At 48.8% G+C, this 142,830-nt stretch overlaps 2 protein-coding genes across 2 annotated transcripts; both read left to right on the forward strand.

Annotated features, from left to right (window-relative positions):
* Positions 1 to 13,884: 13,884 nt before the first annotated feature.
* EPB41L1 (erythrocyte membrane protein band 4.1 like 1) lies at positions 13,885 to 72,690 on the forward strand (the record flags this gene model as incomplete). The annotated part of the gene is made up of 23 exons (XM_079719092.1): positions 13,885 to 14,061; positions 14,971 to 15,135; positions 17,059 to 17,163; positions 17,779 to 17,821; positions 21,381 to 21,456; positions 26,883 to 27,101; positions 29,445 to 29,532; positions 30,071 to 30,223; positions 31,501 to 31,598; positions 31,865 to 32,040; positions 34,688 to 34,833; positions 35,711 to 35,746; positions 38,132 to 38,314; positions 44,738 to 46,741; positions 48,412 to 48,822; positions 50,574 to 50,678; positions 52,742 to 52,822; positions 57,546 to 57,632; positions 58,396 to 58,479; positions 60,461 to 60,541; positions 60,847 to 60,963; positions 71,653 to 71,679; positions 72,664 to 72,690. 23 exons carry the CDS (start codon positions 13,885 to 13,887, stop codon positions 72,688 to 72,690), a joined length of 4,689 nt encoding a protein of 1,562 aa, XP_079575218.1.
* Positions 72,691 to 75,739: 3,049 nt separating this feature from the next.
* AAR2 (AAR2 splicing factor) lies at positions 75,740 to 93,090 on the forward strand. Its single transcript, XM_079719424.1, has 3 exons — positions 75,740 to 76,511; positions 80,101 to 80,330; positions 92,752 to 93,090. Exons 1-3 carry the CDS (start codon positions 75,755 to 75,757, stop codon positions 92,917 to 92,919), a joined length of 1,155 nt encoding a protein of 384 aa, XP_079575550.1. The 5' UTR covers positions 75,740 to 75,754; the 3' UTR covers positions 92,920 to 93,090.
* Positions 93,091 to 142,830: the final 49,740 nt, after the last annotated feature.

Genomic DNA, 142,830 nt, shown 5'->3' on the forward strand with positions numbered 1-142,830 from the left:
CCTGAGAGAGGTGTTGGCTGTGGCTTTCTGCTTCCCGGCCAGGATCCCCCGGAAGGGGGGAATGCTCTGGACTCCCTGCTCCCATTGGCTATGAGGGAAGACTGGTTGGCTCTGAGGGTGGTTGGCCCTGACACTCACCCCTGCCACATTTGATAGGAACCCAATGACTAGAAAATACAAGGGAGGGAATGCAGGAGCACCAGCTGGGACTGTGAAGAGGAGGTTCTGAGGGAAGGAGACGGGAGCGTGGGTGGGCCGGTGGGGGTGGGAGCACGCTGGCACTGCTTCCTTTGTGGGCGGGAGGCTTGTGGGTAAGAATAGTCACAGCCAACATTTATCGAGCACTTACTACATGCCAGGCACCTGCTTTAAGGGCTTAACTCATACAATCTTCACAAAACCCTTTGAGGTAGGAATTCTTCTTGCTCCCATTTTACAGATTGAGGGAACTGAGGCTTAGCAAAGAAAAGACAGTTGCTCAAGGTCACACAGCTCGGTTGTTGGGGAGCCAGGATTCAAATCTAGGCAGTGTGAGTCAGAGCCACATTCCTGATGACAATGCGAGCCGCCCACAGTTTCTTCTCAGAGGTCATACTCAGTTTTGTTCAATTTGAAAAATATTCCCTGAGTACCTCCTGCAGATCGTATACGGCCTCTGGGGAAGCATCCTCTCCTCAAGGGTCTCCCAGTCTAGCCTAGAGAGACACGGACATGACACAGGGGAGGTAAAGGAGGTGCTATGGCCTATCTCAGCGTGGATTCCTATTCTGGTGATCAGGGGAGGCTTCAAGGAGATTGGGGCCTTTGTGCTGGGCACCAAAGGCCAAGTGGAATTTTGATAGCTATGGGGGTAAGGGCACCCACTCCCCTAGATCAGAGGGGAGGGAAATAAGTGTGTCTTTGAAGAATGGGCAGTCTGGTGTGCATGCAGCAGATGGTGCAGGGAGCTGGGGGTGCTGGGAGGTGACTCAGAAAGTCAGCTTGTGTTTGGGTCTTTGTCAAAGCTCTGGAATCTGTCGGACCTGAGCTCTAGTCCCAGCTCCACTGTGTACTAGCCACGTGCCCTCGAGCTATCACTTAGCTGATCTGAGCCTCGGCTTCCTCATCTCTCAAATGTGGACAAACACACCTATCTGATTGAGACCACGTTAGGGTTGTTATATAAAGGACCTAGAGCAGTGCTGGCACACCACAGGGGCTCAGCTAACATCAGTTCCCTCCCCCTTTAGTCTCTCTCAAATGTCAGACAAAGGTGTTTCCACTTGACAAGGAGCCTGGAGGCTGCCGGAACCTTTGCGGGTATTTGGTCTGCACGGGGCACGCGTTTGGGGCATGACAGAACCATGTCTGGGGAGGTCCCTTTGGCAACTGTAAGGACCATAAGTAACGGGTGGGCTTGGCCTTGCAGGAAAAACATCTGCACTGTGGACCTCAAGGGCTGGCGAGGAAGGAAGGTGGAAACCGCACTGAGATGTCCCCTGGAGTGGTTGGGGGAGGAGCAGGTTGGGGTGGGGGGCATGCATTTGGTTTGCAGCCTCATGAATTTAAGATGAAGGACTGGTCTCCCTTCAGTCATTCCAAAGGTTGTGCAGCGTCTTTGTGCATCTGGTTTTTTTCTTTTTTTTTTTCTTTTTGCACAATTTCCTTTGGATGAATCCCCATCAGACTTCTCCCATAATAGTAGCAAATTGGGACTAAGTGCCCGACAACAGGAAGATGATTGAGAACGTTTGGGAACATCCAGTGGATAAAATAATATGCAGCCGCGAACAGCCACAGAAATACTTATGGAGTTGTGCACTTGTGAAGCTCCTTTGCATCCTTTCTTCATTTCATTTCATGTCCCTGTGACAGAGGCGGGACGGGGGTTAGAGCCTTCCCGTGCATGAAGAGATTCAGGCTAGGCTCTCATCTCTTTGAGGGCAGCGTTCATGTTTTCTTCATTGTTCTGTCTTCGGCGTGTGGCTAAGTGATGTGCAAATGCTTGTCTGGTGAAAGAATTGATTGAGTGGACAAATCAGAGGGGAAGTGACTTGTCCAAGGTCATGCAAGTAGGAAGACCCAGGACCTGGGTCTCCTCATCCCTACTTGCTGCATTCTTCTCACTCACCACTCAGTACCTGGGAGGGGAGTAAGATGGAGAGGTTCGCAGCGAGGACTGTGGACAGACCAGGGTTTAAGTCTAGTTTCTGTCCTTACTGACTGTGAGATCTTGGCAAATCAGTTCATCTTCTTAAGCCTCAGTTTCCCCATCTGTAATATGGATTGTCCAAGTACCTGCTTTTAAGCTTGTCGTGAAGACTAAGTGATTTTAGGCATGTAAAATTCTTAGCAAGGGAATTCTAGCACATTCTAGCACACAGTGAAGCACCCACGAATGTTAGCTGTGTGATAATGATGATATAATAATGTGGAAATATTTCTGATACAATTAAAGTTTTTTGTTTTTTGTTTGTTTGTTTGTTTTGGCCACGCCGTGTAGCATGCGGGATCTTAGTTCCCCGACTAGGGATCAAACCCGTGCCCCCTGCAGTGGAAGCTCAGAGTCTTAACCACTGGACCGCCAGGGAAGTCCCTCCTATACAACGAATGTTAAATAGAAAGAAACCCATAAAACTGTGAGCACTCAGATTAAAGTGGTATAAAATTAGGTCTGACCATAGATACAGATTGGAAGAGAACAGGCAGAAATGGCATTACAGCAGGTACTGTGGGAAGTAAATGACTAACCCAAACAAACCTTTTTTTAAAAAATATTATATTTACTTTTTCTTTCTTTTTTAAACCAGAATTTAAGGCCACATTTCCACTTTTATAAATTTATTTATTTATTTATTTTTGGCTGCGTTGGGTCTTTGTTGCTGCACGTGGGCTTTCTCTAGTTGTGTTCTCTAGTTGCGGCAAGCAGGGGCTACTCTTCGTTGCGGTGCGCGGGCTTCTCATTGCGATGGCTTCTCTTGTTGCGAGCACGGTCTCTAGGCGCACGGGCTTCAGTAGTTGTGGCTCGTGGGCTCTAGAGTGCAGGCTTAGTAGTTGTGGCGCACGGGCTTAGTTGCTCCACGGCATGTGGGATCTTCCCAGGCCAGGGCTCGAACCCATGTCCCCTTCATTGGCAGGCGGATTCTCAACCACTGTGCCACCAGGGAAGCCCCCTTTTTCTTTCATTTTAATTACAAAAGATTTATGTGAAGAATCCTAATAATTCAGAAGCATATTCTCTCCGTGGCTCCCCAACCAAAATCCTTTTCTCCAGAAGTAGCCAATGATAACAGTGTGATACGGGTCCTTCCGGAACTTTTTTCTATGCCTACATAAACATACAAACCAGAATGGGACCATAACTTACATTATTGTTTTACAACGTACATTTTTTCATTCTATATGCTGACATCTTTCCCTGTCAGTGTATATGAAATCCATCTCAAAAATGTTCACAATAGATATGTAATACTTTTGTAATTCATTTTTCTTTTTAAAAAAATTTATTTATTTATTTATTTATTTTTGGCTGTATTGGGTTTTCGTTGCTGCATGCCGGCTCTCCCCAGTTGCGGCGAGCAGGGGCCACTCTTCTTTGCAGTGTGCGGGCTTCTCATTGCGGCGGCTTCTCTTGTTGCGGAGCTCGGGCTCTAGGCCTGAGGGCTTCAGTATTTGTGGCACGTGGGCTCAGTAGTTGTGGCTCGTGGGCTCAGTTGTTGTGGCTTGCGGGCTCTAGAGCGCAGGCTCAGTAGTTGTGGTGTACAGGCTTAGTTGCTCCGCGTCATGTGAGATCCTCCCGGACCAGGGCTTGAATCCCTATCCCCTGCATTGGCAGGCGGATTCCTAACCATTGTGCCACCAAGGAAGCCTCTGTAATTCATTTTTCAATGGATAAATCCTAGTTCATTTGGCCATCAACAGGGGGTTGATGGACATGTAAAGTTGTTTCCAATTTTACTCTATTCTAAATAACGCTGACAATGAACTTTCCTAGTGTTTAAACAAAATCAAGTGAGAGAGATTCAGAAACTGCGAGATCACGAAGCGTTGCCAAGGAAGGTCTGCTGCTTCTCCTGTCTTCTTTCCCCTCCTCGCCTCCCTTCTCAGCGGAGCCCGGAACCCGAGGAGGCAAGGACGCTGCTCCAAAGCCCATGTTTGTAACTTCAGCCCCATTCTCCCTCTCACCAACTGCCAACTGGTGAGGTCCAAGCGAATGATGATAATAAACGGATCCTTTAGATTGTAAAGCACCCTGCACGTGGGAGGGGTTGATACTGCTGTTATTATTTCTACATCCAGAGCAACGGTAGCTTTGGTTACGTGGTTGACAGCAAGTCGGAGGTGGTGGGATGTAGCAGGATCGAGGGGGAAGGGCATAGGGCTGTGAGTCAGCAGACCTGGGTCCACGTCCTGGCTCTACTCAAGCTGAGTAGCTGTGTGACCTTGGCCAGCTGAGCCTGCCTGGGGAATAAACCTACCTATCTTGGATGACCCTTGTGGAGCTCACAGGAGACGAAGCCTGGAAGCTCATTGTCCGGCTCTCAGAGGATGTCTCACCAGAGGGAGGTCTCTGTCTGCCTTTGCAGTCGTCAGTGTGGTCCAAGCGGGAAGCATTTCTCCTTTCTGATGCTGTTACTCTGCAGTTCTGGGCATGTCACGTGGTCCCCGGCCTACAACTGCACATCAGTCTGTGGCTCCGCGGTGGCACGTGAAACCTTTGGGCAAGAAGCCAGTGCTGACGGGTGGCAGCCTCTTCACATTGCTTGGTTTTATTTAATGCGGTGCCCATGGGTACCACAGGCCTCTGACAAATTGCTATCTCCCCACTGCCGTGTGCGGGCCTGAGCATCAGTGGGAATGACTGCAGGCCCAGCTTCTGTTTCCACCCCTCTGACTCCATTAGGGGACCGGCTGGGAGGGTGGCACAGTCCCCCTCCTCCCTCCTCACAGGCGGTCATTTCATTCATGTCCACCTGGAGATTGTCACTCAAGGAAGTGAATGTTCCGTGCTGGGGAGAGCCCGATGGCAAGTAACATCATCCCCAGAGGGGAAGAATAGTAGACTCTACTCAGCCATAAAAAGAAACGAAATTGAGCTATTTGTAATGAGGTGGAGGGACCTAGAGTCTGTCATACAGAGTGAAGTAAGTCAGAAAGAGAAAGACAAATACCGTATGCTAACACATATATATGGAATTTAAGAAGAAAAAAAAAATATCATGAAGAACCTAGGGGTAAGATGGGAATAAAGACACAGACCTACTAGAGAATGGACTTGAGGATATGGGGAGGGGGAAGGGTAAGCTGTGACAAAGTGAGAGAGTGGCATGGACATATATACACTACCAAACGTAAAATAGATAGCTAGTGGGAAGCAGCTGCATAGCATAGGGAGATCAGCTCGGTGCTTTGTGACCACCTAGAGGGGTGGGATAGGGAGGGTGAGAGGGAGGGAGACGCAAGAGGGAAGAGATATGGGAACATATGTATATGTATAACTGATTCACTGTGTTATAAAGCAGAAACTAACACACCATTGTAAAGCAATTATACTCCAATAAAGATGTAAAAAAAAAAAAAGAATAGTAGTCTCTCTCTCTCTCTCTCATGGCGTTTTTTCTTTTAATTCTTTTCTTTTTCTTTTCTGACTCCTAAGTAATACATGCTCATAGTAGGAAAATTGTGTAACACAGAGAACCCCCTTTAAAAAGCCCCAAAAATTCCTGCTCTAAGGGAATGGTATTGTTAACATTTGAGCCTTTAGACTCAGAACTCAAGATGAGAATTTCTAATATTTCTTAAGCACTAACTGTGGGTTTTGGCATGTAAGTGCTTTACGGGCATGGTCCGATTCTGTTTTCATAGTAAACCTGTGAAGTGGGTAAGATTATCATCGTGATTTTACAGATGAAGACACTGAGTCACAGGGAAGTTAAGGGAGTGTTCAAGGTCTCCAGTCTCCTATTTTATCCTTAGCCACTAGACTAGACTGCCTCTTCCCAATTTCTCCTCCCCTCCCTCTCTAATTCGTATATCTATTTAGGGTCAGGTGATGTATCAATCAGCTTCTGGCAGAAAACAGAATTCCACTCAGATGCTTCAACTTGGAGAAGTTAATAAAGCTGCGAGCAGGGTTAAGGGAACCCACAAGGGGTACCTGCAAACTCACAGTGACAGAAGCTATTACCTCCCTTTGGCCTGAATGAACAGAGGGAGGGAATAGTGTTACCAGAATTCAACGATGGCTGGGCCTGTTAAGGAGCTGTCACAGAGGGGGGGTTCAGCCACCACCAGAACCAGGAAGGGCAGTTGGGAAGATATACCCCTGTCCCTCTCTGCTTCCACCCTCTGACCTCCTGCCAGTGCCTCCCATTGGCCAAAGGCAACCAGAGGTTAGCAGGCAAGGAAGTTCAAAGGATAGTCCAAGGGCTCATCCTCCCGCTTCTTTGAGCAGGGCATGGTTCTGGGGGTGCAGATGAGGACCAACAGCCCAGGAGATGGTTGTAGGGGGACGGGGAAGATGTACTCCCTGGTTTCCCCCAAAGAAAGAAGGATTATCCTGGTAACTCTGATCATTGAAAACATCATTCAGAACAGAAGAATCTCACTTTCTGCCTAGCATTCTCTTTGTTTTGGTGTTTTCCACACCCTGTCCATTTCTTTCTCTCTCCACTCCTTCCTACTGTTAGTTCCTACCTGGTTCAGCATTCCCACAACACCTGGGTAGAAGTTGTCAGTGTCTCGGATTTAGAACAGAACCTTCCTGGCTAGGGAGTGATTGTTCATGACCATGGGCACTCGTGGCTGTGTGTGCCCTCATGCTGTTCCATTGCTATGTGTATGTATGCAAAGGCACGCTTCCGGTACACATGTCGTAAGCATCTGTGATATACTCTCCCTTGGCTTTAGTGTGACTGTAACTTTTGTGTTTCAAAGTCCTTTTGTTCTCTGAAACATCCTTTCTCTACACAGCCCTGCTCTGAAGTGGGAGGACAGGAGCTCTCATCCTTATTTGACAAATGGAGAAACTGATGCTCAGAAAGGGGAAGTGACTCACCCAAGGCCCATCAGATAAGAAGTGGCAGAACTGAAACAAGAAACAGTGGTCCTGATTTTGAATTCAGCTCTTCCAAGTGTATTTGCCTTTCAATCTTGGGAAGTTTTTCCTTAGCCAGCTTCACCCCTGGGAGATATTATTCAGCATGAGCCCCCCTAGGGCTACTGAAATGTCATGTAGTGGGACGGACTTTGGAGCCAGAGAGACTTGGCCCACCTTATGACCTTAGGCAAATCGGTAGAACTCTTTGGGCCTCTGTGTCCTCATCAGTAAAATCAGGAGGATAATGATCAGGAGTTTGGATGGGAAAGTCAGCTGCGTAAGGTCTGATAAGTTGTCAGGACAGGCTGGCTGGCTGGTAGCCAGAAAGGCTCCTGAGGTGAATGCAGCCCAGATCTCTAGACTTGTCTCATTGGTGTTCCATCCACCCATCACCCATGTGTTTTTCCATTTATCCATCTACCCATCCATCTGACCCCAGACTCCCTGGGTTTGAATTCTGACACTGCTATTTACTGGCTGTGTGATCTTGGGCAAGTTACTTCACTTCTCAGTGCTTTAGTTTCTTCTTTTGTAAAATGGAGATATTAAGAGTACCTATTATAGGTTATTATGAAGATTAAATGACTTAATTGATGTAACATGCTTAGATCAGTGCCTGGTAAATAACAAACTCTATAAATGTTAGCTTTATTGTTGTTATTTATTAAGAACTGTGCTAAACCCTGGGGAAAATGGCAAATGAGACAGATAAGTTTTTTTTTTTTTTTTTTTTTTTTGGGCCACGCTGCACAGCTTGTGGGATCTTAGTTCCCTGACCAGAGATCAAAGTCAGGCCTCCTGCGGTGGAAGCGCAGAGTCCTAACCACTGGACCGCCAGGGAATTCCTGAGACAGATAAATTTTTGTCTTTGTGGAGTTTATATCCTAGAGGAGGAATAGAAACAAATAAGTCAGTCAGTCAATCAGTGTAAGTTCCGTTTGTGAACTTATGAAAAAACCAAACCCGGCATGCTTGCTTCATGGGAACAGAGTTTCTGTTTGAGGGGCGATGAAAAATTTTGGAAATAGATGGTAGTGGTTGTTGTACAACATTGTGAATGTAATTAATGCCCCTGAATTGTTACACTTAAAAGTGGTTAAAATGGCAAAAACAAAATAAAGCAAAACCGAAAAACCAGCTATAACCAAAAAAATCAAAGGAGGGACCCACTTTAGACAGAGTGGTCAAGGAGCACACAGACTGAGATCTGAAAGGTGAGAGATGTCAAGAGACAGGGTACAAGCCCACTGTCCCTGCAGAGGGACCATTAAGGGCAACCCCCAAGACAGGGGCAAGCCTGGCGTGGCTGAGGTGCAGACAGAAAGCCAGTGTGACACCATCATCACAGATGGTGGCAATAGGGGAGGGGAAGTAGTGGGAGCTGAAGCAGGGGCTGTGTGCAGGGACCCGGAGCTTTGATAAAGAATTTCTGTTTTATTTTGATGGGAGGTCATTGGAGGTTTTAAAGAGGGCATCCAGTGGAGTTTTGAAGAAATCCTTGTGGCTGCTCTGTGGAGGATAAACCCTAAGAGGGCCCGAGTGGCTACAGGGAGGCCATGGAAGAGATCGGGCAGCCATGCAGGCAGGAGCTGAGAGAGGGTTGGACCTGGACGGAAGTGGGGATGGAGAAAAAGAACAAATCCAACTTACTGGGCTCAGAGATGCTGAGTCATGCTAACCCTGGTGGGACAGCTTGATGTATGAACCGGTCGATTCATTTTTAATGAGAGGTACAACTGCAGGCCCAGTGGATATTGCCTCTTCTGGGCAAGGACACCCTCTCCCTGCAGGCCACCGAGATGGAAAGCCACAGCGTCTGAAGGCTGCTTAGTGACCCCGGAAGGCAAACCCCGGGAACCAGCCAGTGGTTGCCATGTTGAAGAGCATCAGAGGCTGACAGCCTGCTGAGCTGGCCCCAGAGGGGGCCAGGCAAGCATGCTGGGCCTCACTGGGCCCCTCTCTTCCAGACAGGGCTGGAGCAGGCACTGTCAGAATTTACCTCTCTGGCTGACCTTTCCCTTTTCTAATCCTGTGCATTTGGCTTTTCATATGTTAGTGTCATCAGTTAGGCTTTGCCGGCCTCTGTCTCCCTCTATCCATCTGTTCTGGGTGGGCACTTCTTTTTTTTTTTTTTCTGGCTGCACCATGCGGCATGTGGGATCTTAGTTCCCCGACCAGGGATTCAACCTGTGCCCCCTGCGGTGGAAGCGTGGAGTCTTACCACTGGACCACCAAGAAAGTCCCTGGGTGGCCACTTCTAAACTCCTGCTTCGCAGACCACTCCCCATTCTGCCTTCCCATTACTGCTTGTAATTCTGGACCCTCTGAGGGTTGTTTTATTGGGTGCCCTCTTTATGTTATTTTCCTGAATCTCCATCACCCCCCTGAGAGGGAGGGAGGACTATCTCTGTTTTATAGGTGAGGTGACCTAGGCTCAGAGGAGTGAAGTCACTTGCCCAAGGTCCCAGAGTGAGCTAGTGGTGGAGCCGGGCTCCGTGTCTAGGTCTGACTGACCTGGGTCTGCCCCCTGCCTTGCTGCCCTGCATGGAGGGGGTCCATGAGATGACTGTGTATGGAGTCCCTGATGCTGGGCCTGGCCCGCAGTGGCTCAGCAATGGGAGTCTTGCCCTTTCCAGCAGAGTAACACTTCTGACTCTTGCAAAGCTGCCAGCCCCCATCCCCCCACCGCACTCCTTCCCTTCTCCCTGACTCCAGCCTGTTCCTCCTTCCAGGCTGGGTGGAGCTCACCTTTATAGGCTTCTTGTTCCAAGAAGTCAGGATGTCAAGGCTCCTCCCTGTCCTCCGCACAGCCCTACTTATTCCCACATCTAGGCATTTGCCCACATAGTGACTCAGCCCAAATGCCCTCCCTGCCATCTCCTGTCTAGATTCTCCCTTTTTTCAAAACCTAACTCCCTCACCCTGCACTCCCTACCCTATAAGTCTTCTTTGGGAACTCCAGGCCATACTCCTGATCATCAGGTCCCAGAATCTTCTAGAGGCTGAAATGGACACTGGCAAATCCAAGTCACATCCTGGGTGAGTATCATCCTCCCGTGTTGCAACGAGCTCCACAGGAACCAGCACGTGTCCCTCTGGGTCCCCTACAGCGCCTGGCCGGCTTGGCTGCCCAGCGGGCTCCATCAGTCTGTGCTGACCTGGGCCTGGGCAGGACTGTGCCCACGTGACTGATTGTGGTAGAAGCCAAGGCCAGGTTCTTGGCTCACTTTCTGTGCCCCAGTGAGAGAACCATGCCATTATCCCTGGACTTGTGAGATAGAGAAGGATCTCATCATAGGTTTCAAAAATAATAATGTGATTTTTCTTTTTAATTCATAACTTTTTTTAGAGTTTAAACAGATTTTATTTATCTCTTTCTCATCCTGTCATACCAGGCCATGTGCATTGGAAAAATTTATTTTTTAACTTCTAGTTTTTTTAAATCATTCAAGAAATCTCCAAGTATAGTAGAAAAAATGAGAACTACAGTTAAACAGAAAGAAGAAAAAAATAATTTGTATACCTGCCTTCTAGAAACAACCATAGTTAATACTTTGCTGAAATGTCTGTAACTGTATGTGTGCATTAATCAAAATAGGGTCAATCTGTACAAACTGCTGTGTATCATGCTTTTTCACTCTGGTGAAAATTTTCCATGATTCCATGAATTAAAAAAAATATATATATATTTATTTATTTGGCTGCATCGGGTCTTAGCTGCAGCACACGGGATCTTTCGTTGCAGCACGTGGGCTTCTCTCTAGTTGTGGCGCACGGGCTCCAGAGCTCATGGGCTCAGCAGTTGGGGCACACGGGCTCTCCAGTCGTGGCGTGTGGGCTCTGCAGGGTGCAGGCTTAGTTGCCCCACGGCATGTGGGATCTTAGTTCCCCAACCAGGTATTGAACCCACGTCCCCTTCATTGGAAGGTGGATTCTTAACCACTGGACCACCAGGGAAGTCTCTTCCATGATATATATATATATATATGTGTATGTGTGTGTGTGTGTATATATATATATATATACACACACACACACATATATATATATTATTTATTTATTTATTTATGGCTGCGTTGGGCCTTTGTTGCTGTGCGTGGGCTTTCTCTAGTTGCAGCGAGAGGGGCTACTCTTCGTTGCGGTGTGTGGGCTTCTCATTGTGGTGGCTTCTCTTGTTGTGGAGCATGGGCTCTAGGCGCTCGTGCTTCAGTAGTTGCGGTACACGGGCTCAGTAGTTGTGACGCGCAGGCTCTAGAGCGCGGGCTCAGTAGTTGTGGCACACGGGCTTAGTTGCTCCGCGGCATGTGGGATCTTCCTGGACCAGGGCTCAAACCCGTGTCCCCTGCATTGACAGGTGGATTCTTAACCACTGTGCCACCAGGGAAGTCCCACTCAAGCCTCTTTTGCTCTCTGGGTCTCACCTGTAAAAGAAGAGGAGAAGACTGATTATCTCAGAAGGCTTCCAGCTCCTTTCCTCTGAGGTTCTCCCAGCACCAGGCAGTCATGCCAGCAGCCTCTGCTGGAGACCTGGGTGGTGAAAGACTGAGATATTTATTTAAGATTACTCTTCTGGCTATTTCCAAGATGATGCAGGCCCAGGGAAGGTTCAGAGAGTACGGGCTGAAATCAGACTGAGGCAGAGGTGGGAGTAGACGCGCTGGGCTCCCTGGACCCATGAGGGGCATGTGGATTCTGCTTCTCCCAGCACAAAACATACAGATTAGTCTATGGGTTCTGGTTGTTTTTTTTTTTTTTTTTTTTTGAAGCAAACTTAAGCAGGCATTTATTTTAAGGGTTCTTCCCTGTAGGCCTTATCTAGCATTATGGCTGATATCCTCCAGTAAGGGCTTAGAAGAAATCCAGAGCCAGGCAGATTTGTCTCAGTTTGACACCATGAGGCTGTGAGCCCCCCTGGAGCAGCTCTTCTTGCTTTGAGCTCTGGCACAGAGTCAGCACTTAGTGTCATATAAGCAACAGAGAGCCTTTATTTAACTATGGCTGTAAATTATACCCTTAAAGCCCGGGGTAATGACGTGAGTGGAAAGCATTTTTGGGTGGGGATGAGGCAATGTGGACCAAGGCCTTCCCTTCCTCCTCAACCTTCTTAACAGCGGCATCCATAACAACAGACCCTCTCATTTGTGCTATGAACTCCAGCTTACAAAATGTTCCACTCATTATCCACGAGGTGGGAATTGAGGATGCTCATGACCTCTCTAGGGCCCTAGAGATGTTGGGTGGCTGAGTGGGGTGCTCAGGGCCCCTGACTTTCTGTCCAGTGCCCCTTGCTTTGGGTGGGGCTGGTGGCCCCTGGAAGGCAGGGGGAGAAACTGAAGAATAAAAAGGAAGTGTGGGGCTGGGGCTTGGAGCATGTGCACAGCCCAGGGTGAATCCTGTGTCTGTCTGTCTAACTGCCCATCCAAGGCCCCATGGTGGGTGGGGTGAGGGAGGGACCTGCCAAGTCTCATCTGGATCTTTCTCATTTAGTATGATGGATTCAGAGGAAGGCTTTAGACTCAAGGGTGAGGGTTCCTGCTCATTTCTCTGTTACCCGGTTTTAGCTCCAAACTTTTTTTTTTTTGAGAGGTTTGTTTTCACCAATGGGGGTCAGAAATGGGTGCTTTTGCCTTCCTAAAAACAAACAAACAAACAAACAACATGGGTTAAAAAAATAGATGTATTTTTAAAATTATACAAGTAATTCCAAAGTGTATGAAGTAAAAAAATGAAGCTCCCTCTCTTATCCCACCCTGTGGAACTCTCTCTTTTTCCTTTATCTACTTCTGAATTATTAACCTCTCTTAACAGTTTGGTAAGTATCCTTTCAGATCTTTTACTACATGTGTACAAACGCAAAGATGTATTGTTGAGGTTATTGGTATTTTTTTTTAATATAAAAATGGGACCATGCCATTCTTTCTTTCTCTCTCTTTCTTTCTTTCTCTCTCTCCTTTTCTCTCTTTGCAATTTGCTTATTCCAAAGAGCAGCTGGGCAACAGGTCCTTGATTCTCTGAAATCTCCTCACTTCCTGCTCTGAGGGGGAAATGATAAGAATAGTCGGTTGCAGAGATAATTTCTAAGTCCCTCGCTTTTTGGATGAGTCCTAGTGAGACCAACCGACTGCCCATTTGTGGCAGATGTGGAGCCTGAGCCCAGTTCGCCTGACTTTGACATCATCAGGGCTATGCGTTTTTTAAGAGTACCTTCCTGCGTTATCCCTTTAAGTACATCCTGACAACATCCCTGTGAAGTCAGGGGGCAGGAATTATTGAGGCTTGGGGCATGAAGAGCCTTGTCCGATGTCAGGGCTGGAAAGGCCGGGAGCACAGGGCTCTTTGGGTTGAGTTCCATTTATCCCACGTTGATTGAGGGGCTACCGTGTGCCAGGTGCTGTAGTGGGAGAGACAGCCTGGTCAAGGGCCTGCCTGGAGGTGGTCACTGACTGTCCCTGGTGCTCTTGGCAGAGTGGGGCCCCCTGGAGAGACTCTCCTCGCCCTTAGGAAGGGCTCTGATTCCAGACCTGGGCCAAGAGCTTGGAGTCCCTGAGGAGCTCTGTGGGCACAAGGGCGGATGGGGGTCTGTGACCTCGGCTGTTGCCACCGACCCCTCACTTCTCACGACTCTGTCCCCATCCTCACTTCCTCTGTCTCTCCCTCCCTCCCTCCTCCTTCTCTCTGTGGCTCTTTGTCCATCTGTCTCCATCTGTCTCTCTCCGTGTGTGGTTCCTGCCCCCCTCGCACCATTGCTGCCCCTCTCCTCCATCGCATGCTCTCTCCTTTGTGCCAATGCAGGCGTGCTGGTCACCATGACAACAGAGACAGGCCCAGATTCTGAGGTGAAGAAGGCCCAGGAGGAGGCCCCACAGCAGCCTGAGGCAGCCGCCGCAGCTACTACCCCTGTGACCCCCGCAGGCCACGGCCATCCCGAGGCCAACTCCAATGAGAAGCATCCGCCCCATCAGGACACTCGGCCTGCAGAACAGGTGTGTGCCTGAGAGCAGGGGATCCCTCTTCCTGCCCAGCCAGTCCTCCAGAAGGGAGGCAAGAAGGAAACTGAGATGTATTATTGACCCATGACATGCCAAGCACTGTGCAGGGGGCACAGTGTTCATTTCTGTAATTAATTCTCTGAGACCTAAGAAGGTAGCTATTGATTTCCCCATTTTACACTTGGGGAAACAGAGCCTCAGCAGGATGAAGTGAGTTACCCAAAGTCACATTGCTATAAAGTGACAGGAGTGCAAGTTAGATCTAGATCTGATTTTGAAAATCGGTGTTCTTTCAACCTTATTTTCCTATCCCCCAAGGCTGTCCATTCTAGCGGGGCAAGCCCAGGGTGACTGCAGAGCCAAATTCATCACCCTAAAAAGAGACAGGGGACTTGGGGGTTCATCTACACATTGAATTCACACCTCCCCTAATTCAGAACTGGACCAGAGAGGGCAGGGACTTGGCCAAGGTCATTGAGGGTGTCAGTGACAGAGTTAGGACTAGTGGGCAGGGCTCTGACCTTTCCCTCCACTAGATCAGTCCCAGCCTCATGCTAGACCCAGTGACAGACCAAGGAGGAGGAGACCATGTCCTGATCACTCGTGCACTGTTCTAGGCGGATAGGACAGCTCTGGCCTCTGGGTTTGGTTTTTGTGGGATGCTCCCGCCTGCAGGGGAGCAGTGGACCCCTCGTATGAGCCCACCCATTGTACGCAGAAGCTCTGGCTGTCTTCCTGCACACACCCACCATAGACCATGGTCACCTGGGGGGTCTTAGAGGGCAGTGGCTCTCATTTTGGGGTCTGTCTGAGTCCCAGCTGCATCCTTATTGCATCTCATTTGGATGCAAGGCTATGGTTTCTAGCCTGCTGACTAAACCCTTCCCTTGGTTGGACCTGCAGAGCCTAGACATGGAGGAGAAGGACTTCGGGGAGGCCGATGGCCTGTCAGAGAGGACCACGCCCAGCAAGGCCCAGAAATCGCCCCAGAAGATCGCCAAGAAATACAAGAGTGCCGTCTGCCGAGTCACTCTGCTCGATGCCTCTGAGTATGAGTGTGAGGTGGAGGTAGGGAGCACCATAGGCCCCGTCCTCGGTCGACCGTCCTCAGAGCCAGGACAGGCCTCTGTGCGCATTCAGCCTGGGCCAAGCCAGAGGGCATACACTCTTCATGGAGGCCTGGACCGACTGCCGCGTCCTGGGGAGATGACCCGGCCAGCCCTCCTTTGCACAGATGGTGGCACTGAGGCCCGCAGAGGGCTCTTCTGATGGCAGATAGTGTTAGGCGAGGCACAGGGCTGGTGCCAGGAAAAGGCTTCTCAGGGTGGCTGTACCTCGGCAAGGAGTCACCGTTTTGGGGCTGATCTGTAGCCTGGTAGGACCTGGGCTCTCTCACCCAGCAGACACTGAGGTTTCAACCAGAATCATTTTCATGTATATAATGGGTGTGGAGAAGGGTTCTACCTGTGAAGCACCCTATCCAGGGCACCAGGACAAACTGGTCACTCGAGGCTTCCATGTTGAGGTGTCCCCCAGGCATAGGGAGGTGGCCCATTGGAAGGACCCTCCCCCCCCAGGCTGTGGAGACACCCTGTGGCATGGCTCTGGCCCACAGTGGGTGGCTGGGCAGACACCTCCTCTCTGGGGTCAGCCCTCCTGGTCCCACATGGAGCATCTCCTTTTCCTGTACAGGCTGGAACTCCTACCCGAATTCTGAGCTCTCACTCACCCTCTTCGAGGTTCTGCCCTGGTCCAGGCACCATTCCTGGCCCATCCATGTGTATGGAAGAGTCCAGAGGGTGGCCTTACTGCTGAGAGTTACAGGACCCACCTCCCTTTCTCCCCCGATCCCTGGTCTTAAGGGACTGACTTCTGAGGCCTGGGAGGCTGGCTCTGTTGTCTTTGCCGGGTTGGGTTTTTTTTTTTTTTTTTTTAATGTTTATTTCTTCCATAGAAAGGTTGCAGGGTGGACACCTTGCCTACTCCTGGGCAAAACAAAGGGATATCTTCTCCCTCTTTCCTTCTGCCCATGGTGGCCCCAAGGTGCTGTTTCAGCTGCCCTAGAAGAGTGTAAGGGTTTGGCCGAGGCCACTCTCTCTGAAGGTCTCCTCCAGGCCCAGGAATCCCTTGGTTTCCCAGCTGCTCCCCACGGTCAGGCCTGGTGCCATTCCCCAGTGACCTAGCCAGACCTTGCAGGGACCTCACCCGCTCCCTGGAGTCTGCTGCCTCTTTGGGTAGTGACTGCTTCACACGCCCCCTGCCCCGTGATCCCTTTATTGATGTTCATCCTCACCCCTGTGGGTTTGGGGTACCCAGCCAGGTTCTGGGCTTTGTCCTTCTGAATCCTCAGGCCCAGATGGTGTTCAGAGAGGTACCACGCCTTGCTGATGGGAGTTGGGGGGAGAAGGTGGCTCAAACAGTGCTGCTTGCAACTGAGGCTGATTTAGACTCTGTGAGCCCCTGTGGAACCTCACTTGCTGCCTGGGTAGAGGTGATGCTCCCCTAGTGTAAGAGGAGGGGCCAGGGGAGGAGAGTCACGCTGTGACCCTGAGTCCCAGGCCCTCCCCTCCTCCCCTGCCCATGTCCCTCACATGTCAGGTGGCTTGTCTCTTCCTCTCACACTCAAAACTCAGACTTTTGGTTTTCTGCTCCTTGGGTCCAACTTAGCCTGTTTCTCCTAATCACTGTACAGGAAGGAAAAATCAGTCACTGCCCCACCCCACTCTGGCTTTCCCCCAAGCAGGTCTGGGTTCTAGGAGGACCCCAGGAGGGCTTGGAAGAAGGCAGTTGATGGGCTAGGCATTAGTGTCCCCCCAGGATTCCTTAGGACTTGGAGAGCAGAGCCAGGTGGGTGGCAGGAGTGCTGAGATCCTCCCCAGATGCTGGAAACCTCCTGTGGGTTTTCATGTCGCCCTGGTGGAGCCTGGGGCATCTCCCCGCCCCACCCTGAGGTGTGTTCCGGCCTCACGGCAGCTGTGCTCTTCTCTTCAGAAACACGGCCGGGGCCAGGTGCTGTTTGACCTGGTCTGTGAGCACCTCAACCTCCTGGAGAAGGACTACTTTGGCCTGACCTTCTGTGATGCCGACAGCCAGAAGGTACCTGGGCTGGGGAGCGGGGCTGGCTGGAAGGCCTGCCCTAGGTGGGTGGGTTGGGGGAGCTCTTCCCTTAGGCGCCCATTGGCCTGGCCACATCCCATGGCTTCCATCAGTCCTCAGATCTTCATTAGGTACCTTCTGTCTGCACGCCTCCAGGGTTCAGCCTGCCCTGTCCATCCTCAGTTCTCTGTCTCCCCTGTGCCCCTGTCCTTCCTTGGGGGCCTGCAAGTCAGCCCCAGATGGGTATCTGGAGAGCCGTGGCATGGCTTCCTGTGGGAGCTGAGGCACTCACCCCCAGCCCCTCTTCCCCCGCCTTGGGAAGCTCCTGCCTGAGTTTCCTTCCTCCCACCAATCCCAGTGCAGCTGCATTACCCGTTTACCGTGCTGCCTCCAAGCAATGCCAGGCCCAGGGCCCTGGGTGCCAAACCCTGAGTGAAGCCAGGCCTCATTCCCTCACCTCCCAGTCCCAGGGGAAAGGACCCAGATAGCTCAGCCAGGGAAGGGTGTTCCTAGCTAAGGGGCTGTTGGCAGGCCGTTTCAGGACGTTTCTCTCTCCTAGCCCTACCCAAGTCCCCTCCTTCATCTCCCTCTAAAGAGCTCTATCTTCTCCTACAGAACTGGCTGGACCCCTCCAAGGAAATCAAGAAGCAGATCCGGAGTGAGTGACTTGCTGTGGTTGGAACTGGTAGTGGAAGGTGGAGGGGGGGCTCCAGGCCTCGAGGGCCCTAGTTGTGCTGCTCCTTCCTCCTTTGGGAAGTGCGTTCGGACACATGAGTTCATTTGCTGTGTGTGGCAGATCTTGGGGAAGGCAGGGTATTGTTTTAGAGAAGAGGAGCCTGAGGCCTGGACAAGAGGAGTCACCCAGCAGGTTAGCAGAGGGATCACAGCTGCCTTCCGGATGGCAGCCCTAGAAAGGACCTGCAGAGTCATCTAGGACAAGGGGACAAACCGATGGCCTCAAAACAGCCACCCTTCTGTCCAGGGCCAGTGCCGGCTTCGGTGATCAGTGACCTTTGACTCAGCTCAGAATCCTTGTCCCCACAGTACTCTAGGCCACCGCCAACTGAGAGGAGTGAATGTGTCCTGTGTTTAATGATGGGTGACTGAGGCCCAGAAAGAGGCAGTTATTTACCCAAGATCACAGAGTGGGGTATGGGCCGCGCCAGGTCTTGAGCCCTGGCCTCCCGGCACCATCCTGCACTCTTTTCAAGGCCTGGGTTGAAGACAGATGAGCAGGCCAAAAACCTGTCTTTTCTGGCCCAGAGGAAAAAAAGGCATGTTGGGAGGGGCGGGGCAGCCTTCAAACGCCAGAAGGGGGAGGTAGGTGGCCTCAGCCAGGGGGCATGCAGTGAGTGGGGACTTGGAGCCTAGAGGCAGCGATGCCTCCACTGGGGGCTCCTCCCCTTGGCTGTGCTTGGGCTTCCTGGTCCCCTGGCTGGAAAGCTATAGCCAAGCCTGTTGCCGTGACAGCAGGCAGCTGGGCCTAGGGATGCCAGCTGACTATGCAGGAGGGGGCTTGAGGGATGCTTCCTGTAGCCTCCTGTCAGTTGGAAATAAAGAGGCAGGCTCACGGACAGAGCCCCCTTCTCTGGGGCCAACAGGATCCTAGACCTGGCCTTTATGCTGTCCCCAGGAACCCCAGCCCAGCTGGGAGGCCTGGCTCTCATGCCTGAAAGAATCAGAACCCACTCAGTGGCTGAGAGTGTTTGAGAAGGACCAGGACCTTAGAAAAGGGAAGCTGCTGACAGAATCTTTGGGTCTCGGCTCCCTCCCCAGGGCAAGAAGTGATCCCCTCGGGTTATGAAGAAGCAGGGCTTCCTCCTTTATTTAGTAAAGCCACAGTCTCTGTTCCTACCCCTGCAGTTTCCACCCATTCACCCCAGTTCTGGCTTCTGGGGCCCCCACAGAGCAATTTTTTACCCACTTTCTTTTTTTTTTTTTTTTTTTTTTGCGGTACGCAGGCCTCTCACTGTTGTGGCCTCTCACACTGCGGAGCACAGGCTCCGGACGCGCAGGCCCAGCGGCCATGGCCCACGGGCCCAGCCGCTCCACAGCACGTGGGATCTTCCCGGACCGGGGCACGAACCCGTGTCCCCTGCATCGGCAGTCGGACTCCCAACCACTGCGTCACCAGGGAAGCCCCTACCCACTTTCTTGATTTGTGACAACTCCAACCTTCTGAAGGTGGCACCTGAGTCCTTATGTCCTGGCCTTCAGAGTTGGGTATATTTCCTCCCGAATCTCAGGGCCCATCACCTAGGGCACTGGGGGCAATTTCTCCACCTCTCTGGACTCCCACATCTCCCTAGCAAGTGGATTAGTGATTACTGCCTCACTAGGTGGGGATGAAGTTTCAATAATGTGAGTGTGGACAACAGCCAGCACATAGTAGTTGCTTCACATAGTAGGAGGCAATCTGGTGTGATGGTTAAAAGGACAGACGTGGGAAGTAGACTGCCTGGATTTGAATCCTGACTCCATCACTGCTGCTCGTGTTATTTAATTGCTCTGTGCCTCATCATCTGTAAAGTGGGGGTAACCCTTATCTTTAGGGTTGTTGTGAGGATTAAATGAGTTATTAGGTGTTCAACACCTAAAAGGTGCCTGCCCACAGTAACACCCAGTTTGTATTAGCCACTATTATTATTATTAATTATTACCATTATTCTCTCGCTCTCTTTTTTTCTTGGCTGTGCTGTGCGGCTTGTGGGATCTCAGCTCCCCGGCCAGGGATTGAACCCGGGCCATGGCAGTGAAAACCCGGAATCCTAACAACTAGGCCATCAGGGAACTCCCCCATTATTATTCTTGAGACAGGGAAAGTTTCCCCTTGAGGCTACTGTTTCCAAGGAGTCAGCTGCAGTCAGGAGTCTAGGTTGTGGAGTCATATGATCAGAGGCTAGACCTGTTTTCTATCGCTAACTAGCTGGGTGATCCTGGGAGAATGACTTAACCTCTCAAAACCTTCCTCTGTTAAAAGGAAAGTCTACCTCAGGGTCACTATAAAGATTAAATTCCAAAAACACGTGTATAGTTCTTAGCAAGCCAAGCGACCAGCACTTAGTAAGTGTTGGAGACATGACAGCTGTAGGGTGAAGATGATGATGCCTTCAGGGACAAGGATGGTAGTGATGGCATGGCCTCCCGCCCTTCATGTCCACAGCCCTGCCCTGGATGGGCCTCTCTTGCTCACTTTGTCAGAGGTCCCTTTAGAGCATGGAGCCCAAAATGTCCCAGGGGTGGTCTGACCATTGTTCTGGATTATGGCCTTTCATCAAGGCCTCCTCCCTGCCCCCTCTTCTTAAGTGGTCATCCCTCTTCTTGGTTTGCAGAGCTTGTTTCCAGCTGAAACCTCAGCGTTTATTTTTCTCTGCCTTGTAAATGTGTACCATTGATTTTTCATATCTAAACGTGGAGGTTAACATTTATCCCTGTGAAACGTTCTTGTTACTTTTAGCCCATTATATTTGCTTTTGGGTCTTATTTATAATCCAATTCTGCCATCTGAGATGGAGTCAACATTATATAGGGCAGAGTTTTGCAACATGTTTTCTGAGAAACTTTAATCTGGAAGGATGTCCTGTGACAAATAGATGCAACAGGTCAAATGGATTTTGGGAACTCTTGAATACACGTCCCCCTTCAAGAGGTGCAATGCACAGTAGCAGAGTGAGGACTCTGAGGAGTCCAAAGTTAGGAAACCTGTTTAATGTGGTATTTTCTAGATTAATTATCTTCCCATTAATGTCCTGGGGCACAGACTTTGGTGTAGAGGGAAGAGCATGGGCTCTGGATCCAGGTGGCCTGGGTCTGAACCTCAGCACTGCCACTTCCTAGCTTGTGACCTTGGACTGGCCACTTGACTGTCTGGGCCTCACTGTCCTCATTTGCAAAATGGGGATAATCATAAGACTTACTTACAGGGATATTGTGAGGTTTAATGAAGCAACGTTTGTAAAGTAATTAACAGCATGCCTGGCATGCACCATTGTTTTTTTTCTTTCTACCTTCCTTCCCACTGCTAGTTCACAAGTCTGTTAATCTAGGCTTCAGTCTCCTCATCTGTCAAGTGGAAATAATGTGCCAGCTTCTCTTATTGGATTGTCCTAAGATGATTGTTATGGGAAGACTGAAAAATTGCCCATGGCATGGTGCATCTGGGCCACCCACGGGGCAGATGGGGCCTCTCTGATCTCTCCCCTATCTTCTCCTCTCAGGCAGCCCCTGGAATTTTGCCTTCACAGTCAAGTTCTACCCCCCTGACCCTGCCCAGCTGACAGAAGACATCACAAGGTGAGGGCTGGGGAAGGGTGGTGGTGGAGGGGGCTGAACACAGAGCCCTGGGAGACACAAGGTGGTATATGGGTACATGATGGCAGGTACAAACCCAGATGCCTACTGAAGCCAGGCAGACAGCATCAACAAGGGAAGCCAACTCAGTGCAAGAGAAAGTGATGCAAACAGAGTGGTCGATGGCAACTGACCCTTGACTTCAGAGGGGGAGGTGTCATGGGGAACAGTGAGGCTCAGTGTGAATTCAAGAGGACAGATGCCGCTTAAAACAGCTGCTGTTCTGCTCGGGCAGTCACTGCCATGTGGGAATCAGGCCTGATAGTTGGAGTGAAGCTAGAGATTTGAGAGTAAAAACCACACTTTTTAAATATTGGCAACTAATTTAAACTCTTAAAAAGCATGGTGTGGGCCATCTCTGGGTAGGATAAACCAGACATGTCTGAAGGCTGATGTGCTGGCTGGACTGCCAGGTTTTAACTTTGGGGATAGGAGGGATAAGAACACAGGTGCCTTTGCAAGTGGGAGTTCGGTCCTGTGTGCTACTCTGTGCACATGGCAGGCGTGTGGGAGTCAAATGAGGCATGTGACCACCCCAGGGAGGCAAGCCCAGGCTGCTGGGGTGAACGTGGATTGTAGGTGCAGGCCTTGTGCCTCAGTGCCAGTAGATAACAAGGCTTAACGATTAGAAGGGGGTGCAAAGCATCTCTCAGGATGAGAGCTTCCATGGGGCTCATCCTGCCTCTGAAATCCAAAACAGGGAGGGACCTTTCTCTTTATCTAAGCCCCTTCCAAAGAGATAGTCTTACTTTACAATATCCTGGGGCTGTGTCATCCTTGTGCTGGGCCCTAAACACCCACCAACCATAGGATGTGGCTTGGAGTTATTCCTACAGCAGGAGAGGGAACTACTAAGCCATCCTCTGTCTCCCATTGGGTCCCTCCTTAATCTCTGCCGTTTGCCAGGCAATGGGCCAAGGTCAAGATAAGGACTCTGGCCTTGGGAGATAAAACAGATATCCCTGGAATAGATCAGACCTGAGACCTTGGCCTCATTAGCCCTGCTCTAATCCCTGAGGTCAGCTTGGGGCCAAGGTGGCAGCAACAGGGTCTAAACTTCATTCCCGAAAGGGCTGAGAGCTTTAGACCAATACAGCCCCCATCCCCTGGTCTTGCCCACTGGTACCTCTCCTCTTTGTTCTGGTCCCTGGACATTGGGCCTCTAGGGACACCAGGAAGGAAGTTAGCCCTGCCCGGTGTGGCTGGCCTCAGAGGATGGGGTGGTAGTAGCAGCTGATTTAGTCAAAAATATTTAGAACCCAACTTAACTGGTCAGAATGACAAAGTGACTGAAATGAAAGACTGATCAGTGTGTTTGGTAATGATTTCTGAATTTGGAGACTTTTGAATGATATGCTTATAAGCTCACACTCGATGCCTGTAATGTTTGAGCTGCTGCTGATTCTGAGCCTCTGCCGTGGCTCTGAGCACACACTGAGGCCGCATGTATTGTACTTTTGGCCAGAGCTTCAGTTCTGACTGCAAAATAATTGTCGTGGAGCAGTAAAAACTGTACTAAGTAAAAGCCACTTAAAAGGAAAAGAAGCAAGTAATTGGGAAAAAAATGGTGAAACATAGCAAAGTGCGCAAGGAGGCATTGTAGGCTGAGCATGAACTGGAATATTAAAAAAAAAAATACACAGTAACTTAAAAAGCAATAAAAAGTGCTTTGAAATGGTTCTAAAAATTGTAAAATCATCCAAGTGCGCATGAAAGTTATAAAAAAAATCATGGCCTAGTGGTTGGAAATGTTTCTTTTAAACCAATTTGGACAATTCATTTAGAGCTGGAGCCAAATAAAAAAGTTTTGAGAAAACACTGGCAAACAGGCTTGTCCAGACAGTGGAATATGGTGCAGAAGTTAAAATGAATAAAGTCAGGTCACGTGTGCTGACATGGGAAGGGCTCTAAGGCACATAGTTGGGAGTGAAAAAGCAAGCTGTGTGGTCAGATATAGCATTTGATAGCATTTACATGGTAAAAACACCCATGAACCAAAACCACATGCATTTTTAAAAATTTATTTTATTGAAGTGTAGTTGATTTACAATGTTGTGTTAATTTCTGCTGTACAGAAAATGATTCAGTTATATATACATATTCTTTTTCATATTCTTTTCCATTATGGTTTATTATAGGATATTGAGTATCGTTCCCTGTGCTATACAGTAGGACCTTGTTGTGTATCCATTCTATGTCTAATAGTTTGCATCTACCGACCCCAAACTCCCAGTCCATCTCTCCCCCACCCCCTCTCCCCTTTGGCAACCACAAGTCTGTCCTCTATGTCTGTGAGTCTGTTTCTGTTTCATAGATAAGTTCATTTGTGTCATATTTTAGATTCCACATGTAAGTGATATCATGTGGTATTTCTTTCTGTTTCTGACTTACTTCACTTAGTATGACAATCTCTAGTTGCATCCATGTTGCTGTAAATGGCAATATTTCATTCTTTTTATGGCTGAGCAATATTCCATTGTATATATGTACCACATCTTCTTTATCCACTCATCTGTCGATGGACATTTAGGTTGCTTCCATGTCTTGGCTAACGTAAATAGTGCTGCTGTGAACATAAGGGTGCATGTATCTTTTCTAATTACAGTTTTTTTCTGGATATATGCCCAGGAGTGGGATTGCTGGATCATATGGCAACTGTATTTTTAGTTTTTTGAGGAACTTCCGTACTGTTTTCCATAGTGGCTGCACCAATTTACATTCCCACCAACAGTGTAGGAGGGTTCCCTTTTTTCCACACCCTCTCCAGCATTTGTTATTTGCAGACTTTTTAATGATGGCCATTCTGACCGGTGTGAGGTGGTACCTCATTGTAGTATTGATTTGCATTTCTCTAATATTTACTGATGATGAGCATCTTTTCATGTGCCTATTTGCCATCTATACATCATTTTGGAGAAATGTCTATTTAGGTCTTCTGCCCATTTTTTGATTGGGTTGTTTTGGTTTTTTTGTTATTGAGTTGTATGAGCTGTTTGTGTATTTTGGAAATTAAACCCTTGTTGATTACATCATTTGCAAATATTTTCTCCCAGTCTGTAGGTTGTCTTTTTGTTTTGCTTATGGTTTCCTTAGTTGTGCAAAAGCTTGTAAGTTTGTTTAGATTCCATTTGTTTACTTTTGATTTTATTTCTATTGCCTTGGGAGACTGACCTAAGAAAATGTTGGTACGATTTATGTCAGAATGTTTTGCCTATGTTCACTTCTAGGAATTGTATGGTGTCCTGTCTTATATTTAAGTCTTTAAGCCATTTTGGGTTTATTTTTGTGTATGGTGTGAGGGTGTGTTCTAACTTCATTGGTTTACATGCAGCTGTTCAACTTTCCCAACACCACTTGCTGAAGAGACTGTCTTTTCCCCATTGCATGTTCTTGCCTCCTTTGTCGAAGATTAATTGACCATAGGTGTGTGGGTGTATTTCTGGGCTCTCTATTCTGTTCCATTGATCCATGTGTCTGTTTTTGTGCCAATATCATGCTGCTTTGATTACTGTAGCTTTGTAGTATTGTCTGAAATCTGGGAGGGTTATGCTTCCTGCTTTGTTCTTTTTTTAAATTTTTATTTATTTATTTATTTTTGGCTGCATTGAGTCTTCATTGCGCCATACGGGCTTCTCATTGCAGTGTCTTCTCTTGTTGTGGAGCACGGGCGGGCTTCAGTAGTTGTGGCTCATGGGCTGTAGAGTGTAGGCTCAGTAGTTGTGGCACATGGGCTTAGTTGCTCCGCAGCAGGTGGGATCTCCCCAGACCAGGGCTCTAACCCGTGTCCCCTGCACTGGCAGGTGGATTCTTAACCACTGCGCCACCAGGGAAGTCCTTCCTGCTTTGTTCTTTTTCCTCAGGATTACTTTGGCAATTCTGGGTCTTTTATGGTTCCATATAAATTTTAGGATTATTTATTCTAGTTCTGTGAAAAATGTCATGGGTAATTTGATAGGGATTGCATTAAATCTGTAGATTGTTTTGGGTAGTATGGCCATTTTAACAATGTTAATTCTTCTAATCCAAGAGCACAGGATATCTTTCCATTTCTTTGAATCATCTTCAGTTTCCTTTATTAATGTTTTATAGTTCTCAGCATATAAATCTTTTACCTCCTTGGTCAGGTTTATTCCTAAGTATTTTATTTTATTTTTGATGTTATTTTAAAAGGGATTTTTTCAGCAATAATGGAGCTCCTGCATGTAGAGGATTGGTAACTTGTTCCATGGTGGCAAGAAAGAAGTCTTTTTTTTCTTGCTGTATAATGTTTCAGTTTTAATAATTTTGAAGCACTTGGATGCATTCAGAAATTAAAAATAAAAACCATAGATTAAAAAAATAAATAAAAATGATTTTTTTTTACATTTCCTTTCTGATAGTTTATTGTTAAGTGTAAAGAAATGTAACCAATTTCTGTATGTTAATCTTGTATCCTGCTGTCTTGCTGAATTCATTTGTCAGTTCTAGCAGTTTTTGTGTGGCGTCTTTAGGGCTTTCTATATATAGTATCTTGTCGTCTGCGTATAATGACAATTTTACCTCTTCCCTACCAATTTGGGTGCCTTTTATTTCTTTTTCCTGACTGATTGCTGTAGCAAGGACTTGAAATACTATGTTGAATAGAAGTGGTGAGAGTGGGTATCCTTGTCTTGTTCCAGATTTTAGCGAGAAGGCTTTCAGCTTTCACTGTTGAGTATTATATTGGCTATGGGTTTGTCATAAGTAGCTTTTATTATGTTGCGATATGTTCCCTCTATATGCACTTTCATAAGAGTTTTTTTTTATAAGAGTTTTTATCATGAATCTATGTTGAATTTTATCAAATGCTTTTTCTACATCCATGGAGATGATCATGTGAAAACCACCTGCATTTCTTACGTCCATGGAGGAAAAAGGTCTAAACACCACAGGGATAACAGGAGTGACCTCTGGGGGAGGGAGTTAGGACTGAGAATGGACATCAAGAGGAAATTTAGAATTATCTCTAAAGTTTACATTTTTCCCACAATAAGAGTATATTAATGGTATAATTAAAAATACATCACATTTTAAAAAAATGGTTAAACCAGCAAAGCAGTCCTAATTTAGCTTGAAAATGAGTTAGAAATTGAAAATGTTCCTATAGTAGGAAAAATCCCTCAAACTTAGAAATGAACAAAAATGCTTAACGTTGCACGAAATGTTACATAACCATCTTCTAGGATACACCCAAAGTATTAACACACGACGTGCCAGTGTCTGGGAACATTCCTCTTCTGTTGTGCTGAGCGTTGATCAGTTGGTGCTGATGGACCGGTGGGCAGCTGTGCTTGGGGGAATCTAGGGAGGGAGTGGCCCCCGTGCCCATGCCAGCTCTCCCCTATGTCCAGATACTACCTGTGCCTGCAGCTGCGGGCGGACATCATCACGGGCCGCCTGCCCTGCTCCTTCGTCACGCATGCCCTGCTGGGCTCCTATGCCGTGCAGGCTGAGCTGGGCGACTATGATGCCGAGGAGCATGTGGGCAACTATGTCAGCGAGCTCCGCTTCGCCCCTAACCAGACCCGGGAGCTGGAAGAAAGGATCATGGAGTTGCACAAGACGTACAGGTGAGAGGGCCTCCGCCCAGGCCTCCCCTTGCTCCTTGCCCTGTTGGCCAGAACCTTCCTGGCTAGGCCACCGGATCGTATGCTGTAAGTGCCCCACCTGGCTCTGCCGCTAACGTGAGGTGTGTCTGAGAGCACATCATCTCATCAGATGGGAATGATGGTAACTTGCTCTGTGACCTTAAATGACTGCTTGGGACTTGAGGTTCTTAAGCTCTTGTACTGGTGTGGTAGTTCCCTGTCCTTGGCCTCTGAGAATCGGTCTCTTTAACTGCCAACTGGAGATGATAATAATGATTGTGTGTCCCTGGGTAAGTGTCCTGATGGCTCCGGGCATAAAGTTCAAAAGTTTACATTCTAAAGCCAGACCGCCTGGTTCACCTTTTGGCTCACCTTTTGGCTCTGTCTCTTTCTAACCAGGGGATCTTGGGCTGGTCATTTCACTTGCCTGTACTTTAGTTTCCTCATTTGTTTAATGGGGGCACTAATAAAACCTATGCTGTAGGGTCCTGGAGGGGCTAAATGGTGCATATTAGAGACACACTGCATGGTGGCTATTATTGTTGCTCTGTGATTTGAGGGGTTGAGTAGTTGATTGTGCAGTGGAAAGCAGCTTGTGCCAGGAGTTAGAAGATAGCTAACTAGTTGTGTGATTATGGGCTGGGTATTTAACCCATCAGCCCCATTTTTTACCTGTATTTGTAAGGACTTAGATTATCAGTGTTTCTCAACTACTGGTATTCGGGGCAGGAGAATTCACTGTGCAGGATGTTTGGCATCCCTGGGCCCCAGGCATTAAATGCCCATAACACCCCCCCAGTCATTGTAACAACCAAAATGCATCCCCCATTTCCAAATCCCTGCCGTGAGGGCGATACCCGCTCCCTGGGGGGACCCTTGGAACTAAATGATCCTTTTAAGCTGGAAGTACTTTGGATTCTAAGTCCAGGCTTGTCAGGGGAACCCAATGTGATAAATGACGTGGAAGTGCATTGTAAACTGTAAAGTGCTATGCATGTGGGAGGGGGTATGGTGATATTATCACATTGCTAATAAGGATGGAGGGAATGAGGAGGGTTGTGTCCTGGGGAGAGAGGCCATCTGGAGAGAGGCCCAGGTCCAGAGGTGGAGGAGGGATCATGTACGTGGGGAAGAAAGCCTGCTGGGGTGTGATGGGACACGAGGTCTGGGTGGCAGATGTGTCTCTCAGAGACTTGCACACCAACTCTGATTGGCTAGTAACAGCTGCTGTTGTATTGTGTTGAGCAGGATACTGAAACCGTGCAGCCGGTTAGCAGTGTCTGCCTGGGCTCTTCGTCCTCCCTGTTGTAGGCAGCAAGGTGTGTTAGGGATTCACAAGACTCCTAATAATTCAGAGAGGGAAGTTCAGATCAATATGGGCTGGAGAAGTCCTAACGGCCATCCCTTCAGCTGTAACAGCTCTTTTCACTTAAAGCAGATTGACTTCCAGTGTCCAGGTATCCTGCACAAAAGCTCCCCGAGGTAGACAGAGCACAGGAAACTGAGGCTATGAGACAGATGTGAGCGAAGTGGCTGGGAACATGAACCATGGAGCCACATTGTCTGGATTCAAATCCTGGCTTTGCTACGTAATAGCTGTGTGCCCTTAGGCAAGTTATTCAACCTCTCTGTGCCATAGTTTCCTCATCTATAAAGTGGGAATAGTGATATCTACCTTATAGTGCTTTATGAGGATTCAAATGAATTAATACATGTAAAGTGCTTGGAACAGTAACCAGCATGTAGTACTCAATAAATGTTACTCAGTAAATGCTGTGAGAGTGTACAGTTTCCTGGCCGCCAAAGCCAAGAAGGAACTTGATGAATTACATAACTCTTCTTTTCAGAAAGGAGAGAGATTCCTCCTTTCCTCAAGGGTGATTAAGTGGTTTCTGATACAAAATTCCGCAAAAAATAACCTTTGTGGGTAATAATTTAGGAGCCCCGGGTGATAATGATAAGCAATGTCATCCACAGTGGTTTCACTGTCGTGAAGAAACAGAACTTATGGCTCCCATTTAATCCAGTGGCAGAATGAGGCAAAAATCCGGACTCCCGGCTGAGGCCTTGAACGCTTCCTGGAGAAAATAAGGCTGGACCTGAGCTTTGGCAGGAGATGAGAGTTCAGTGGACTGAAGCGGGGGCTAGGGGGGCACTATCCGGCCCTGAGAGCAGAGGTGAGGGACCGGGGAGGCCCAGCCACACTCCTGCTCCAGAAGGCTTGCCTTCCTGGAATCACAGGTTCTGATCGCGGTCCTCTTCGGCTGGCAGGACTCAGGCCTTGGTCCTTCCATCAGCCACCAGCGATCACTTTCTTTCCCTTAGGGGCATGACCCCAGGAGAAGCAGAAATCCACTTCCTGGAGAACGCCAAGAAGCTTTCTATGTACGGAGTAGACCTGCACCATGCCAAGGTATTGCTGGGTGCCAGGGTTCCCCTAGGTTCTGGGGGGTGCTTCTGAGGAACTCCCAGGGCCTTCTGGAGGGCTTGGTGTGCCAGACCCTGTGTTACCTCCAACCTGAAGCCTTTTCTCTTCTCATTTCTCATAACTTGACGTTCCATAACCCTTTATTTCCCCATGACCCTTATTATTTTCTCCTTGTATTACATTTATTTATGAATCTGTCTGTGCCACCGCTAGATGGGGAGCTTCATGAGGGAAAGACATAGGCCTTAACTTATTTCTGTATCCTGAGCATATAGCATATGACCTAGTATGCATAGGTACCCCTAACTGTTTGCTGGGTGAATGAATGATTGAGTGATTGATAGAGAAAATGATTGAACCAGTGAGTGGGTGAATAAAGGACAAAATGAATGAACAAATGGCTCTGTGAGGGATTGGTCAGTGGGGCTCCAGCATGGATGCTCAAACCCTGCTCCTGAGGGCTCATTACAAGCAGAGCTCAGAATGGGGTTTCGGGGTCATTCCACGGTCCCTTCTCACACAGGACTCTGAGGGCATCGACATCATGTTAGGAGTCTGTGCCAATGGCCTGCTCATCTACCGGGACCGGCTGAGGATCAACCGCTTCGCCTGGCCCAAGATTCTCAAGATCTCCTACAAGAGGAGTAACTTCTACATCAAGATCCGGCCTGGGGAGGTGAGCCTGCCTTGGGAATCCCTTCTTCACCAGGATCAAGTAAAATGGAGGGGACCCCGGCAGCTGGGCCTGGGTTTTTTCCTACCCAGGATACATGGATGGAGGTGCTGGGTGCTGGGTAGGGAGACAGTCCTCTTTTGCTGGGGCTCTCTACATAGACTTTGCACTTTAGGTATGTGCCTGCACACACACACACACACACACACACACACACACACACACGGGAGTATACGCATAAAGAAAACCACATATATTCAGGTTATACCGATCAGGGAATGTATGTCCATGTCCTTGATTTGCTTACATGTGGTACTCAGATGAAGATACACACAGACACACGACTACACACACATGCAAACATGAGTATGCCCACCCTCCACATCCCGCCCATCACAAAGTCCACTTGGTTCTACCTCTAGAATAAATGCGAGCCCGTCTGCTTCTGTCCCTCTGTCCACTGCACCAGCCACCGTCTCTCCCCTCCATCCCTACACTGTCCTTCTCACTGGTCTCCCGGCCTCCACTGCCACTCCAGGCCATTTTCCTCCTAGCTGCTGGAGAGAGCTTAAAAGTCTCTTGCATCAGTTCATGTCAAACCCACCCCACTCCCACTCCTCACTTGAACCTTCTGAGAGCTCTCCTTAGCTCTTGGACTCAAGTCCTAACTCTGTCTGGCCACCTGCCTCTCCCAGGTGCCTCTGCCCCGCTGCCCCGCGCCCACGGGCACTCCAGCCCCTTCACCCTTCTCCAAGATCCTTGAATAAGCAAACTCTTTCCTGCCCGAGCCCTTTGCATTTGATGTTCCCTCCACCTGAAATCCTCTGCCCCGCCTTCTCACATAGCTTTGGTTCCTTTCCCATCCTCCAGTTCTCTGCTCAGAGATCCCCTGTGTAGAGGGCATTCCCTGATCACCCTTTCTAAAGTAGCACCCGACCCCTGCCCCCCGCGCCTGCGCAGGCATTCCTTGTCACATCACACATCTCTATCCATTCCTTTGTGCCCTTATCAGTATCTGAGATGAGCTTGTTTACCCATGTATCATCACTCCCCACCCCCCCAACCAAGAATCTTCTGTCTTGGTCACCCTGGTGTCTCTGTTGCTTATCTCTGGACCTGTCACTGAGTAAGGGCTTAATCCAGCTGATTGATTAAATGAATGAATAAATGAACGCACAGGCCAGAGTCATACAGGCCTGAGAAAGAGGTTCAGAAAGGATGGACTGGTGGTGAGAGTGGGCCCAGGCCTTGCTTCTGACCCGCCCTCCCTGGTTTTGCAGTATGAGCAGTTTGAGAGCACGATTGGCTTTAAGCTCCCAAATCACCGGTCAGCCAAGAGACTGTGGAAGGTCTGCATTGAGCACCATACGTTCTTCCGGTGAGCCTGCCCCTGGGGTGTGGTAACGGGCTGAGGCCGAGGCTGTGAGTGGATGTGGGTGACGGCTGTTTTTTGTCAGTAGGAGGAGTTAGTAGGGACTCTAGGAAAGCCCTCCTCCTCCTCTTTCCCCAAGTCTCTCACCTTCTGGACCACTTAGAGTTGTCGTAGGTGGTGGGACAGCGGGACGGAAGGCCAGCTGTGGTCCAGCCTTGGGTCTGGCGTTGCGCGTCTGATCCTTTCTCCTTGCCTCCGTCCCTCCCCTGCAGGCTGGTGTCCCCCGAGCCCCCACCCAAGGGCTTCCTGGTGATGGGCTCCAAATTTCGGTATAGTGGGAGGACCCAGGCACAGACCCGCCAGGCCAGCGCCCTCATCGACCGGCCCGCGCCCTTCTTTGAGCGTTCCTCCAGCAAACGGTACACCATGTCCCGCAGCCTTGACGGAGGTATGCCCCACGCTGGAGGTGGCGGGGAGAGTGGCGTGTAGAGGGGGGTGGGAGCATGCCGGGTCCTGTAGAATGAGCAGTGGAGGCGGTGAACACATCACAGTTGATTTGCACCAGGCATGGTGGCCCCAGAGCACTGCTGCATCTGGGGACTCACGGTGGGTTAGTCAAGCCTACGGTACCACTTCTGCTGGAATGTGACACTGACACTGTGGGCTTCTCACAACTTCCCTGAGTTGTGGCCTTTTGGGGTCCCAGGTTCAGCCATATGGTTTTCTGGGCCCCCTTCCCAAGAAGCTTAGCAGTTCACAGCTTGTCACCATTTTGGAATGATATATTGTAACTGCGGTGTGGAGCTAGTGATGCCTTACTGGAGGCGAAGGAGTTGTTTCCAATCATTTTTTTGGTTCCACTGGGCTCTGGGCTGATGGACATTTAACTGCATGGCAGTCTCCACTGCCCCCATTTCTCTTGAGTTGATAGGTGCCCTGACTATTAATGAGAATTGGCCATACATTGCCCTGTATCAAGCAGACCAGGGCTTCTCAAAATGTGGCATCAGAACCAGCTGTGAGCTTGTAAACATGAGAAGTCCCAGGCCTTTACCTAATCCTACTAAATCAGCACCCTTTAGGGCCCAGAACTCTCCCAGAATAGGCTCACGAGTTTATAGGAGAGGGTCAGAAGCCACATGGGGCATTGGGAGTTAGGCAGAGTTAGGTCTCAGCCTTGACACTCACCAGTTGCTCCATGGATGCAGGAGGTGGTCCATAAATATTTGAATGAAAGGATGGGAGACCTTGAGCAGCTTAACTCCCCTGGGCCTATTTCTTCTTCTGCAAAATGAATAATACCTACTTCATTGTGTTATAGGGAGAACTAAACAAGTAATACCTCTACCACACCCAAAACAGTTCATGGCACATAGTAAGACCTTAATAAATTGTAGGACCACTAATAAATTATTATTGCTTTTAGGTTTGTAGGGGGTAGCTTGAAGGTAGGAGATGGGGACTTTGGTGGGGGACCAGCAGATGCTCCCAGAACATATTGGGGCTGGCCTCCAGGCAAGGCAACAAATATTTTCTTAGTGTTAGATGTGTGCCAGACCTTGTGTTAGGTCCTGGGTACGGTTTTTAGTATAAGTATGGCCCTTTCCTTTGAGGAGCTCACAGAATAGTAGGTTTGTCAGCATTCAACGTGATTCAGCTGGTGGGAGAAGTGTGTACAGAATACAGAGCAGCCCTGTGGAGAGAGGGTGACAACCGGGCTAGAGTCTTGAAGGATGCTTAGGAGTTTGCCAGGTGAGCAGGAGAGTCTGATACGTTTCCAGTAGTATGGAGGTGAGTCCCGCCCCAGGACTCCCTGGCCGTGTTCAGAGGACGTGCAGTTTTGCAAGGGTCCATGTGGGGCTCAGGAAGCTCCCTGTTCTCCTTGAGCAGGTACAGGGCTGAGAGCTGAGATTTAAGCAAAGGGAAAGGAGGGCTGTGCTGTCCTTCTGTCCTCCCCTGCAGCTCCCATTACCATGCTGGGGGCTGAATGAAACCCAGATTGTTCAGGGCAGCAAAGATTGGCCCAGAACTGGTGAAGTTCATTATCTAGGAAGCCCGGATGCTAAGCCAGGAGGCCTGGGTCCTTGTCCTGATTCACTGAAAGGTTACCAGTGGGACCTTTCTCCTTTTGAGGTCTCAATTTATCCTCTGTAAAATGGGGATAGTAATTCCCATCCTAACCATCAACACAGAGTATTATGTGGATCTAATGAAATAATGTGCATACATGGGCAGTTTGTCAAGTGATATATATGAGTAAAAGGGATAATTATTCTTAAAAAAAAATCTATGCCAATCCTGAGGATAATCTGTGCTCTGATGATTTTAATGCAGTATTTTCCAGCCATTTTTTCCACTGAGACACAAGCCCTGGGCATAGTCTGGGTTTTGCCCAGTGTCTGATGTAAAGTCTGTAATTCCATCCCTCTCTTTCCTGTTCAGAAAAGGACTTTGGAATGCCAGTGAGTGAGAAAGATGTTATTGCAGGGATCCCCTTGATTTCTCCCTAATTTAAAAAGAAGGTAAATCATGTGCAAACCTCAGGACTTTAACTTTCACTAATAAAAGCTAATCTCACAGTATCTGTGTATTGTTAAATAACGGTCAAGTGAGTATCTGCTATGACCACCACAACCAAAACAGTTAACATTTGTGAGCCAACACTGATGGAATTGGCTCACTCTGAGCCAGCCACTGCTTCTCTGAGACACATTAGCATCTCTGTTCCTCCTCCCAGTCGTCTGAATTAGGTACTGTTTGTAGATGAGGAAACTGAGGCCCAGAGACGTTGTATAACTTACCCAAGATCACACAGCCAAGGAGAGATGGATTTGAGATTTGAACCCAGGCCCGAGTGCTGTAGAAATCAGGGGAGGGCCTGGCGCTGGAGGTGGCTCTGGCTCTCACCACCTGAGTGACCTGGGGAAGGCCACGCCACTCCTCTGGGCACTGGCTCCTTAGCTGCAGCATGTTGAGGCTGTGGAGGTGTCTGCCCTGCGCCAGGCGTGGTTGGGCGGGCGGTGGGTTGTCTCCTGGTCCCTGTGCCCGGGAGGTGACTCACGTGGCCGCCTGGCCGTCTCTGCCCACTTCAGCAGAGTTCTCTCGCCCAGCCTCTGTCAGCGAGAACCATGACGCAGGACCCGACAGTGACAAGCGGGAGGAGGATGGCGAGTCTGGGGGGCGGCGGTCAGAGGCTGAGGAGGGAGAGGTCAGGACCCCCACCAAGATCAAGGAGTTAAAGGTACGAGCCCGGCTTTCTCGCACCCTGTGACCTGGGGGTCAGGAGGCTGATCCTGGGTCTAGGCTCAGCCTTGGCCTTCAGGTGCCCCCAGCGGTGGCCTGGCACCCTTGCTGTGCAGCGCACCACAGACAGGGCCTTGCTCTTGGGCCGTGCTCAATACCTGGAATCCCCAGGTGGGGGTGGGGCATGCTGCCCACCCTGTACCCTTCCGCTCCTTTTGCCCTGCTTTCCTGGAGGGGCACTCTGTTCCCTGGTGGACTCTGGCCTCCTCTTGCTCACCTCTAATTTGCCCTTTTGCCTGTGATCTGGATCTGCACAGCCCCCGTTCACCCACGACAGGGTGTCCCTGCAGGCCACAAGGGTGAGGTTCAAGTTCCTGCCACCCGCCCCCATTTCCCACCAACCTGTGCTGCACGCTCACACAGGCCCGCGTGGCCTCAGCCTCGCAGGTGTCCACTCACAGACGTGTACCCCCTCGTCCATACGGTTATGCACCCAGACATGCAGACAACGTGCACACGCACACGGGCATGTGCATACACGGGTGTGGGGGGTTTCCATCATACACCCCCACCTTGGGAGCACAAGCCCCTGAACACACACTGACAGCAAGAAGCATGACTCTCCAGAACCCCACGTCCCATCTGCCGAGTGTGATGGGCCGCTTTGCCTCCAGGCCTCCCGCCCCCTTCTTCGCCTTCCTGGGCTCCCTGCTTCACGCCCCGTACCTTCTGATGACCTCACTGCCCTGCTGGTGGCCCACCCAGCTTCCCAGAGTGCTCTGGGCTACCTGCTGGACCAGGCCAGTCGCGGTATCTCTAATCCATTTGCTCTACTGACCCTGCTGGTTCCTTTTCCTCCTCCCACGTCCCGCTAGCCGGAGCAGGAAACCACGCCGAGACACAAGCAGGAGGTACTGCATGGGGCCTGTCCCCACCCACCCAGCCATTCACCCACCCCCAGCTCATTTGTCATCACCCCACCGTCCATCCCAGGCTCATATCCCAGCACCACCTCAACTTCAGCTTCTCCTCCGCTCCCGGCCCTCCTCCTCCCTCACCCAACCCCACCCTCCATCACCCCCTCCCCATCTTAAGCTCATCGAGAGACTCCAGCCCCCCCAACCAACCACCCATGTTTCCCTCCCTCCCCACCTCTCCCTCCCTTTCCCATCTTCATGCTCCGCCTCTCCAGACCACGCTGTGCTTGCTTCCCACCCACTGACCATCCCCCACTGTGTCCCCCAGTTCTTCCAGGCCATTCTGTGCTTTCACTGAGCTCATCTCCACCCCCATCCCCCACCCCCCCCACTCCCGCCCCAAAGCCTTCTTTTGACTCTTCTTCTTCCTGTACCACTGTCTTGTCATGCCTCCACATCTGTGTCCCCTGTGTCCCCCCCCCACCAAGCTTCTTTTTGTATCTATGGGCAACCAGATGTGGGAGTGGGGGGTGTGGGGAGGGAGGGGCCTCAGAGCACATCTGTCTTCTCAGCCCCAGGTGCACCTCCCGCGGGCGGGGCCCCTGCTGCTCCAGCTCTGCCAGGAAAGCCTCCTCCTCCCATTTGCTGCTTCTCTCAACACCCTCATCCTGTGCTAACCACTTCTCCTTCCCTTTCACATAGTGTCCAACTCTTCCTTTGATACTTAACTGCAGGAGAAGTGGGTCTGTTCTTGGGCTGCTGAGGGAAAGGCCAGAGGCTGGGGCGTCAGAAAGGCCTGGCTCTTGGGTTTCAGCCACAGTTCTGCCACTGACTCTTTGAGGGTCTTGGTAAAGTCCCCTTAGGCCCCAGTCCCCCATCTGCACAGCAAGGCATTTGGACTAGGTTTCCCTCAGGCCCTTATCCTTCAAGGATCCACTGCTCCCTTCAGCCTTGGGGAACACCACATGCTCACAGGACCAGTGCGGCAGGTTCAAGAAGGAAGGTCACCAGCCGCGTCTTAGGTCCATGGCGGCCCAAACCCACCCACCTGTGCACCCTCTATCAGGTTTGATTTCTCAGACAGATGTTGTCCTGAGACAGCTCTGCTCAGGAAGGGATGCAGGAGGTACAGACAGATGTCTAGAGGGAAAGCAGAGCCTCAGTGGCATCGGTTTCCTTCCTTAGTTAACTTAGGAGTCAATCATAGTGGATCCTTGGATGCCAGAGATAAGCCCAGGGGAACTCTAGCCTTGTCCAAGGGCAAGCTTGCCTTCCAAGTAGTTGTTCCAGAATCACTGATCTGACTTTATAATAAGCTGAGGTTGTCTATTTCTTGTCCTGAGTCTTCAAACAGCTTTGCAGATAAGAGTCCTTGGGCTGCCAGCACACCTGCCCTGCCTCCAGAAGTAGGCAGACTACTGCTGGCTCCTGTGCAAAGGCTGGTCCTCACTTGACCTAAGGGCAAGAGTACCTCTGTACCGCACAGAGCTCCGACTTGGCAATTTAATAGGGACACTCCTATGACTCCAGCTGTACCTGGCTCGGTTCTTGTGCCCAGCCTTGGGACTTACCTCCCTTCTTCCTGGTCTCTAATTCTAATCTTCCTGAACACCCCACAGAGCCCTAGTTTCTCTGTCTGGCTGTATCTCACCCTGTCTGCCCTTGAGGAGTTGGTACCCACAAGGAATCTGGAAGATCCTGGGTGGTTGGGGAAGGTAGTGGCTCACAGCAGAGAACGCTAAACGTCATCTCTTCCTGGCCCCTGGTATGGAAGCAGGGCACATTTCTCTGGACATCCTTGGATTTAGAAGGGCCCTACAGGGCCTGAGCAGTGACACACGTTGGGCTAGGAGGGGCCTAGACTGAGGATCCTGCTAATAAGCACAGTGGTCCAAGTCGTGGCCAGAGGTAGGGACCAGGATCCAGGAGGCCAAGGAGTGGGCCAGAGCAGCCTAGTGAACGAGATTGGTGATTTCTCACTGTGCTTTGGTTGTAACCAGAGGGAAGTCACCTCTGCGCCTTGTGAAACTAAAGGGAACTTACCCAGACCTGTGGGATTTGGGTTGACTTAGGTGTTCCAAGGCCAGGAGCCAGGCAGGGGAGAAGAAAAGATGGTATGTGGCCAGAAGTCTCCTCTTCTTAACCTTAAGTGCTTTTTGCTCTTCTCTTTAATCTTGAGTGGTTTGTGTACCTGTTGGGGCTAATCATCCCTGCCCTGCTTGGCTTATGGGACGCTCTGAGGGTGAGACAGGGCCATGGAGGGGAATCACCTTGATGATGTAGGGCGGTGATGGGGACCATTACCATTTTCACCATGCCTTGCATCCTCTTCTTGGAGCTGTTCCTCTGATACCTGACTGTCCTCTCTGTGCACCCCAGTTCTTAGACAAGCCAGAGGATGTCTTGCTGAAGCACCAGGCCAGCATCAACGAGCTCAAGAGGACCTTGAAGGAACCCAACAGCAAACTGATCCACCGGGATCGAGACTGGGAGCGGGAACGCAGGCTGCCCTCCTCTCCCGCCTCCCCCTCCCCCAAGGGCACCCCTGAGAAGGTCAACGAGGTAGGTCTCACCCGAATCCCTCAACTGGGGCCTTGGGTAAAGACGCTGGGGAAGGTTGCTATGTACTGACTTACCCTCCCCCTCCACGCCCTGTTGCTGCGTAAGGTGGTGATGGAGATAGGGCAGCAGGTTAAGCCGACGAAGACAAATGCACTCACTCTTGAAATCCTGGGCCCCAGGGACCACCTTGAAAAACTCAAAAGACTCACTGCAGCATGGTGTATTTCCCTTCCATCAGCCAGAGTGTAATGGGGAAGGGGTGCTGGTTAGAAATGCAGGTTCTGGGGCCCCAACTCGGACCTACTGAATCAGAGTATTTGGAGGTAGAGCCCTGGCATCAGTATTTTAAACAAGTGCCCCAGGTGGTTCTCACACACTAAATTTTAAGAATCCTGTAGTTCTGTCCAGTAACCGGACCCTTTTGTGCCTATTGTGAAAACACAGATGGTGGGAGTGTTCCTTCCTAGGAAGATCCTCAGAGCCCACCAGAAGGGAACAGATCCTCTAGGAAAGTCAGAGCTGTTCCTGGTGCTCCAGAAAAAGATCCCACATGACCTGTCTTTCAGAGCGGAAAGCATGGGGTGTTTTCTCATTGAAAAAGAGAAAGATAGGATCTTGAGAATTCCTGTATTTATAACCCCAAGCTGGTATTTTTAGCACTGCTAAATCTTGGCACTCTTTACCCCCGTTTATATTAGGCGTTTTTTCTCCAGTGCTGCTGCTTACCGGTCTTAAACCCTTCTGAGGTCTAGACTTACAGTGCCTGGGTTTGCATTCTGGCCCTGCTGCCTGCGAGCTGGATGACTCTGGGCTTGTTACTTAACCCCTCTGAGCCTCCGTTAGGTAGGCATAATAAAAGCACCTAGTTCCCAGGACTGTTTTGAGCATCCAGTGAGATAAAGCATGGAGGGGCTCCATGCTAGATGCTCAATGTGAGTTACTTATTGTTTCATTTGGAGAGCCTTGGGACTCTCACACAGAAGGTTAATTTCAAATCAGAATCCTTTTTAAAGTTGGGAAGGACCCTCGGAACCCAGTTGGTTCAAGGTCATCATTTTACACATGGGCACAGAAGCTCAGAAGGGGGAAGGACTTGATCAGTGTCATAGCTGATAGAAGAGGGGCCAGAATCTGATTTTCTTATGCCCCAGGCCACTGTATTTGCTATTAAATCACAGCTGCCTGGGAGCAAGACCAAATCATATGAAGACCAGGAGAGAGTCAATTGTGCCTGTGCTGCCCTTTAGAGCTTTGAAAATTGGTGATGCAGCTGTGATCTAATAAGTGAGCCTTTGATTGAATCAGCACTCCCGTGGCCTCAACAGGTCGGGTAACAGGGCCTTGTCTAGCGAGGCTGCTGTGGTAGCTCCTTGGCTGGTGATTCACAACGTCAGGGATGCTATGGGGGCCTCTATGGCTGGTGCCATGGAAGGAGGGCAAACCTCTTCACCCACTGAGGGCTTCTGTGGTCACTGCTGGCACAATCAAGACACTGAAGACCCTGGATGGGGCCATGGGGCTGGTCTAGTGATCCAGTTACACACACCCCTCCTCCTGCCCTGAGAGACACTTGACCAGAGTGGCCTCTAGTCAGTCCTGAAGTCAGTGAGGTGGATGTAGAGGCTTCCAAAGGGGTCAGACTCCAGCAGAGAAAGGAAGGCTGGGCACTGGAGGGCTGGCCTCCGGGGAGCTGAGATGCTCTGAGCAGCCTGGCATAGGGGTGCCCCACCTGCTGGTGATAGCTGGAACTGCCAGAAGATGCGTCTCATTAAAAGGTGGAGTCTGTTCCACCTCCCATCCCCCTACTGCCTCCCCGCAAGAAGTGTAGTCCACTGCTGGAGAGAAGTCTGGTCCAGGAGCTCACCTTGGAGCGATGGACCTTTTAACTGGCTTACAGGTCCCACTGGCATTTAGAGGCTCTTGAAGATTTGGGAGATGAGAGGAGCTGTCGCCAAGGACTGGACTGGGTCCTTGGGTGAGTGACATCACCTCTTGGAAGCCTCACTGCCTTGTCAGTCCATCGAAAAGGGGACCAAAATTGCCACTCCACAGTGTTGTGGGGAAGGTCGAGTGAAATAATGGGTATAAAAGCACTTTATAAACTGGAAAGTGCTGGACAGTCCTGGGGCCACAGCTGATGGTAACTGGAATCCCTGATTCAAATATGGGCTCTCATGGCGTGGCTCCTTCCTGACCTAAGGATGCGGGATTTACAAAGCTGGGCTATTCACGGACTCTGTGTGTGTGTCTCTCTCCTGCTTTCTGTCTCTCCCTCTCTGTCTCTCCTTCCCTTCCTCCCTCTTCCCCTCTCCTCCGGCCCTGGGCCTCCCCTGCAGTCCCAGAGGACCCAGGACACCTCTCAGCAGGACTTGGCACCTGAGCCTGGGACGGCCACAGGCTTGGAAGTGTTCACTCAGAAAAGCCTCGCAGCATCTCCTGAGGTTACTGTCGTCACCTCCCCACCCACCCAGAACCACCCTAATAATCTTAAGAAAACCCTTTCTCTGGGCTGAGGGGGTGGGCCAGACTCTGCCCTGCAGGTGGGAGCAGTGGGTAGCTCATGTTGGCCCCGTGCTGTGACAAGTGAGCGTCCCCTGTCCCAGGGGTCCATAATGGGCCAGCCTGTCCCTCATCCATGGTTTCTCAGGAAGGATAGGACTGAAACCATTCAAGGAAGACAGAAAGGTCTGAGTCGCCTTTGGCTTAAAGAGGGCAGGTAGAAATGACCTCTCAGGTCCCGCTGAGGCAGGTGACCTGGAGGCAGGTTCTGACTGCTAAGCTTGGGATCAGGGATCATGGCACCTAAATACCTCTGCTCTGAGGTCTTGTCTGTATTCAGAAGCCTGAGTAAGGTCTAGCAGTGACTAATTAGCCCCTCCATCCCCTGCTTCCATTCTCTAAACTCCCCTTGGAGTTTGGGTCTGTCAGGGTCCCCAGGCAGGCAAAAGTGGGCGTCTTTCACCAGGGAGCATCCTTGGGGTTGTACAGATGTCGGTCAGGCAAGCATTCTAAATGAGGAGAGCATTGCTTCTCTGCCCAGGATGGCAGTAGGCTGAGGGTCCTCGGAATTTCCTGTGCCCCTGCGTGGATGCCGGGTGGAATCCAGGCCCAGGAGCAGGGGGCTGCATCCTCCCTCTTTGCTGGGACTTCATAGACCGTCGGGATTGGAAGGGACTGATTGATCATCTGGGTGAAAATTCCTTCTCTCTGATAACCAACCCTCCTCTGTTGGCATAGTGTGTATGAGGGCATATACCGTTCTCTATTCCCATAGAAAAATTTTGTAGCCGCTAGAAATGTCCTGGAACTGTAAGAGAGCCGTGAGTTAGCTACGTAAGTGGTAAAACATAAATCACAGTTCTACTCTGAATTTTTCCTAAATGTAAAAATAAAAACGAAACTAGGAGCACTCTTGAGAGAAGTTGGACAGGAGTCAACAGCATCCCAAGGTTAGGGAAGCAGTGATGCCTTGGAGCACAGAGATTCGCGTAGGGCCAAGCACAGGTGCCCTAACTTGGGGGGTTGCGGGGTTGGGAGGGCAACATGCGCCCTTCACCAGCATCCCTGAAAATTGTCCGTCCAGCCTCTTCCACAAGGGGGCTCTCCCTGTTCTTAACAGCAGTCCATTTTGTCTTCTTCAGTCATCTGTTGGGAAGTTTCCATATTGAATTATAACCTGCCCTTCTGAGTCACCTGCCTGTGGGCCTCGCTGTGCCCCCTGGCGCCTGTAGTTCCACTCTGCATCCTCCTCCAGGAAGGCCCTTCAGAGTTCAGCGTCCCCCCTGGCCCCCCAACTCCCACTTTCTTCCGCAGCTTCTCCCGTGGTTTCTAGAGGGCTCCTTGTCCTGGACCCCTTCCTCTGGGGGTCTCCTGTAAAAAGCAGGGCCCAAAATGTGACCCAGAGCTCCAGGTGGACCCTGAACAGCCCAGGGTCAGCAGAATCCTGGCTGGAGATTTTCTTCCTGTCAGCTTGTGTGGGAACCGAACTGGCCCCACTCCAGCTCCCAGCTCCCGTTTCATGGCCAGTCTTGCTGCAGTGGCTCCAGCTGACAGCAGGGGGTGCTCTGAGCAGGCACTGAAGGTCCCCTGGCTCAGTGGAAAGAATGGCCCGACGGCTTCCCTGACATCATTTATCCTGTGAATTGGGTCAGAGAGCCAAAGCTTTCCTCTCTTTGTTCAGACTTTTTCTCTCTTCAGGACTTTTACTTGTTAGATGCAGAGCCTCTTCTTCCCTCTGGGAGCCTCAGTTTCCCCTTCTGAGATGAGGGTAACAGGACCTGCTTCACAGGTCGCCATTTGGATTAAATTTAATAACTTCTCCAAAGGGCTGACACTGCCTGGCACATAGTAACTAAATATAAGTACGTTTCCCTTTCTCTTTCTGCAGAAACTTTCTGTTCTGTGCCAGCTCCCACCCCACTCAACCTAGTTTCTAAGCTTCTGGTTGCTAGAAACTAGTTTCTAGTTAGACGTGGGGCAGGAATGTTCCACAAGGGGTCTCATGGACCATCTTTGGCCATCCTTGCCGGGCTGATGATGTCAGTACAAGCTGAAATGGGAGCAGCTAAAGGCGCCTGCTTCCCAAGTAGCAGAGAAAGGAGGCTTTGTAGGCTCTCAAAACTCTTCCCTCTGGGATGGTTCAAGTGTTGTTGTCCTGAAAGCTTACCAACCTGAAGTAGAATCTCAGAAACCCACACAGATTTTGTCTGGGCCTCCCCCCCTCCTTTTCTCTCTCTTTCCTGTTAGCAAGATTCTCTTAAAGAGGTTTGATTCCCTGACAATCATGGAGATTTTGCTAAAATGGAGCAGGGGGAGGGGTGGGGGAGGTCAGAGGGCTTATAATGCTCCCTTGATTCTTCAGAATCCTTCAGATCTTCTGGGATCTGACAGACTCCTCACCAAGTCATAACCTGAATTGGAGCCCAAGTGCATGGGAACCTGTCCCCCGCTGTAGTCAGGAGCACTTTTCAGCACTTCTTACTGTGGAGCTTTTCACAGGACACAGAATCAGAGACCGGCTTTTAGGCCTGCCTTTGCCGCTGGTTCACTCTCTGACCTTGGGCACGGTGCTTACTTTCCCCAGCCCTCAGTTTCCACATCTGTGCCATGAGGGACTTGGGTCAGAGCAGTGGTTTCAAAGGAGGGAGGCACTTCGGGGCACTAGGGCAGCCCAGGCCTCCAACTTCCACGGGGGGTGGGGAGGCCCTGTATCTGTGTTACATATTGGATTGCCATCAAGATTTTGTGTGAAGAAAGTATTCTGTGGTTGCAAGAAGATTTAAATCCCATTGGCCTTCTTGCTTTTTTGTTGTTGTTGTTCGCACCTCGCGGCTTGCAGGATCTTAGTTCCCCAACCAGGGATCAAACTCGGGCCCCTGGCAGTGAAAGCACCGGGTCCTAACCACTGGACCATCAGGGAATTCCTGGCCTTCTTGCTTTTTTAACAATTCTAGAAGTCCATCCTTCCCTCCGAAGTGTTGCTTGAAAAATTCCAGGGGAGGTAGAGGGCTGTTTTGTTGATGGTTGACAGTGCTGTACTCTCAGTGCTTTGGACCAGTGATGATGCTTGGATCTTTAGATCTCTTCCTTCGATGATATGTTCTGGTCAGTCCTCTTCCACTCTTTCTGTGGATTTTGTTAGAATTCTCCAAGAATAGGCCTTGGTATTTGTTTCTTTGGGAATGAACTCCACAAAGTTCAAGCTGTTTCAGCCATTGTAGTGACTGGCACTAACCTCTAGAGCTGGCCGTTTGGTATATTTTGGTCTAATCTCTTTCCTTCCAATTAGCTCTTGCAGGAAGGTCCGATTTCAGGCTGTGGCCTGTGAAACTTAACTCAGTGCCTCCCCGACAACTAGACATTAGATCGCAGTTGGGACCCATATTCCATTGGCTGTAAGTCAGCAAGGCTCTCAGGCATTCTCTTCCTGACTCGACTAACTGTGACCTTGAAAAAGTCACTGACCTTCTCTTGGCCTCAGTTTACCCATATGCACAATTAGGAGACTGGACTGCAGGAAGTCTTAGGAGTTCTTTTGGCTCTAGCCTTCAAAGATTCCATGTGATGTAAGCTACTTTCCCCTCTGACACTGGCAGCTTTATTATTAAAAGAGGAAGAGTCCTGGACCATTTGTGGATTTCCATTCCCCGATGGTTACCACGGGGAGGGTATGAGACCGCATCCCATTTTACCCAGTTAGGGTGGTGGTTGAGGGCATCAGTAGATAATTTGTTGGGTGCCTTGATGGGGAGAGTAGCCTTGATGAGGCTGACCAGCACTGTCATGCCTGCCTCTCCCCAGCCAATTGACCTTGACCAAGGGGGCAGGTTGACCTTGGTCCCTTCTTGCAGAGGGAAAAAGTGAACCCATTCTTCAGGTGCCTGATGTTTCATGTTAACTCTTCTTGCTCCAATTAAAACGCAGGGTTCAGAGCATTGGGTATTTATAGAAAGAGAGTACATTAGGCCAGAAGAACTCAGTCTCCTAAAAGTGACCACCACACAGCGGGAAGAAAGGGAGGCAGGCATCGCAGACACGCTTGCTGACGGCAGACTCTCCAAGGTAGACGTCCTGGTGGACAAGTTCACCTTCGAAATGGCCACAGAAGAAAAGGTGGGAGCCAAAGGAGCAAACACCCAGCGACAAGGAAGAATGATCACGAGCCCTGAAGGCTTTGAGTCAGTGTGGGAGGAACGCCCCTGGGTCAGGGAAGGCCCAAGAGGGGCTCCTCTGGCTGCAGGCTGCACGCTGGCAGGAACGCTCCCAGAGGGCTCCTGGTTCAGGGTCGACCCTGGGGAGACAACCATCAGGAAGCAGTGGGCCTCCAGGGGTCAGCTGGAGGGCCCGGCGGAGCTAAGGCAGAAGTGGGAGGAGTTCCAGGCTTGCGGAAGACCCGCCGCCCCGGCCACTGGCCCTGCAGAGGTTGATGTCCCCTCTCCAGCCTCCGACATGGGAGGACTCCGGTCGTTTCTGCTGGACCCAGCCTACACAGAAGCCAGAGCCGACTCGAGCGATGAAACCGACACTTCCTTTGCAGAGAGAAGCTTCTATTTAAACTATGGCGAGAAAGAGTCTGAAGACCAAGTCCTCCGTCCGGCCCTGGAGGAGAGGGAAGAGCACTTAGATGCCCCACCTGGCTGCGAGACCAGGCGGAAGCTCTCGGAGGACCTCACGGAGAGCGCAGAGCTGGACTCCTCAGGCCCATGGGGCTCTGCCGCCGCTGTCGGCAGAAACAAGCACCACGAGGGTGAAGCCCACTCAGCTTCCTCAGAGGGAGGGGCGGGGCTCCCCAGGAACCAAGGACCAGATGACCTGGCGGTCTTTGTCAAGCAGCTTGGAAAGGGACCTTCTCCAGGGCTGATGTTTGCTGAGGACTGGGACGAAGCCCGGTGGGAGGTGGAAGGAGAGTCTACCCACCCAGCATCCTCAGTAGCTGCAGAGCAAGAGACCCCCCAGAGTGGAGATTTGATGGGAAAGGCTGAGAAAAGTCCCCCAGGAGAATGGAACCACTCACCTCACAGAGGAGGGGGCGTGCGTCCAGACCGCCAGGCCTGTGTCCTTCCGTGGGCCGTCCCTCCTAGCGGTGTCAGGAAGCCAGCCAAGCCGGACAGAGGCAACTTCCTGCCCAGAGAGAGGGGACCATTTCACACCCAAACAGGAGAACCTGTGAAAGAGGACAGCAAGGCCCCAGCGTTTCTTCAGATGGAGGTGATCACCCCCCTCCCAACCTCGCCCCGTCCCTTTGCGGCTCAGACATCTCCAGAGGAAGCTTCTTCAAGCCCAGCCCCTTATGGGTCGGGGGAGCCTGTGCAGCTCAGGGACCGCTTTGGAGAACAGTCCTCCATATTTCTCAAACGTGCCCATCCTCCTAAAGAGGGCCCGGAGCCCAAGGACCGAGTAGGGCTGGCTGTGACCCCAGACGCAGGTGAGCGCAGGGCCCCTCCCATCGCCAGCAGGAAGCCCAGGCTTGTCCCTGAAGAAGCCCAGGGGTTGCTGTTCCCTTCAGGGAAGCAAAAGGAGATGACCTCTTTCCAGGCTGGGGGTCAAGAGGGCTCCCTGGAAGATATTAGCAAGACCTCTGTGGCCAACAAGATTCGTATCTTTGAGACCCACGGAGCTGAAACTCGCTGGGCGAGTCAGGGTGAAACCAGGGCCTTTGCAAACGAGTTGTCTTTGGAGGCCTCTGTGGGGCAGGTCGAGCAACAGCGGAGTAGGCGTTTAGACCTGGGATTTGCTCAGTTTCAGCCCCCAGGGGACTTTGCTGCCCCCAAAGCCACACATTCCTCCATGATGCCGCCAGCTACCAGACACTTCTGGGAGGGCATTTCTACCCCATCCCCCCGGGAAGGATGCATGGACGTCGAGCTCGTGTCCCCCAGTCCAGGCTGCGAAACTACACTGGAGGAAGCTACTGGGGGAACTGGCCACGTGAGCCCCCGCCCCCATGCTGCCCCCAGCCCGGGAGCTGACCGCATGCCGCGTAGCTCTTTAAAAGCATGTTTCTGTGGCCCCTCGTCATTACTGCCACCAGAGGCTGCTTGTCCATCCCTATGAGTTCTTGTCCCTAAACGGGCCTGAGCGTAGCCCAGGCAGAAGGACGGGTTCATCTGCTTGGCCCATGTTAGCTTAGCCACGCAGACCCTCGGCTTTTGGTGTGACCTGGTGCCCGGAGGGTCACACAGCGCCGGTGGAGAAAGTGGCACCACCTCCAGCAAACTACACATTTGCTTTGCCTTGCTGCCCCCACCTGCTGGGTTCCTACCGTTTTGCTTGGCTTGTCCAACGATCTTCCTTCATCCTTTCCCTTCCCTGGTGCTCCTGCCTTGGGGAAGCTGACAGTCCAGAGGTTTCCATCCTTCACTTCTGGCTCCCTCTCGGTCCTAGTGCCAAGTTCCTTTCTGCCTCCTTAAGACTAACTGTCTTCTCTAATCCAGAACAAATCCGGAGACGCGGTCAGGCAAGAGAAGCACGTTACCAGCTTAGCAGCGAATCCCCCAGGAAAGGGGGGGCACCTGAGATTCACCAGCCCCTCAGGCCCTCAGGTCTCTGCAGCCCCTCGGTGCCCTGATGACCTGGTCATCTTCGCCTGGCCAGGGTGCATCGCTGCCTTAGATCCCCACCTGCTCTGGCAGCGCCTCTTGTGGCAGCTCAACTCTGGCTTGTCTGGAATGTGTCCTCACACCTCTCAACCTTCCAGAAACTGGCTAAATGGAGGCTTGTCTAGCAAGTGAATCTCTAAGTGTATCGAGTCTCTAGAACCTGAAGCCAAGTACTTTAAAAATATTTGGTGGGGGTTAGATTGGTCTTAAAAAAGAATGTCGTAAAACAGCCAAAAACGTGTGTGGTGCTTAATCCCTGACAGGCCAGTTGAGAGGTATGTATGTCGGACAAGAGTTGCTGGTCCCCCTCCAGCACTTCCTTGGCCTGCTGTTGTCAATTACACTGATGGGAGCAGAACCTCCACTCACGGAGCTCAGGGTTGAAGTGATGTAGCGCCCAGCTCCCAGGAATTACCCCGTGTTGCTTCTCCCTCTGGACGATGCTGACCCCTCCCACAGAGACTCAGTGGAATTGACAAACCGTGTTGGCTTCCTCTTTGTTCCTCAAAGCTCTTGGCTCCAGCCTCTCTGCCTCCCTGTCCTGGGTGGTCCTGAATCCCTGGGTCTCCCTCCTTGGTTTTTGCCTCCTTGATGTCCGCCTGCACGGATGGGCCCGGGGTCCGGGCTCCCATCCCTGCCTTGTGCGCAGTGCCGCTTCTGATAAGCTCCCAGATCCAAACCTTGGATGGGGCCTCCTGTCCAGGACCAACTGGCAGGATGTTTGCTTTGTACTTGCTTCTGCCGTCAGCCGGAGACCCTCGGAAAGGAGTGTCCTCACTCTTGAGAAGCGTTCTTGTTTCGTTTTGTTTTTTTAAGCTTATTATGGTGTCAAAGAACCTTTCCGGGGGTGTTTTTCTTTTCCTGACCTGCTCTTCCATTTGGGGCATCGAATGGCTCCGAGATTCCTTCTGTCATTCACCATCTTGATTTCTCTCTTTCTCTCTCTCTCCTCTCCCCCCATCCCACACCCCCATTCCTTTGATTTTTACCTGGCCATAGGGAGCAGGGATGAGGGAGGGCTCCGAGGAGAAAGTCAAACCGCCACAGCCCAGGGCCCCAGAGAGTGACACGGGAGACGAGGACCAGGACCAGGAGAGGGATGCGGTGTTCCTGAAGGACAACCACCTGGCCATTGAGCGTAAGTGCTCCAGCATCACGGTCAGCTCCACGTCCAGCCTGGAGGCCGAGGTCGACTTCACGGTCATCGGCGACTACCACGGCAGCGCCTTCGAAGACTTCTCCCGCAGCCTGCCTGAGCTTGACCGAGACAAAAGTGACTCAGAAACCGAGGGCCTGGTGTTCTCCCGGGATCTCAACAAACGGGGCCCGAGCCAGGATGATGAGTCTGGGGGCATCGAGGACAGCCCGGACCGAGGGGCCTGCTCCACCCCGGATATGCCCCAGTTCGAGGTACAGTGGAGCATCATCGGGACCCGGGCCCACCGGGCACTGCATGTTCAGAGGGCCCTGGGCCATGTGTGAGAAGACTGAGCCACCAGCCTGAAGCTCTGTTCCGTGTTGCATGACCGCCCCTCCGCAGAACAGCATGGTTCTGTGCTCGCATGTTCGGCAGCTCGGTTTACCCCTAACGTGCACTCCTGGGTGCTTTAACCCTGTGACCCCATCTCTTGCCTGAGGTCAAGTGATGACAGGCAGTCTGGTCCTACTCGACTCCTCCTCCCCCTGTCTGTGTTGCATGGCACCTGCAGAGACCGTGTGCTTGTGGACTCACGGCGGCGCCTGCCGCCTGCTCTGAAAGCCAGATGGTGTTTTCTGATCCCGGCCCTGGCTCCCCTCCCCAGGGCCTGGGGTCTTGGGGTAGTGGTGGAAACTCCTAGAGAAGAGGAAACGTCATCACCTGGGGGGACACACGGGTAGACTGCGTCTGGGCGTCTCTGCTCCCTGTCCTTCTTTCAGAGGATCTTTGTTCACATTTTTCCTTTGCTCTCCCACCTCTTCCAGCCCCAGCTACCTCCCATGTTCCAGGCATTGAAACAGGAGCTCATCTACTCTGGGCTTTCACTCCATGCTGTACCCTCTGGAGAAGGTGTCTCCTCCCTTTGCCTTGCAAACTTGTCACGTTCCAGGGCCAAGTTCAGATAGCACTTACCTAGCACATGCTTTCCTGACAACCCTGGGCAGAAGTGTTGCTCCCTGCTCAGCCCCCTTGCTCTGCAATGCTTCTGCTTCCAGCGGTATTACAAGTAGTCAGGTTACTGGCTGACAGGTCTGCTTTCCTACCAGGTGGCAGCTCCACTAAGCTTGCACATTCCAGGCACTAATGATTAACTGAATGAACGGCTAGATCTCTGAGTTACAACCATCTAGAAGAATCCCCTCTTAACCACCCTCCCAACAAGCTAACTTTCATTCATTCATTCAGCTCACATATGTGAGCACCTGCTGTGTGTATAGCCATGAACTAGGTTCTGTGGAGGACTCAAAAGAAACTGATCATTTAACATAAGACTTCTAGAGGAGGCGTTGGAAACTGGTGGCCCTGGGCCAAATCTGGCTAGCAGATGTGTTTTCTTTGACTTTGATTTAAAAATCAGGACACTGAATATAAAATCCAGGGATTTTTTTTTATATCATTAAAAAAAAAATCAGATTATCCAGTCACTCAGGCCAAACCTGAGTGGACCCCATGTGCTCTCCAGTTCACCCCGGTCCTCAACAAGCCTGCTTCACTCGTTTACATCTCCTGCCTGGCCCCCCTGGGCATCCAGGTGTGACTCCTTCTCTAAAGAACAGTTCAGAGAAAGTAGCTGGGAGGTGGTGGCATAACCATTGAAGTCATTCAGGACTACGTATTATCAGGAAAATGCTGAGTGTGGGGCACGGCACAGAGCATGTTAATTGAATGGTGAATGTTCTCTTAATGGTAGCCTGAAACCCAGCGTGCAGCCACCATGAGGTGGTATGGTGGCAGTGTCATGGGCAGGCTGTCTGGGTGCTGCTGGTGGTTCTGGCTCCCCTCTTGGGCTGTTTGTCTGTGACATCACACCGGGCCTCTTTGGCCCTGGGCTTCAACCCCCTCTGGAGACTTGGTCAGCGGCAGTGGTGGGAGATATCCTGCTGACCCTGCGCTGCAGTTGCCTGTGAGTAGGAGTCGTGCCGGGGCTTGAGATACAGAGTGTTCTTCCCTCATCTGCCTACAGCCTGTGAAAACGGAAACCATGACAGTCAGCAGCCTGGCTATCAGGAAGAAGATCGAGCCGGAGGCTGTACTGCAGACCAGAGTTGCCACTGTGGACACCACCCAGGTAACCTGTGCCTTCCTGTGCACGCTGAGCCTAGGTACTGGGCATTTAAGGGTGGGGTCCCCATCATGGCCAAGCCCCTTGGCCAACTCTTGCTACCTTGGCTCCCCCGGAGCCACCATTTTAACCCTGATGCTCTTCTGAGCTTCATTGTCCTCCCTGAGCTCTGGGTGTGGGTGGTGGGATGGGTTCTTATCCTGGGCAGACTACACCTCTTAAAGCCTCAATTTTCCCATCTGTAAAATGGGGAGGGTCGTGTCTCCTTCATCCTCCTGGGAGTGTTATAAGGACTAACGGTTAATGGATTAGACCATGGTTTTCAGATCGCTTGAAGGAGGTGAAGAGGTTTCTTAAGATATCCCAGGGGAAGAGGAGAGAGAACCCAATTCAGCTTGGGTCAGAGCAGCTCACATTGGGTCATTTCTGTGTGTGTGCACGGGGGTTCCACATCAGATTAACAAAATGAACAAACTGAAAAAAAAAAGATAAGATGTCGTTTGTCTTAGCAAGATGAAACATACTCAGTCCCCTGGAGACGCTGTTGTAAATAGACACAGGTGCATTACTTACAGTGCATTTCCTAAGTTCCTTTTGTAGTTTTTAAGCTTTGAAAATGGAGACTAAGGGTCTGATAGATGCCCTCTTGGTTCTTTCTGGCCAGAGGAACTGCAGTGCTGGGGACTTTTTTGCCCTGGAGACCAGTCTTTGTCTTAAGAACTAAGGAAATATGTAAATCTGCAAAATGTGGGCAACTCTGTCATTTCCAGAATTTTTTCTCTCACTTTTATAATATGCATAGAGGTTTATGAGGCTGCTAGTGCAGCTGTCAAGACTCTTGAGTTCTGACAAGCTGTGTGACCCCGGGGCAACTTACTCCCTCTCTGCTCTGTTTTGTTTTTAGTAATGTGTGTTGGTTTTGTTTTTATACAGAGAAATACAAAGAAAACTAAAAATGACCCCAAATTTTACAGCTCAGTAACCCCTATTGACATCAAAACAAAATATTCACAGTTATGAAATTCAAACAGAACAAAATGAATTTTTTTCTGTGAGTGCTCCCAGAAAAAAAAAATATGCACATACTAACATATGTCCTTATATCTCTAGGTATTTAAATTTTTTACACAAAAGAGATCATTCTCTTTTACACTTTACCTTTTTTCTTTTTTTAAATAAATTTCTTTATTTTATTTTCGGCTGTGTTGGGTCTTTGTTGCTGCACACGGGCTTTCTCTAGTTGCAGCGATTGGGGGCTACTCTTCGTTGCGGTGCACAGGCTTCTCATCGTGGAGGCTTCTATTGTTGCAGAGCACAAGCTCTATGCACACGGACTTCAGTAGTTGAGGCATGCGGGCTCAGTAGTTGTGGCCCGCGGGCTCTAGAGCGCAGGCTCAGTAGGTGTGGTGCACAGGTTTAGCTGCTCCACGTCATGTGGGATCTTCCTGGAGCAGGGATCGAACCCATGTACCCTGCATTGGCAGGCGGATCCTTAACCACTGCGCCACCAGGGAAATCCCTACTTTTTTTTTTTTTTTTTTTTTTTTTTTAATACTTACCTTGGAGATCACTCCATGTTGGCACATGTGGCCCCACCTCACTCTCCTTGTTCCCCCTTAGGAGTGGATCCTGATTTAGCATGCCTTTATCACCTATCAATGGACCTGTGACGGTTTTTGTCTTTTGCAGTTAATGTTGAAAGCTGCAGTGAACTTTTTTGTTGAGACTTCCTGGGGAAATTTTCAAAGTTTATACCTGAAGGGTGAATCCCTAGCAATGGGCTCGCTCAGTCAAAGAATACAGGCATTGAAATTTGGATAGAATGTATCAAATTTTATGGGATTATTTTCCCTTTGTGAAATAAAATGATTGGAATGAGCTGGAGGACCTGTGAGACCCCTTTGTAGTTTGGTCTTTGTGTGGACGTACCCCCTCCCCAAGTGCATGTTTGCTCACACTGCCTGTCACTTGGTACCTGGGGATGCCACGAGCCCAGGTGGCAGATGTTGCAGGCGTATCTGGCACTCTCTCTCTCTTCCCTCTCTAACAACTCCTCCTCTGGCCAGCAGGTTGACGGGACTGCCCCAGGGGGGAAGGAGTTCTTAACAACTACTCCCTCCATCACCACGGAGACCATATCAACCACCATGGTAAGTAGGACCCGAGACCTCCCTCTCTGACCAGCCCCATTGCCCCTGAAACAGCCGGATAACAAGCTAACCTCGCCAGCTATGGCAGGAAGTCCTCATCCGCCCTCACAGCATCAGGTGTGGCACACACAGTCAAACTTTTATTGTCTGACACACAGTCGAACTTTATTGACTGGCCACAGGACATCCAGTCAGACCTCAGTTTTGCAAATTGAATAATGTAGGAGGTGGCATCCCTGAGTCTCAGTCATCTGGACCATCTCAGCTACGGCAGGGATAAAGAGAGGATGGTACTATTTGATTCACTGACTGTCGGCAACACAGGAGGATTGTGCCTGAAAGTCCTCCCTGAATGAGGTCCATCCTCCTGGCAGCCATGGCTCAGGATTTGGGATTGTGTCCTGAGGGACCCTGTGGTTCTGCTACCTATTTGCTGCCTGACCCATGAAGGAAGGTCTTTAGGTGTCCTCATCTATAAAATGGGAGTACTCCCCATTCTGCCTGGTTCACGGGCTCTTAAGAGAGTTCAGTAACATCAGATTCTTCAAATGATGACACAGCACAGCTAGCATTCAGCCACAGGTTATGATACCATGCAATGTGCTCATGGGGTAAAACCAGAGCTGTGAAGTGGATGCTCTTTTTCCCACCCTTTACAGATGAGGAAAATGAAGTTCAGAGAGGTACAGTGACTTACCCAAGGTCACACAACCAATAACCTGAGAGAGCCAGGTCAAACCCAGGCGTTCTGATTCCGGAAGCCCCACTGTCCACCTCAACCACTCTGCTCTGCTCCCTCATCCTGACCGTCGTGAACAGCGGCTGCGTGGGGCTGGGGCTGGGGCTGGGGCCGAGCAGGTATCAGTGCCTGGACCAGATCTGTCTTGAGCTGTGGGAGGTTGTTTTCAAATGCTTTCTCTTGCCAAACCCCTGATATGCACATAGGAAGAAAATTACATTAATTTAGACTACCCAGCAGGAAGGTTTTGAGTAAACAAAGATTTTAAGAGAAATAAGCCCAAACCAGTTATCAGCTTGCACACTCTCCCCTGGTCACTCAGTTCCTCTTCTCCCCTCACCCCTTCACCACGTGGCATCAGGATGCTTATCGGGCTAAATGTAAATTCTTACCATGGTGAGCAGGCAGTCATATCATTCATTTACTCATCCATCCATCCATCCATTCATTTGTTCTAAAAACATTTCTTAATCTCTACTCTGCCCAGTATGGGGAGTGGAAGAAAAGATACTGCCTGTTAGAACTCATTCATCGAAATAATAATCACAGGCACATCTAATGGGCTGTGCCTTTGTGTTTAGGTCCTGGGCACACAGTGGTGAACAAGGTCCAGCTCTTCCACTTCCTGGCTGGATGACCTTGGGCAAGTTACCCAAGCCTTTCCAGACCTCAGTTTCCACTTCTGGAAAATGGGGTGAGGGGAAATAATAGCATATCCCCCAAAGGGTTGATGTGAGGCTAAACTAAGGTAATCTCTGCAAAGCCCTCCAAAGAGTACCTGGCACATTACAAGTGGTCTGTAAATGTGAGCGGCCGTTATTTTTTCCTGCCTTTCCTAGGGGACATAGGGTGTGGAGTGACACTGACACTGTAGGAGCTGGGGAAGGCTTTATCTAGGCGGTGACATCTGAGCTATTCTTGAAGGATAAATTAGGGTGCAGTCGGGCTTCCCTGGTGGCGCAGTGGTTGAGAGTCCGCCTGCCGATGCAGGGGACACGGGTTCGTGCCCCGGTCCGGGAAGACCCCACATGCCACGGAGCAGCTGGGCCCGTGAGCCATGGCCACTGAGCCTGCGCGTCTGGAGTCTGTGCTCCGCAACGGGAGAGGCCACAACAGTGAGAGGCCTGCGTACCGCAAAAAAAAAAAAAAAATTAGGGTGCAGTCATGGGAGGAGGTCTCCTAGGCTGTGGGAACAGTGGATGTAAAGGCAAGGATGTGAACGAGCATAGCATTTAGGGAAAGGAAATGGTCAGTGAAGCAAGATGTCAAGTGGTGGGGGGCGGGCAGGGGGAGAAGAGGCTGGAAAGGAAGGCTGGGCCAGGGCTTGAAGGACCTCGAATGCCACGTATGAAGTTCAAACTTCATCCTGGAGACCATGGAGAATCACTTCAACTTTTTAAGTAGGGGCATGATGTCATCACGTATGTGTTTCTGTGTTTTAGAAAGATTACTCTAGCAGCCCGTGTGGAACATGACTGAAGCAAAAAATTCCTTCCCTTGGGGGCGTGGGTCCTTTTTTCTCCTTCCTTCCTTCCCCTCCTCCCTCCTTCCTTCCCTCCTTCCTTCCTTCAGCAAATATTTATTGAACACCCACGATGTGTGAAGTAGTGTGCCAGGCGCTGTGAATCCAGCTCTGCGGGAGACAGACAGCATCTCTGAGCCCACATTCTACTGGGAGAGACCGGAAGAGCAGGCAGGGAACTAGTTTAGGGGCGGGGGCAGGGCCAGGGTGCGAGGAGTTGGAGGCTGACCAGGAGGTCAGGGTTGAGGGTGCCTGGAGGGAGGAAAGTACAGGATTGGGTCACTGGTAGAAGGTTCAGGTGATAGGATGAAAGACGGGCCGCGACGCCGCGCACCAGCCCCGCTGGTCTCCGAGAGCGAGCGCGGCCCTGGGAACCTGTTCGAGAGTGAATTCCCAGGCCCCGCCCCAGACCTATTGACTCAAAAGCTCCGGGGCGGGGCCCAGGGGTCTCTGTTTTCACAAGCCCTCCAGGTGACACCCCTCAAGTCTGAGAAGCACTAATAGGAACAGGGAACACAGAGCGGGGGGCGCTCGTTAGCGGCAGCTGTGTGTTGGGGGTGGGAGGCAGCGAATTCCATTTTGGGTCTGATGAGTCTGAGGCGCCTGTGGGACGTTTCCAGGGGAAAGTGTCTAGGAGACATTGGTTTTCAAGTCTACGGTTCAAGAAAGATCTGAGCTACAGATAAAGCGAGAGGGGACAGTGGCCTCGATGAGGCAGTGGAAGCCTTGAGTGGCCGAGGCGTCCCAGAGAGAGGCGGCGAGGAGGAGAGCCCGGAGTCCGCCGGAGGAAGAGCCGGGGGCGGAGATGGCGGTGTCACGTTAGCCACGGAGAGGGGCCGCGCCTCCTAGAGGCGGGAGAGGGGACTGGCTGAAGATACAGGAGAGGCAGGCGGAGCAGCTGGCACCTTGTGGTGCCTTGGAATGACCTGTGTCCCCATCAGTGTGAAGGTGGAGGTGAGGCTTTTCCGGGAAAGAGGGGTCAATGGGAGAAGAAGAAGTTTGAGGGGAGAAGGGCCTGGAGGGACAATAGGATTCAAAGGGGCTAGTGGCTGTTTCCTACCCTGGGAGAAAGGAAACATTGAGCCCAGAAGGCTGCCCTTTTAAGGCCTGCTGCTGGGCCACATTCTGGGACTGCCTCTGAGAAAGTAAGTGCCTTGTGGAGGGAATGCCAGGTAACCAGGCCACCGACAGCCTCAGCTGGAGGCAGGCCTCGGGGAAAGGTGGGGCGAAGACACAGGGCTTCTGTCGTCACCTGTCCCCTGGCAGGCAGAGGTCCAGGTCTAGTACCCTGCAGCCCACTGGGGAGCTGCAGAATGGACACAGCTTCTGGGCCTCTGGACAGACAAGGCTGAGCCCTGAGATGGGGCAGAATGTAGGAGGTAGAGGCCGGCAGTTGGGCCCCTTCCAGATGTGGGCCAGTAAGTCTGGGGCCAATTCCAGGAGTAACTAGCAGTTAGACTCCAAAGTAGGACCAGGAGAGCTGGCTCAAGGGCAAGTGTTCCAAGGGCAGAATGGCATGGCAGAAGGAGTGCGTTGAATTTGGAGTCTGACCAACTTGGGTCTAAATCCAGGCTCTATCACTCACTTTCAGGGGGGCTTGAACAAGCCACTTAACATGCCCTGACCTTCCAGTCTCTCAACTATAAAGCAGGAATATTAAAACAATTTCCTATGGTTGTTCAGAGGCTTAAATGAAATCATGCATCCTTAACACAATACTTAGCACATAGCAGGTACTCAGAAAACAGTAGTTAGTATGTTCTTAGTAGCCAGCCTGTACTCCTATATTTACCTGACAGATTTCCGTTTGCAAAGCCCTTTCTCCTCTGTTATCATCATAATGTCTCTGTGAGAGTGGGACAGGGGTCCCCTTTTTTAAAAATTTCTTAAGACTTTATTTCTGGAGAGCAGTTTTCAGTTTGCAGCAAAATTGAGAGGAAGGTACAGAGATTCTTGTAGACCCCCTGCCCTGGCACACATACAGCCCCCACCACCAACCCGTTATCAACACCCCTACCAGGATGGGACATTTGTTACCACTGATGAACACACACTACAGGGGTCCCTTTATGTAGGTGAATCCATGAGGCCCAGAGAGCGGAAGTGGCTCCATCCGGGTCACGTGGCTGGAACGTGGCAGGGCCAGGACCAGAACCTCGATGTCTCGACTCCTTTGTTAGTGCTTCCAGGGGGCAATACCGCGTCTTGTTCACCACAGTGCCCCTAACGCCAGGCACTCAGTAAATGTTTGTTAAATGAGTGGGTAAGTGTGTAAGCACGTGTGTGAGCGAGCGAGCGAGGGATGAACAAGAGCAGACTGGACTGAACGATGCCTTCAGCTCTCTGCTTCTGACGTCACCATTCAACCCTGTGGCCATGAGAGCTGCATGGCGACGTGCTCCAGTCATCCTGAGGGCCCGCCCACCTGAGACCTGGCCCTCTGAGCACTATTGTTTCCCCAGGAGAACAGTCTCAAGTCCGGGAAGGGGGCAGCTGCCACGATCCCAGGCCCACAGACGGTGGCCACGGAAATCCGTTCTCTTTCTCCGGTAAGTGGGCAGGGCCAACCCAGGCTAGGGGACTCCAGGCAGAGAATGTGGACGCGGGTCCACAGGTGGCCTGCAGCAAGTACGGCGTAGAGTGTGGGGGGCTGCCCCTTTAAGTGCAGCACCAGGAAGTGGCATCACATTCAGATGCCCACAGGGCTCCCTGGTCCCCACTAGAGTCTCATCCATTGGTGGTGCCTGTGATGTGACAGCTGCTTTGCATCTGCTCTCCTAACTGACCAGGAGGAGCAATGGACTAGGGTTCCAGAAGCTTGGACTCTGGACCCAGCTCTGTTGGTGGCTGCCTCAGTCGCCCACGTCTGTCACTGTGAGGTCTCTTGCAGCTCCTGTGTTCTCCACATCTGTTGTTTTCATCATTTAGTCCCAGAGAGAGCACTTCCCCAGCCCTGACAGGGTGGGGGAGTGGGAGGCCTCTGTTTCCACCCTGGATCCCTCTGTTCATTCTTCTAAGATGCCAGGATTCTTAAATTCTAGGGTCTTGTTAGGATTCTGGACCTCAGGAATCTCAGGTCCTAGGAATCTTAGATTCCAAGGTTTGAGGATTTCATGGGTCTAGCATTCTGAAGATTCCAGTATTCCTGAGTTCTTAGACTCAGTGGCTCAAAGCATCTTGGCTTCCAAACTTCACCTTCATGGGACCCCCCCCACCCCAACTCCTCCCTTGGTTTACCCCACTCCTGCCCCCGTCCAGCAGAGTCCAGTGTCCTCACCTGAGCCCTGGGTGGGGGGTGGTTATATTCTGCAGATCATCGGGAAAGATGTCCTCACCAGCACCTACGGCGCCACCGCGGAAACCCTCTCCACTTCCACCACCACCCATGTTACCAAAGTGAGTAGCAGCAGGATGTCGTATGCCCCCAGCCTGGCTGTGGGGCTCGGGAAGATCATCGCCATGGCTCTGCCTTGTAACGTGGACAGAGAGGACCTGCGGTGTTCCCAGTTTCTGGGAGCTTTGTTCTGTGATAAGGGTTGTCCTAGGTGCCGACCTGCCCTTCAGTGTTGACAGCCAGGCTGGGGGGATGAGACCATCTCCTTGGAAGAAATTGTGAACTGTGGCGTTTGCGCCTTATAGATCCTAAGTGCTGGAGGGATTTAGAGGGGGGCGATTGAAGGAAGGCTCAAAGAATGAGGAAGGGTCTTCTGGAAAAAATGGGGTTTGTATAGGGTCTTGGAAAGCCAGGGCGGACTCGTGAGGGAGGATGCAGACGTTCTAAGCCACAGGGAAGATGGGAACAGAAACCGTGTGTTTGCTTATTCATTCACTGAGCAAATGTTAGTGAGCATCAACCTCACGCTGGCCTCTGGGCTGAGGGCTGCTGGAGGGGCTGCAAGCAGTGCACATGGGGAAACAGGAGAAGCGGTCTCTGTTCAGGAAGAAGCAGCACGTAGGGGACGTAACTGGGAAATTAGGTTGGACTGGAGGTAGGGGAAGCAGAATAGATACAAAAGACAAATCCCAGGACAAATGTGATAACAGAGGGTCTGAGTCTGAGAGCCACTGGAAAGCCATCAAGGCTTTCAAGATGGGGACCCAGTGCAAAGGGTTTAAGGAGAAGAGATTAGGTCCACCAGGACATACAGGCAGATGGGAGAAAGAAAGAGTTTTTGAGAGACTAGGGATGGAGGGCCTGGCGCAGGGTGCGGGGAGGAAGAGGCAGGGCCAAAGAAGGGAGACATTCCTGGTGAGACAGCCATGACTTAGCCCATGAGGACAGAGGGCTGAGGACAGGCTGGCCAGCATGTCCATGCCTGAGTGGCCAGGGCCCAGGGCAGGGATGGAGGCCTGGAGGAGAGAGGCCAGAGAGCCAGGAAGAGTTGGAGGTTTTGGTCAAGCATCAAAGGAGGAGTCTGGTAGGCAGCGCTGGCCCTTGATGAGCACAGACTGTCCCAGCCCTGCCCACTCCCATGCAGCACGGTCCCCAGAAAGCACCCACTCCTACCAAAAGCATCAGTGAGCAATGATGACTTCACTGAAAGCTTTATGGGAAGCTGTTCCATCACACACCCCACTGCATACAGCTCAGATAACTCTTCTTCCCAAAGTCCCTCTTGGCCTGCCAACTGGGGGCCCCCCTCTTCTTTCTGTCCACTCCTGACCCCAGCTGGGGTTTCCCTTAGCCACCACCCGCCTTTAATATGCCAAGCAAGTAGGTCCTGCCCCAACTTCTACTTCTAAACTTGCACCCGAACCCCACCCCTTCAGAAAACAGTGGCGGTTTTAAGCATATGTATAAGCATCATCAATGCAGTTTTCTAGTATTGTTTGAAGTCATTTAAAGTAGAACCTTGTCACCATTCACATTTCATTCATGTGTTCATTCAACAAATCCGCATTTAGCACCTGCCCTGGTCAGGTTGGACAGGGGAGTGGGGGAGGAGGGGACCCAGAGATGAACAAAACACAGCCCCTGCCCTCATGAGCCCCAGCCCAGTGAGCAAGGCCAGGTCACACACACAACGTCAGTACAAGGCAGAGAGGCCCAGAACCGTGAGAGATATGAACTTGCCGCTCAGGGAGTACCAAGGCAGGAAGGAGGAAGGATCGCTCACCAGGGTCAGGGTGACAGCATTTGAACCGGGCTTGGAGGAGCTAGAGGGGGCAGCTTGGTAGTTGGGGGAGTGGCAGCAGCCAGGCAAGATGTGCAGTCTGAAGTCCCAAAACCAGAAAAAGGAAAAAACCGAGGGAGCTAGGAGAGAAGGCGACTGCTGGTTCCAGCCTTGCCCTTGAGGGATGCTTTGGACCGGTCCCCTGTCGAGGCTGCTGCCCCAGCAGGACCCAAGGCTGACCTCACCTCCCTCTCCCTCTGCAGACTGTGAAAGGAGGATTTTCTGAGACGAGGATCGAGAAGCGGATCATCATCACTGGGGACGAAGATGTCGATCAAGACCAGGTATGGGGATGGGGAGCATGGTTCCCAGAGGCTCTGCCCAGGCCCCAGGCCCTCCCGTATTGGTTTACCCATGGACGGCTGCATCTGTGAGCAGAGATGTCCACTTCCTACTGACCCTGTCCAGAGGAGAAGCCCTCAAGGAAGGGGCACTGAATGGGAGTCAGAAGGAGCCAGAAGACCTGAGCTCTGGCCTCTCCCCTTAACTCCTGGTCCTCAGCTGTGCGCTGGAGGGGCCTGTTGGTCTCCATGGCCTCTCCCGCATTCCATATGCTCTGACTCCTCACTTTGCCATTCTTTTCCTCCAGGCCCTGGCTTTGGCCATCAAGGAGGCCAAACTGCAGCATCCTGACATGCTGGTAACCAAAGCTGTCGTATACAGAGAAACAGACCCATCCCCAGAGGAGAGGGACAAGAAGCCACAGGTGAGGCTCATGGGGCTCAGTAGCCATGAGACGGAGGGGAGAACAAGGTCCTCCGAGGGGCATTTCCATCTGAGGACCCATCAAGAGGCTTGGTCCCCAGCACAGCTCTGACCTCCCCAACCTTCCTGGTTTGGGGCTCCAAGTGGAGAGGTAGCTCCCTCAGATACGACGAATCAGAGTGCAGAGGGGAAGGAAGGCTGGTTCCTTGGTTTCTTTGGGCTTTCAGGCTCCAGACCCAGAAAAGTAAATCCAGAAGTGGTCAGAACAGGGGAGAGAGGATTGACAGTGGGTACTGAGGTGGGACAGACAGAGACAGGCGTACCCTCACTGGCCATTGCCTGTAAGCTGGAAGTCGGAAAAAGTCCTGCCAGGCCCAGGGCCACATTCCCGTCCCTGACTCTCTGTCTCCATCACCGGTCACTGGATATTGCCAGGGAGGAATTTTTTTTTTTAATTGAAGTATAGTTGATTTACAATGTTGTGCCAATTTTATTTATTTTTTAATTTTTTAAATTGAAGTGTAGTTGATGCCAAGGAGGAATATGATGGCCAGAGCCCTCGATCCCATCTGTCTTGCTAGATTGGAAACCCTTCTCAGGCCACCTGGGGCGAGAATCTTAGGGACCCCAATCCTTACTCTTTCTACTGAAGGGCCTATCAGTGCCTTCGTGAATAAGAGGAATGAGATGGTGCTGGAGCACAGAGGTCTTTTAGCAGCTGAAATTGGGGGCAGCTGGGGGAAGGGTTCTGGCCCCTCTAGAAATTTACTGAATTTGGTCAGACCAATAATAACAAAATCTCACAGACATTGAATTGAGTGAAATAAGTCAAACACAAAAAGTACATACAATGTGAATCCATTCGTAGGAAGTTCAAAAACAGGCCAAACTAATCAGCGATGATCAAAGTCTGAATATCGGTTCCTTCTGGGGTGTGGCATTGACAGGGAAGAGCCCCAAAGGGAACTTCTAGGGTGCTGGAAATATCAGCGTCTTGAACTAGGGGGTTGCATGGTTGTGTATATATGTAAAAGTGGGCCAAGCTCCACACTTAGATTTGTATACTTTACTTACTTCACACCATATACGTCAATGAAAAATAAATGCATTTCAAAGTCCCCCACCAACAGCAGGTCTCCCTTTTGTCCTCTTCCCGGATGAAGAAACCCAGTGTTTTCTAGAAAGATACAGAATGTTTCTTTCTCACCCTTTGATTACCACCCCCTTCGTGTCAGAAGGAAAAACACTGAACTTCCTGCAGTGATGGAAATGATTTTCTGTGCTGTGCAGTGTAGGAGCCACTAGCTGCACACGGCTGTTGAGCACTTGAAATTGGCTAATCTGAAATGAGATGTACCTTGAGGGTAAAATAGGTGCCGGATTTTGAAGATTACATATGGAAAAAGGAGTATAAAATAGCTCAATAATTTTTATATTGATTACATGTTAAATGATAATGTTTGGATATATTGGGTTAAGTAAAAGACATTAAAATTAATCTCACCTGTTTCTTTTTACTCTTTTTATGTAAATTAAAACATTTGAATTTTAATTTAGAAATTAAAATTTTCTATATAGCTGGAAAATTTTAGAAAACCAGAAATACTATAAAATTTAGAAAATACTGTCTAGAAAATCTATCATCTAAAAAATTTTAAATTCTGTCTGTGGCTTCATTTCTTTTGGACAGCGCTGGTCTAGAAGATGTATAAACTGATTACGGGCAGAGCCTGTCTCCCAGCCTTCCTCAGACTTTCAAGTAAATTGTCACTCCTTTTCTGTCAGTTGCCCAGTTATTGTTGCTTTTTGTCCCCCAGATCTCAGAGTGGTAGAGTGTAGGTCACTTGCCAAGCTGGTGCTGGGCTGGCAGTATCAGCTGGGGAACACAAATACTAGAAAACTATTGCCATAAAGTCTGACTTAGAAGTGCTGGGCCAGGACCTGGGAATCTTTATTTATACATTGGTCCTTAGGAAGTCCGTGTGCAGCCAGGTGTAGGAACCACTAATGCAAAGAACTCTGTGCTGGGAATCAGGACCTGACTCCAGTCCCAGCCATCCTGCTGACTTGGCTGTGTGGCCGTTGGGGTCTCAGTTTCCTCATTTGCAAAAGGAAGAGATGGACAAGCCCCCTTCCAGTTATGTACAGTCCTCTGGCTGTTTGTTTGCTTTCCTAGCTTCTTGTATCTTCTCCATTCCCCGTCTCACTCCTCCTTATCTTTCCTGGGGCATCCCAGCTAGCCCCCCAGGCTCCTGCCTGCCCGTGTTCCCTGGCCATTTGGAGCTCTCGTCCCAGCCTCCACGTCCTGCCCACCCCATGCAGTCTTTCACATCTGCCCACCTCACTGCTCCCATTGTGGTCCTTCCTCCTCGCCCCTCTTTTAGTCCTTTCTTTGCTGCCATTGTCCCACGCTTCACCACACTCCCTCCCTCTCTCTTTTGGATCCTTTTGTAAAGGTCACCTTGTTATGTTGTCCTGGAGAAACAAAAGTTTCTCCCTTGCCTTTTCTGCCCACCTGCTTTCCCATTAGTTATTGCCAAGTAGGAACCACCTCTGACTTTTAATATAGTCAGACTCACTGATTCTGGGGGAAAGGTCTTCTCTGAATTAGAAAACTCTTTTTTAAAGTACTTGAAAAATGTTGGTTTAATGGATGGATGCATCTTGAAACCCGGGATGATAGTCCTGACTCGAATCTCAGTCCTGACCGTTATTAGCTGTGCAGCTTTGAGCAAGCTATTTAACCTTCTTGGCCTGTGTTTCCTCATCAGCCAAATGACAATGACAATGACATAGTAACAATTGCGGTAACTTATGGAGTCCTTACACTCTTCCAGGCACCTGGCTGTGCACTAGGCACAGTACTGTCACCTGCTCATTCATTTTACAAAGAAGGGAACTAAAGCTCTGAGATGTTAGGCGATTTGCTCACAGATTTGGAGCTGGGAACACAAAGAATTGGTTAGAGAGTCAAACCTCATCTGTTAGACTCCAAAGCTGCCTTATGGCCTTAATCTCCTGACCATGCTGACTGTTCACAGTATCTATCTCATAGGGTTACTGAGATCGTACATCTACAGTAGTAAGCACCGTGCCTGGCACATAGTAAGTGCTCAATAAGAGTTAATTATGACTATGATTACTATTAACACAAGGTAAGCTAAGAAAATGCTGCCCGTTTGGACTCTGCTGTAATAAACAGAAGACTACATGATCATACAGTATTGTTTAGATGTCCCCGGTCCTTCTGAAGTGTCTGTGGGCTTTAGAAGATATCCCACAAACCCGGAATCATGTTTACACTGAGTTTTGGGCAGGCACTTTATTAATCGATGAGGAAACTTAAGGTGAAGCCGGCACTGTAGGAAAAAATCCTCAGAAAGTAGCAGAATGGAGTAGCAAGAACACACCCAGCTTTGGACTCAGAATGTGTGCCCAGAGGAACCTGCCTGGGCCTCAGTTTTCTAATCTACAAAATGGAGTTAATCTATAAACTGGAGCTGCTGTAATAACTAACAACATCTATGTGTGTCAGAGTCCTCTCAGGCTGCTATAACAGAACACTATAGACTGGGTGGCTTAAACAACACACACTTAATATCTCACAATTATGGGGGCTGGGAAGTCCAAGGTCAAGGTGCCGGCCAGTCTGGTTCCTGGTAAGACCCTCTTCTGGTTTGCAGACAGCCATCTTCTGTGTGTCCTCACGTGGTGGAGAGCAGAGAGAGAAGTTATCTCTCTCACGTCTCTTTTTATAAGGGCACTCATCCTATTTATGAGTGCCTTATAAAGGCCCCGCTTCCATATACCATCACCTTGAGGGTTAGGGCTTCAACATGTGAATTTCAGGGGGACATAAACATTCAGTCCATAGCAATGATGTACCAGGTGGTATCTCACATACAGAAGGTGCTCGGCGATGTGAAACTGCTTCCTTGTCCCAATAGTTTTGTCATGTTGAGGGGTTGATGAGAGCCCTGAGCAAGTCAGACCCTAAACTTCTATCTCCAGCCTGGTGCACGAGGCCCTGTTTCCACGTGGGCATCCATCTTGCCAGTCTTCATCTTCTCTCCCCTTCCTGAATCCTCCAGGAATACCTGTCCCTGCTCCAGTAGATTTCTTTATGAAGTTCTTCCTCCTTGAAGTTCTTGCTGTGAGTGTGAAATCACGCCCCTCTTACAGTCTTCTCTTCTCTCCCTGCAACTCACAGGCCAGATGTGTGGCTTCTGCTCCATCTTTGTTCACTGGCCCGTCTCCTTCAGGCAAGACCTGTCTCCCAAACATTGCCAGCAAGAGGGCAGCATCCAGCCAGCTTCCCAGAGCTTTCTTACTTTCAAATTTTTAATTAAATGGGGGTGGGGATGACCTATTCCAAAGCAGGAGCCAAGGGTTCTCGTCTTGTTTCTGCCACCAACTTGCTAAGTCATTGAACGCTCTGGGCCTCAGTTTTCCCATCTGTCAAATGAGCTGAGAAGGATCAAATTTCTACAACTCTGTTAGCACCTGACCATATGTAAGTGGCAAAGGGCAGGGACAATATGCCACTTGTTAAATGGTTTGGGGTAGTTGCTGTGTGTCAGTCATGGTGTTGGGCCCTGGAAAGACAACAATAAGTAAAACACAGCCCTTGCCCTCAATGAGATCAAATAGTATGTGGTTAAGTTAACAACAGTAGTAATAAGAACAGCCAGTATTTACTCAGCACTTACTATATGCTGAGCCTTTTCTTGAATCCTCCCTACAACTTCGTGAGGTGGGACCCATCTTACAGAGGGAGCAACTAAGGTCTAAAGAGGTTAGGAAACCTGCCCAAAATGACAGAGCTAGTAGACCGTGGAATGGGATTTGAAACTAGGATTGTCTGATTTCAGAGCCCATGCCCCTTAACCACTGAGTTTTGGAGTCAAACCTGAGTTGGAATCCAGACTCCAGTTTCTTTACTTAAACACTCCTCTCTGGGGTTTAACCCCCAGGACACAGCAGGCAGTGGCAAACAGAAGGGAAAGACAAAAAAAGAAGATCTGCAATCACGACTAAACATTTCTTAGAACTGAGAGCAGATAGAAAGACAAAATGAAACAAGTATAATCTTAGCTTTCAGTGTTCAAGGAAACTTGGACAAATTTTCCAGCCAAAGTAAAAGATATCACCTGCCTGGAAACAACCCAGAAAACATGCATGGCCTTTGGAGTCAGCGAGTCAGACAGAGGTGGCTTCAGTTCTCAGCGGCCACTTTCTTACAAGCTGTGTGGCCTTGGACAAGTCACTCTGTCTTCCCGAGTCATAATAAATGGCACACGGTAAAGTCAGGGAAAGCAACCTCTTGCCATGTATTTAAAGATGAGTGACAAAAGTTACTAACTCTTCTTGTCCTCCTCCTTCCTTTGCATCTCCTCCTCACAACGCCTCTGGCTTCAGGAATCCTGACCTCTGTGAAGAGATGCTGGCGTTTCTGGTCCAACCCAAGCCAGAGAACCGTAAAGAAGGGGCCTTCATTCTGGATTCTCCAACTCAACACCGACGTCCCAGCTGCGACGTACTGTCCCTGACAAGAGACTGGGAAAGGAAAAGCATATATATATAGATATATATAGATATAGATATATATACAGGAAACATCACGTCCTTGCACTGCTGCCGGGGCTGGCCGAGCATTCGGCCGACAGCAACGGCCAACATCTGAACGCCTACATTTCCTTTGCAGACAAATTGAAGAATTGGTAGGATTGTTCAGGAAAAAAAATTATAACAACAATAATCCCTTGCTCCGCCCCGCCGCGCCTGTCCCAACCCCCCTTGAAGCCCCGCGGAACAACCAAGGCAAGCCAGACCGCGCTGATTGTAGAAGTACAATGCGACCCGGGTTCTACATGTTCCGTTCAGTGGACGAGCATTCCATTTCTTCTTCTCCTGCGTCTGTTGCCCACTCAAATGCAAAGGAAAACACTTTCGCAGCCAAGCAAGAGAAGCTGCAGCAGCAAGACACGCCCTGTCAAACGTTTTCCAAGAAAGAGAGAAAAGTCCCTGCTCGGAAAGGAGGAGGAGGAACACTAGATTCTTATTTTTGGGGTCTTGACACTGGGCTGCAAAATCCACCTTCCTTTCTTCCGCCTCCCCTCCCCGTCGACTGTCACACATCTTGTCAGTCATTTTCTGTCTGGGTTCCCTCCTCCCTCTCCCCCACCCCACCCCCGCCTCACCTTCTGTGTCCTGGTCCTGCTGAGGGCCACCGCAGATGACTCTCACTGAAGCGAGAAAAAGCAAAGCAAAGCAAGAATGTGAAACCAAGCCACAGGAGGTGAAGTAGACCTTGTATGTTATGGGTTCTCATTATGAAGGTGCAGCTCGTAGATTTGTATGGATGTGCTTTTAAGTTATGTATATTACATATAACGGGAAGCAAATATTAAAATAAACAGTGCTGGTAAGTATGAAGCTGACATTTTAAAATTATAATTATCTGACTGTGATTGATGTATCCCAAGGTTCCTAGATCTCACCGAACCGACCCTGCCAAGGAGACCCGGACTCTGGCTGTGGGTCGTTCACAGTAGGAGCCGACGGTTCAGTGTAGAAATACAGTGTGTGGTGTTTGTAATTGACTGATTGGTGGGGAGGGGCGGGGTCCCCAGGTGGAGAGGCAGGGATTTTGGCAAGAAGGAAGCAACACGGGTGTGGTTCAAGATGCCTTCTCCCCCTGGGCAGTAACAACCGGGGGCTGGTCTGTGCTCAGGCGTGGTCCAGAGTTAGGATTCTGCTGCACAGGTCTCCCGGCTCAGCGCCCCCGCCTCCCTAGGAGGCTTGCCTCCTTTCTCAATCTCTCTTTGTTTTGCCACGTCTTGCCTTTTCCTGACCGCATTGTGACAGCTAACTCCCATCCCGAAGGAGGTGACGTACCCAGCTGCCGCAGAAGATGGTGGCTTCCACCTGGCTGTCTGAACATCCCCAGCCCAGTCTGTTCCTTTACCACTCCTGTATTCTGTCTGAATCATTCTCTGCTTCCTGGGCCAAAGCAGCCATGGTAGAGACTGAACACAGGGCAGGCCCTGATAGGTCAAAACCGCACTCCCAAAGGCTTCACCTGCCCCAGAGTAAGCTGAGGAGGATCTACATATAAGACCCTGGCTTTAGAGACCTCGCCTTCAGTCGGCATCTGCGCTCTGAGCCTGTGCCCTTGGAGTCCCCAGAATGGACTTGAGACCACAGAAGCCCTTGGAGAAGACCCCCATCAAAAGCTTGGCATTGCCCTCTGGCACACGTGGGCCTTCCCAGGCTTTCCTGACACAAGCTGCTTCCCTGAGCTTAATGAGGCCCCTTCTGAGGGAGTTTTTCCCCACTGCCCTTTAATTTCTCAGTCCCATTTCATTTCCCCCATCCTGCTTCTAAAGCAGGCGATAAATTCACTCAACAAATATTTATTGAGTACTTACTCGTGCCAGGCACTATCATTAGGCTCAAGGAGAAAGCGTGGGGGGGAGCAGAGGGACCTGAGAAGACCCCTGAGCCAGCCTTACGTCTCTAACCCCTCTGAGAGCATTTCCGAATTCTCTCCAATTATCAGACATTGCCTAGGGATGTCCCAGAGAGGGACTTGGCTTGCTTATTAGTTACCCCGGTGACACATATGCTTAGCTGCTTAACTGGTGCTGACCTGAGGCAGGACAAGAAACCAGAACAGTGTTTGCCTCTATGGGCAAAAATGGGATGGAGAGAGGGCAGAGAGAGCCCTGCACCTGGGGCTCAGGTGGCACAGTCAGCCATATCCCCTCTGGGGCAGGCTGGTGGCCCACTCCAACTCCCCCTGAGAGCAAAGGCACACTTTGAATGCACCAGGTTCTTTTTACAGTCCTGGGAGAGAAGCCACAGAACCTCGTTCCTGTCCTCCTCAGCCTGAGAGCCCCCAGTGTTTCTGGGCCAAGAGCTGGAGTGGCTCCGCCCTCTCCAGGCCACCTGGAATCGGGCTCAGGCATCCCTGTCTTTGCAGGAACCAGGTGTCCCGAGCGCACTGGACATACCTCAGAGAGAGAATATTTGTTCTGGGTTCTGTACCTGCCTACAGACCCTAAGTGTGTGGCTTTAGGGCAGGGAAGATGTGACCAGGCTTAGCTTGTGGGCCAGCCAGGGTTTGTGGAGCTCTCCATCCCACAGATGTTCTGACCTTCCTCCGAGAGGCAGGCAGTGCCAGCAGGGAGGAGGGGAGCTGCAAAGCTGAAATCTAGGGCACTTTCCTCCCCATCCTCCTCCTCATAGGGAATATAGACGTTTGTCTTGTCTGTCTTCAACCTACTTTTCCTTTTTACATTTCTCATCCTTTCTGTGCCACCTCTGCACCCAGGAGACCATGTAGCATGGTGGAAAAAGTCCTGGAGGGCAGTCAGGAGTTCTGGGTGGCCATCCTGGCTCAACCCCTAACTCACCACGTGCCACTGAGCTAGTCCCATTCCCGTTTCGGGGCCTCAGTTTCCTCATGTGCAAAACGCAGAGGATAAAGCAGAGGCTCTCCACGCCCTTTTGCCACTCTGCCAGCCTACAGATCTTTGTTTTCCCTTCTTTTGCTTTCTTGGGATCTTTTCCATCTGAGGGTATAGGAAGTGCCAAGGCCTGTTGCAGTTTTTGAATCCTGCAAGCACATTCCAAGACTGGCCTGAAATTGCATGAACAACATCACTCTAAATATATACTTTTTTTTTTTTTTTTTTCCAAAAGCACCTTCCCAACCAACTGCGATGCTGTCCTGGTCCTTTTTACTCGCACCCTTCTCTCCTCTCTTGTCCCCGCGCTCCCCCACCTCAGTGCTCCGTGCTGTATGCGTGTGCTCTCTGTTCTTGTATACTCAATAAAAGTGAAATAAATGTGTTTGATGCTGAACCACAAACTGCCTTGGCATCTCTCTCTCTGTCTCTGACCTAGGCTACCAGTACAAGTTGGCATTGTGGGAAGGGCTAAAACTGGGTGGAGAGGTCCCAACTGGGACACTTTCATTCAACCTACAACACTTTCATTCAAATATTTGCAGATCCTAATGTGGTCCAGGTCTTGGCTTTGGCTTTACACGTACAACAACAAATAAGACAAAGCCCCTGGCCTCCAGGAGCTCACAGGCTAGTGGAGGAAACTGATAACAAAACAGGTGAGCACTCAAAGATGATTCCAGAGTGATCAGCACCAGGAAGGAAATGCATCAGGGAAGGGGATCGTCACTGAAGGAGACCACTTTAAATAAGGTGGCCCGTTATGGCCTCCCTGAGGACATGATTTTTGAGCTGAATGAAGAGAAAGATCGAGTAAGGTGAAGAACTTGGGTGAGAGCATTCTAGGCAGCAGGAAGAGTAGACATGCGGACCCAGGACACAGAGGGGCTTGGTGTGTGGAGACACACTTGAAAGAAGAGCACCGCCATTGGGGTCTTTTCCTACATCCTCCTTCATGGGAGCCGAGTGGATAATGTATACAGCAAATGTTGCCATATCCCCATACATGCTACCCGTCCCGACGTTGACATCATTTTTCTTTCAATTGACTCTCTGTAAAAAAAAAAAAAAAAAAAAAAAAAAAAAAAAAATTTATTTAAAAAGGAAACTATATTACTTCCACAAATGAAAAACTAGCGTCACCTGGCAAAGGAAGGAGGTCTTCATAAAAGTAAACGCAAGAATATTAAAATCCATAATCCATGTGAAACCTAAATGTGTCCCTTGGGCTATCTGAGGTGATGTAGCAGCACTTTGCTTTCATTCTACCAGACAACTCACCCCAAACCACCTTTCTTTACTACCCCAAATCTCACAAGCAAGAACCACTGCTAACTCTCTGGTCCATTTTCTTCCAGTCTTTTCTCATGTATGTGTATTTTATCCGAGTTGAAGTCACCTTGTACATGCTGTTCTAAACACTTTTTTGGTGGGGAGGCTGTGACGCAAGGCATGCGGGATCTTAGTTCCCCAGCCAGGGATGGAGCCTGGGGCCCCTGTGGGGGAAGCCCGGAGTTCTAACCACTGGACTGCCCGGGAAGTCCCCCATTCTAAATACTTCTAAAAACTTAAATCCTGAGCATTTCCCTATAACTTCAAACACTAAATACTGTCTTTTCTTTTTAAAGGTAATTCATTAAATGCTGCAAAATGCTATGCAGTGAAAAGCAATTCTTCAACTCTCTCCAGACTCCTGTCCATTGTCAGAGGCAATTGCTTCCAGGAGTTTTGTGAATCCTTCTCTGAATTTTCCCTGTAGGTTTCCTTTAGTTATCTGTCACACCTGGGGTCCTGAGATAGGACAAGTTTTGCAAACTGGGTTCCCACCCACGCTGGATCTGTGTCTCTGTCTCCCATAAATACAGAGTCAGCCTCCAAGCTGCTTAGGAATAACCTGGCTGATTCATTTAGATCAGTGACTCTTAACTTGTGTGTGTGTGTGTGTGCGCGCATGTGTGTGACTTTGTCCCTCAAGGAACATTTAGCAATGTTTGGAGATATTTTTGGTTGTCACAGCTGAGAGGTGCTACTAGCATACAGTGGGTAGAGACCAGGGATGCTGCTAAACATCCTACAGCACACAGGACAGCAGCCCTACAACAAAGAATTATCTAGCCCGGAATCTCAATAGTACCAAGGTTGAGAAACCTGATCTGGGTGGACATGCAACCCACCAGCTGGGATTCCTGAGCTACCATCTACGGCTCCTGTGCCCACAGTTCAGTGCCCTGAAGTCTCAGAAGATGGTGAGTCCTGCTAGAATAGGGAGCTCTGAAAACAGACCAAGGAGCTCAGCACCTAAGGCTGGAAATGGGGAGGGGTGGGGAGGGAGCTGAGCTTCTTCATGCAGGAAATGGAACTGACATGACAGACAGATTGATATGCATGACTGTGACTCATGGAGGCCATCTCTGGCTAATCCAGCAGCAGCTCATTGTGATCAACCATGACTGCAGGGCCCAGTCTAGTCTAACCCACTAAGAGATGAATTTTGACTGAGACAGATTGGCATGTCCAGCTGTCACTGAGGAAGTGTGACAGGCAAGCTAAAGAGCAGCAGCATAGGGACAAGAACAGCCAGTCACCAGTCAGACCTTGGTTTGCCTCCTAGCCCGGCCACTCTGGCTGTGTAACCTCTTTGAGCCTCAGTTTTCTCTTCTGCACATTGGAATGCTAAGTCTGCTTAGTAGGGTAGGGTTAGTGCAAGGATTAGAAATCATACACCAAGTGGCCTGCCCTATGGATTTTGGACTTACCTAGGCAGCCCTCACAATCATGTAAGCCAATTCCTTGTAATAAAGCTCTTATATACCACCTGCTGGCTCTGCCTCTTTGGTTGAACCCTGACTGATACAACCACCCAGCACAGGGCTAGGCTCCAAAATAGAAGCCATTAATTAATAAAGAATTACTGTCATTCATTAAATGCATAATATATGTATTGAGCTGGGCCTTTGTGCCTGGCTTTGTGCTAGGTTCCAGGAAAACAGTGGAGATCAAGACAGGCAGGTTTCCTCCCTCAAGGTGCGTTTACAGCCTGAGATATCGTACTAGGCCTGCACTGTCAGAGGACACTGGGTGGTTATAGCTAGAGGGACCGATGTGGTGACTACTGCTGTGAGACTGGTTCTCTCTGGGTTGGGTTTCTGAAGCTCTCCTCTACAGCTGAGTATGGTTGGAAGCTGGGACCGGGTGATAACGGGCCAACTGTGACACTGTCACTCGGATAGAGATCGACTGACCCGGACCACGACTGAGCCTCTGTCTGTGGTTACTGGGCAGTGATGAACTTGACCCCAGCCTCAGAAACCATGGCTGATTGAGACCGAAAAACCATGGCTGGTGGATGTGTTTCTGGAGCGGGATATAAAATGCATCGTTTGATGAAAGTTATTATCCACTGTTCAGAATCTAAAACCAGTAACTAAAAGTAGCAAAAGGCAATGTTTGATGGGGCGGAACCTGCAGACGCGGGCCGTTCCTCCCGCGACCGAGAGATCCGCCCGGCCCCTTTTCCCATTGCTCCAGTCCGGCGCCAGAGAGGGAGAACTTCCGGTGCGTTTCCGCGGTGCGTGAACCTGAGGCAAGACCCCAGTCGGTGAGTGGGGCCTCCTGTCCTCTTTTAACTCCTCTGCTTTCTTTCTCTGTGTGGTCCGGCCACCCCTCTTCCCAGCTCGGGATCGCGGAGGGCCCTGCACTAGGGCACCTAGCGGGGACTGGGACATCCCCGTCTGTGGGCCGGTGGTGGGGCCCACCTGTCTCTACAGGCCTTGCTCCCTGGGAAACCGTCACCAGATACACCGTCGCCAGGACTTCCTGGGGCACCCGCGGTAACTTGCTTTTTTTCGTAACTTTAGAACTTGCGGGCCGGAGGCCGTGGCTCCGCCTGACGTGGTTCTGAGCTACTCTCTGTAACTTCGGCTAAGGTCTTTTTTCCGAACCGAGGCTTTGTTTCTTATCTACAAAATGGGTATCATGTTTTTATTAAACAAATATTTACCAAGTGTCTAATATGTGCTAGAGATACAAAAGACCCACGTCTCCTGGAGATGACAGCCCTCTATTAACATTTGCAAAATTGCAGCTGTGATAAGTGACATGGAAAGATACAAGGCGCCGTGAGAGCGAGTTACAGGAGAACTGACTTAGCCCCGGTCAAAGAAGCTTTACTGAGGAGATGAATATTGAGCAGAGATGAGAAAAATGATTTGAGAAAGAGGGGAGGGAAGAGTTTTCTATCAGGGAAGCCTCCTGTTTGAGGGTCTGAAAGAGGTCAGTTTGGCTGTAACAGAGAGCGTGTGGGGGAAAGCATGGTATGACACAAGCTGGAGGAGTTGCCAGGGACCAGACCACACAGGCCTTCCTTGTAGGTCATGGTAGGCATTTAGTTTGCCAAGAACCACATGAGAAGCCTCTCAGAGGATATTAAGTATGGGTGGTGACATGCTTAGATTAGTGCTTTGAGAAGGTCACTCCAGCTATTGGTTGGAGAAGGGATTGAAGGGGCAATCACTCTCTGGGTGAGGGATATGGTAGCTTAGATTAAGGAGGTTGTAGAGAGAAGTGGGTGGATGTGACTTTCTGCCTCCCAAGGCATCTTCTTTGTGCCAGGCCATGTGCCAGCTGCTGAAGATATAGTGAGGAGAATTACAGTCTGGTGGAAATAGAAGGAAAGGAATGGCATTATCAAGGAGGGGCATACAGATGCCACCAGGGAAGATGGCTAGTTGATGAGCAGTTATTCTAAACGCGATAGCTGTTCATCTAGCAAATATTTATTAAGTACCTTCTGAATTCAAGATTAGGAATAGGAAAATGATATAAATTATTCAGAGCAGTGGCCTTCAGACTTCTTTGATTGTGAGCTACAGTAACAAATACATTTTATGTTGTGACCAAGAGTCCATTCAAACACACAAAGCTTCAGAAAACAGTACTTAGCTTTAATATTTATGCTGTACTCTGATTTTTTAAAATTCTATCCTTTTATTTAAAAAAATTAATGCTGGTTGAGATTCCCTAAAATGATCTCTTGACCCATTAACAGGTTGTGACTTGCAGTTTGGAAAAATAATGCTGATTTAGAGTGAGAGTCATTTGTGGTGGGTATTGGGTTAAGACAATAAAATATGTCCTTAACATTTTTGGAAAAGGGTTGCTCTTCCTTTCCTCATGGTTTTATTTTGTTTTGTTTGTTTAAATAAAATGAGTAAAAAGGATTGAACAGGCAGCTGGTCCTTCTGTTTGTGAAGTTTTGGGGCCTTGTTTGTATGTCTGGCTAGATTGGAAGTGCCTAGAGGGCAGTAACTGTCTTACTCTGTGAATGTTTCTGTTAGTGCCTGGCAAAGATCCTGGCACAGTGCAGGCATTCCAGGGTTATTTGTTGAATTGAATAGGTAGCTGTCTTGGGACTAGAGGGTTAGATAATTGTCCTGTTTAAATTAGTTCATGTTGGAATCGTTCTTACAAATACAGAGGCAGTGTGTGTCTGCTTACAGACGTTTTATCAGTGTGTCCTCATGGGTAGTTCAGAGGTAGACAAAATAAATGTTCTATGGTCTTTCTCTTTGGATCGAAGGCCAGCTGTGCCTCCTGGATCCCTTCTGGGTGAGCAGTCTAGAGCTGCTACTGACTGTGAACCCTTTGGGAAGTCGGTTCAATGGGTGTGGTTATGGTTGAAAAGCTCTTCACTGCCCAAACCTTTTGTGAATTTTAGATGCTGAGCACCCACTTTCCACCTTTGGTCCATTTCTGGGCCTTCCCTGAGGCTTATAGGAAACTGAGTGGGTGCTTCTCAACTCTTCTGGGGACTCTCCAGCAATAGGTTTTAGAAAGAGTTATAGTTTAAGACAGTTTAGGCAGAGTTATAGTTTAGAATGGACCAGCCAAGCATTCTCTGCTTTCATCCTCTGTTGTGAGAAGGAGATCTGAGAGTAGATCCTGAGTGAACAGTGGAAAGAACACTGGCCTGGAGGGCAGGGTACCCAGGTTCTAATTGGGTCCTCTGTGACCTTGAACATGTCACTTTTCTTTAACTGATGTCTTTCCAGCTGTGAAGTGAGTGTTCTTGCTCATTGAACCAAAACACAAAGCCCCTCTTCTCTTTGAGTCTTATTTTCTTCATCTGTAAAACAGTGTGGGGTTGTGGTGACAATTAAGGGAGATAATTATGTCAGGGGTCTAGTTCAATATCTAGCACATAGAGAATGCTCAGCAAATGAAGCTTCCTTCGCCAGGTTCTGATTAACTCTGATATATTTCTTTTTCAGCTGTTCTGGAAAACTAGAAAAGTTTTCTTTTTGGTCACTCACCACTGGTCCCATGGCTGCCATGCAGATGGATCCTGAGCTTGCCAAGCACCTCTTCTTTGAAGGGGCCACTGTGGTCATCCTGAATATGCCCAAGGGGACAGAGTTTGGCATTGACTACAACTCCTGGGAGGTGGGGCCCAAGTTCCGGGGTGTGAAGATGATCCCTCCAGGCATCCACTTCCTCCACTACAGCTCTGTGGACAAGGCCAATCCCAGGGAGGTGGGCCCCCGTATGGGCTTCTTCCTTAGCCTACAGCAGCGGGGGCTGAAGGTCCTGCGCTGGGATGCAGTCCAGGAAGAGGTAGACCTGTCCCCAGCCCCAGAGGCTGTGGTGGAGGCCATGAGGGCCAACCTCCAGGAGCTGGACCAGTTCCTGGGACCTTACCCATATGCCACACTCAAGAAGTGGATCTCACTAACCAACTTCATCAGCGAGGCCACAGTGGAAAAGCTCCAGCCCGAGAGTCGGCAGATCTGTGCCTTCTCAGAGGTGCTGCCTGTGCTCTCCATGAAGTACACCAAGGACCGGGTGGGGCAGAATCTACCCCTCTGCGGCACTGAGTGCAAAAGCTACCAGGAAGGCCTGGCCCGGCTGCCCGAGATGAAGCCCAGAGCCGGCACAGAGATCCGCTTCTCCGAGCTGCCCACACAGATGTTCCCGGCAGGTGCCACGCCGGCCGAGATAACCAGGCACAGCATGGATCTGAGCTATGCTCTGGAGACCGTGCTCAGCAAGCAGTTCCCCCAAAGTCCCCAGGACGTGCTAGGTGAGGAGGAACAACGCTTTGAGAGTGGGCCAGGGGAGGTGTATATAGTCGGAGGGCTTGAGAACAAGGAGTACATCTTGGGTTATCTAGTCCAGTGGTTCCTAAACCTGGCTAGGAGGCGGTCTTGCCCAGAATGCTTGTTAAAGATACAGATCCCCGGGTCTTACCCCTGGAGGCTGATTCAAGAGATCTGGATTGGGGCCCCAGCAATTTATCTCTCTGTCTACCTGACAGACAGGCACTGTAGGTGAACCTGATGCAGACAGTCCTGTGTTTGGGTACTGATGGTGTGGCCCAGCCTCCCTGCCACCACATCTTACAGATTGAGGTCCATAGAGGGAAAGGGTTTGGCTGCTAAGTGGTGTAGTCGAAGTGAGACCAAAGCCCAGGGCTCCTGGTTCCCAGGCCCAGCCGTGTTCCTGGGGGCCTCTCACCTCCCCCCTTAGTTTGCTCCTGACTCTCTCAAGGCTTCATCCAGAACAGTGATTTTCTTTTTCTTTTTTTTTTAAAGGTCCAACTCTTTTTCTTTAATTTTTAAAAATTTTATTTTTAAAAAGTTTTGGCTGCATCGGGTCTTAGTTGTGGCACGTGGGATCTTTCATTGTGGTGTGTGGGCTTCTCTCTAGCTGTGGCACGCAGGCTCCAGAGCACGTGGGCTTAGTAGTTGTGGCGCATGGGCTCAGTTGCCCCATGGCATGTGGGATCTTAGTTCCCCAACCAGGGATCGAACCCACGTGCCCTGCATTGGAAGGCGGATTCTTAACCACTGGACCACCAGGGAAGTCCCAGTGATTTTCTTTTAATTGTCATAGTTTTTATTGTTGTTTCCCCCCCTTATTACAAAAAAATAACATATATTCATCCTAGAAGAAAAACAAAAATAAAATTCCAAATCCCACCACCTAGAAATAACCATTTTTTTACACTTTGTTGTACTTATTTTCCATCTTTTAGATATATATTTATATGTATTTCTCAGTTTAATATATTTTTGTGTTTCCTTTTAGTCTTTTTTTATTCAATTATATGTGTTTTTGTATATATGATATTTTTACAAAAACAAGACTACAGTAAATTATTCTGTAATTTGCTTTAATATAAACATTTTTCCATGTCACTGAAATGGTCACTTCTCTTTAATGGCTACTTATGTTCCATAGTAATTGAACCAACCCCTGTTGATGGATCTTTAAGATGTTCCTATTTTCCCTATTATAAATGTTGTCTAATGAATATCCTTGTGTGCCCTTCTGCATACATTTCGGGGTGAAACTGTTGGATCAGAGTGTGCATGTTGCCAGGAGAAGGTCATGCATCCTTGCCAGCTGGTGAGGCTGTTGCCCATCACCTTTGACATGGCATTTGATATGGCAGTTTAGCAAAGGTCGCTTCCAACTGGATAGTTGAAAAATGATATCTTGTTTCAATTTATATTTCTTCTATTACTAATGACAGCAAACATTTGTCACATCTTTAATAGTTGTTAATATTTTTTCTTGTATAAGTTGTCCAATATTTACATATTTTTCTATTGGAAGATCAGTGAGAATTTTGAATATAGGGCCTTTTACATAATAGGCTTAGCTGATAAAAAGGGACATTTTATGGGGTGTATCTATTTTCATTTAATAAGTAACACTTGACATTCTGGCTTAAAATAAACAGAAAAAAAATGAACAGAAATCCTGTTTTCTACCTCTTAAACATTTCAGTTCTTCAAAGTAATCTTGTGAAAAGGTCTGTTTCAGGGATTACTGTATCTTCATGACAGCCCTTTGAAATTATTTCTGATCTCATAATTTAATTTTAGACTGAGCCAGAAATGTATGAATTTAAACAAATGCCCTAAATTCAGAGAATAAGCTCGTATTTTCACAAACTAACCAGGTAAAGCCAACTGAAGAAGCAAATCATTAACCTCTAGAAAAGGTTAAATTCTCTAACCTATAGAAAGTTTAACTATATTTTGAAAATATTGATCAAATATTCAAAATATCTAGAACAGGTAGCTATCCACACGAATCAAACTTGGTTCCACAAGCCTAGGAACAGAGAACTAGTTTTTCCAGGTCTCCAGAGGTGACAGATCAGACACCATGCGTTTAGAGAGGTATTCAGTGTTGAGTACATCTGTTCTTTTTATGGCCCACACGTAGATATACCACAGAAGCCCTCCTTAAATTTGAAGCCAGAGAGAGCGTCTCTGATCAGCAACAGTTTATCTTGGCAACTAGAGACCCAGCTGCTTGCCCAAGGACAACGGCTTCTGGATTACCAGGTCTCTGTGTGAGACAGGGATCTGGTGGGAATGTGGGAATGATAACTAAGATTTCTTGAGTGATACTTTGTGCCAGGCATTATGCTAAATGCTTTATATGTACTATATTGATTCATTTAATCTTCACTACAACCCTCAAATAAGGAAATTGAAGCATAAACAGATTAAGTAACGTGCCCAGAGTCACACAGCTGCGAAGTGGTGGAGCTCAGATTTGAACCTATGCATTTTGGCTCCAGAGCCCATGCTCTTAACCACAGGCTGCTCATAGAGATCAAATCACAGAGCCCTGTGATTAAACAAAGAATAATAATTTGGCTGGCAGGCTAACCCTGGAACAAGTACTCATGAATTTTCCTGTCCAGGGAGGCTCTAGGACTGTTCCCACCCAATAGAAATCTGTTTTAGGGCTTCCCTGGTGGCATAGTGGTTAAGAATCTGCCTGCCAATGCAGGGGACATGGGTTCGAGCCCTGGTCCGGGAAGATCCCACATGCCGCGGAGCAACTAAGCCCGCGAGCCACAACTACTGAAGCCACAACTACTGAAGCCACAACTACTGAAGCCCATGCGCCTAGAGCTGGTGCTCTGCAACGGGAGAAGCCACCGCAATGAGAAGCCCACGCACAGCAACGAAGACCCAACGCAGCCCAAAATAAATAAATTTTAAAAAGAAATCTGTTCTATCTTTCCATTGTTCAGTTGCTAAGCATTAGATGTGTGACCTTGGGCAATTTGCTTGACCTCATCTATGAAATGAGGCAAATACCACCTTCCCTGATCACCTTGCGGAGTTGGGCTGAGGATTATGTGGTGTAATGCAGCATTTCCCTGACCCTGAAGCAGACCGTGTGCATCAGAATCACCCGGGAAGCTTGTTAGAGCTACAGATACTGAGGCCCCATCATCTGTCCTCAACCAGGATCTCTGGTGGTGAGGCCTGGGCAGCTTTATTTTTAACAAGTTCTCTTAGTATTTCAGATGGGCAGCCAGTTTGGGGATCTACTTGGCATAATATCCATGGACACATTTTGTAAACTTGTTAAATGCTAGGCAAATACTATGTGTGCCTCTTCTCTTGCAGTCAGATATCTCAGAAATCCAAAACCAGTTTGGTTTCTCATGGCTTGAGTTTATAGCAGTTCAGCAAACTTTTATTGAGCAGCTGCTAGGTGCAAAACCCTGTGCCAGGCTCTGGAAGGGTGACAAGGATAGAAAGCCACTTATTGCTGAGGCCCCGTGGAACTGACGGCTCAGTAGTGTCAGCCAGTACTCCTGTCCCTCAGGATCATTTCTCCTCTGCACCTTTCAGGTGAACTCCAGTTTGCCTTTGTATGCTTCCTGCTGGGGAACGTGTACGAGGCATTCGAGCACTGGAAGCGGCTCCTGAACCTTCTGTGCCGGTCAGAAGAGGCCATGGTGAAGCACCACACCCTTTACGTCAACCTCATCTCCATCCTGTACCACCAGCTTGGTGAGATCCCCGCCGACTTCTTTGTGGACATCGTCTCCCAGGACAACTTCCTCACCAGCACCTTACAGGTGAGCAGGCTTTTGGCTGACACCCAAGTGCGTCAGAATTAAGGCCAGGGTGTGTGAAAGTACCCTTGGAGGCTTACCTTTTTGTTTTTTGCTGTTCTTTCCTGAGCCAAGTTGTCTTCATTTCAGTTTCCTAATAGTAGGCTGTTCCCTGGTTCTCTCTCTCCTACTTGATTATAAGCTCCTTAATTCCAGAGACCCTCTCTGTGTACCACCTTCTCCCCGCCTCGCCCCCCAAGGTGCCTAGCACTGGGGTACTTGGAATTTGAGTCAGCCCCACCCCTTGAGCAACTCGGCACAAAACAGTTCTTATTTCTGCCTCCCTGTAGCTGTAAGTTGCTGCAAACCAGTAGGACAGAGTTTTGAAGCTAGTTATTCCCAGGGAAACATCTGCAGCTCCTTAGATCTCATTTAGGCATTAAAGTAACTTTGATTTCCTGTTCAAACAAAATGTGCCAGTTTCTGCAGAGATTCTTTGACAGAAAAAGTGAAATTTGCTTTTAACTCAGCAATTAAATTTTCATTATGAGTGATAATTAGGGAAGAAGCTTCAAACAACTTACAGTCTTCATCCTGTGCTATTTCCTCCCTTTGCAAACAGATTAGCTTCCTTTATGTTCTTGGGACAGCCTCTGTCACTCACATGGTGTAACTTTCTCAAGTATAGAAGAGGCAGAAGCTGCAGGCTGTCAGTTTCCATACTTTCTGTTTCATGACTGTTTTTTTCCTCACTGTGTGTGAGACCCCCACAGGCCTGCTCCTTAAAAGGTGGCTATTCACTAACCTCCCACTCCCACCCATGGTAAGGGAAGGAATGAACAGTCATTAAATGCCTGTTGGCATTTAATAGGCACCATGCTTATCTCTTTATATGGGTCCCCTCATTTAATCTCTCTGGAGCACGTAAGACAGGGAGGATTATTCCCATTTTACGAATGAGAACACTGAGACTCAAAAAGATTAAATCATTAATATACGGTCACACAGCTGGTAGGTGGCAGAGTCAGGATTTGTACCCAGGCCTGAGTCTTGGTTTAAGGCCTATGCTTATGCCCCTACTTACCGAATACAGTGTAGATCCCACCCCACCCCCCAAAAAGAGTCTTGATTGACATTAGTGGACACACTATCAGGGGCCTGTTTCTCAAAGGTACAGAATACTTTTCTAAAACCAGCATACTGTTGGAAGAGTCCCTGTGATCAGGCAGCTGACATAAACCTCTGAAGTTGAAGGACTTGTGTGGACCATGGGGATGAGTCAGTCAGGCTGATGGTTTGAGCCTGGTGTATTCCACTTCATGAGAGTTATAAAACTGCCCTTTTATTGGTTCTTGATATCACAGAGAAATTAAATCCCTTTAGCCTTCCTCTGCAGGGAAAATCGCCCCAGTTACTGGGTCATGGGTTGCAGAGCATTAGGAGGCAGCAGCCTGCTAACTGGCCTCTGGCAGCGGGAATACGTGCCGCCCTTGTGATATGCGCTAGTGCTGTTGTGCAAACATAGGAGGGCCACAGTGTGTCGTTGGCTGTCCAACCATTTTCAGCACGACCAGCAGCTGAGCTCTCATTGCTGAGGCTTTGTTGCCAGCAGTGATTTACAAAGCAGAAAGGGCCCAGCTGGATTGCTCGATGTCCAGGTAGGGTGTGCAAAGCTGATGATTAGAAGAATTTTGTCTTTGGACTTTTCACTAAGAAAATTTGATGTCATTATTTAGAAAAATCCAGGACATGTGCCTTAAAAACAATATATCAACACCTGTTTTTTAACCATCCTTTCTTTATACACAACGTTCTTCTCAGGGTGTTGAGGAACATGTATATGAGTTAGCCTGTTTCTTAGAGGTACAGAGCACGTTTCTAACAGCAGCACACTGTTGGAAGAGTCCCTGTGATCAGGCAGTTGACATAAAACTCTGAACGTTGAAGGACTTGTGCAGAAGCATCTCTTCATTGATTTAGCAGATGTTTGCTGAGCACCTGTTGTATACAAGGCCCTGTTCTAGGATGGGGAATGTAGCTCTGGGCAAGACAGACAGAGTCCCTGACTTGGAGTTTAGATTTTGGTGGGAAAGTAAACAAATGAATAAACCAGATAACTCCAGGTAGCCCAAAGTGTTTTAGAAGGCAGTACCATTTTCCTAACCCAGGCCTTTTGGTCTCATCTAGACTGCATCAGAGTTTATCAACTTCCATGTTTACCCCCATCAGTCCATCTGTCTCCCACACTGCCACCAAAATGCACCTCTGATTCTATTTCTCTGTCGTCCTCGTGGCCTAAAAAGTTAAAAGCCCAAACCTAGGTCATAATACCCATTCTGATCGGGCTCCTAATCTGTTCTCCAACTTTTCCTTCCTTTCCCTATTTTCCACCATCAACTCCAGCAGCATTGGTCTCCTTGCAAGTTGCCAGACATGCCATGCTGTTCCATGCCTTCCTCTTTTTTTTTTAATTGTAAAAAATATGTAACATGAGATTTACCCTCTTAATATTTTAAGTGTACAGTACAGTACTGTTAACTATAAGCAGAGAGAATCTCTAGAACTTTTTCATCTGGCACGACTGAAACTTTATACCCATGTTTCATGTCTTCTTAACTGAACCTGATTTTCCCTCTGCCTGCTATGTACTTGTTCATCCTACAGGATGCCCTCTAGGCATCCCTCTCTGTGGTGCCATCCCTCTCTATGGTGCCATCCCTCTCTGTGGTGCCATCCCTGATATCTCCCTCCTTTCCATACTATTAGCCTACTTTGTACTTGTCACTATTATATTGCACAGGCTGTGCTTGCTGAAATGTATATATTGTCTGCCTGACTTCCCCACTGAGCCATGGGCTTTTACCAGAAGCCTATTTTTTGTTCATCTGGTTATCTTCAACACCTACTTGAGGCCTAGCACTGATCTCACTTTGTGTTATTGGGTGTTTTGTTTTGTTTTTGTTTGTTTGTTTTTTTGCGGTACGCGGGCCTCTCACTGTTGTGGCCTCTCCCGATGCGGAGCACAGGCTCCGGACGCGCAGGCTCAGCGGCCATGGCTCATGGGCCCAGCCGCTCCACGGCATGTGGAATCTTCCCGGACCAAGGCACGAACCCGTGTCCCCTGCATCGGACTCTCAACCACTGCACCACCAGGGAAGCCCCTATTGGGTGTTTTTAGTGCATAATTCCTGTGGCAGTGTGAACAGATGACCCTGCTATGACAGGTGTAAACAGTGAAGTCTGGTCAAAGGGCATTAGGAGCACCAGAGAGGGGTTGGTTGGTTCATTCAGGCTGGGGTTGAGATTTGAGGAGACAGAGGGTCAGAAATGGCGTTTTTGTGAAGGGGGGCATTTGACCATGAGCTTGAAGGATGACACAGATTTCAATGGGCAAAATGCGGAAAGGGTATTGCAAAACTTTTCTCTTTTTTGATGGCAAGTTACACTGATGCCATCTTGGCAGTGAGATCCTGTCACCCTACACACAAGCACTCACTCCGGGTGTTTGTGAGTGAATGAATCAGCCCATAAAAGCCTTCCTTAGCCAGCCACCTGCTCTCCCTGCAGGTCATCAAGTAAGTGGAACCGGCTTTCTTACTTCAGTGTTTAAATGGCTGCTACCCATGGAGAGGGACTGGTGTTTGTGTGTGAGCACTTAAAGACAGCCACATTAGCTTGTGTAAAATCAGCCACATAATGCCCTCTGCCATTAGAGGCCCCTTTGAATAGGTGCCACTGGTTTTTACAATCCCATGGATTAGCTTGAATAAAAATTATTTGTTTTATAAAAATAGATAGTTTTTTCTTTTATTTGAAGCAACTTGAGTCATCATAATTTGTTTAAAACCAATGAAAGGATAATCTGAATTTAATAGTATGTTATAAAGTGAATTATGTACAAAATAAGAATTCTTATTACTGATTGCATAGCATTTAGGCATATAGTCATGTAACCTGTTTTTTTTTTAATACTTTTAGTCGCAATAGGCCATATAGGCTCTCCAGCTTCATTTCTTGCCAGTATTCGAAATACTAGTGTCCATCTTTAACTCTCGAGGGAAAACACTAGCTCTGACAATGATGTCTGTAGTACCGGCATACCTTGGAGATATTGTGGGTTTGGTGCTGGGCTACCACAATAAAGTGAATATCACCAAAAGTGAGTCACATGAATCTTTTGGTTTCCCAGTGCATATAAAAGTCATGTTTACTCTATACATAGTCTATTAAGTGTGCAGTAGCATTATGTCTTAAAAGAAAATACTTTAGTGAAGAGGCACTTTATTGCTAAAAAATGCTAACCATCATCTGCGCCCTCAGTGTCATTATGGTTTTTTTTTAACATCTTTATTGGAGTATCATTTCCTTACAATGGTGTGTTAGTTTCTGCTTTATAACACAGTGAATCAGCTATACATATACATATATCCCCATATCTCCTCCCTCTTGCATCTCCCTCCCACCCTCCCTATCCCACCCCTCTAGGTGGTCACAAAGCACTGAGCTGATCTCCCTGTGCTATGTGGCTGCTTCCCACTAGCTATCTATTTTACATTTGGTAGTGTATATATGTCCATGCCACTCTCTCACTTCGTCCCAGCTTACCCTTCCCCCTCCCCGTGTCCTCAAGTCCATTCTCTATGTCTGCACCTTTATTCCTTTCCTGCCCCAAGGTTCTTCAGAACCTTTTTTTTTAGATTCCATATATATGTGTTAGCATACGGTATTTGCTTTTCTCTTTCTGACTTACTTCACTCTGTATGACAGACTCTAGGTCCGTCCACCTCACTACAAATAACTCAATTTTATTTCTTTTTATGGCTGAGTAATATTCCATTGTATATATGTGCCACATCTTCTTTATCCATTCATCTGTGGATGGACACTTAGGTTGCTTCCATGTCCTAGCTATTGTAAATAGAGCTGCAATGAACATTGTGGTACATGACTCTTTGATTTATGGTTTTCTCAGGATATATGCCCAGTAGTGGGATTTAGTTTTTTAAGGAACCTCCATACTGTTCTCCATAGTGGCTGTATCAATTTACATTCCCACCAACAGTGCAAGAGGGTTCCCTTTTCTCCACGCCCTCTCCAGCATTTATCGTTTGTAGCTTTTTTGATGATGGCCATTATCACTGGTGTGAGGTGATACCTCATTGTAGTTTTGATTTGCATTTCTCTAATGATTAGCGATGTTGAGCATCCTTTCATGTGTTTGTTGGCAATCTGTATATCTTCTTTGGAGAAATGTCTATTTAGGTCTTCTGCCCATTTTTGGATTGGGTTGTTTGTTTTTTTTGTTTTGTTTTGTTTTGTTTTTTGCGATACGCGGACCTCTCCTGTTGCGGAGCACAGGCTCCGGACGCGCAGGCCCAGCGGCCATGGCTCACGGGCCCAGCCGCTCCACGGCATGTGGGATCTTCCCGGACCGGGGCATGAACCCGTGTCCCCTGCATCGGCAGGCCGACTCTCAACCACTGCGCCACCAGGGAAGCCCCTGTTTTTTTGATATTGAGCTGCATGAGCTGCTTGTAAATTTTGGAGATTAATCCTTTGTCAGTTGCTTCATTTGCAAATATTTTCTCCCATTCTGAGGGTTGTCTTTTCGTCTTGTTTGTGGTTTCCTTTGCTGTGCAAAAGCTTTTAAGTTTCATTAGGTCCCATTTGTTTATTTTTGTTTTTATTTCCATTTCTCTACAAGGTGGGTCAAAAAGGATTTTGCTGTGATTTATGTCATAGAGTGTTCTGCCTATGTTTTCCTCTAAGAGTTTGATAGTGTCTGGTTTTACATTTAGGTCTTTAATCCAGTTGGAGTTTATTTTTGTGTATGGTGTTAGGGAGTGTCCTAATTTCATTCTTTTTTTTTTTTTTTTAGAAATGGCTTTTATTTATTTATTTATTTATTATTTATTTATTTATTTTTGGCTGTGATGGGTCTTTGTTTCTGTGCGAGGGCTTTCTCTAGTTGCGGTGAGCGGGGGCCACTCTTCATCGTGGTACGTGGGCCTCTCACTATCACGGCCTCTCTTGTTGCAGAGCACAGGCTCCAGACGTGCAGGCTCAGTAGTTGTGGCTCACGGGCTTAGTTGCTCCCCAGCATGTGGGATCTTCCCGGACCAGGGCTCGAACCCGTGTCCCCTGCATTGGCAGGCAGACTCTCAACCACTGCGCCACCAGGGAAGCCCTCTAATTTCATTCTTTTACATGTAGCTGTCCAGTTTTTTCCAGCACCACTTATTGAAGAGGCTGTCTTTTCTCCATTATATATTCTTGCCTCCTTCATCAAAAATAAGGTGACCAGGGGCTTCCCTGGTGGCGCAGTGGTTGAGAGTCTGCCTGCCGATGCAGGGAACACGGGTTCGTGCCCCGGTCTGGGAAGATCCCACATGCCACGGAGCGGCTAGGCCAGTGAGCCATGGCCACTGGGCCTGCGCGTCCGGAGCCTGTGCTCCGCAACGGGAGAGGCCACCACGGTGAGAGGCCTGCCTACCACAAAAAAAAAATAATAATAATAAGGTGACCATAGGTGCGTGGGTTTATCTCTGGGCTTTCTATCCTGTTCCATTGATCTGCATTTCTGTTTTTGTGCCAGTACCATACTGTCTTGATTACTGTAGCTTTGTAGTATCCTCTGAAGTCTGGGAGCCTGGTTCCTCCAGCTCTGTTTTTCTTTCTCAAGATTGCTTTGGCTATTCGGGGTCTTTTGTGTTTCCATACAAATTGTGAAATTTTTTGTTCTAGTTCTGTGAAAAATGCCATTGGTAGTTTGATAGGGATTGCATTGAATCTTTGGGTAGTATTGTCATTTTCACAATGTTGATTTTTCCAATCCAAGAACATGGTATTTCTCTCCATCTGTTTGTATCATCTTTAATTTCTTTCATCAGTGTCTTATAGTTTTCTGCATACAGGTCTTTTGTCTCCTTAGGTAGGTTTATTCCTAGGTATAGTCGTAATCTTTTTGGTTTGAAATATTTTGAGAATTACCAGAATATGACACAGACACAAAGTGAGCAAATGCTGTTGGGAAAATGGTGCTGATAGACTTGCTCAATGCAGGGTTGCCACAGACCTTCAATTTGTAAAAAATGCAATACCTGAGAAGTGCAATAAAACAACATATGCCTGTGTTTTTGTCATAACACCAGCTCTGATAAATTTCACCTACCTACTCCTACACCTCCTGCCATCAACTATTACTTCTGCACACTTACTGTGCATTATTTCATTTAGCCCTCACAACAATGCTAGAAGTTAAGTATATAATCCCATTTTAACAGATGAGAAGACAGGAACAGAGAGGTCACATAATTTGCCCGAGTTTGCCAGAGCTAGTGGATGGCAAAGCTGAACTTTGATTCTAAAGCCCACTGTGGTGGGCTCCCATATATGATTAGAGCCCCAGATGATACATCCCAAATTCTTTAAACTGACCTCAGAAAACATGATCCTGCTGCTTTTCGCCTTCTTGGTAATTGTTGTGAAGTGATAGTCTTGCTTTTAACACCACTTTCTTCTTCTGCAAGTGGAAATAAAATGTACTACCTCTGGCTAGTTTCATTCTAAGTTGAATAATCATGTGGGAATTGAAAAAATTAGGAAATTTCATCTTTTTGGTCTAGCCACAAAATAGGATAAGCAGTGACTCAGCTATCTACCGTGGTATTTTGAATTTCTCAAGGTGACCTGACTGAACTCAATTTATTTAACTGGGGTTTAAAAGAAAGCTTTCACATTTCTGACTAAAGTACAGTTTTACAATATATAGACTTAATGGTAAAAGTATTAATACCTTTTTTTTTTAATTTGAAGAAAAATACCCAATGGGTATGCTTTTAGTTCTAAAATGCAGATGTTTGTGAAATGTTATTATCCTATTTCAAAAGTATTTTTAAAATATCCAGGATTAATATTCCCATATTAAGATGATTCATTTCTCAGTGATTTTTAAAAGTTTACTTGTTTCACTTAAGTAAATAAAATAACCAGATCATTACTAAATTTATATAAGAAGGCATACAATTAATCTAAAAACAAGAGAATCAAAGTAAATTGTTGTTTGGAAACCAGATACTGTCTAAACATCTCTTCTGAATTGTGAATTTTTTAAATAACAAGTTTGTAAACTATAGGGACAAAAATAGATCAATGGATGCCAGGGGCTAGGGTCAAGGGGAGGATTTGATCCGTAAGGGTCATTGTGAGGGAATATTTTTGGAGTGATGGAACGGTTCAGTATCCTGATTGTGTTGGTATATGGGCCTTTAAACTCATAGACTGGATACCAAAAGAAAAAGCTATAAACAGTTACCTATCTTGATTACATATAGTGGTTGCATGGGTGTATACATTTATCAGAACAAATTGAACACTTAAAATGGATGAATTTAATTGTGCATAAATTATGCCTCAATAAAGTTGGTTTTTTAAAACAGACAACCTAGGCTGTGACCTGGGTCCTGGAAGCCTGCAGAAGGGACAGTTCCAGAAGCATCTGGTCTCCAAGCCCCTTGGTTCCCCATAGGACACGGCTGAAAATATCAAGGATGTATTACGTCTGTGTCAAGACAAAAAGAAAGTCTTGGTAGGGAAGAAGGATTTCGATTTGCCTACTGGGACAGGATCTTGCTTGACATTTATCACTTGCTCAGCACTTATCACCGTCCTTATCTGTACAATGGGAATAGTAATTTCCTATCCTACCTCCCAGTTTGTAGTAAAGATTAGACTGACAAGTTCTTTAAAAAGGACATAGCGCTCTTCAAATTAGAAGCCTTATTTTTCAGACTGAAGGCTTCAGTTATACCTGCCTCTAGTTGATGTTACCCCCATGGCGATGTTGGAGAGGTGGGTGGGAAGGATGAATGACGAGTATGCACCCCGCCTGTTCCAGTCTCTCACTGCTGGCCATCCCTACATCTCATTCATATCCATTCAGTGAGCATCCTGTGGGCCCCAACTCTATGCCAGGCCCTGGGCGATCTGCTGTGTGGGTCACATTGATAATTAGGAAGTGACCCCTACTCTGAAGGGGCACAGATCACTGTGATGCAAGCAGAGTGTGAGAAATGCCATAAGGGATGCTCAGGCACAGTACTGGGGGAACGGAGGTTGGAGCAGTTCCTTTCAGCTTGGGCTTTTATAAGAGAACTGTCACAAGGAGGTGGCTTGTGAGCCAGTGGCATCCAGGGGCCTGGTAAATAAGCCACGTCCTCCCCAGGACGACTCCCTTATCCTGTCCAGCACCATCATGTAATTATCGAGCAATTATTTGGTACAGGCACTGTGCAAAAGGGACCCAGAAATAGATTTTCATAGAACCTATGATCTTCTTCATTCTTTTGTTCATTAAACATCCAATGGGTCCTTTTTATATGGCAGACTCTGTGCCAGGGGAGAGGGATGCAGGTAGGAAAAGGAGTCTCTGCTTTGGAGTTGCTCCTTGTCTCTTGGGAGAGCTCAACGGTAAATGGACGGTTACTGACTGAGAGTGAGGCTATGTCTCAGGTAACCCTGGGCACCGGGGGAGCACAGAAGAACACCTGTTCCGTCTTTGGTCTGGGAAGACATCCCAAAGGAGGTGGCATCTGAACTGAGCTTGGGTCACTAGTAGAGATTAGTAGGTGAAGGAGGAGAAAGCAGGGGTGGAGAAGGGTGTTATAAGCAGAGGGAAAAGCCTGTGTGAGTAGAGGCACAGAAGAGGCAATGGAGCATGTTTGGGCAGCTGCTCAGTGTGGCAGGAGAGGAAGGGCTGTGTAGAGAGTAGTACAATGTACCGTGTAAGGAGGGAGAACAGGAAGAGGCTGTTGCTAATTCAGCCAGCAGGCCCCCCCAGGACCTCTGGGGGCAGACCCATGGGTGCACAGGGCCTCCATCGCTAATACTGTTTGAAACAAGGCTTCTCTGCTTCTCATACGAGGCCCCTCCCCAGGGTTTAGCCGGCCTCACGTTCAGTGCTCCAGAGCAAGCTCCATTAGCTGCCTATGGACAGGCCACCGGCTTCCCCACTGCCCTCTCACCACTGAGCTCACACAACCCCTCTAATTAGTTATTGATCTGGTATTTTGTTGTAGCTGTGCTTCCTGCTCCTGTATTTAGTCGATTCCCAAGTAATGAAACCAAATTCTGTAACCCCCCCACCTTCTGCTTCTGAACTCCCCTCCCCGTCACTTCAGTCCCTGCTACCACCCCAACAAAGTGTCTCTAAACAAAGACCACTGGCCATGAGCCTCACTCCTCCTGCTAACAGAAAGACAGTGGAGCGGCGGTTAGGAGGGGGGTTGTCCCTGGAAGCAGCTGCAGAGTACACCTGTTACCTTTGTCAGGTCAAGGCCCCTGGAGCCCAGATTCCTTCCATGGTGGTCTGTGGGCCAGCTGTGACACGAAGGTGATGTGGATCAGATTGCTGCTTTCACCCTCATGCCCCTGTGTCTGGGGTGGTCTTGCAGGGAGCCAACGGGTAGTCTGGGAAAAACTGCTCCTTCCTTTCTGGTAATTTTGACCCAGCCATTTAACTCCCCTCAGCCTCCATTTCCATAAAATAGGCATCCTAGTGTGTCCTCCCAGGGCCTTGTGAGGATCCATTGGACTACTCTATGAAACTTCTTTGAGAACAATAAAATAGTGTGAGAAGGAGTAATGGGTTTGCTGTCATTCTTAGAGAAGCGGTTGAGATCCGGGACAATCTGGAATGGAGTTTCAGAGGTAGGGAAAATTACTCTGTTTGCCCCTGCCCATGTTTATATTAGATGAAACTGAATTTAAAAGAACATCAGAACAAGGGATTAGTATCCAGAATATATAAAGAACTTCGATGACTCAACAACACAAAAAAACCTGATCCAAAAAGGGCAAAAAGGGCTTCCATGGTGGCGCAGTGGTTGAGAGTCCGCCTGCCGGTGCAGGGGACGCGGGTTTGTGCCCCGGTCTGGGAAGATCCCACATGCTGCGGAGCGGCTGGGCCCGTGAGCCATGGCCGCTGAGTCTGCGTGTCCGGAGCCTGTGCTTTGCAACGGGAGAGGCCACAACAGTGAGAGGCCCGCGTACCACAAAAAAAAAAAAAAAGGGCAAAGGACTTAAATAGACTTTTCTCCAAGGAAGATATACACATGGCCAATAAATACAGGAAAAGATATTCGGCATCACTAATCCTTAGGGAAATGCAAATCAAAACCACAATGAGACACCATACCCATTTGGGTAGCTATTGTAAACAAACAAACAAACAAAACCAAAATAACAGATACTGAAGAGATTGTAGAGAAATTGGAACCCTCGTTCATTGCTGATGGTAATGTAAAATGACACAGCCACTGTGGAAAACAGTATGGTGGTTCCTCAAAACATTAAACAGAATTACCTTATGATCCAGAAACTCCACTTCTGGGTATATACCCCAAAGAATTGAAAGCAATGACTCTGTAAGAGATATTTTTATATCCGTGTTCATAGCAGCATTATTTATAATAGCCAAAAGGTAGAAACAACCCAAATGGCCATTGACAGATGATTGGAAAAGAAATGTGGTATCTACATACAGTGGCATATCATTCAGCCTTAAAAAGGAAGGAAATTCTGGCACTTCCTACATGAGTGAACCTTGAGGACATTATGTTAAGTGAAATAAGTCAGGCACAAATTGACAAATATTGTTTGATTCCACTTATATGAGGTACCTAGAGTAGTCAAATTCATAGAAAGAAAGTAGAATGGTGGTTACCAGGGGCTGGAAGCAGGGAATGGGGAGTTAATGGGTGTCATTTCAGTTGGGGAAGATGAAAAAGTTCTGGAGATGGTTGGTGGTGATGATTGCGTAATAATGTAAATATACTTAATGCCACTGGACTGTACTCTTAACTTGGTAAATATTAAGTGTATTTAGTACAGTCTTTTAAATGATAATTTTTTGATGTTTAAAATGGTAGATTTTGTGTTATGTATATATTACCACAATTTAAAAAACCCAAAGCTTTTAAGGGGAATAGAAACCTCAGATTGGCAGCCTGGGGCCCATTTAGATTAGAGCAGCAGTTCGCCCTCACTGGGTTAGGGCCTGGGATTTTATGGGATCCAAGGGCTTATAAGCACCCCCATGCCTTTCTTAGTACCGGCTGGTGTAGCTACTGCCTCTTTTTCTAAGTTACTGCCCAGGTGCCCAGTAGGTCTCCCTGGAGAGCAGGGCCAGGGTGATGGCCCTGTTGGCCTTACTCTCAATGGGGCATCTCTGCCCAAGATAGTAATTTTCCATTCAGGTCCTGCCCCAGCTTCTCAGCTGGGCTTGGACCTTCTTTCTTGGTTTGGGGGGAGCACATTAGGTGTCCTGAGCCTGTGCCAGCAGCGGCTGATCCACCCACCCCCGAGAGCTGAACACCATGAGGAAATTTCCACAGCTTTCTCAGCCCCTCTGTGTTCTCAGGAGTGACTTATCCTCTGTTCTCTGTAGGTTTTCTTTTCATCTGCCTGCAGCGTTGCCGTGGATGCCACCCTGAGGCAGAAAGCTGAAAAGTTCCAAGCTCACCTAACCAAGAAGTTTCAGTGGGACTTTGAGGCGGAGCCTGAGGACTGCGCCCCGGTGGTGGTGGCTCTTCCCGAGGGTGTGGGGACTGGCTAACTGAAAAAGCTCTCAGCCAGAGGAGGCCCCTTCCCCACGGCTGCGGTCCTGGCTCCTCCATTCACCTGTCCCACTGGGACTTACTGGGGCAGCAGCCCTGCCAGGTTCTACAAAGATGGAGCCAGAATTCCCTCCTTCACCAATAAATAAGTTCCTTTAGTGCCAGAGAGGCTGTACCCCATCTAGAAGGCATATTTGTGGGTTCCCCGTCAGCCTGGCCTCGGTGCTATAACCTAACTGAATTCCAAATGAGCTCTTGGGAGAGACCTGCCTCAGCAGCAGCTTGCTTCCTTCCAGAAGAGAAGAAGTTGAGCCAAAAGCCCAGGAGAACCAGTTGTTTATTCCGTAGAATGGTTAGAAACCCTGGACTGCCCAGGAGCTTGAGATGTCAGTTGGTGACTTTTTTGAAGTTAATCAAAGGGTAATAGGGAGATGAGCCAGATTTCTGCCTGCCCCTTGTTGGATGGGAATACATCACAGAAAACATGGACGTGTGACCACCCTGGAGCCCCAGGTTGGGGAGGGCATAACAGAAGACAGTTGGGTTGAAACTGACGAGTGGTCAGCTTTTGCTTTAAGTCCCTTTCTCCTGTCCAGAGGTCCCAGTGGATAATCTTTCAAGATCATTGCAGCCCCTGACCTCAGAGGCGTTGCTAGTGCCACACCCCTCCCATCTGCTCCGTTCTGAGGCCTCAGACCCAGAAGTGGGCCTTGGCAACCCTTTGTATGGCCCCATTCCTCACCAGAGCCACCACGAGTGTTTCTGATGACCCGGAGATTCAACAACAAAGAGAAAGGTTCTTGCTTTGTACAGGCTTCTTTGGCCCTGTTGAAGTTCTGTGCCTTTATTCAGAGCTCCAGAGGTGACCTGGTCAGCCTGGGTCCACCCCCCGTCCTGCTGTGGGGCTGTCAGCCACAGGAGTGATGGTGCTCTGGTTTCCTGGGAGTCCTGAGGGCTCGCACATCATGCACACAGGCCCTGCCACCCTGACCTCAAACTGTTGTACTGTGATCAGAATCCCTGTGCTGCTCTCTCCCAAGGCTGCGGCTCACACTAGGTTTCTGAATAAGAATCCCCTCTGGTTAAGACTTTCGGTTCCACTTGTCTCCTTGAAGTTGTTTTTCCAAGAGCATAACATACATTAAAGTCTTGGAGTTGAGACTAAATCCCCTTGTGTGAGTCTCTCTTATAGTTCATCTGCCCAGTTCCCACTGCAGCCAGGCACTGTCCTTAGATGCACATGTCCTCCCTACCGGGCACCAGGAGACCCTGCCCAACCTCTGCAGGCTCTGGAGGAGGCAAGTGGCCAGCGATGTCTCCTGTCACCAGCGGGGCTTCTGAGATGGGCACACCTGCAGGAAGGATTGAGGCCCTGTATCTCTAGAGCAACCAGAAGGTTCACCTTGTGTGAATTTGCTGTTCTTTTTCTCCCCAAAGCCCAATCATCAGAACCACTGGGGAGCTTGTTAAAATTGCAGATTCCAAAGGAATAAAGCCCTGATCCATGCCGCAGCATAGACAAACCCTGAAAACACTGTGCAGAGTGAAAGAAGTCGGACACAAAGACCACATGTTGTACGATTCCATTCTTATGAGTCGTCCAGAGTCGACAAATCCATAGAGACAGAGGGATTAGTGGAAGTTCAGACTCCCAAGTCCCACCCTACAGGAACTCAGAGGCAGTGAATCTGGATGCACCCTGGGTTCTGAGGCACACTCAGTTTTGAGTTACTACCTAGAAGTAACAGCACTGCAATTTAGTACCTAGAGCTCCACTGGGACAATTTGTCTCCCACTAGCCTTGACAGGGCAGCACCTGGAAGTTGGATCATGTGACCTGTTCTCTAAGCTTGTTGGTCTTACGTCTACACAGACACACACCCCCCCAACCGCGCCCACTCACACAAATGGGTTAAGGAAAAGCAGCTACAATGTATAAGTGCTGTGTTCTGTTAGTTCACTTAATCCTCACAACAGTATGTGGTAAGTGCTATTATTTTCCCCATTTTACTGATAGGAAAATGGGCTCAGAAGGCTTCCGTCATTTTGCTAGGGTCCCACAGCTCGTAAGGATTGAGCTCCAGAGTCAAACCAAGCCCATTGGTGTCCAGGGTCCGCACTCAGTACTGCATTCACTGCTGTGATTTACTCCTTCCCTACCCTTGCATGTCCAGGACAGCCTTGCTTTCTTCCTGCTTCCCCAGATCTAGCCTTGGCCCTGTTGACAGCCAGCTGTGTGACCTTGGGCAAGCCACTTAACGTTCTCTGGGCTTCAGTGTATTTTTGTATAAAGTAAGAGAGTTTGCTTGGACTGAAGATTTCTGGTAAAGGTACTCCAGGCTCCTTCAGGCTCCCTCCACTTAAAAATGGACCCTTGTGTTTTAAATGTTTTCAAAGGGAAACTACATTTACATGAGATAATATGGCTGGGCTGACAAAAAAAAAAACAAAAACAATAGGTCTCTTGTTGGGGGCTAGAGTGACATCGATGCTGTGTCTTCTGCTTCTCCCAGCTGGCAGTCCTCTGTGTCTTTGATGAATAAAAAATGTGAAAACAAATTAATTATTACTTAATACTTGCAGTATTTTTGGAAAGCAGAAACCTTGAAAACGGGGAACCAGTGGCGTTGCTGATCTCTAAGCTCCCTTCCAGTTCTAACACATCTAAAAGTGAAGCTATTGGCAGGACCTGGCCTGATTTTAAAATCCCCTCAAATGCAAGCCTCCTGGGGTCTGGCTCTTGTTTGTGAGGCTGCTTTATCCTATTAACAGAATCAGCAGAGGTAGCGACTTTCTAACCCTTTCTGCTGTCCCCGTGACAAACCCTCGCTGCTCAGAGCCCCGGTCCGTCTAATTTCGTCTAATTTCTTACCACCTGAGCAGTGGAGGAGTTCCCGCCGCTGATTGCCTCTTACCATCGGTAATTATTTTCCCAACATCATCCCTTTATAAATATTATTTAATATTCTCAGGGTGCTCTGACATGTTGGTTTCTCCAACTAATCAGACTTTGGCTTGACCAAGATGCCATCCCCTGCTGAAACGGGCTGGCAATGCAGAGGATGCCGTGGCAAAGCCATCGCTGAGTCACGTCCGCCAGACTTAAAGCCGGACAGAGGTGGGCAGCTCACCTGAGCCACCTGCTAATACTGGGGGCTGCGTGGTCCTGTGATTCTGCAGAACCACCCCCGCTGGCCACGGCACTGCCTCACCTCGGAGTTCACCACATCTGGCCCAGGCAGGCTTTGTTGTCAGTAGGCCCTTCTAGACCCTTCGTTCTCCTCAGCATCCACCGTCTGTCTCCGAGGTGGCTCATTCTCCCCACAAACCCTGGGCTCCTGCTGTGGACTGGCCTCCCTCCTGAGATGGGGTTGAGAGCCAAGGTAATGTCAGCTGCTCCCTGCTGGGGGGGTGGGGGAGGAGTGTGTCCAGCCCTCCCCCACCTGCTAGGCTTTCTGTCCTGTGTCCTCAGTCTGGTGCTCACCTGTGTAGACTCAACAGATTTCTCTGGAAAACAGGGATCCTCAGGGTTCTCAGGCTGTCAGTTAAAATGCTCAGTGGGAGGAAGGTGGGAGAAGTCGGCGGCTTCCCAGTCCAATGTCAGACGCCTGTTCGAAAGGAACTCCACAGGGGTCTCTTGCTTGGATCTCTGTCTTGCTTCTTCCCTCCCCCAATTTCTCCATTTTCCCTCTGTCCGCCTCCAGACGTTCTTACCTGGCTCAAGTCTGGTCCCTACACCGCTAAGGGGATGCCGACAGATGGAGTTTCATGTTGAGGAGAGGGAGCCATCCCATGAGAAGCAGAGAAAAATGTGGGACCTACACCAAAGAGCAGAGAGGCTGGGAGAGCTGTCTTGAAGGAGGAGGTCTCTGCATCCTTTAGAAGGGAGAGCTGGGACCCGTGGGAGAAACTGCAGGGGGCAGAGCTTGGCTTCATTCCTTCTCTACCCAGCTAATACTTTCTGAGCTCCTGCCCCTGGGAGCTTACATTCCAGTGGGGCGCGGGACAGGCAATAAACTTAATAAATAGACTGAAGAGTATGTTAGTTGTGAGAAATGCTCTGGAAAATAATAGAGCAGGATAAGGGAAATTGGGAGTCCTGGCAGGGTAAGGGGACATGTTGCAATATAAATGGGGTGACGCTTGAGCAAGGATTTGAAGGACGTGAGCAAGGGAGCCATGTGGGTATCTGGGGGAAGTGTTCCAGGCAAAATGAACAGTGAGTGCAAAGGCCCTGGGGCAGGAGCATGTCTGTGTTGGAGGAGCACCAGGGGGTCAGCATGGTGTGAGTGGAGTGATCAAGAAGAGAATGGAAGGAGAGAACATGTCGGAGGGTACAGAGCAATCAGATTGTCCAGGGCTTAGGGACTGTTGTAAGAATGTTGCATTTTAGTCAGTGAAATGGGATCCATTAGAGGGTTTTAAGCAGAAGAGTGGCGTGGTCTGACTTTTGTTTTAACAGGATCACCAGCTGTCCTGTTGGACATAGACTGCAGGGGGCTGGGTAGAAGCAGGGAGACCAGTAAGAAGGCTAGTGCAGTGGAGGTGAGGGACGACGCTGACTCAATCAGAGTGATATCAGGTATGCACGCTGGGGCTATCCGTGACTCAGGTCAGGGTTGGACTGGATGTCTTCCAAGGGCCCTTCTAGCCTGATAACCTCTCCTCTGAAGTCTCAGAATCTGGGCAGAATACTGACTCGTTGGGTCCTCCCACCCCCACCCTACAAGTCCCCTGTCTACTGTGCCATCAGGGATCTGCCAGCTCTGCCTGTTCCCAGATGTCCCTGGTACCTTAGGGCAGGCGAGGCAATAGTGAAGGGCTGGGGAGGAACTCACAGGAGTTCTGAGCGGTCGGGGTGGAGGCAGGGGACTCGACGGCTCTGTTGAGAAGGCATAAATGAGTCAGGGCCACGACAGGCTCTGGTCACACGGCCAGCACCCGTGCGGCTGTTCTTGCTGCCAGCGAGTGCTGAGGAGGGTCACACTTGCTGTTTGGGGGTTCTCGTGACTCACAGAGTTGAGGGCTGTTGGTACTAATTTGTCTTGGTCAAGAAGCGTTCACGCACCCATTTCCACCAGGGAATGTCCATGGACTTCGAGGTGACTAACATGAGCCGGCATGGAGGGGGGCGGTGCTCCCTCTTTGCTGAGAACGTGCTGGATCCTTTATTCACCTTATTCAGGCAGAGCCGTAGGTCTTCAAGGAAGGTCTTATCACTCCTCATCGTACAGACAAGGAAACAAGGCTCAGAGAGGTGAGGCACAGGCTCACAAATCTCAGAGCCAGAATCCCAGCCTGTCTGAGTCCGGCACGGCCCTGCCACCACACAGCTCTCCTTAATAAGAACAGTTACATAATCTGTGATAATTACCAGTGGATCCAAGGCTGCCAGCCTGATAACTGACAGTGTCAGCCACTTACAAGTGTGGCGGACAGGCCCCACTGGCCTCTTGGTTCATGAGAGCTTGCTAATGTTTCCACCCAGACTCTTAGTGTCCGGATCTGGCCTTGGGTACAACGGACCGACTGGCTCAGGCGAGGTGGCACCTGGGTGTGGTAGGAGGGGGACCCGCATCTGGTCCAGAAGGAGTCTGCTTCTAGACTCTTTGTAGACCACTGGGGACCCTGAGGGGCTGCTCTGTCTGGGGCGCGCCTGAGTAGAGGCCTCTCCCACCCTGTCCTGCCAGAGTTGCTATTGAATTTGCAAAAGGTCTTTGCTTTACTGCCAGATGTGAGGCCTCTGAGGGGCTGATTTAATGCCCAGACATCCTCCATGGATCAATAAGCTGTTTTGTTCCGAGTCTAGGAGCCCAAAGGTAGAGAACAGGATGTAGGGGATTGAGGGGGTGTCTCTTCCTCTCGATTTTTGAATGAAGAAGGCTACACCATTGTTCATTTCCCTTTTGGAAATTGTCTATTTATGTTCTCTGCCCATTTTTCTTTTGGATCTTCTTTTTTTTAAAAATATACATTTGTCTTATATCTTAATATTAAAAATATTTCCCCCAATTTGCCTTTTAATTTTATGATGTTTTGAAATGTATACTTTACTTTTTTATGTCAAAATGCCAAGCTTTTTTTTTTTGATTTGATCTTTGTCCCACTGCTTTAATGCTTAAAAGTCTATTCCCATATCAAGATGAAATGTATACTAACCTATATTTTGTTCTAGTATTTCTCAGTGTTAGGTTTTTTATTCTGTATTTTGCCAGAGTCAAAACCATGTTTCCTCGGCCCCACTTAATCCATCTCCATTCCTACCTTTCACACCTCACATCCGTTCTCGATTTTTCCTCTCCAGATTTTAAGTCCTAATTACCACCTCACGCCTCTGTCCTTTTCCTTTCCTCAGCCACCAAGGGCTTCTCATAAGCCTTCCTAATCCCCTCACAGCATTTACAGCCAGAGCCACACCCATATCTGGCCCTTGGTATTACAGTCTTGTGATGTGGAGTGCTTTTCTTGTTGCTTCCCAAGGCTAGAATCATTTGTTCATGATCCTATACTGCCTTGCTCCAAGCATGGGGCTAAGTGCATCAATGCTTAGGGTTTTGTTTTGTTTTGTTTTAAAGAAGATAGAATTCATTAGAGGGAAGGGTCGCTTCCAGAACAGCGGGCTGACTTCCTAGTAGTCTGGGAGAGTCGAGCCTGAACATGTGCTATAGATCAGTTTTTATAGCCAGAAAACAAAATGGTCCGAGGTGAAAATTTTGTTTACTGACTGGTCGAGGCACATATACCTTCCTTCTATAGAGTGGGAGTGGGACAGGGCATATGCTTTTCCTTATTTGGGACAGGTCCCGTTGCCAAGGTGGACATCGCCCAGGTGGGCTCAGGAATTTTGTAACCATCACAACAGGATGGGGAGGGCGATTAAGAGTCCGGTAGGGGGGCTTCCCTGGTGGCGCAGTGGTTGAGAGTCCGCCTGCTGATGCAGGGGACACGGGTTCGTGCCCCGGTCCGGGAGGATCCCACATGCCGCGGAGCGGCTGGGCCCGTGAGCCATGGCCGCTGAGCCTGCATGTCCGGAGCCTGTGCTCCGCAACGGGAGAGGCCACAACAGTGAGAGGCCCGCGTACCGCAAAAACAAAACAAAACCAAAAAAAGAGAGTCCGGTAGGGAGTGTAATGCTGAAACTTTTTCAGGCAGGTTTTCCTTTGTCCTTGAAGCACCACTGTCCTTGGAGCACCACATTCCCCCCTCTATTTATAGGGCCAATTCCTTGGCCCTGTTGTATACCCTGCTCATATCTACCTAACTGCCTAATTCCCTCTCAAGCATCCGGGAGCCCCTTTTGTGAGAAGGGACAACGAACTCTCTGGCTGCTTCCTGCTGAGCGGAGGCGTCAGGGGGCCCTGGGTTTCTGTTGCCTGCTCTGTCAGGGTGTATCTACGGAGGAGTGCGGGCCCCATGGAAAGTGATGCCGGCTTGTTCAAGGGTTGTATGAGTGTTGACTTGCTGGTATTCTTGTTGCATCACCATTTGGAGGTTTATTTGTTGTATTCTGGAAGAGACAAACTTAACAAGGAGGTTAAAAATACATGGCCCGAAGATTAGTAAAAGTAGAAAAGCCACTATAGGGCCTAGGAAAGGGGTTAGCCAAGAGAACCAGGACCAGATGTTAGTCTTGAAGTCCCACCAGTCGAATGCCCCTGAGACTCCTTCCTTGTAGAATCCACTAGCTCTTTCAATAATGGCTCGAAGATGAGTCTGGACCTTGCCTGATTGGTTGACAAGAAAACAGCAATCCTCCTTTAACATTGCACAGGTCCCTCCTCGATTAGCTGTTAGGAGGTCCAGAGCTCTTCTATTTTGTAAAAACACTGCTGCTAGAGAATTTATTTGCTCCTGTAGCGTGTTAATTTGAGCTGCTAGGTTGGCAGTCTCTTGTGTGAGTTGAAGAGAGAGCTGTCGGACAGTGAAAATGGAGTTTAAGAGTCCAGCTGAGCCTGTTCCCATCCCTGTTAGGAGGATCGAGGAACAGCGAGTGGGACCAGAGGGGCTGAATAGAACCAGGTCAGGGCTGAATAAGTAGCCCCGGTGTCAATTAGAAAGTTTACAGTAGCCCCTGCTACATCCAGTGTTACCCGGGACTCCTCTGGTCTTATGGGGAACATAGGGGCTTGTAGATTGAGCCTCAGGCACCTTCAGTCATCTGCTTCCAGGAGCCCCAGATCTAGAGTGCAATCCGGTTCTTGATCCTGATAGTCAATTACCACTCACAGGGGCAATTGGCCTTGACCTCGGCCCAGGGGGCTGGGACCTGAAATATCCCGGGTGTTGAGTGGTTGTGGAATTGGCCTACCCACTTGAGGGTGGGAGGGACAACTCCTCTTCCAATGGCCCTTTTGGCGACGGTAAGGGCACGGCGTAACGGGTGGTGGGGTGCGGCAGTTCCTGACAGTGTGCCCCTGGTGACCGCAGTGGTAGCAGGTCAGCGGTGGTTTCTGAGACGGGAGAGGGGCTCCTATGGGTCCCTGATTGGGAGGGACTGAGTAATGCCAAGAGCCATATACTGAGCGCGCCGCTTTAATTTTTCCTCCTCTCTTAGTTCTCATCTGTTCCTAGAAGCCTCCTCCCTATTGTTGAAGACCTTAAGGCTGTGTCAAGTAGGACAGAAAATGGGGTCTGTGGCCCTTGCTCTAGTTTCTGTAATTTCTGTCTTATGTCTGGGGATGCCTGGCTTATAAAGTGAACTGCAAGTATAGCCTGACCTTCAGGGGTCTCAGGGTCTAGGTTGGTGTATTTCCTCATAGCCTCTACTCATCAGGCCTGAAAAAGGGCTGGATTCTCAGAGGGTTCCTGTGTGCCTTCTCTGAGTTTATTATAATTGACAGATTTGATGATTGCCTTTTTCATACCTTCTAGTAGACAGGGAATCATGTAATTTCTCCTAGTGGGCCCTCCTGCTGGCCCATTTTCATTTGCCTGGTATCTCCATCCTGGGTCTGCACATGGGACTCCCCCCCTCTCGGTTCTCATTAGGATTTCGGGCATGTGTCTCATCTGCCTAGGCCTGAGCCAAGGCCCAGATCCTGGCCCTTTCTTCGTGAGTGCAGCAGGTAGTTAGGACCACATGAATATCTTGCCAAGTTAAGTCAAAGGCTATAGTTAGGGCCTGGAATTCCCTGATGAACATGGAGGGGTCCTGGTTAAAGGAGCCCAGTTTCCCTTGAATATGAGAGAGATCAGGCATGGGGAAGGGGACATGAACTCTGATAGTACCTAGGTCTCCAGTAGCGACCTCTCGTAGGAGAAGCATACTGGGACTCGATTCAGAGCGTTGGGCTGCTCGTGACCGAGTGTGGGGAGGGGAGGGAAGGTCTGCTTCCAGGTATGGAGGTGGGGTTGGGGAGCAGAAGGTTGAGGAGGAGGCTGGGGAGACCGGGGACAAGAAGGCTCATCCGAGATACCTGGTGGAGGGGGAGATGCGGAGGGACGAGGTAGTGAAGCTGAAGGAGGAGGAGAGGAGGGAGGGCGAGGCATTAAAGCGGTGATGGAGAGACACGTGCGACAGGAGTCCCTCGGGCTCGGATGCTGACTGAGGGCCACGACGGCCTGGATATATGGAACCTTGGAATCCTTTCCTAGTTTCTGACAATAGAGATCAAGTTGGAGGATCGTGTTGTAATTTAGCGTCCCATTAAGAGGCCATTGTTCTTGTTCTCTCAGTTTGTATTGGGGCCAAGCCGTATTACAAAAGAAAATGGTAACTTCCCTGGTGGTGCAGTGGTTAAGAATCTGCCTGCCAATGCAGGGGACACGGGTTCAATCCCTGGTCCAGGAAAATCCCACATGCCGCGGAGCAACTAAGCCCGGGCGCTGCAGCTACTGAGCCTGTGCTCTAGAGCCCGCGAGCCACAACTACTGAAGCCCACGCACCTGGGGCCTGTGCTCTGCAACAAGAGAAGCCACGGCAATGAGAAACCTGTGCACCACAACGAAGAGTAACCTCTACTCGCCACAACTAGAGAAAGCCTGCATGCAGCAACGAAGAGCCAATGCAGCCATAAATAAATAAATAAGCCTCTTCTTTTTAAGATTGTCTGGGTCAAATTCCTTCCAATTTGTGAGTCTAAGGGAATAGACATACCTGAACACATTCTTAGCCTCAGTGCCATAGAATGGGGGTACTGAGAATCACTGATGGGCAAAAAGGTGTCCCTCTGTCTCAGTGACATCTCCGTGTGACTAAGGCACCAGTGACCAGAAAAGGGAATTCCTGGAAGCCAGTGGGAAACTGACTCACCGTTAGAAGACGGGAAGGAGCTCTTGGGACGATCTAGAGTCGGTGGGGTCCTTTGGAGTCAGTCCGAGCTGAGGAGAAAGAAGCAGAAGCGACAGAAAAGAGGACTGAGGATTCTTCTAACCCTACCGAGGAGGCGGTGGCCAAGGGACTGGGGGCTTTGTGTTTTGCTTTGTCCATGATGTGCCTCATGTTGCACAGAAGTTGTCTTGACAAGGGCAGACTCTCTAATAGCCTGGTCCGTTCCGTGACCCCCCTTATCCTTTCACGGGAGTCTTCAAGCGGCAGGCGTCCTAATGGCTTTTAAATGCCTGACCCGTGTCCACACGATACCCTTTGGCTTAGTCCTCAGTCAGAAGGAAGACAGAGGGATCCTCACCTGTTCTGGGCAGCAGTTACTGGGGCAAAGTGAACCGTGGAGCCTTCAGAACACACCAGGGTGTGGCCCAGGCCAGAGTTCCTCCGTTGCTTCCACAGCAACTTGCCTGTTCACAGAGGGTCCCAAGGAATGAGGAGAGGAGGTGGGGAAAGAGATCCCCCCTGGAGATCCCCATACAGGCCACCAAATGTCGTGGTCCGAACGTGGGTTGAAAAAGAATCTCCAGACACAAGGCAGAACGTAAAGAAGATAGAATTTATTAGAGGGAAGTGTCACTGCCAGAACAGTGGGCCGACTTCCTAGTAGTGTATCCTCAATGCTTTGTTGATAGGAAGATTACCTCTCCCTCTTTGAGAAGGCTCCGTCCCTGCACTAAAGGCCCTGGCATGGCCAGTAGTTGCTGTTTTGTAGACTGCACAACCCATTTCTCTTCACCGCCCTTCTGATGTCAAGCCTTCTTTGCTTTGAGGAAGCCTTTTTCTACTCCATGTCATCTTTGGTAGGAGTGCCAATCATGGGACCTCATTCCATCCTTCTACCCGCAGAGATAGACACATAACTTCAGCTAGGCCACTTGTCACCTTCCCTGGGATGCTTCTTCTGGAAGGTGCAGAAAGATACTGCATGCTTTTGGAGTTATGGTGGTAGAGGACTCTCACCTGGACCTAATAGGGCTCATCATACCCATAAAAAAAAAAAAAAGAGCCCTTGCACCAGAAATGAGGATGAGGACAGCCCAGAAGGAAGCTGAGATGAGAGATGAGAGAGAGAGAGAGAGAGAGCCAACAGCATCACTGGAGCACCTGGATCCAGCACCACCTGCAGCCCACAGTCCCCAGGATTCCTTCACATGAGCCAATATAATGCCTTCTTTTTCTTCCCTAAATTTTATTTTATTGTGGTAAGAACATTTAACATGAGATCTACCTTCTTAAGAATTTTTTAGGTGTAAAATACAGTATTGCTGGTTATAGGTACAATGTTGTACAGCAGATCTCTGGAACTTAATCATCTTTCTTAACTGGAACTTTATGTCCATTGACTTTGTAACTTCTCATTTCTCCCTCCCCCCACCCTCTGGCAACCACTATTCCATTCTTTGATTCTATGAATTTGACTGTTTTTGATACTTCATGCTATTCACAATAGTATGTGGAAACAACCTAAATGTCCATCGACAGATGAATGGATAATGCAAAGGTGGTATATGCATACAATGGAATATTATTCAGCCTTCAAAAAGAAGGAAATTCTACAATATGTGACAAGCTGGATGAACCTTGAGGACATTATACTGAGTAAAATAAGCTAGTCACAGAAAGACAAATACCTCTTTTCTTTAAGCCCCTTTGTGACAGGTTCCTGCCCTTGCAACCAGATGTTTCCTGACTAATTCATTCTTGCATTTGTGAGGCTTTGACCTTCATTGCCTACCCATCTGCAAAACTCCCAAGATGTCAGAACTCAAAGGAGCACTAGAGACCACAGGCTGACCCTGCTGTTAGTGAAACCAAGAGCCCAGGAGGAAAAAAGAACTCATTCAAGGTTACATGGTAAGTTGTTTTCTGCCCAAATGGAAAAAGAGCTTGAACTCACTGGCCAGCAGCCTGGACCGTGGTGCGGGCCTCAGCCATGGCATTGAAGTGCTGAGTGGCTATCGATCTGTTGTTTTCGGATGTATCACCCAGAAAAGATTGCCGCCACCCCACAAGCATTTGTGCAGCCAAGGGAGAGCTCCAGGATGGGCCCAGGCCAGGCTGGGGAGGGCGTCAAGTGCTGCTGTTTCTGCTGTTCCAGACCCTGCGGCCCCTGTCGGGAGAGGGTGGCCATGATCGAGACCAGGGTTGCCATTTACTGAGCGCTCATTATGTGCCAGGCAGCATCTTCAACCATAGCAGCAGCTTTACGTACATTTGCCTTCATATGGAAGACTTGCCACGTCCATATGAAGGAAGTACTATGGGAATCCCCATTTCACCAGCGAGGAAACAGGACCAGAGAAGTTAAGGAACTTTCTGCTAGTCACACTGTAATTGAGCCACCCACTTGGATTAACCCAGGCCGGCCTGACTCCAGAGCCCATGGTCTCACCCTTTGCATCAGGGGAGATGAACTCGGATGCTGACAAGGGGCCAGGCAGGCCCGTGGCTGAGTGGACGGGAGTACACCTCTGCTCCCCAGCTCTGGCCCGGGGCGGCCAACTCAAGGCAGACTTGTCAAAGCTTCCAGTTTTTCAAGAGAAGCCAGAAACCTGGATTTTTATATGAAACTTCTCTATTTTTAAGTGTTGGCAACAAATTCAGATTAAAAAAACAACACTGTGCAAGCCAACCAAAAGCACATTTGCAAGCCTGTGGATTGCAACTTTTCTGCTTTACTCTACTCTGTGTGGCTGGAGAACGATATTCTTACCCACAGGGGTCTCTGTCCATCCCCTGGTGGGAGAACTGATATTGTTAGACCCTGACCCTGCCCGGGCCCACACTCATTCACTCTCGAATATGCCTCAAAGGCGAAGCACCAGAAGTGGGGGCTGGGTGGGAGCTGAGACAGCAGAAGAGACTTACTATTCAATTTTACAGGTGAGGGCGGAAGACCAAGTGAGGCAATGTAAATGGTCGACATCCCACAGTAACTCAGCCGAAGAGCAGCTGGGACTAGACCTGAGGTCCTTCTGAGCCACAGGTGAGGTGCTCTTATCACCGTATTACCCAGCTGATGGCCATTTGGCTAGAAAGAGGAAACACCTGGATTCTGGAAATGACAGACTTCCAGCCTTGCTCATAATAATAATACTAGGGAGGTTACTGAACCTTTCTGGGACTCAGTTTCCTCATCTGTAAAATGGGGGTAGTAACCACCTCTCAGGATAAGAGTGAAGAGCAAATGAAGTACAGAATGTGGGAGTGCCTGGCACACAGTAAGTCTTTTTCTTCCCGATCTGTCCAGGACAGTGCCGTGGACCAGGAAGGCAAGGGGAAGACCTCGCTCATGCCCTTCACTCTCGGTATAGTTCTCACTGCCTTCACTCAGACGCTTCACTTGTATTCAGTCCACACTGGAGGCAGGCAGTGTCCCCTCTAATCGATTCTGACAGAATCGATTAGAGGGGAAGGCGATGGGGAACTGGCCGTGCATCAGGGCTGTGTCACTGTGAAGATGGGCCCAAGATCACAAGCCAACTGGGCTCAGTGGCCTCTGGGGGCAGGGCTGGGCCATAGCACACGATGCCCTGGGTGCTCCTCAGAAAGAGGCTTCAACGCGTTTCCTGCCTCCCACGGAGCAAGGAGGGTCCCTGGCAGGCATTCGTGGAGGCTTCAGGCTTGTGGACTCGACGCTGACGCTGCCCGGAGGTGGGGACTCCTGGTGATTCTCTGATCCAGACAGGTTGTGCCCCGACACACGCTGCCACTCCAATCCCTCACCGGAGATGTGACGAATTGATCATGACACCCTTTCTTTCTCAGTGTGATGCCCCAAGCAGCCTCAGCCAATGCAGGAAGCTGACATGTGAGGGGAAATCTGCCTGTTTTTCTTGATCCAGTTGAAGTGCCCTTGTCTTAGAGCAAGGGGGAGACAGGCCCAGAGAGGGCAGAGGCTTCGTCCAAGGTCACCTAGCATATACATGTCAGGGTGGGTATCCCAGCTGCCCTGTGCAGCCCAGAGTGTGGGGCTCAGGCTGCTCAGTAGGGCAAGTGTCCTGCGGCCTCATCTACCTGCCCCAAGCTCAAGATCTGCATTCTCACCTGCTTTCCCCACCAGGAAGCCGCAGCTCTGCAAGCATGTCGGGAGTCTTAACCCTACCGTAATCCTTGGACCAGTCCTTCCGCTTCTCTGGAGCTCAGTTTTCTCCTCTGTCCCATAGGGTATTGGCTGTGCCCCAGGCTCCTGGGAAACCCCAGTGCCCAGTCCCTGAAGGATAAGGGGTTGCGTGCTCCCCACCTCCCCAAGCAGGGCACTGAGCTGAAGATGCTCACAACCCCTTCTGCGCGCTGCATCTGGAGCCGGGGTCTGTGTGCCGGGCAGGCACTGATGCATGATGACTCGCCAGAGCGGAGTCTGTCCCCTCCCGCCTAGTCCTCGGGGACAGGGGTGGGGCTGCACCTGCTTCATCTCCAGGTCACCAGCCCTCAGCCCTGGGCCTGGCACAGAGGAGGAGAGTGAGTGAATGAATGGGTGGATGGATGAATAATATCCTAACAGCAGTGCTCATCCAGCCCCCCTCCGTGTGCCAAGCTCCCTGCACACATCATGGCTCATCCTGGCGGCCTCCTTGTGCTGTGGAGGGAGCCACACCCCCTCCCCATCATCTGTTCAGTACGCGCACACACACTTCTCTCCAAGCCGTGGTTCCCAGAGACCCCCAGAGCTCAGAGCTGTACCTGAGACCCTGACCCAGGCCCGGCCAAGGCACCCACCCCCAAGCTTCCCTCAGGCATTAGCGGCCTCACCCTGCATCTTTGGCGTGGCAGGACCGGGGAGTCTCATCTCCTCAGCCATGAGATCAGCCCCTAACAGAATGATCAGCCCTTGGCCTCCCGTGTCTGCTCAGCTTGGCATGTCTTTGAGGTTCTCAACCTATCACCTGGCCTCAGAAACAGCCTCTGGACCTGAGGGTCTCCACAAGGCTTTGTACTGACTTACCCTGACCTCAGCAGGAATGATCAAGGTTGAGCCTCATGGGCCTCAGAGGGCAGGGCTGAGACCTGTGGGGTGAAGCTATGGGAGGCAGATCTAAGATCTCAGTATGAGGTAGAACTTACAGTTAAAGCTGCCCGGAATGGAATGGGCTCTTTGGAAGTAGTGAGTTCTCCATTCTTAGAGGTATGCAAGTAAAACCTAGGCAGCTTAATGGGGCTAACAGAGATATCCACCAGGAGAGTAGCTTCACTAGGTGGTTGTGAAGTTCTCTTCCAGTTCTTTGACCACAAATCTCCTTTTTTCTAGGACTTTCTCCTCAAACCACCCCCCCAAGACAGACACAAGCAATGGCAGACCCAATTCAGGGCAGAGGAAAGGGGAGTCCAGAGGCTAAAGGAAAGTTGTTTGTGAACACACAGCTGGGCTCAGAACCAGGGATTCTGGAACCCAGCTGCCTTTTTGCAGGGGCTTAACTGGTCCTCCCTGGATCAAGTCCAAGGCTGATGTGGGATCCTAATCTCCAAGAGATTGCCCCGGTGGTGCTGGGTGTGAGGGCCAGGGAAAGCAATGGGCATGGAGACTATGGACTCTGGGTTCAAATTGGCAATATGTGGGGATACCTGGGGGACAGGCAGCTTTTCAGGGGCCCAATGCCATGGACCTCTGAAGGCCTCTACCCCCACCCCTACGAGGAGGACGGGCGGGAGCATAGCCCGGAACTCTCTGGCACCTGCTTCCTCTCGCGGGCTCCACAGAGCTCACTCTCATCTGTCTCTCTCACACGCTCCGTGCCAGGACAGACACAGCAGCACCCACATCCAAACCACTCACACACATCAGACGCACACACACGTTGGGCACAGGGACACCCACACGGAGACAGAGACACACCCTCCCGGAGCCACGCAGACACCCACGTGCATGCAGGCACAAACGTGGGCCCCCTGGCTGGGGAAGGTGGGCAGGCCAGGGGTTGTGCTCTGGGTCCTAGTTCTGGAAGTCCTGATTGTGTGGAAGCCATTTCCTGCCTCTCCCCATGACTGACTCCCCATCCGGGGCCAGCAGGGCTGGGGTCTGCAGGGAGGCGGCAGAGCAATTCAGCAGGCTCTCAAGTCAGCTAATCTGCGTTCAAGCTTTAGCTCTACCTCCTTCTAGCTCTGTGACCTTGGCAAGTCATTGGACCTCTCTGAGCCTCAGCTTCCTCATCTGGAGAATGGGCATAAACATAGTACCGCTTAGATCCAGTAATCTCTGTAGCCTGCAGGCCTGGCACATAGTGGTGTGGAGTAAATGGAGATATTGCTGTTGGTTCAGGGCAGAGGCTCAGCCACCAAACGGCCCCTCACTCCTTGCAGCCCCGCATATGGTGAGGGCCCTTATTCATGAGCTGTCATTTCCACGTCTCCTTCAGGAGGCTACCTGAGGTCTGAACCCATGTGTCTCCCTTGCAGGGGACCAAGACTGCGAATGTGTGTTCCCCACCTGGTGAAGACAGCTCCCAAGCCCCTGGCAAAGGTGGGGCTCGGCCTGGGGGGCTAGGAGAGGGATGTCCCCAGAAACAGTCTTTGATATTGAACAGTGAGCAGTCCCTACACTAGAACCTGAACTAGACTCCTAGCAATTTCATACCATTGCATTCTAGAACCATGGACTGCAAAATCCAGAGGCTTTGCCAGCGTATGTTAGACTCTCAAGGATCTCAAAGCACAAATCTCAGAATCTTAGAGCTGTAAGGAGGCCTAGTAGATATCTGGTCCAGCTGCCTCACTCCTGGGATGGGATCCCAAACATGGAGCCTCCGAGTGGGAAGAGAAAGTTGAGTGCATCCTAGTCCAATTTGACAGAAGTGGCAACTGAGGCTCAGATAGGGTGAGCCACTGGTGTGAGGTTGCACAGCAAGATAGTGGAAGTGTTGAGACCAGAACCCTGCTCCTGGCCTCACAGGCTTAGACTTGGCCCATCTACGGAGGCCTGGAGGAGGTGGGGGAAGATGGAGGAGGAAGCATTTGGACCAAAGCAAGGATTTTCCAGAGACTGTTTTTGAAAAATCAAACCAAAAAGAAAAATGGGAAAGGGTGCTGGCTTCCCTTTATTTTCTGCCTTGTCTTCCTCTGGGCACTCATTCTCTGCAGCTCTCAGCCGGCCCCCAGCTCTGCTCACAAGCTGCTTCCAACCGCCCACAGGCTTCCTAAAACGGTCTCTGCAAGCTAATTCCAGAGGGTGAATGGCAGAGAGCAGGCCTGGGGGGGGGGCGGGGGCGCTTCCTTAGCTAGCGCAGGCGCAGGGAGTCTCCCTGGGCAGGCGCAGAGATGGCTGCCCCACTCCCAGCCCTCTCCCCAGGTGCTTCAGCCCCTGCCCGTCCTGCAGGGGAGTAGGGATGGGGTCCAGCGCCCACCACTCACTGTCTGAGCTCTCAGAATAGGCTATTTATTTTTGCTTCTTCAAAAATTAATTTTTAAAACTCTGTATGCAATAATACATATGTAATAATAAATATGCAGTGATATATATTTATCGTATAATAATTGGGAAAGCGTAAAGAAGAAAATTAAGATCACCTGTAATCAACTTCTGTCTGTGAAACAACCATTAACATCTAAACATATATCCTTCCAGATTTTGGATCAAGCACATATTATAGAAAGAAGGGCTGATTTCAGTACATAATGTTCTAAAACCTGTGTTTTCTTCCAATCATATATTCACAAACATCTGTCCTAGTCAACAATTGAACTTCTACAGCATGATTTTTAGTGGCTGCGTAGCATGTTGCATATGACTACACCACACTTTACTCAACCAATCCCCAGTGCTGAAAATTTTAGCTTATGTCCCTTTTTTTCCCCATGAGAAGCAACGAATCATTGATTCTTGTAGTTAAATCTTTGTGTTTATCCTAATTATTTCCTTAGGACAATGTTCTGGAATTGGAACGACTGGTCAAAGGATTTACACTTTTTAAAAAATGATAAATGCAAAATTATAACTCTATTCTCTCTTCCTACAATGAACGTGTGATAAAGATTAGAAAATACAATTGATGAAAAAACTCCTTAAGTTCCCCTGATTCTTTTTTTTTTTTAAGATGTTGGGGGTAGGAGTTTATTAATTAATTTATTTATTTTTGCTGTGTTGGGCTTTCTCTAGTTGAGGCAAGCGGGGGCCACTCTTCATTGCAGTGCGCGGGCCTCTCACTATCGCGGCCTCTCTTGTTGCAGAGCACAGGCTCCAGACATGCAGGCTCAGTAGTTGTGGCTCACGGCCCTAGTTGCTCTGCGGCACGTGGGATCCTCCCAGACCAGGGCTCGAACCCGTGTTCCCTGCATTAGCAGGTAGATTCTCAACCACTGCGCCACCAGGAAAGCCCAAGTTCCCCTGATTGTTACCACCAAGCCGAGGTTAAGAATTTTGCTGTAAAACACTAGGCTTTTTCACATGCGTGCACGCACGTGTGTGTGTGTGTGTGTATACACACACACATATAAATAATGTGATTCTACTGAACATGCTGTTTTGTAAAATTCAGTCTATTTGTTCATGTCAGTAAAGTTACATTCACAGCGTCACTTGTATTGGCCACATAGTATTTCATTGTAGGTATGTACCCCGGCATAACCGCTTTCCTACGGCTGGGGAACAGATTTCTGATTTTGCTCCAGTATGAACAGTTCTGTAATGAACATGCTTGGAGAAGCATCTTTGCTTCTCGTCCACATCCATTCTTAGGCTCGATAGTAGTGAACTTGCTGGGTCAAGGGCTTTGTGTCCTTGATATCACATCATTTCTGACCGTAACTCCAAACACCAAGCTGGCACAGAGGCTTGACCAGGCTCTGCTGGGGGCTACAGGGAAGGCCCTGTGATCTGTAGAACAGGCAGGCCTCCTCTCTTGGGTGGCTGCCTCTCCTCTCCTCCTCCCCCCTCCCTCCCCTCCCCCTCCTCCCCCTCCTCCCCCTCCCCCTCCCTCCCCTCCCCCTCCTCCCCCTCCTCCCCCTCCCCCTCCTCCCCCTCCTCCCCCTCCCCCTCCTCCCCCTCCCCCTCCTCCCCCTCCCCCTCCTCCCCCTCCTCCCCCTCCCCCTCCTCCCCCTCCCCCTCCTCCCCTCTCCTCCTCCCCTCTCCTCCTCCCCCTCCCTCCCCTCCCCCTCCTCCCCCTCCCTCCCCTCCCCCTCCCCCTCCTCCCCCTCCCCCCTCCTCCCCCTCCCCCCTCCTCCCCCTCCCCCTCCCCCTCCCCCTCCCCTCCCCCTCCCCTCCCCCTCCCCCTCCCCCTCCCCCTCCCCCTCCCCCTCCCCCTCCCCCTCCCCTCCCCCTCCCCCTCCCCCTCCCCCTCCCCCTCCCCCTCCCCTCCCCCCTCCCCCTCCCCCCTCCCCCTCCCCCCTCCCCTCCCCCTCCCCCTCCCTCCCCCTCCCTCCCCCTCCCTCCCCCTCCCTCCCCCTCCCTCCCCCTCCCTCCCCCTCCCCCACCTCTTTTTTTTTTTTTGCGGTACACAGGCCTCTCACTGTTGTGGCCTCTCCAGTTGCGGAGCACGGGCTCCGGACACGCAGGCTCAGCGGCCATGGCTCACAGGCCTAGCCGCTCTGCGGCATGTGGGATCTTCCCGGACCAGGGCACGAACCCATGTCCCCTGCATTGGCAGATGGACTCTCAACCACTGCGCCACCAGGGAAGCCCCCACCTCTCTTTCTCCCTCTCTTTCCTGTTGGTTCTAAGCTTGCCTTTTTCTCAGATGGCTCTTTCCTCTCCCAAGTCTGAACAGAGCAAGACCCCAGAGAACAGAGCAGTGCCATGAGGGATGGAGGGGCACCGAACGAGGAGAGGAAGTCCTGGGCTGGCCTGGTCCCCAGCAGCCAGGAAGCTCTAGGCAGAGCCCCCTCCATGCTCTCTCACCTTGTTCTGCCCCATTGTCGGGCTGGCTCCTGGCCCTTCCTGCTCTGAGCACCTCAGCTAGGCAGTGTCACCTCCCTTCTGTGTTGGCCACCCCCATTCTCTCCTCTGCCCAGGGTGACCTTCAGCCTCTGATGGAGCTCAGCCCCCCTTCATACACCCCTCAGGCCTGCCCCCCGGGCCCCCCGGGCCCTGCAAGGCCAGCGGCTCCCATCCGCCCTACTGGCTCTAAGCACCAACTGCCAACTGGCAGTATCCTGGCTGCATCTTTCCTCTGCTCAGAGCAATGGTGACATGTCACACTTGCTCTCCAGCTGTCCACAGTCTCAGGTGAGTGGGGAGCTGGAGGCACAGAGAGGGGCACATTGACCCTGCCTCCTGTTAGTATGCCCATTTTATAGATGGAGAAAGTGAGGTACAGAGAGGTTAAGGAACTGGCCCAAGATCTCATAGCCAGCAGGTAGCAGAGCTGGATTTAGAGCCCACGCTTGTCACCCAGAGCCAACCAAACACTAATCAGGCTTTCTATCATCCGAGCTCTGTGAAACCCTCAAGTCTGTCCTGGGCTCCCCAAAACCTTTCTTTCTCTGGCCTAGACCTTGGAACCCACCCCTTGTCTGGGCCAGAGAGAGGAAATCTGTAAGCCACCCATTTCCATCCAATGCAGTATGCTCCCTGAAGGCAGCTTTGTCTGTCTCACTCCCTGGCATTTCCAGTGCCTAGAATAAGTGCTTGCAGCATAGTAATTGCTCAATAAATCTTTGCTGAATGAATGAACAAGATTTGCCCTGAGAAGAGGCGCTGTTTTGATGAAGTGGTGCTATCGCAGGCACGCAGTGAAGTTAAGAGAGAGTCCTGGAGCCAGGCTGCCTGGCCCAGTCCTCCCTGTGTGACACTGGACAAGTCACTCCACATCTCTGAGCTTCACTCTCCCCACCTGTGAAAGAGATGTCATAGTGCCTTCCTCCCATTTGTGGAGCCACTGCACAAATGCTCTGGGGATATCTAGCTGCTATTATTACTATGTTATTACCCAAGGACACCTACCACCCATATTGGAACCTGGGTCTGGACCAACGTGGTTCTCTCCCCACACCCCTGCCTCTGGATGCTGCCCGGGGCTTGGGGTAGGGGGTGGGGGCTGCTGCTGGGCTGGACCATGCCCTCCCCTTCATCCCTTGTCAGGAAGGAGGCCCTGTTGACACCCGATCCCAGCCCCAGCAGCTATTCTTGGTCGCTCCCCATATCACTCATCGCCAGGCATTTTCCCTCCTAAACTCGTTCTGCGTTTCCATAGGAACCGGGGGGCGGGTGGGGATGGGGGGAGGGGCCTCTCCCACGGAAGGGAACTTCATTTGAGGCCTTTCTGGAGCAGCTGGCAGCGCCTGGCGGAGCTTCTCCCACTGCTCCTCACCCCACTTTACAGACCCCTCCCTGAACGGCGTGTTCCTCCGACCGTGATTTTTAATGCATTTATCCTGGCGCTTAATTTATCCCGCATTGTGATCAGATTTAGCCGAGAGCGCTCTCTGCGCGCGGGCTGGCCTGCATATTCATGAGCCGGTTCATTCATGCCACCTGAGAGGATGCCAGGTGCCGGGCGCCGTGGGCAGCGGCCTGGGCCCACGGATCCTACCCGCGGCAAGGGCGCCCTAGGGTCAGGGGTCAAGGGCCCAGACTGGAGCGAGGCAGGTGGCCTAGGTAGGGTACAGCCTGTGTGGGGAGTCACTGGGCGCAGGCTCTGGAGTTGAACTGGCTTTAAGTCCTTCTCTGCTGTCGCTAATGGAGTCGCTTCACCTCTCAGTTTACTCATCTGCAAAGGGGGCTGATAGCAGCACTGCCCTGGGTCACTGGAAGGCTTGAAAGAGAGAATGCATGTCAGTGATCACGGTGGTGGGGTGGGATGGGGTAGGAGCGGTATAAGCAATCAACACATTCTACCATCACCATTATGGTCACGGCTGAGCAGTCGTTCATCTGGTCTGGTTCCCCAGGGATAAATAGGGCAGCAGCAGGGTGGTGCCTAGGTCTGTTCTGGTGGGGGAAGGAGGGGGGGTTGGTATTTCTCCCCAGCCTGTGCCTGCCTGCTGATACCCTTGATAAGAGCATTGGGAGGCCAGTCCCCAAGAAGGCAGGAGAAGCCCAAAGAAGCCATCCAGCCTCCGAGGCAAGGCCACAGATGTGGATGTGTGAGCCCTCCCCTGGGCCAGCAGGTCCTCAGGAGGCTGCGGCTCTGGAAGGAGGCCAGGCTCTTGGCTCCAGGTTCTTGTTACCCGTGGGAATTTCTCTGTAGATTTACTCTGTTTACTATTCATTCTGTCAGTTTACTGATGCCAACCCCTGCTGGGCTCTGGGGACATGCATCCTCAAGGAGATCTCATCCTGTGAGGGAGGTGAGCTCAGGGTAGGGAATAGTCAGGACCTTCATATGAAGCCAGATCAACTTCTGTGGAAATTCAGAAGCGAAGTAGAAGAAGCCACCCCAGCTGGGGCATCAGGGAAGGCTTCCTGCAGGAGGCGGCATTTAGGCTGAGCCTTGAAAATGTGGCTGTAAAGAGACAGGATGGAATAAGAAGGTGTCTTGGTGTCTAAGGGACAGCAAAGGCCTGGAGATGGGAATTCGGCTTGGGAGGTGTTGTTCAGGTGGCGCTGGGAGAACCACGAGCCCCAGGCGGAGGGGTCAGGACTGATTTCAGTGCGTCCCTGAAGCAGGGAGCCAGAGGGGGATCACCTCTGTCCCTCACGTGTGTGTGCACTCAGAGGTCATGTTCCAGCTTGCTGGAGAAAAGAGGAGAGCTCCCGCCCTGGCTCTCCTGATTAATCTATAATTAAATCAGCACAGATGCCACAGAACCATGTTGTCATTAGGGGGCTGGTGAGGGAAACAGTGATTTCTCTGTGAACCAAGAGCCCTGCCAGGTGGCGGTGTATTAGGCCACTCACAGGCAGCCATCAGGGGTGAGGGACAGGCAAGGGAGGCCGGAGCTTCAGCCAGGAATAAGAAAACCAGCAGCTCACAGTTGGCCATTTACATAGTCTTCCCATCACTATCTTGGTTAATCACGACAGTGCTATGAGGGGATTACCATTATTTGCTTCCATTTTACAGATAGAGAAACTGAGAGGCCGAGAGCAAAGGGGTGAGATAGCCTGGTTGAGGACATGGGTTTTGGAATCAGAAAATCTTGGGTTCAGAATTCCCAGATTTGCCTCTTGCTGGCTGTGTGGCCCCAGGCAGATTGCTTACCCTCTCTGTTCCTCAATTTCTTCATCTGTATATTGAGGACAAAATACTATGACTTCAAAATAGTATTGTTGTAAGGATTGAATGAAACAATCCATGCAAAGAATTTAACACAGTGTTTGGCACTCAGCAAGTTCTCATCAAATGCTACTACTTATCATCACGCTATGTCTAATTGCTTACTTCTTGTCCATCTTTCTCACTAGAATGTGGGCTCCATGAGGACAGGGACTATGTCCACCTTGTTTACCTCTGTGACCCCAGCAATTGTCACTTGGTAAATTATTCGTATCTGAGCCAGCAGTTGGTAGGCTTCAAAATGGCAAATAGGGCTTTCCTGGTGGCACAGTGGTTGAGAGTCCGCCTGCCAATGCAGGGGACACGGGTTTGTGCCCCGGTCGGGAAGATCCCACATGCCGCGGAGTGGCTGGGCCCATGAGCCATGGCTGCTGAGCCTGCGCGTCCGAAGCCTGTGCTCCACAACGGGAGAGGCCACAACAGTGAGAGGCCCGCGTACCTAAAAACAAAACAAAACAAAACAAAACAAAAAAACAAAAAAAAAAACCAAATAAACGTTAGATACTGTTTTCTCTGTGTTCTGCCTTGCTGTAAAAAGGATTCAAGGAGACAAGTATTGTTATTATTGTTGTTATCTTTGTTATTATCACTGTCATGTCGCAAGTCTGTTATTTACAGCTGGTCCTTCCTGAAACGGGTTCAGGAAAAGTCTAGAAAATGCAAGAAGCCTCAATCCACAGGTGGCTGCTAAGAAGTAAGGGAGCGGGTTGGAGGAGACCTGGCTTCTGGAGGAGTCATCTGGGCGCAACTACAGAATCTTATCGAATCGGGGGTCCCCTTGCTCACCACTTACCAAATCAATACTCACAGGTGCTGATAGAAAGGAAAGATGCCTTTAATCAGAATGCCGGCAATCTGGGGAGATGATGGACTCAATGTCCCTCAAAAACCACCTCAGAAGATTCTGCTCAGCCATGAAAGTTTTAAAGGGAAGAAGGGAAGTAATCTCAGTTAATCACTGAGCTAGGAGGTCAGAGTCATCGCCATCCCGCTGCGTGCAGGCTCATGGACTTCTTGTGATCTTCCTCTAGATGTTATCTTGTTCACACAGTTTGGTCACACAGTTTGTTTGCGAGATTACTGAAGGGGAATCTAGGGAAGAGGTCTGGTCATCTGTTAATTTCTTATTCTTCATTTCTACTTCTTTGATCTATGGAAATAACCGACAAATTAGGCAAACTATGTGTGATTAAAAGATTTGAAAGGTGTGCTTGGGCCAGAGATGAGTAGAGAGCATGGGGGTGCCTGGTTTAAAAGTTAGTTACTGGGACTTCCCTGGCAGTCCATTGGCTGGGACTCCGTGCTTCCACTGCAGGGGGCATGGGTTCGACCTCTGGCTGGGGAACTAAGATCCTGCATGCCACGCAGCCAAAAAACAAAAAAAAAATTAGTTACAATATAGCTTTGCTAAAGTGACAAGAAAAGGGGCTTCCTGCTGAGGGTGGTTTCCTGCAAAGACCTGCTTACAAAACCTCTGGGCTACCCAGCAAGCCACAGCCTGGGTCAGGGGGTGCCTGGAAGAGCCTCTTCCTCTTGTCATCTGGGGGACTTTGGACTTAAAGAGAGATCAGAGGGGCTGGAGCCTGCAGCCCACTTAAAGCAGATTGGATCTAAGGGAATCAAACTTCGGTGATTCAGAGGGCATTTGTGAATCATTATTATCTCTGTCCTGTGGGGCAGTGGTTTCCAACCTCTCCACTGGGATCTAAGGTTTGTTATACAAATAACCGTTAAAGTCCTAGACTTTCCAAGTGATTTGCTTTAAGTATGATCAACTTGAGTAGATTCAAAGTCACAGAAATAACTGTGAGGCCCCGCTCACCTGCGTCCTTGAGTGGAAGATAAAGGAATAGTTACCTGGAGCTTGCAGGACCTGGCGCCTCTCACCTGTACCTCAAGCCATGAGTAACTGATGTCTGTTGGCAGTCACTTACCTGTGACAAAAGGGCTTGTATGAATATGGCACCGTCAGGGGCTGGTGTGCCCTGCCCACATTCCCAGAGGTGCCGGCTGATGGCCTCTCTGCCCGAAGGTGTTCTCCACTGTGTGGGCACACTCAGCCAGAAGCGCCGGGGCCTTAGTGCCCCAGGAGCCACCCTCAACCATGGGGGATAAGGGTGGTGGAGAAAGACTTCCTCGCCCCTCAGTGGGACAGTCACCCACAGTGGTAACTTGAATATTAGCCCCGTTCTTGACGTCCCTCCCTTTCCTGGCTCATTCGCCTCAACGCAAGTAGACTATTGCACCCCAGTCCTCATCCAGGATCTGCACCAGGGGAACGTGGCCTAAGACACCCTCCAAAATCATGTGTGCTTTCCTGACCTACAAAAATTTTTGAGAGGTGTCAAGGACCTGCAGATGCTCAAGGGACTGCGTCCATCATGGGGGCTGTGATGACAAAAATGTGGGAGCCTGTGGCGCTAGGTGGGGATGTGCTGGTCAGCAGATGATTCTGGTAAAGAGAAGTTGATGGTAAATGGAAAGCCGGGTAGCAGAGAGCTCTGTATTGTGGCAGCTTCACCTCAAACCCTTGTCGGGAGCCCGATGCAGATCCTCAACTGAGGACTCTGTGCCAAACCAGGAAGGCACTTGCTTTGCTTTAGTAATCACCAATTAAACACGTGCTGTATGCTGGGGATACAAAAGGATAAAAAAGGTGAATAGGAGTGAGTACCCTTGCCCCTGGGGACGTCAGTGTCAATTGGGGAAGAGACATGTCATCATGTGAACTGAGGTTAGAGAGGAGCTGAGAAGACTTGAGAGGACTTTGAGAAATTCATCCATTGATCTAAGATACATTTATTGAGTGCCTAGGGTATACAAGGCACTGAACTAGGCCTTGTGGATAGAAGAGAGATGGGTTACAGCCATACTCCACTCAGGAGTGAGGAAAGGTAACTGAAATGTACTGAGCTCTTCCTGTGTGCCAGGCTCTGAGTAGGGTGCCTTCCAAAGTTCATCTCATTTCTTCTAACAACAAACCCATGACGAGGTAGCTATTCTTATCCCCACTACACAGAAGAGGCCCAGAAACGTGATATAACTTATAAGACCATACGGCTGGCAAGTGGCAGAGCTGGGATTCAACCTAGATCTGTCGATTCCTAGACCCCAATACTATTTTTTCCCCTTGAATCAGCCTGTGGTTCTTGTCTTAAATACCCACTGAGTGAACCAGTTTTAAAAAGAACAAAACCTGGGAGCAAACCAGGCCAGTCTCAGATGGAGCCAGAACACGCTTTTGCTGGAGTCGAGCTCCTGCTCAGAAGCCCCGTCTCATCAACAGGGGCCTCAGCCTGGTCTTGACCCCTGTCTGTAGGGAATCCAGGACACCTGGAAGCCGACCTCATTCCACCCTGAAAAGTCATGGAGGGAGAGCTTGGTAGAGGCCCTCTCCCCGTGCTCACTGGGCCTCAGATGCGACTGATGTGGGATTCAGGGCGGCTCAGGGCTCAGACCCTCCCCCTCACCTCCCCAAGAGTAGTTAAGGCAGGGCCTGGCTGGTGGAGGGAGGATGTTCCAGTTACTGTTACTGCAAAATAAACCACCCTAAAACTTAGAGGCACAAAATATCCATTTAATTATGCTCACAGACTCTGTAAGTCAAGAATATGAACACTGTGAGGATGGATGCTTCACTATGTCTGGGGCCCCCTCTGGGAAGACTCAGTAGCTGGGGGTGACTCGACAGCTGGAGGCTGGAATCACCTGGAATTCCTTCACTCACACGTCTGATGGCTGATGCTGCCTGTCGGCTGGGACCTCAGTGGAGCTGTCAGCCAGAACAACTACCTGTGGCCCTTCCATGCCACCTCTCCCTGGACTAGATTGGGCTTCCTCACAGCATGGCAGCTGGTTTCTAAGAGTGAGCACCCCAAAAGAGCCAAGTGGAAGTTGCAGCACCTTTTATGACCTAACCTTGGCAATCACATAGCCTTGTGTCACTTCCGCAATAATCACAAGCCCACCCAGTTTCAAGGGAAAGGAACATAGACCTTACCTCTCGATGGGACAGCATGTGGAATTGGAGATGTTGTTGTGTCCACCTCTGTCACATAATCTGCTACAGACATCATTTGCTACTGTAGGGTGTAGGTGGGTGTTGGCTGTCAAAGCTATTAGACCAGTTTGAGTGAGTGGCTGCCCTGAGTGGAGACGGGGCCAGCATTGTGAATGCTAGAATGGGAGGTGGGTAGCCTGAGTGGGTCAGACAATAAGTAGCTTGACTGAGGTTGACTTCTGAGGTCTAGGCAACAAGGCTGGAGGTAACAAGGCAGGGCTTGATCTGGCAAAGAGGAACAGAGATTATTTTATTTGTTTATGTACCATCCCTGCATCAGTACAGCCACACTTTCACCCATCTATCCATCCATCCATCCAACCATCCATCCTTTTAACCATTTACCTACCTACTCTTCTATCCACCTGTCCTTTCCTTTGTTCAACAGTACAGTTGGGTCATATGCACACTGAACTTACATAAGTTCAACCATATCCTTAGCCAAACAGAGAGAGGGAAAACTAATTTTAAAAGCACAATTGACTCTACCTGCCATTCCACTCAGTGGGTGTTTGCCCCTGAGGGAACGTGAGCTGAGCCACGAGACTTTCCAGATCATCATATAGGAACATGCTACCAAATAGGGTGGTGAAAGCAAAACCACAAATGTCACAGTTTGGGGGGATTGATTGGATATCATAGGGCGATTTTAACTGTTCATGTTTCACCTTTCATGCTGACTTTCCTACCTTCTGTATGGGATGGGACCCACCTCTCTGAGATGGGCTGGTCCCTGGTGGCACAGATACAGTAAGACCTGGCCCCTGACCTCAGTATGCTCTGTCTATGGCAAGTGCAATGGGACAGGCACGCAAATGGATCATTACAGTGTAATATGGAAAATACCATGACTGTATTAAAATACAAGTCTGTATAAAATTGAAGAAGCATCAAAGGGCACAAGACCGCCAGTGGTGGGACAGGAAGAGTGTGAGGGAGGGCTTTGTGAGAGTAGGATGTTTGAACAAAATCTTTTTTTTTTTTGGATTTTATTTTATTTATTTTTTATACAGCAAGTTCTTATTAGTTATCTATTTTATACATATTAGAGTATATATGTCATCCCAATCTCCCAATTCATCACACCACCACCAGCCCCACTGCCACTTTCCCCCCTGGTGTCCATACATTTTTTCTCTACATCTGTGTCTCTATTTCTGCCCTGCATACTGGTTCATCTGTACCATTTTTCTAGGTTCCACATATATGCGTTAATATATGATATTTGTTTTTCTCTTTCTGACTTACTTCACTCTGTATGACACTCTCTAGGTCCATCCATGTCTCTACAAATGACCCAATTTTGTTCCTTTTTATGGCTGAGTCATATATTCCATTGTATATATGTACCACATCTTCTTTATCCATTCCTCTGTTGATGGACATTTAGGTTGCTTCCATGTCCTGGCTATTGTAAATAGTGCTGCTATGAACATTGGGGTGCATGTGTCTTTTTGAATTATGGTTTTCTCTCTAAGAGTTTTAAAATTCCTATTATTATATTTTTCACTTCTGGAAGTTTGACCTGGTTCTCTTTCAAATCTGCTTCTTCTTTTGGGAGAGTCTGTTGCTCCATATTCATGTTTTCAACTGGCTCTATTACTTCTCTAAACACATGGAATGTATTTATTTTATATTTTCAACCCTAGAATACAAACATCTGAAGTCTTTCGGGATCTGATTCCATTGTTTGCGGTTTCTCCCATCTTGCTCAGGGTGGCATGTTTCTTGAATGCTTTGAACCTTTTTTTTTTTTTTGCGGTATGCGGGCCTCTCACTGTTGTGGCCTCTCCCGTTGCGGAGCACAGGCTCCGGACGCGCAGGCTCAGCGGCCATGGCTCACGGGCCTAGCCGCTCCGCGGCATGTGGGATCTTCCCAGACCGGGACACGAACCCGTGTCACCTGCATCGGCAGGCGGACTCTCAACCACTGCGCCACCAGGGAAGCCCCTGCTTTGAAACTTTTAAATTGTCAGTTGGATCTATATCTGTGGGGATTCGCTGAAGACTAGATTGAGGGTATTTTCTTCCAGGGAGGATTTAGTTTTGTTTCTGTTGAGCACCTGGGAGCACCACAGAATTTATTTTTGTAATTTTTATACTTTCAAAAATTGAACTATTTCCTATAAAAAGTAATGTCCACAACACTTTAGAGGGAACCATTATTCTAACTTCTATTATTCTAACTTCTGATTAGTTGTGAAAGTTTATACAAATGGAATAATTCAGGATTCCTTATCTTGATGTAACATTGATGTGATTCATTCATGCTATTGTATGTTGTGAGAATCTGTGTACTATTCCAGTGTATGAATATACCACAATTCACTTATCCATTGTCCTGATAATGGACATTTAGGTTGTTTCCAGTTTGATGCTATTATGAATGAAGCTGCTGTGAATATTCTTGTATATTACCTTTGGTGAACACAAGCACTTATTTTTATTGGATAAATATACCCAGGAATGAAATTGGTGGGTGATGGAGTATATGGATGTTTGGTTTTAGTAGATACTGCCAAACAGTTTTCCAAAATTGTTGTGCCAGTTTAGCCTCCCACGAGCCATGTATGAAAGTTCCCAGTGCCCTACACCCTCACCGATGCTTGGCCTTGTGTGTTTTTAATTCTTGCCGTTCTGGTGGGGACGTAGTGGTATTTCACCATGGCTTTAATTTGTACTTTCCTGGTGATTAATGCTGTAGAACACCTTTTATGTTTATTGGCCATGTTGATATCCTATTTGGTGTGTGTCCAAATCTGTTGCCCTCCTTTTTTTGAACTTAGGCTTAATTGGAATTCATTGGAAAAGTAAAAATGGTGCATATTCCACATTATGTAACACTTCCAGCAGAGCATAGGGCAGTGGTGCACTGATACTGGCTTTTGGAAGTAAAAAATAGCCTGATTTGTAGCATTTTCTGATTTCTGTGGTGTAAATACTCCAGCCATAGCCGATTTCAAGCTACCAACTGAATGGCTCACAAAATTCCTGAATATTTGACAAGCAGCTCTCATGAGCCAGTCTTGATCAGCTCTGGGACACCACTATGTCTGGGATAGCACCTCTAATGAAAGTAATTGATATTTCTGTGGCAAAATATGTAAATATTCACACTAATTGGTATAAAACAAGCCTCACATCAGTTGAGGTCAGGCTTTTTTTGCCTGCATATGAGTCAACCGCCAATTAACTGTAAAAGAACTTTCGGTTTACAGAGCTCTTTGGATTTTCGCATTGCACATAAAAGATTATGGATCTGTAACTGTTTCTAGTCCACTGTTTGAAGGTTTGCTGGTGCTGTTAGGGCACGTCTGGAAATCCTCTTGGACTTGTGTGCACAGCAGCAAACAATGATTTTGAGCTAACTGACCTCCGAGGTCCCTTCTAGTCCTGGAATTCTACAGCTTAAAGTTCATGAAATATTCCATTGTCCCCTTGGCTTTATTTCTATTTTAGCATTGCTGTGGAATAGAGACTTTCAGAACATGTATCCATATTTTCTTCTGGAACTTTTATTGTTTCAGTTTCCACATACAGATCTATGATCCTCCATCTTGAATTAATTTTTGTGTGAGGTAAGGATCAAAAATCTTTTTTTCTTTTTCATATGGATATCCAGTTTTGACAGCACTATTTATTGAAAATAAAAAATAAATATACTTTTTTTGTAAATATTTTTTAATTGAAAAATACATATCCTTTCCCCCACTGAATTTCAGGGTCACCTCAATAGCCAGGTGTTCATATATGTGTGCGTCTGTTTTTTGTACTCTCTGTTCTGCACTCCTGATCTACTTGTCTATCTGTGTACTGGTGGCACACTGTCTTAATTACTATAGCTTATTTTTAAATTAAACTTTTAAATTCACTTTTTATTGACATATAAGATTATATTAGTTTCAGGTGTACAACATAATGATTTGATATTTATATATATTGCAAAATAATTGAACATTTAATTGCAAGATAATTGTAGGTTCTCATACAGTTGTAAGAAATAATGCAGAGAGATCCTGTGTGCTCTTTACCCAGTTTCTCCTAGTGGTAACATCTTGCAAAGGTATAATACAATGTCACAACCAGGATGTTGATATTGATACAATCTACCAATCTTATTCAGAATTCCCCAGTTTTGTACTCATTTTGTGTGTGTGTGTGTGTGTGTGTGTGTTTTCAGTTCTATATAGTTTTATCACATGTGTAGGTTCATGTATCCACCACCATCGAGATACACAACAGTTCCATCTCCAGAAGAATCCCCATGTTTCCCTTTTTTAGCCACATCCCCACCTCCCTCTCACACTCTCTCCCCACGATATCAACCATCCCTAACCCCTGGCAATCACTGATCTAGTCTCCATTTCTATAATTTTGCCATTTCATAAATGTTGTATAAATGGAATCACATAGTATGTAACCTTTTAGGATTGACTTCTTTCTCTCTGCATAAATTCCCTTGAGATTCACTCAAGTTGTTACACTATCGATAGCTTGTTCCTTTTTATTACTGAATAGTGTTCCAGGGTGTGGATGTACCCTTTTGTTTAATCATTCACCCAGTGAAGGACATGAATTGTTTCCAGTTTGGGGCTATTATCAATAAAGTTGCTATGAACATTCATATACAGGTTTTTGTGTGAACCTAAGTTTCTATTTCTCTTGGATAAATGCCCAGGAGAGTGCAATTTCTGGGTTGTATGGTGATAGCATGTTTAGTTTTTTAAAAATACAGACTTTATTTTTTAGAGCAATTTTAGATTCACAGCAAATTGAGTGGAAGGTACAGAGAATTCTCATATACCTCCTGCCCCTGCATTTGTACAGCTTCTCCCACTATCAAAATACCCCACCAGAATGGTACATTTGTTATATCTATGGATCTACATTGACACATCATTATCACCTAGTGAATAGTTTATATTAGGATTTACTCCGAGTGTTGTACATTCTATGGGTTTGGACAAGTGCATGACATGTATACCATTATAGTATCATACAGAGTAGCTTCACTGCCATAAAAATCCTCTGTGCTCTGCCTGTTCATCCTTCCCATTTCCAACTTCTGGCAACCACTGATCCTTTTATTGTCTCCGTAGTCGCCTTTCCCAAAAAAGTCATACAGTTGGAATTATACAGTACGAAGACTTCTCATAGTGGCTTATGTCACTTAGTAATATTCATTTGTTTCCTCCATGTCTTTTCGAGATGAGCTTGATAGCTCATCTCTTTTTTGCACTGAATAATATTTCATCGTGTGGATGTACCACAGTTATTTATCCATTCACCTATTGAAGGACATCTTGGTTGCTTCCAAGTTTTGGCAATTATGAACAAAGGTGCTATAAATATTTTTGTGGACCTGACTTTTCAGTTTATCTCGGTAAATACCAAAGAGTGCAACTGGTGGATCACATGCTAAGAGTATGTTTAATTTAGTAAGAAACTGTCTTCCAAAGTGGCTCTACCATTTTGCATTCCCACTAGCAATGAAATGAGAGTTCCTATTGCTCCACATCCTCATCAGCATTTGGTGTTTTCAGTGTTTTGAATTTTGGTCATTCTAATAGGTGGGTAGTGGTATCTCATTGTTTTAATTAGCAATTTCCCAATGACATATGATGTTGAACATCTTTTCATATGCTTACTTGCCATCTATATATCTTCTTTGGTAAGGTGTCTGTTCAGGTCTCTTGCCTATTTTTAATTATTTTCATTTATTTATTATTATTATTGTTGGCCGTGCCATGAGGCTTGTGGGATCTCAGTTCCCCAACCAGGGATAGAACCCAGGCCCTTGGCAGTGAAAGTGCAGTGTCCTAACCACTGGACTGCCAGGGAATTCCTCTCTTGCCTATTTTTAAATTGGATTTTTCATTTTCTTATTGTTAAGTTTTAAGAACTTTTTGCATATTTTGGATAACAGTCCTTTATTAGACATATCTTTTTCAAATATTTTCTCCCAATCTGTTGCTTGTCTCCTCATTCTTTTGACACTGTCTTTCATAGAGCAAATATTTTTAATTTTAATAACGTCTAGCTTATTATTTCTTTCACAGGTCATGCCTTTGATGTTGTATTTAAAAAGTCATCACCACACCCAAGATCATCTAAGTTTTCTCCTATGCTGTCTTGTAGGAGTTTTATCATTTTACATTTTACATTTAGGTCTATGATCCATTTTGACTTAATTTTTGTGAAGGGTATAAGGTCAGTGTATATACTCTTTTTTTTTTTTTCCTGTGGATGTTGTTCCAGCACCATTTTTTGAAGACTATCTTTGCTGCATTGTATTGCCTTTACTCCAACACCAGTTGACTATATTTATGTGGTTCTATTTCTGGGTTCTCAATTCTTTCCATGGATCTACTTGTCTATTCTTTCACTAATACCACACTGTCTTGATTACTGCAGCTTTATAGTAAGTCTTAAAGTTGGGAAGTGTCAGTTCTCTGACTTTGTTCTTCTCCATCAATATTGAGTTGGATATTCTGGGTCTTTTGCCTCTCCATATAAACTTTAGAGTTAGTTTGTCAATATTCATAAAATAACTTGCTGGGATTTTGATTTGGATTGTATTAAACCTATAGATCAGATTGGGAAGAACTGACATCTTGACAGTGTTTTCTTCCTATCCATGAATGTGGAATATCGCTCCATTTATTTAGTTCTTCAATTTCTTTTCATCAGTTTTAGAATTTTCCTCATAAAGATCTTGTATATATATATTTTAGATTTATACCTAAGTAATTCCTTTTGGGAGATGCTAGTGTAAATGGTATTGAATTTCTTAATTTCAAATTCCACTTGTTCATTGCTGGTGTATAGGAAAGCAATTGACTTTTATATATTAACCTTGTATTCTGCAACCTTGCTAAATTCTCTTATTAGTTCCAGGAGTTCATGTGTAGCTTTATTTAAAAAAAAAAAAAAAAAAAAAACTGTCATCAAACTGTTTTCCAGAGGAGCTATACCATTTTACATTTCTACCAGCAATGTATGAGTCATCCAGTTTCTCTCAATCCTTGCTAGCATTTGGTGTTGTCGCTACTTTTTACTTTAGCCATTCTGATAGGTATATAGTCATAGCTCATTGTGGTTTTAATTTGCATTTCCTAATGGTTAATGATGTTGAACATCTTTTCATGTGTTTATTTGTCATCTGCATGTATTCTTTGGTAAAATGTCTATTCATGTCTTTTGTCCATTTTCTAGTTGGATTTTTTTTTTACTGTTGAGTTTTTTTGTTTGTTTTTGTTTTTGCTTTTTTTTGCGGTACGCGTCTCACTGTTGTGGCCTCTCCCACCGCGGAGCACAGGCTCCGGACGCGCAGGCTCAGCAGCCATGGCTCACGGGCCCAGCCGCTCCGCGGCATGTGGGATCTTCCCGGAACGCGGCACAAACCCGTGTCCCCTGCATCGGCAGGCGGACTCTCAACCACTTCGCCACCAGGGAAGCCCCCTACTGTTGAGTTTTTTACTGTTAGAGTTTTATATACTCTAGAACTAGTCCTCCAAACTATAGTTTTCAATATACCCTGAAATCTAGTATTTTTTAAAGATTTAAAACATTTTTATTTTATATTGGAGTATAGTTGATTTATAATGTTGTGTTAGTTTCAGGTGTACAGCAAAGTGATTCAGTTATACATATATATATATCTATTCTTTTTCAGATTCTTTTCCCATATAGGTTATTACAGAGTATTGAGTAGAGTTCCCTGTGCTATACAGTGGGTCTTTGTTGATTATCTATTTTATATACAGTAGTATGTAAACGTTAATCCCAGCCTCCTACTTTATCCCTACCCCTCCCATCTTTCCCCTTTGGTAACCATAAGTTTGTTTTCTAAAGCTGTGAGTCTATGAAATCTAGCATTGTTAGTCCTACAGCTTTATTCTTCTTCTTCAATATAGTCTCTACAATAGAAAGTCCTTTGAACTTTCATATAAATTTTAGAATGTGCTTATCAGAACCTTGAGAAGATTTTGATTTGGATTGGGATCTATAGATATATGTGAGGAGAAATGAAACCTTTCAAATAGTGAGTGTTCCAATTTATGAACATAGTATATTTCTCAATTTATTAAGGTCTTATTTAATTTCTCTCTGAAAGGTTTTGTAATTTTCAGTGTAGAAGTCTTGCACATCTTTCATTAGAGTTATTACTAGGTATTTTATAGGCTTTGGTGCTATTGTAAATGGTATTATTTATTTAAATTTTATTTTTAATTGTTTATTGCTCATACATGTAAATACAACTAATTTTTGAATATTGACTTTTTATACAGAGATCTTGCTAAATTCACTCATTTTAATAGTTTGCTTATAGGTTCTTTGGATTTTCCACATACACAAAATGTCATCTGTGAATAAGGATATTTTTACTTCTTCTGTTCCAATTTTGTACATTTTTCCCTTCCTGATTGCACTGGCTAGCCTGTAATGTTGAATAACTATGGTGATAGTGGACAGTTAATCTAAAGGGAAAAGCATTCAAATTTTCACCAATAAGTATGATGTTAGCTGTAGGGTTTTGTAATGCCCTTTGTAAGATTAATGAAGATGCTTCTACTCCTAGATTGCTGAGAGTTTCTGTTATGAATGGGTGTTAAAGTTTATCAAATATATTTTCCACATCTTTCGAGATGATTATTTAACAAACTCTATTAAAGTGGTGAATTACATTGATAGATTTTTGAATGCCAAACCAACTTTGCAGTCATGGAATAAATCACATTTGTTCATGATGTATTATGATTTTATATATGATTAGATTTGTTATGTCAATATTTTGTTTAGTAGTTTTGCATCTACATTCATGGAGATATTGGCTTATAATTTTCCTTTCTTGTAATGTCCTTTTCAGAATTTGGTAACAAGTTTAGGCTGAAATCATCAACCAGGTCACGAAATATTCCCTCCTTTTTTATTCTCTAGAAGAATTTATAGAATTGATTCTTTTTATTTTCTAAACATTTGAAAGAATTCACCACTGAGATCATCTGGGTTTAGAATTTTCTTTATGATAAGTTTTTTTTTTTTTTGGCCATGCCACATGGCATGTGGGATCTTAGTTCCCCAACCAGGGATCAAACCCAAGCTCCCTGCAGTGGAAGCATGGAGTCTTAATATGGTAAGATTTTTAGTTACAGATTCAATTTCTTTAATAGATATGACTCTTCAAAACTGTCATTTCTTTTGTGTCTGTTTTAATAAGTAATATTTTTTGAGGAATTTGTCCACTTCAATGAAACTATCCATTTTTTGGCATAAAATTGTTTACAATATCTTGTTACCTTTTAAATGTCTGTAGCATCTGTAGTGATGTCCTTTCTTCATTCCTGATGTTGATAATTTGTGTGATCTTTTTACCTCTGTCTCTTCTTGATCTTTTTTCAGAGAACCAACTTTCGGCTTTGTTAATTTGGAGGTCCATTTTATTTATGTATTTATTTATTTATTGGTTGCATTGTGCAGCCTGTGGGATCTTAGCTCCTGACCAGGGATCGAACCCATGCCCCCTGCAGTGGAAGCACGGAGTCTTAACCACTGGACTGCCGGAGAAGTCCCTGGAGGTCCACTTTAAATTAAAATCTCAGCTTGAATTTTTTTTTGGTAGCTCATCAATACTTACAGTTCAGACCTAAAAGCCATATGAGGGCCAGTCAATGTCCATACCTTCGCAGGGGAGATTTTTCTTTAATCTCACACAGATCTCAGGCTGAGACAGACAGTTGTCTTTGCTGCCTGCCTCTGTGAGGCAGAATTTCTTTTTAAATTCACCTTTTTTTTCTGTGATGTAGCCCCTCCTGAGTTCATAATTTATGCAGGATGATCTCTGACTCATTTGGCTCTCTGCCCTATGTGGGCCATAGACTTTGTGTTACCTGAGCTGTAGGTGTCTGCGTGGCATCTCACAGCTTCAGTGTGGGTTTCTCATTGGTCTCATGTTCCCAGTTTGAGGATTTCCCTACTTTCTTTAAGACTTATCCATTTCCATATATTTTTTTAATCTAGAATTTTTAGATGTTTAATAATAGGAAGATTTTAGTATCTCAGACCTTAGGGCATTTGCAGTGTCTGTTCCTTCTATCTGGAAAGCTTTTCCCCCAGATACCTGCAGGGATGTCATATCCCCTTCACTCTTTTCCTCAGATATTACCTTCTCAGTGAGCACTACCTGACTACCCTATTTAGAATTAATAATCTGCACCAATTCTCCAACTCTAGCACTTCCTACTCCTCTTACCCATATCTACCTTTTTCTTCCTTTTTTCATAAAGCTTATAATCACCTAATAAACTGTATCATGCCTTTCATTATGTTTTTTGCTTATTGACCAGTCCCCTATGCTCTAGGAAGGCTGGACCTTTATCTTTTTGGTTTACTGAAGTCTCCCAAATTCCTAGGACAGTGTCTGGCATATAGCAGGTTCTCAGTAAATATTTCTTGAATTAATTGAACAAATAAAGGAATGCTTCCAGAAACTGGAGCCCTCTTATTAGATAGAGAGAGAAACAGGGGTCTCGAGAGAGAAAGGGATTTGTCCAAGGTCACCTGGAGAGGTGGTGGCAGAGCCAGGACCAGAACAATTACCCTTGACCTTTGTCCAGCACTCCACAGTACTGAAGTACAGACACAGTCTCCTTGGAGCTTTGCCCCAGCCCCCAAGGTGTGGGCAGCGCAGGAAAAACAGTCCTCACTTCACAACACTGTTGGCCACTTTCTGCTGGAAGCATGGCCTTCCCCAGTTCGGCCCCCCAGCAGTCTCTTGATCTTTCTTCTGCTTCTCTGCTCACATCATTTTAGGCTCTTCTGCTCAACTCTTTTTTTTTTTGCCATGAATACCTTTTGCTGAAATACTGTAGGACTCACTTTCACAATAAGGTAACCAAACTGTTTCTAATAGAGGAACCAAGTAACATCCAACTGTCCATGTACAGCATCTTGTCATTTCTAGAAAAATCCTTTCACATTTTTAAATCAGCTTCGGCTGGAAGGCCTGGGCTATTGATCGAAGCCCAGAGTGTCTCTGGAGATGCTGCGTGAGAGTTTTCATTGCTGCTTCATTGGCTGGGAGCCTCACTGGCCGCTGAGGAGGCCACAACCTCACTGACGGATGAGGAGACCAGGCAAGATGAGCTGGAATGTAGGCAGGAGCTGGGTTCTGCACGTAGGAATACCCAGACTGTTGGTTTCTCATCCCTCCTAGATGGGCTCTGGAAGATGGTCGTTTATGTGCACCTCTTGGGCTGCACCCCACAGGCCTATAAGGCCTGTGCTTGCCCAGCTTCAAGACCAAAGAAAGAGCCCAGAGTCAGCAACAGAGACATCAAAAAAAAATATTCAAGCTGAGAATTTTAATTTAAAGTGGACCTCCAGGGACTTCTCCGGCAGTCCAGTGGTTAAGACTCCGTGCTTCCACTGCAGGGGGCATGGGTTCGATCCCTGGTTTAATGAATGGGGGAGCTTACTTGTCTGAAGCAAGTCCTGGTGCATGACACATGGCCGTGCGCGGTGGCCTGGGGGCAGGACATGGCAGCAGTCTTCACTCTGCTCAACTCTTGAAGGTTGCCGATTCTTAAGGTTCTGCCCAGGTGATTTTCTTGTCTCTCTCGATGCCCTCTCCGTGAGTGACTTTGTCTACTCCATGCCTTCCCTCTCTCTGTCTCCAGCCCCAGCCTCTCCCCTGATTTCCCATTTCTCTGGACATCTCCTTACAAACCTCTGGTGACTGGGAGGCCCCTTTGGGTGCAGGAGAAAAGCCTGGGTATGGAAGGCAGAATAGCTAGCTCCATCACCCACTTGGATCAGTCACTGCTGCTCTCTGAGCCTTGAATTTTCTCTCCAAGAGAAATGGGGTTGGCCTCACAGGTTGTTGGCGGGCGGTGGCTTCCAAGGAGTCTGTGGATCGACAGCCCTTTGAAAACTGTAAACTACGGAGCCCGCAGGAGGAGCAGCGCCATGTGCCCTGAGATCCCTCACGTGACCCGGGTGCCCAGGTGGCCTTCCTCCCCTTTGCCTTTTGCCCAGTCCTCGCCTCTCAAGGCTGTCCTATCAGACGCTCACACCAGAAACCTGAGCCTCTTTTTTGCCTCCTCCCCTCCTGTCGCCCCACATCAGGATCCATCAGCAACAACTCTTTTTTTCTGCGGTATGCGGGCCTCTCACTGCTGTGGCCTCTCCCCGTTGCGGAGCACAGGCTCCGGACGCGCAGGCTCAGCGGCCATGGCTCTCGGGCCCAGCCGCTCCACGGCATGTGGGATCCCCCCGGACTGGGGCACAAACCCGCGTCCCCTGCATCGGCAGGCAGACCCTCAACCACTGTGCCACCAGGGAAGCCCAGCAACAACTCTTGATTCTGTCTCTTTGATGTCTCTCCCAACTATCTCCTTCCTCTCCCTTTCCACAGCTGCAGCCTAGTCTAGGCCCATCACCTCTCTGGATAGTTACAGCGGCCTCGGGACTAGCCTCCCTGCCTCCAGTCTCACGCTCTCTTGATGGCCATCCTCTACACTGGCCACGATTAAACAACATTGGATCACATCTTCTCTGGCCTCTAAACCCTGTAACAGCACCTTTTTGCCTCCCAGATGAAGGCTGAGCTGTTCACCTGGTACCCAAAGTCTTTCCTGATCAAACCCCTGCTCTGGCCTCAGCTCTGCTGCTCTCCACACGCACCCACACTCAACTGTTTGCTTTTCCCTGAATCCCCTGTGCCTCCTGCCTTTTGTTCATGCCAGTCCCTCCACCCAGCATTTCCTCCCTTCTTCCCTTGCCTGCTGTAGGGTTGTCACAGCCCCTGTAGTGCACTGCAATGTAGGAGAGCGAAAGGTGTACACACAGCATGCAGGCATTTTGATACGACGATGATCCCACTTTTGCCAGAAATCTTTGGAAATAGCCTCTCCTCCCCTAGGCTTAACCATCAGATGTGAGAATTGCCTCTTAAACCCAAGATTTAGACTAGTGTGATCAACCAGATGGGCTGCTTGGGTAAGGTCAACCAGAGGACACGAGGGTTTAGGGTTGACCAGATATCCACGGGGTGAGGTATGTCTATGAGATGCTTTGAGTGGGATTCACTAGATACTAAGACAGGTGGGATCTGGTCACCTCTTTGCTTGAGCTGGTGGTGTCAGATACCCTGGTGACGTCAGCCTTGGAGCCGGCTCAGGAGGACTGAGGCCAGAAAGGGGCTGAGACCCATCTGTCCACGTCCTTTCATCTCTCCCCCTCCACTCAAGGGTCCTTGAGCTGCCAGCTACCACCCCTTCCCAACCTCACAGCAGCACTTTGTCCAGGTCTCTGGGGGGGCATTCCAACAAGTTTTAGCATAATCTGGGACTTTATCCTGGTTCCACCACCTTCTCCCTGTATATCCTTGGATAAGTGAATTAACTTCTTTGGGCCTCAGTTTCCTTGCTGAAAAATGGGGCTCTTAAATCCTACCAACTGTGGTATTCAGAGGATCAGCTGAAATGGTCCCTCCGTAGCTTTTGGTGTATGCACAGGAAATAAATGTCCTTCTGTCCATCCCACTCCCCCTACACTCTATTTCAAGGGAGAAGACTTTGTTCCATTCACATCTGAGATACTCTTTCTATTCCGCGCGTGGCCCAGGGCCTAACATACGACAGGTGCCCGTGAGTGTTTCTGAATTGGTCATGTAAGGGAGGGTGACTTGGGGGGATAGGTAGTGCCCTGTCCAGGGCATTCGGACATGGGGTCAGGGCAGCACAAATGCACCTTCCCCTTATGTCACACAGGCTTTAGGTTTTGAACCCTACAGATCCGGGTTCAAATCCTGGCTGTGCTCTTACTTGCTCTGAAATTTGGGGCCTCTGATCACCGGTCTCCATGCCTCAGTTCCTCATCTGAAAAGGGATGGGGGGATCCCCAGGTCAAAGGGGTATGATGAGGGTCAGAGCTGACACACAGTAGGTACTCAGGAAATGGGCCCCAACTTGTCCTCCTCCTCCTCCCTCCCTCCCTCCCTCCCTTCCTTTCTTCCATGTGAGAGATGTCTCCAAGGAGACGAGAGGAACTATTTAAGGAAAAGAGCTAGGGCTCTGGTGGGAGCAGATGGTAGCTCGGGCATCTGGGAGGCTGAGGCAGGTGGTCTGGCCCTTCAAGGAGACAGTGGAACCCAAGCACCTCCCGTCCCAAAAAGCACCAGGGCTGGCCCTGGAGGTGAATCTATGTTGAGGGGCAGAGAAAAAGCATTTCTGGCGTCACAGAGCAGGGAGAGAACACTGGACCTGGCTGTGCTTTTGACTCACTTTGATGACCCTAGAAAAGTCCCCGCCCTCCTCTCTTGGCCTGTGGGCTAGTAGGAGGCCCTCTTGAGCGGGGTAGGGCAGGGAGAAGGTAGGATTGCGGGGAGGAGGCTGAGTTCCAGGCTGAGACTAGCGTGAGGGAAGGTACCTGGCAGAAATTCATTCATTCATTTGCTCACTCGTCCATTCATTCCATTCATATGAATGAATGGAGCGCCTTCCTCAGCCAGGCCCTGAGCACACTTCATTTCAAGCCCTCCTCAGAACATCCTTGTCGTGATGTTTTTTCCCCCAGTGTACTGATGAGGAAGCTGAGGCTCCGAGAGGCAAAAGGAGTTGCCCTGGTTCACAAAGAAAGTCAAAGATTCTTTCCCAGTCTTGTCCTCATTTTTCATAGATCCCCACCACCTTCAGTTGAAAATCCTGATTCCTCAGAGGACTTCAAGGTCGTGATGATCCAGCGCTGGCTGGATTCTGGCTTCATCTTTGAACTCTGAGACTTCAGCCCCAATGAGCTGCCCACAGTGGCTTGCAAGGGCCCGGCCTGGCCTCCAGGCCTTAGTGTACACTGTCCCCTCTTGCTGGAATGTCCACTCTGTCCTTCCTTTGCTCATCAGACTAAGTCCTGCACAGCTTGGGAGTCACCTCTTCCTGGTCATCTTCCCACACTCCCCCGACAGTTGGTCAGGGCCCCTCTGGGAATGTGGGTTTTCTTGGGTCTCCCCTGGAGCTGGCAAGGCTCCTGAGACCAGAGACATTCCTCCTACAACTGTGTATCCCTGGTGCCCAGCATAGGGCTTGGCCCAAGTGGTATCAGTGAGCATGGAATGAATGAATGAACAAGATGAGGAACACCCTGGGGCTCCACTACTAGCTTCACTCCCTTTGTTCTCCAGACATTTCCCAGGCACCTCCTCCATGCCAGGCTTGATGCCAGCCCCAGGGACAACAATAACCCAGGCTTGCAATTTACTCTGTGGTTTACAACGAGCTTGTATCATAAAAGTCACAACCACCCTGCAAAGTAGGTGCTCATGCTTATGTCCATTTTCCAGATGTGGAAACTGAGGCCCAGTGAGGTTGAGTGACTTGCCTAGTCACAGCTAGTACGTGACAGAGCCAAGATCTGAACCCAGGCTTGCTCAGTCCAGAGGTCACACTCCTTCCACACCATCAAAACAAAGCAAAACAAAGCAAAAGAATATGTGAGTACTCAAAAAAATTGGAAAACATAGGAAAAGAGAAGGAAGAGTGAAGTCCTATATTCTGCCCCCCTTTGACCCTGGGATATATTTCATTAACAGTCTGGGAATTTCCTACTTACTTTTGCTGAGCCTCTGTGTTCAAGGAAGTGACTTGGTCAAGGTCACACAATGCAAGCAGCGGGATGTGAACCCAGATTGCTGGCCACAATTTGAGGTGAATTCTATGTGGCCTCAGACCTCAAGGAGCTATATCCAGTTTTATGTAAGAGATGGAAGCAAACAGGTATGTTTTACTTTGGGTTCCCCCCAAAAGCAGCAGCCCCTGAGACAGTGACTTGAGCACAGGTAGTTCATTTGGAAGGTGATCCTAGGAAGTGGGAGGGAGGGAGTCTGGAGAGTGAGACAGGAGAGGAGAGAAAGTCAATAAAGTGTGCATTAGCACACGGCCACTGGCATGCCATCCTGCTGGGGACCTTCCGAGGAACAGTGGAGAAGATGCCTCAGAACTATCTCCCTGAAGGAGGAGCATTTACCCACTGATTCCTGACCCCATGATGGAAGGATGCTCCTAAGGGCATTAACTCCCCTGCATTTCCAAGTTTTCCTGTGCTTGAGCTCCTGTGACTTCAGAAAATGCTGTTTGTTTACAACAGCTAAGACATGGAAGCAGCCTTCATGTGCCCAACAACAGAGGAATGGGTAAAGAAGACGTGGTACATATATACAATGGAGTACTACTCAGCCATAAGAAAGAATGAAATAATGCCATTTGCAGCAACACGGATGGACTTAGAGATGATCATACTCAGTGAAGTAAGTCAGACAAAGAAAGACAAATATTATATCACTTATATGTGGAATCTAAAAAAATAACACAAATGAGCTTATTTACAAAACAGAAACAGTCTCACAGACATAGAAAACAAACTTACGGTTACCAAAGGGGAAAGGGCGGGATAAGTTCTGAGTATGGAATTAACAGATACTCACTACTGTATATAAAATAGATAAACAGCTAGAAGTTACTGTATAGCACAGGGAACTATACTCTGTATTTTATAATAACCTATAATGGAAAATAATCTGAAAAAGAATATACATATCACTGAATCACTTTGCCATACATCCGAAACTAACACAATATTGTAAATCAACTATACTTCAATTATTTTTAAAAAAACCATCAGGCAGAAGAATTGGAGAGACCTGTTGGGTGCCTCCGATGGACCAGTGTCTGGGAGCTGTCCACCTTGGCTGCTGCTGGACTCCAAGGTGAGTGCCAAAAGCATTTGTTATAAGGTGTTTGAGACACGGTGTGTCTTTGCAATCATAAAGCATCTGGGGAGTCTACAGTTAACAATACTGTACTGTATACTTGCAATTTGCTAAGAGTGTAATCTTAAGTGTTCTCACCACAAGAAAAGAAAAGGTAACTATGTGAGGTGTGGATATGTTAATAAACTTGATTGTGGTGGTCATTCCACAATGTATACATATATCAAAACATCAAGTTGTACACCTTAAATATATACAATTTTTATTTGTCGATTATACCTCAGTAAAGCTAAAGAAGAAAGAAAGAAAGAAATGCTTGGTAATACCAAGGGGAAAAAATAAAGTATTTGGGGTGACAAACTGGGAATGGGGAATGGGGCGTAGAACTTAGGGAAGGTTTCCCCAGAGTAGGTGACATCTGAGTCGAATTTCAAAAGATGAGTATCCAATGGGGGAGAGGCATTCCAGGTAGAAGGACCTGCATAGGCTGAGGTGTGAAACAGCTTGTCTTTGGGAGAAACTGCAGAGCCTGTACCTGAGTCATGGGATTTGACCAGAATTGAATTAGGAGAGGATACAAAAGACAAATGGTGAAGAGTTCTGAATACCAGGCTAACTCTGAATACCAGTTCAAACTTTCACCCGAGGTGGTAGGGAGCCATTGCAGAGTTCTGAGCAAGGGAGGGACACATCTGTTTTATAGAAAGATCTCTCTGAGGCTGGTGTGGAGGATGTATTGGAAAGGGAGAGACGGGAGCAGGAGTCCTGGGAGGAGGCTGGAGTGGTCCAGTCAGGGGATGCAGAGGCTGAGCCAGGGCAGAGACAGCGCAATGGGGAGGAGGGGCCAGCCCCAAGGCTGTGTGGGGGAGAGAGAGTTCATCGCGTGCAGTAGGGTGCGGAGAAGGAGGCCAACCCGCACTGCCTGCAGGGGCCCTGGGATTTTCCTCCCTCTCCACTTCCCCCAGGGGCTGACCAAGGCTGACCAGATGCCTCGTTGACCTGGAGAGCAGTGTTGGGGCCAGGCATCCCCAGATCCGATCTTGACGGATATGGACATTATCTGGTTTGGTCACAAGCCAAGACTCATCATTAGCTAGATGTGGTTACCCCTCGGATCTAGTCATTACCAGAGCTGGTCTTTACCCAAGGCTGGAGGTTACCTGCTGCCAAGTGGACTCTCTCCACTTGGTCTGAGTCATTCTGTCCTGTCCTAGGGTCTTTCTTGAAGTCTGTGGCTCTGCATGGTCTGAGCTGGTGGCCTGATGGCAGGAGTCAGAAGAGAATCTGACACCCAGGCTGCCACAGCCTCTTCCCCACCATATCAACCCCTTTCTGGCCCCTGGCTGGGTCAGGCAAACATCCCACAGTCCCACAACTTCTGTTCCCTTCAGGGCCCTGACCGCTCTGTGCTGTGCTTGGGTTAGAACACACGTTCCCAAATGGACCATGCCTGTCCTCAACTCTCCCCATCTCTCTCAGTCTCTCCATCTCTCTTTGAGTCTCTGTCTCTATGAGTTTCTCTCTCTCTTTTTAAATACGGACCTCAGGGACTCATGATTGAGTTAAGAGCATCCTTGGCTCATGACACAATCTCAGGATTGGTCCATGCACAGCCCTATGTATATAATACAATACACTATAAAACACAACATATGTGCCTGTGAACCACTGCCCCCTACCCCGCCCCCCCGCCGCAAGAACTAGAACAGAAACAAAATCTGACATCCATTTCTGTGCTCCAGCCCATCCCATCCTCCAGCTCTCTGCCAGAGGTCACTAATATTCTGAATTTTGAGTTTATCCTTCCCTAGTTTCTTTGATTTTAGTCTTCTTACATGTATGAATGCCTGAACAATTTATTTGTTTTTACTTGTTTATTATTTTAAACAGTATACTGTATAGAATGTTGTCTTTTAAAAAAAACACCTCTATGCCACGTTGGTGAGAATTCATCCATGTTGTGTGTAGTTGTGATTCATTCATTTTAAGGGCTATGTGTGACTATACCACAATTTATTTATTTGTTCCTTCTCTCGTCAATTGATAATTGGATTGTTTTCAGGTTTTCTGATCTTACGAACAGTGCTGCTGTGGATATTCATCTGCATTTCTCCTAATGCTCTTCAAAAATGTGTTGTGTTCCAGGGTCAGCATCACCTGGAAACTTGTTAGAAATGTAGACTCTCCAGCCCTGCCCTAGACCTGCCGAATCAGAATCTGCCTTTGAACAAGATCCTTGGGGGATTCCTATGAACATTAAAGTTCGAGAAGCACTGGCCCAGGCTACGTGTGCAGGGTTCTCTTGGGCACACATATCCAGGAGTGGATTTTTTTTTTTTTGGCGGTACGCAGGCCTCTCACTGTTGTGGCCTCTCCCGTTGCGGAGCACAGGCTCCGGACGCGCGGGCTCAGCGGCCATGGCTCACGGGCCCAGCCGCTCCGCGGCATGTGGGATCCTCCCGGACCGGGGCACGAACCCACGTCCCCTGCATCAGCAGGCAGACTCTCAACCACTGCGCCACCAGGGAAGCCCCTCCAGGGCTGGGTCACAGTGGTGTTGCAGTACAGAGAGCTGCACTGATCTACATCTTTACCCACACTTGGTATTGTCAGACTTTCTCATTTTTGCCAGTCGAATGGGAATAAAGTGGCAACTCATCATTGTCTGGACTTACCTCTCCCTGATGACTAATGAGGTCAGGCAGCTCATGTTTACCGGCCATGTTTCCCTTCTGTGAAATGCCCTGTTGGTGACTTTTGCTCTTCTGGGCTCACTCAGCTCTACCCCTGCCTTTGCACTTGCTATTCTCTCAGCCTGAAACAACTTCCCCCTTCACTGCCCAGTGTCAGTTCTTCCAGGAAGCCCTCCACGACTGCTGCTCAGGTTGTGAGCCTCTTCAGCCTCACTGGCAGGAAAACTTGGTGTCACTGTCCCTTCATTTCACCTCCTGGAGGCTCCTCCTCACCAAAGAGATTGCAAATCTTATGGCTTGGCCCCTACAGAGTTTTGATTTTTTTAAACTTAGTTCCATCATTTAAAATTTGGAAAATTTTGTATTTTAAAAAATCTGAAAAATTTTGTATTTTAAAACATTGGAATTGCTGATTTCTCTTAAAAAAAAACAAGATGTAACCCCACTGGGCCTCTTTTCCTACATGGCAACAATCAGCTGGTGCTGAGTAGGGGCTGCCCCTGCCAGACCATGTGTCACAGTCCCCATACCTCCATGCTCACCGCCTGCTTAATGACCTGCCTGGGCTCTGTGAGCATTTAAGTTTGTGATGCTTGGCTAAGCACACCAGTTGTTTATTCCTCTAAATCTCTCCCATCCTTTTCCTTCTCCCCATAACTCCATCTCTGTCCCCCCTCAGGCCTTCACACCTGTCCCCTGGACTGTCACACCAGCCTCCCCACGACCTTGCTTTTCTAGTCTTGCCCCTTCCAGTCCACTGACCATGTCACAACCCCACTCAAGAACCAACAATGGCTCCCCATTGCCTTCCCAGGCATCTCCTGACTTTCTTAAAAAAAAAAAAAAAAAAAAAAGCAGGGACTTCCCTGGCGGTCCAGTGGTTAAGACTCTGTGCTCCCAGTGCAGGGGGCCTGGGTTTGATCCCTGGTCAGGGAACTAGATCCCGCATGCCGCAACTAAGACCCAGTGCAGACAAATAAATAAATAATTATTTTTAATTTTAAAAAAGCATTATTACATTATGAATATTTCATGTTCACAACAAAGTCTAGAGAACAGCATAACAAACACCCATGTACCCACCACCCAGCTTAAGAAATAAACCATTTCAAGTGTAATTGAAGCCCCATTTCATTCCCTTCCCTTTCTCCCTCTGGGTCGCTACTCTCTTGAATTTGCTCTTTATCACTGCCACGTGTGTTTTTATGTTTTTATGTAATACACTTATATTACATATGCATGTGTCCCTAAACAATATATAGTATTGTGGGTTTTCAAACTTTATATATCTGGCATCAAACTGTGTCTTCCATCTGCAATTTGCTTTTTTCATCCAATGATGTATTAAAATTTTTTTTTATTGTATTGAAGTATAAAATTCATACAAAGAGTGCACGAATCATAAGTGTACAACTCTGAATTTTCACGAATTGCGTCAACAGTGTGTTTTTCTGAGATTTATTTTCACGGATGCATGTGGCTTGCATTCACCTATTTTGAAGATCATGGTGTGGAGAGCTTTCCCACTGCCTGAATTCATCACTATTTACCCCATCTCTGCTTGATGGATAGCTAGGCTGTGTCCAACTTTCCACTATTACACATGACGCTGCTATGAACATCCTTGTACAAGTCTCCTGGGACCCCTGTGTGAGGTGTTCTCCAGGGCAAAGCCTGCTCGTCTTCAACCTGACCATATGTTGCCAGGTCACTGCCCAGCTCTTGGCTCTTGCTGGCTCCCAGCTCAGACAATAAGGTCTTCCCAACTGCTCCAGGCGGCGCATCCTCTGTGGCCCTACTGACACTCTGCCCAAACATAAACCACCTCTTTCCCTGCCACACACTCTCCTTCCTCCCCCTGGAACTCCAGACTCACTTCTCCTTCCAGGCCCTACTAAAGCTGCCTCCTCCAAGGAACATGACCTCATGGTGTCATTTCCTCTGAGTGACATCCTCTCACCACAGTTGTCAGAGCCCATGAAGACAGAGACAAACCTAGACCAGACAGTGGGAAAGGAGAAGGAAGGCATGGATGGGCAGATAGGGAGTGTGAGAAACTGGGATATGTGACTGATTGCTCAGGGCTTTGATGGATGAATAGGAGTTTGCCAGGTAGAGATGGTGGGAAGGCATTGCAGACACAGGGAAAGGCAGAGAAGCAATGGAACAGACGTTTCTGGGATGAGGATGAGGCAGGGTGGGTGAAGCCGGAAAAAGAGCTTGTAAGGAGCCTTGAATGCCAACCTTTAACACCATTTTGACTCTGCATTCAACTGGCATTCTTGGGAGATGTGGGAGCCAGGGAGAGTGAGCACATTCATTTGACACTTACTGAATGCCAGGCACCAGCAAGGAGCTTAACATCCATTATCTCCTTGTTTCCTCGAACCCAGTTGGGGATACTATACTAGTGTTGTTCCCATTTTAGGTGGAGAAACTGGGGCTCCAAAAGGACAGTCTCTCATCTCTGATCTCAGAGCCTCAGGAGAGGTAGGATGGGTACTCTGCCTGGTCCATCCGACTTCAGGGATTGTTTTTAACCCCCGTGCTGCCATAGGCAAGAAGACACCAGGGAGAGGTTTCTGCAAGAAACAGGTCACCAGGAGGGGGCACACGTTCCCAGCGGCAGGACCCCTAGGTTCGAATCCCAAGGGCCTCCTGACTCGCACGGTATGGCCCACACCAATCTCGTCCTCTGTGGGCCTCAGTTTCTCTTCTCCACGGGGCCGGCGCTCGTCAACCTACGTTCCCGCTGACCCACTCTGCAGCCTGGAGTTCCAGGTTCCCGCGCTACCGCAGCCCGCGCTGTGTGACCTTGTGCCAGTAGCCTGCACTCTCTGGGCGGCCAACCAGGGATCTCCAAGCGCCCTTCCGGCTCGCGCGCGACCCAGCGTCGCCGGCTGCGGAGACCCTCCCCATCCCG

The sequence above is a fragment of the Hyperoodon ampullatus genome (genome assembly GCF_949752795.1).
Source record: "Hyperoodon ampullatus genome assembly, chromosome: 14".
Classification (NCBI taxonomy): domain Eukaryota; kingdom Metazoa; phylum Chordata; class Mammalia; order Artiodactyla; family Ziphiidae; genus Hyperoodon; species Hyperoodon ampullatus.

Excerpts from the sequence above, each read along its gene's own strand:
- AAR2 (XM_079719424.1), top strand. The coding sequence starts at position 75,755 with ATGGCTGCCATGCAGATGGATCCTGAGCTTGCCAAGCACCTCTTCTTT. Across the intron at positions 76,512-80,100 it reads AAGTCCCCAGGACGTGCTAG|GTGAACTCCAGTTTGCCTTT; the intron begins GTGAGGAGGAAC and ends TGCACCTTTCAG. Across the intron at positions 80,331-92,751 it reads TCCTCACCAGCACCTTACAG|GTTTTCTTTTCATCTGCCTG; the intron begins GTGAGCAGGCTT and ends TGTTCTCTGTAG.